Consider the following 144,179-nt stretch of genomic DNA (forward strand, 5'->3'; position numbering starts at 1 on the left):
TTTACAAATGAAATTCAAAACACTATGCAAAACATTTCTAAAAGTCAATTGGGAATTGAAAGACCTAAAAATCCCGGTTCAAGTTTTATATGGACTAAAATTTTCTTATTAGGCCTAATGGACCAATAAGCATTCTATTCGACTATATTGGGATTAGAAGCCCTATTTGGATTCTAAATGGACCCAATTCATAAATCGATATCATTTTGGACGTTTTGGGCGTAAAATGATTCATTCAAAACCTAATGGGCCTTATTGGGCCATAAACTCCTTCTTTTTTATTCAAATGGGCCGTGAACCATCCTAAGGGCCCAATGGGCCGAAAAATATTATTTAGTCTATGTAATTCGATCAAAGCCAAGGATTTGAGCGCAAATCTAATTCACCTTCATTCATTGAGCTCATTCTTGGTCCAATGCGTTTATAACAAAAAATTTATTTTTTGCATGGAGTTAAATGGTGTCACCTCAACTTTACCTTGTGGTTCTTCATGCTAATTAACCCGTAAACAAAAATGAAAATCAAATACATCTAGGCACCATCTTATCATCACCTCCTCTCTCCTTCTCTCTTTATTACCTTCGGTCGATAGGCAAACCACACACACACACACACAATATCAAGCCCTCTCTAATACATGTTCAAGAACACCTCTCCCCTTCCATCAAGAATTTTCAAGATTTAGAGCCTTTCAAGGAGGTTTATCATTCAAAATCACTTCAAGATACACTCTTGTGGTAAGATCATGTAAACTTGAGTTTGAAAGTCCACTCAAGGAGCTAGCTAGAGCTTTAAATCACATCATCTTCTTCCATTATAAGTGTATTATATTAATTGAGAAATCATATTATTTAAATAGTATTGATCAAGAATTAATATAGTGATCCAAAGAGACTAATTAAATTAGCGGCGACTAATTTTGTAAACTAGCGATGCATATGGTTTGGGCTATTTATCCATGAAAAACTAAGTATATGTGAGAGTCCATGAAGTGTTAGTCCACATGAGTTATGGATCGTAAGCCTAAGTGTCAGAATTAGGGTTACAAATGACTCTTGGAATTCTAACACCATATATGTAACCCCTTGGACCCCAAAATCAGATGACATAGCATTTTAGCAAGGGTATTGCCGATTCTAGGGTGCTCTTAACCTCTCTCATAAGTCCTCTAATTGTTGGTGGTGTTTTGTGAAGCATTTGAGACATCGCACTTGAGGTGCTAAGCTCTTAAAGGCTAAGTAATACAAGCTACATAAAGAGGTAATCATCAAACTTGTTTTTATGATTCATATATAAAGTTGTATGCTAGTTAGGATTCATGGTTTTGAAAATTGTTTATGGCATATATAACTAGAGAAAACTTAGATCAAAAGCATTAGCGTTGTATGTGCGTCATACGAGTGTTATAGTGCTCAAAACCCATCGTGGTATCAGAGCCTAGGGTAGTTTTCTTTTATATTGATGCATTGGTTGATTTTGAAAGCTGAAAAAGTCACATTTCTGGCCTCTGACTGATGGACTCGACAACTGTCACAACTGGTAATTTAGCCATGAAGTTTTGTGATCATGTAAACATCATCCATGATAATACTTGTAGCTCTAACTTCATATTATACACTATATTCAGTCTATGACAACACACTTAATCAAGATTTACAAATGAAATTCAAAACTCTATGCAAAACATTTCTAAAAGTCAATTGGGAATTGAAAGCCCTAAAAATCCCGGTTCAAGTTTTATATGGACTAAAATTTTCTTATTAGGCCTAATGGACCAATAAGCATTCTATTCGACTATATTGGGATTAGAAACCCTATTTGGATTCTAAATGGACCCAATTCATAAATCGATATCATTTTGTACGTTTTGGGCGTAAAATGATTCATTGTAACCCTAATGGGCCTGATTGGGCCATAAACTCCTTCTTTCTTATTCAAATGGGCCGTGAACCATCCTAAGGGCCCAATGGGCCGAAAAATAATATTTAGTCTACGTAATTCGATCAAAGCCAAGGATTTGAGCCCATATCTAATTCACCTTCATTCATTGAGCTCATTCTCGGTCCAATGCGTTTATAACAAAAAATTTATTTTTTGCATGGAGTTAAATGGTGTCACCTCAACTTTACCTTGTGGTTCTTCATGCTAATTAACCTGTAAACAAAAATGAAAACCAAATACATCTAGGCACCATCTTATCATCACCTCCTCTCTCCTTCTCTCTTTATTACCTTCGGTCGATAGGCAAACCACACACACACACACACAACATCAAGCCCTCTCTAATACATGTTCAAGAACACCTCTCCCCTTCCATCAAGAATTTTCAAGATTTAGAGCCTTTCAAGGAGGTTTTTCATTCAAAATCACTTCAAGATACACTCTTGTGGTAAGATCATGTAAACTTGAGTTTGAAAGTCCACTCAAGGAGCTAGCTAGAGCTTTAAATCACATCATCTTCTTCCATTATAAGTGTATTATATTAATTGAGAAATCATATTATTTAAATAGTATTGATCAAGAATTAATATAGTGATCCAAAGAGACTAATTAAATTAGCGGCGACTAATTTTGTAAACTAGCGATGCATATGGTTTGGGCTATTTATCCATGAAAAACTAAGTATATGTGAGAGTCCATGAAGTGTTAGTCCACATGAGTTATGGATCGTAAGCCTAAGTGTCAGAATTAGGGTTACAAATGACTCTTGGAATTCTAACACCATATATGTAACCCCTTGGACCCCAAAATCAGATGACATAGCATTATAGCAAGGGTATTGTCGATTCTAGGGTGCTCTTAACCTCTCTCATAAGTCCTCTAATTGTTGGTGGTGTTTTGTGAAGCATTTGAGACATCGCACTTGAGGTGCTAAGCTCTTAAAGGCTAAGTAATACAAGCTACATAAAGAGGTAATCATCAAACTTGTTTTTATGATTCATATATAAAGTTGTATGCTAGTTAGGATTCATGCTTTTGAAAATTGTTTATGGCATATATAACTAGAGAACACTTAGATCAAAAGCATTAGCGTTGTATGTGCGTCATACGAGTGTTATAGTGCTCAAAACCCATCGTGGTAACAGAGCCCAGGGTAGTTTTCTTTTATATTGATGCATTGGTTGATTTTGAAAGCTGAAAAAGTCACATTTCTGGCCTCTGACTGATGGACTCGACAACTGTCACAACTGGCAATTTAGCCATGAAGTTTTGTGATCATGTAAACATCATCCATGATAATACTTGTAGCTCTAACTTCATATTATACACTATATTCATTCTATGACAACACACTTAATCAAGATTTACAAATGAAATTCAAAACACTATGCAAAACATTTCTAAAAGTCAATTGGGAATTGAAAGACCTAAAAATCCCGGTTCAAGTTTTATATGGACTAAAATTTTCTTATTAGGCCTAATGGACCAATAAGCATTCTATTCGACTATATTGGGATTAGAAGCCCTATTTGGATTCTAAATGGACCCAATTCATAAATCGATATCATTTTGGACGTTTTGGGCGTAAAATGATTCATTCAAAACCTAATGGGCCTTATTGGGCCATAAACTCCTTCTTTTTTATTCAAATGGGCCGTGAACCATCCTAAGGGCCCAATGGGCCGAAAAATATTATTTAGTCTATGTAATTCGATCAAAGCCAAGGATTTGAGCGCAAATCTAATTCACCTTCATTCATTGAGCTCATTCTTGGTCCAATGCGTTTATAACAAAAAATTTATTTTTTGCATGGAGTTAAATGGTGTCACCTCAACTTTACCTTGTGGTTCTTCATGCTAATTAACCCGTAAACAAAAATGAAAATCAAATACATCTAGGCACCATCTTATCATCACCTCCTCTCTCCTTCTCTCTTTATTACCTTCGGTCGATAGGCAAACCACACACACACACACACACAATATCAAGCCCTCTCTAATACATGTTCAAGAACACCTCTCCCCTTCCATCAAGAATTTTCAAGATTTAGAGCCTTTCAAGGAGGTTTTTCATTCAAAATCACTTCAAGATACACTCTTGTGGTAAGATAATGTAAACTTGAGTTTGAAAGTCCACTCAAGGAGCTAGCTAGAGCTTTAAATCACATCATCTTCTTCCATTATAAGTGTATTATATTAATTGAGAAATCATATTATTTAATTAGTATTGATTAAGAATTAATATAGTGATCCAAAGAGACTAATTAAATTAGCGGCGACTAATTTTGTAAATTAGCGATGCATTTGGTTTGGGCTATTTATCCATGAAAAACTAAGTATATGTGAGAGTCCATGAAGTGTTAGTCCACATGAGTTATGGATCGTAAGCCTAAGTGTCAGAATTAGGGTTACAAATGACTCTTGGAATTCTAACACCATATATGTAACCCCTTGAACCCCAAAATCAGATGACATAGCATTATAGCAAGGGTATTGCCGATTCTAGGGTGCTCTTAACCTCTCTCATAAGTCCTCTAATTGTTGGTGGTGTTTTGTGAAGCATTTGAGACATCGCACTTGAGGTGCTAAGCTCTTAAAGGCTAAGTAATACAAGCTACATAAAGAGGTAATCATGAAACTTGTTTTTATGATTCATATATAAAGTTGTATGCTAGTTAGGATTCATGCTTTTGAAAATTGTTTATGGCATATATAACTAGAGAAAACTTAGATCAAAAGCATTAGCGTTGTATGTGCGTCATACGAGTGTTATAGTGCTCAAAACCCATCATGGTATCAGAGCCTAGGGTAGTTTTCTTTTATATTGATGCATTGGTTGATTTTGAAAGCTGAAAAAGTCACATTTCTGGCCTCTGACCGATGGACTCGACAACTGTCACAACTGGTAATTTAGCCATGAAGTATTGTGATCATCTAAACATCATCCATGATAATACTTGTAGCTCTAACTTCATATTATACACTATATTCATTCTATGACAACACACTTAATCAAGATTTACAAATGAAATTCAAAACTCTATGCAAAACATTTCTAAAAGTCAATTGGGAATTGAAAGCCCTAAAAATCCCGGTTCAAGTTTTATATGGACTAAAATTTTCTTATTAGGCCTAATGGACCAATAAGCATTCTATTCGACTATATTGGGATTAGAAACCCTATTTGGATTCTAAATGGACCCAATTCATAAATCGATATCATTTTGGACGTTTTGGGCATAAAATGATTCATTGTAACCCTAATGGGCCTTATTGGGCCATAAACTCCTTCTTTTTTATTCAAATGGGCCGTGAACCATCCTAAGGGCCTAATGGGCCGAAAAATAATATTTAGTCTATGTAATTCGATCAAAGCCAAGGATTTGAGCCCAAATCTAATTCACCTTCATTCATTGAGCTCATTCTCGATCCAATGCGTTTATAACAAAAAATTTATTTTTTGCATGGAGTTAAATGGTGTCACCTCAACTTTACCTTGTGGTTCTTCATGCTAATTAACCCGTAAACAAAAATGAAAACCAAATACATCTAGGCACCATCTTATCATCACCTCCTCTCTCCTTCTCTCTTTATTACCTTCGGTCGATAGGCAAACCACACACACACACACAATATCAAGCCCTCTCTAATACATGTTCAAGAACACCTCTCCCCTTCCATCAAGAATTTTCAAGATTTAGAGCCTTTCAAGGAGGTTTTTCATTCAAAATCACTTCAAGATACACTCTTGTGGTAAGATCATGTAAACTTGAGTTTGAAAGTCCACTCAAGGAGCTATCTAGAGCTTTAAATCACATCATCTTCTTCCATTATAAGTGTATTATATTAATTGAGAAATCATATTATTTAATTAGTATTGATCAAGAATTAATATAGTGATCCAAAGAGACTAATTAAATTAGCGGCGACTAATTTTCTAAATTAGCGATGCATATGGTTTGGGCTATTTATCCATGAAAAACTAAGTATATGTGAGAGTCCATGAAGTGTTAGTCCACATGAGTTATGGATCGTAAGCCTAAGTGTCAGAATTAGGGTTACAAATGACTCTTGGAATTCTAACACCATATATGTAACCCCTTGGACCCCAAAATCAGATGACATAGCATTATAGCAAGGGTATTGCCGATTCTAGGTGCTCTTAACCTCTCTCATAAGTCCTCTAATTGTTGGTGGTGTTTTGTGAAGCATTTGAGACATCGCACTTGAGGTGCTAAGCTCTTAAAGGCTAAGTAATAAAAGCTACATAAAGAGGTAATCATCAAACTTGTTTTTATGATTCATATATAAAGTTGTATGCTAGTTAGGATTCATGCTTTTGAAAATTGTTTATGGCATATATAACTAGAGAACACTTAGATCAAAAGCATTAGCATTGTATGTGCGTCATACAAGTGTTATAGTGCTCAAAACCCATCGTGGTATCAGAGCCTAGGGTAGTTTTCTTTTATATTGATGCATTGGTTGATTTTGAAAGCTGAAAAAGTCACATTTCTGGCCTCTGACTGATGGACTCGACAACTGTCACAACTGGCAATTTAGCCATGAAGTTTTGTGATCATGTAAACATCATCCATGATAATACTTGTAGCTCTAACTTCATATTATACACTATATTCATTCTATGACAACACACTTAATCAAGATTTACAAATGAAATTCAAAACTCTATGCAAAACATTTCTAAAAGTCAATTGGGAATTGAAAGCCCTAAAAATCTCGGTTCAAGTTTTATATGGACTAAAATTTTCTTATTAGGCCTAATGGACCAATAAGCATTCTATTCGACTATATTGGGATTAGAAACCCTATTTGGATTCTAAATGGACCCAATTCATAAATCGATATCATTTTGGACGTTTTGGGCGTAAAATGATTCATTGTAACCCTAATGGGCCTTATTGGGCCATAAACTCCTTCTTTTTTATTCAAATGGGCCGTGAACCATCCTAAGGGCCCAATGGGCCGAAAAATATTATTTAGTCTATGTAATTCGATCAAAGCCAAGGATTTGAGCCCAAATCTAATTCACCTTCATTCATTGAGCTCATTCTCGGTCCAATGCGTTTATAACAAAAAATTTATTTTTTGCATGGAGTGAAATGGTGTCACCTCAACTTTACCTTGTGGTTATTCATGCTAATTAACCTGTAAACAAAAATGAAAAGCAAATACATCTAGGCACCATCTTATCATCACCTCCTCTCTCCTTCTCTCTTTATTACCTTCGGTCGATAGGCAAACCACACACACACACACACAATATCAAGCCCTCTCTAATACATGTTCAGGAACACCTCTCCCATTCCATCAAGAATTTTCAAGATTTAGAGCCTTTCAAGGAGGTTTTTCATTCAAAATCACTTCAAGATATACTCTTGTGGTAAGATCATGTAAACTTGAGTTTGAAAGTCCACTCAAGGAGCTAGCTAGAGCTTTAAATCACATCAACTTCTTTCATTATAAGTGTATTATATTAATTGAGAAATCATATTATTTAATTAGTACTGATCAAGAATTAATATAGTGATCCAAAGAGACTAATTAAATTAGCGGCGACTAATTTTGTAAATTAGCGATGCATATGGTTTGGGCTATTTATCCATGAATAACTAAGTATATGTGAGAGTCCATGAAGTGTTAGTCCACATGATTTATGGATCGTAAGCCTAAGTGTCAGAATTAGGGTTACAAATGACTCTTGGAATTCTAACACCATATATGTAACCCCTTGGACCCCAAAATCAGATGACATAGCATTATAGCTAGGATATTGCCGATTCTTGGGTGCTCTTATCCTCTCTCATAAATCCTCTAATTATTGGTGGTGTTTTGTGAAGCATTTGAGACATCGCACTTGAGGTGCTAAGCTCTTAAAGGCTAAGTAATACAAGCTACATAAAGAGGTAATCATGAAACTTGTTTTTATGATTCATATATAAAGTTGTATGCTAGTTAGGATTCATGCTTTTGAAAATCGTTTATGGCATATATAACTAGAGAACACTTAGATCAAAAGCATTAGCGTTGTATGTGCGTCATACGAGTGTTATAGTGCTCAAAACCCATCGTGGTATCAGAGCCTAGGGTAGTTTTCTTTTATATTGATGCATTGGTTGATTTTGAAAGCTGAAAAAGTCACATTTCTGGCCTCTGACTGATGGACTCGACAACTGTCACAACTGGCAATTTAGCCATGAAATATTGTGATCATGTAAACATCATCCATGATAATACTTGTAGCTCTAACTTCATATTATACACTATATTCATTCTATGACAACACACTTAATCAAGATTTACAAATGAAATTCAAAACTCTATGCAAAACATTTCTAAAAGTCAATTGGGAATTGAAAGCCCTAAAAATCTCGGTTCAAGTTTTATATGGACTAAAATTTTCTTATTAGGCCTAATGGACCAATAAGCATTCTATTCGACTATATTGGGATTAGAAACCCTATTTGGATTCTAAATGGACCCAATTCATAAATCGATATCATTTTGGACGTTTTGGGCGTAAAATGATTCATTGTAACCCTAATGGGCCTTATTGGGCCATAAACTCCTTCTTTTTTATTCAAATGGGCCGTGAACCATCCTAAGGGCCCAATGGGCCGAAAAATAATATTTAGTCTATGTAATTCGATCAAAGCCAAGGATTTGAGCCCAAATCTAATTCACCTTCATTCATTGAGCTCATTCTCGATCCAATGCGTTTATAACAAAAAATTTATTTTTTGCATGGAGTTAAATGGTGTCACCTCAACTTTACCTTGTGGTTCTTCATGCTAATTAACCCGTAAACAAAAATGAAAACCAAATACATCTAGGCACCATCTTATCATCACCTCCTCTCTCCTTCTCTCTTTATTACCTTCGGTCGATAGGCAAACCACACACACACACACAATATCAAGCCCTCTCTAATACATGTTCAAGAACACCTCTCCCCTTCCATCAAGAATTTTCAAGATTTAGAGCCTTTCAAGGAGGTTTTTCATTCAAAATCACTTCAAGATACACTCTTGTGGTAAGATCATGTAAACTTGAGTTTGAAAGTCCACTCAAGGAGCTATCTAGAGCTTTAAATCACATCATCTTCTTCCATTATAAGTGTATTATATTAATTGAGAAATCATATTATTTAATTAGTATTGATCAAGAATTAATATAGTGATCCAAAGAGACTAATTAAATTAGCGGCGACTAATTTTCTAAATTAGCGATGCATATGGTTTGGGCTATTTATCCATGAAAAACTAAGTATATGTGAGAGTCCATGAAGTGTTAGTCCACATGAGTTATGGATCGTAAGCCTAAGTGTCAGAATTAGGGTTACAAATGACTCTTGGAATTCTAACACCATATATGTAACCCCTTGGACCCCAAAATCAGATGACATAGCATTATAGCAAGGGTATTGCCGATTCTAGGTGCTCTTAACCTCTCTCATAAGTCCTCTAATTGTTGGTGGTGTTTTGTGAAGCATTTGAGACATCGCACTTGAGGTGCTAAGCTCTTAAAGGCTAAGTAATAAAAGCTACATAAAGAGGTAATCATCAAACTTGTTTTTATGATTCATATATAAAGTTGTATGCTAGTTAGGATTCATGCTTTTGAAAATTGTTTATGGCATATATAACTAGAGAACACTTAGATCAAAAGCATTAGCATTGTATGTGCGTCATACAAGTGTTATAGTGCTCAAAACCCATCGTGGTATCAGAGCCTAGGGTAGTTTTCTTTTATATTGATGCATTGGTTGATTTTGAAAGCTGAAAAAGTCACATTTCTGGCCTCTGACTGATGGACTCGACAACTGTCACAACTGGCAATTTAGCCATGAAGTTTTGTGATCATGTAAACATCATCCATGATAATACTTGTAGCTCTAACTTCATATTATACACTATATTCATTCTATGACAACACACTTAATCAAGATTTACAAATGAAATTCAAAACTCTATGCAAAACATTTCTAAAAGTCAATTGGGAATTGAAAGCCCTAAAAATCTCGGTTCAAGTTTTATATGGACTAAAATTTTCTTATTAGGCCTAATGGACCAATAAGCATTCTATTCGACTATATTGGGATTAGAAACCCTATTTGGATTCTAAATGGACCCAATTCATAAATCGATATCATTTTGGACGTTTTGGGCGTAAAATGATTCATTGTAACCCTAATGGGCCTTATTGGGCCATAAACTCCTTCTTTTTTATTCAAATGGGCCGTGAACCATCCTAAGGGCCCAATGGGCCGAAAAATATTATTTAGTCTATGTAATTCGATCAAAGCCAAGGATTTGAGCCCAAATCTAATTCACCTTCATTCATTGAGCTCATTCTCGGTCCAATGCGTTTATAACAAAAAATTTATTTTTTGCATGGAGTGAAATGGTGTCACCTCAACTTTACCTTGTGGTTATTCATGCTAATTAACCTGTAAACAAAAATGAAAAGCAAATACATCTAGGCACCATCTTATCATCACCTCCTCTCTCCTTCTCTCTTTATTACCTTCGGTCGATAGGCAAACCACACACACACACACACAATATCAAGCCCTCTCTAATACATGTTCAGGAACACCTCTCCCATTCCATCAAGAATTTTCAAGATTTAGAGCCTTTCAAGGAGGTTTTTCATTCAAAATCACTTCAAGATATACTCTTGTGGTAAGATCATGTAAACTTGAGTTTGAAAGTCCACTCAAGGAGCTAGCTAGAGCTTTAAATCACATCAACTTCTTTCATTATAAGTGTATTATATTAATTGAGAAATCATATTATTTAATTAGTACTGATCAAGAATTAATATAGTGATCCAAAGAGACTAATTAAATTAGCGGCGACTAATTTTGTAAATTAGCGATGCATATGGTTTGGGCTATTTATCCATGAATAACTAAGTATATGTGAGAGTCCATGAAGTGTTAGTCCACATGATTTATGGATCGTAAGCCTAAGTGTCAGAATTAGGGTTACAAATGACTCTTGGAATTCTAACACCATATATGTAACCCCTTGGACCCCAAAATCAGATGACATAGCATTATAGCTAGGATATTGCCGATTCTTGGGTGCTCTTATCCTCTCTCATAAATCCTCTAATTATTGGTGGTGTTTTGTGAAGCATTTGAGACATCGCACTTGAGGTGCTAAGCTCTTAAAGGCTAAGTAATACAAGCTACATAAAGAGGTAATCATGAAACTTGTTTTTATGATTCATATATAAAGTTGTATGCTAGTTAGGATTCATGCTTTTGAAAATCGTTTATGGCATATATAACTAGAGAACACTTAGATCAAAAGCATTAGCGTTGTATGTGCGTCATACGAGTGTTATAGTGCTCAAAACCCATCGTGGTATCAGAGCCTAGGGTAGTTTTCTTTTATATTGATGCATTGGTTGATTTTGAAAGCTGAAAAAGTCACATTTCTGGCCTCTGACTGATGGACTCGACAACTGTCACAACTGGCAATTTAGCCATGAAATATTGTGATCATGTAAACATCATCCATGATAATACTTGTAGCTCTAACTTCATATTATACACTATATTCATTCTATGACAACACACTTAATCAAGATTTACAAATGAAATTCAAAACTCTATGCAAAACATTTCTAAAAGTCAATTGGGAATTGAAAGCCCTAAAAATCTCGGTTCAAGTTTTATATGGACTAAAATTTTCTTATTAGGCCTAATGGACCAATAAGCATTCTATTCGACTATATTGGGATTAGAAACCCTATTTGGATTCTAAATGGACCCAATTCATAAATCGATATCATTTTGGACGTTTTGGGCGTAAAATGATTCATTGTAACCCTAATGGGCCTTATTGGGCCATAAACTCCTTCTTTTTTATTCAAATGGGCCGTGAACCATCCTAAGGGCCCAATGGGCCGAAAAATAATATTTAGTCTATGTAATTCGATCAAAGCCAAGGATTTGAGCCCAAATCTAATTCACCTTCATTCATTGAGCTCATTCTCGGTCCAATGCGTTTATAACAAAAAATTTATTTTTTTCATGGAGTTAAATGGTGTCACCTCAACTTTACCTTGTGGTTCTTCATGCTAATTAACCCGTAAACAAAAATGAAAACCAAATACATCTAGGCACCATCTTATCATCACCTCCTCTCTCCTTCTCTCTTTATTACCTTCGGTCGATAGGCAAACCACACACACACACACACAATATCAAGCCCTCTCTAATACATGTTCAAGAACACCTCTCCCCTTCCATCAAGAATTTTCAAGATTTAGGGCCTTTCAAGGAGGTTTTTCATTCAAAATCACTTCAAGATACACTCTTGTGGTAAGATCATGTAAACTTGAGTTTGAAAGTCCACTCAAGGAGCTAGCTAGAGCTATAAATCACATCATCTTCTTCCATTATAAGTGTATTATATTAATTGAGAAATCATATTATTTAATTAGTATTGATCAAGAATTAATATAGTGATCCAAAGAGACTAATTAAATTAGCGGCGACTAATTTTGTAAATTAGCGATGCATATGGTTTGGGCTATTTATCCATGAAAAACTAAGTATATGTGAGAGTCCATGAAGTGTTAGTCCACATGAGTTATGGATCGTAAGCCTAAGTGTCAGAATTAGGGTTACAAATGACTCTTGGAATTCTAACACCATATATGTAACCCCTTGGACCCCAAAATCAGATGACATAGCATTATAGCAAGGGTATTGCCGATTCTAGGGTGCTCTTAACCTCTCTCATAAGTCCTCTAATTGTTGGTGGTGTTTTGTGAAGCATTTGAGACATCGCACTTGAGGTGCTAAGCTCTTAAAGGCTAAGTAATACAAGCTACATAAAGAGGTAATCATGAAACTTGTTTTTATGATTCATATATAAAGTTGTATGCTAGTTAGGATTCATGCTTTTGAACATTGTTTATGGCATATATAACTAGAGAAAACTTAGATCAAAAGCATTAGCGTTGTATGTGCGTCATACGAGTGTTATAGTGCTCAAAACCCATCGTGGTATCAGAGCCTAGGGTAGTTTTCTTTTATATTGATGCATTGGTTGATTTTGAAAGCTGAAAAAGTCACATTTCTGGCCTCTGACCGATGGACTCGACAACTGTCACAACTGGCAATTTAGCCATGAAGTATTGTGATCATGTAAACATCATCCATGATAATACTTGTAGCTCTAACTTCATATTATACACTATATTCATTCTATGACAACACACTTAATCAAGATTTACAAATGAAATTCAAAACTCTATGCAAAACATTTCTAAAAGTCAATTGGGAATTGAAAGCTCTAAAAATCCCGGTTCAAGTTTTATATGGACTAAAATTTTCATATTAGGCCTAATGGACCAATAAGCATTCTATTCGACTATATTGGGATTAGAAACCCTATTTAGATTCTAAATGGACCCAATTCATAAATCGATATCATTTTGGACATTTTGGGCGTAAAATGATTCATTGTAACCCTAATGGGCCTTATTGGGCCATAAACTCCTTCTTTTATATTCAAATGGGCCGTGAACCATCCTAAGGGCCCAATGGGCCGAAAAATAATATTTAGTCTATGTAATTCGATCAAAGCCAAGGATTTGAGCCCAAATCTAATTCACCTTCATTCATTGAGCTCATTCTCGGTCTAATGCGTTTATAACAAAAAATTTATTTTTTGCATGGAGTTAAATGGTGTCACCTCAACTTTACCTTGTGGTTATTCATGCTAATTAACCCGTAAACAAAAATGAAAAGCAAATACATCTAGGCACCATCTTATCATCACCTCCTCTCTCCTTCTCTCTTTATTACCTTCGGTCGATAGGCAAACCACACACACACACACACAATATCAAGCCCTCTCTAATACATGTTCAGGAACACCTCTCCCATTCCATCAAGAATTTTCAAGATTTAGAGCCTTTCAAGGAGGTTTTTCATTCAAAATCACTTCAAGATACACTCTTGTGGTAAGATCATGTAAACTTGAGTTTGAAAGTCGACTCAAGGGGCTAGCTAGAGCTTTAAATCACATCAACTTCTTTCATTATAAGTGTATTATATTAATTGAGAAATCATATTATTTAATTAGTATTGATTAAGAATTAATATAGTGATCCAAAGAGACTAATTAAATTAGCGGCGACTAATTTTGTAAATTAGCGATGCATTTGGTTTGGGCTATTTATCCATGAAAAACTAAGTATATGTGAGAGTCCATGAAGTGTTAGTCCACATGAGTTATGGATCGTAAGCCTAAGTGTCAGAATTAGGGTTACAAATGACTCTTGGAATTCTAACACCATATACGTAACCCCTTGGACCCCAAAATCAGATGACATAGCATTATAGCAAGGGTATTGCCGATTCTAGGGTGCTCTTAACCTCTCTCATAAGTCCTCTAATTGTTGGTGGTGTTTTGTGAAGCATTTGAGACATCGCACTTGAGGTGCTAAGCTCTTAAAGGCTAAGTAATACAAGCTACATAAAGAGGTAATCATGAAACTTGTTTTTATGATTCATATATAAAGTTGTATGCTAGTTAGGATTCATGCTTTTGAAAATTGTTTATGGCATATATAACTAGAGAAAACTTAGATCAAAAGCATTAGCGTTGTATGTGCGTCATACGAGTGTTATAGTGCTCAAAACCCATCGTGGTATTAGAGCCTTGGGTAGTTTTCTTTTATATTGATGCATTGGTTGATTTTGAAAGTTGAAAAAGTCACATTTCTGGCCTCTGACTGATGGACTCGACAACTGTCACAACTGGCAATTTAGCCATGAAGTATTGTGATCATGTAAACATCATCCATGATAATACTTGTAGCTCTAACTTCATATTATACACTATATTCATTCTATGACAACACACTTAATCAAGATTTACAAATGAAATTCAAAACTCTATGCAAAACATTTCTAAAAGTCAATTGGGAATTGAAAGCCCTAAAAATCCCGGTTCAAGTTTTATATGGACTAAAATTTTCTTATTAGGCCTAATGGACCAATAACCATTCTATTCGACTATATTGGGATTAGAAACCCTATTTGGATTCTAAATGGACCCAATTCATAAATCGATATCATTTTGGACGTTTTGCGCGTAAAATGATTCATTGTAACCCTAATGGGCCTTATTGGGCCATAAACTCCTTCTTTTTTATTCAAATGGGCCGTGAACCATCCTAAGGGCCCAATGGGCCGAAAAATAATATTTAGTCTATGTAATTCGATCAAAGCCAAGGATTTGAGCCCAAATCTAATTCACCTTCATTCATTGAGCTCATTCTCGGTCCAATGCGTTTATAACAAAAAATTTATTTTTTGCATGGAGTTAAATGGTGTCACCTCAACTTTACCTTGTGGTTCTTCATGCTAATTAACCCGTAAACAAAAATGAAAACCAAATACATCTAGGCACCATCTTATCATCACCTCCTCTCTCCTTCTCTCTTTATTACCTTCGGTCGATAGGCAAACCACACACACACACACACAATATCAAGCCCTCTCTAATACATGTTCAAGAACACCTCTCCCCTTCCATCAAGAATTTTCAAGATTTAGAGCCTTTCAAGGAGGTTTTTCATTCAAAATCACTTCAAGATACACTCTTGTGGTAAGATCATGTAAACTTGAGTTTGAAAGTCCACTCAAGGAGCTAGCTAGAGCTTTAAATCACATCATCTTCTTCCATTATAAGTGTATTATATTAATTGAGAAATCATATTATTTAATTAGTATTGATTAAGAATTAATATAGTGATCCAAAGAGACTAATTAAATTAGCGGCGACTAATTTTGTAAATTAGCGATGCATTTGGTTTGGGCTATTTATCCATGAAAAACTAAGTATATGTGAGAGTCCATGAAGTGTTAGTCCACATGAGTTATGGATCGTAAGCCTAAGTGTCAGAATTAGGGTTACAAATGACTCTTGGAATTCTAACACCATATACGTAACCCCTTGGACCCCAAAATCAGATGACATAGCATTATAGCAAGGGTATTGCCGATTCTAGGGTGCTCTTAACCTCTCTCATAAGTCCTCTAATTGTTGGTGGTGTTTTGTGAAGCATTTGAGACATCGCACCTGAGGTGCTAAGCTCTTAAAGGCTAAGTAATACAAGCTACATAAAGAGGTAATCATCGAACTTGTTTTTATGATTCATATATAATGTTGTATGCTAGTTAGGATTCATGCTTTTGAAAATTGTTTATGGCATATATAACTAGAGAAAACTTAGATCAAAAGCATTAGCGTTGTATGTGCGTCATACGAGTGTTATAGTGCTCAAAACCCATCGTGGTATTAGAGCCTTGGGTAGTTTTCTTTTATATTGATGCATTGGTTGATTTTGAAAGTTGAAAAAGTCACATTTCTGGCCTCTGACTGATGGACTCGACAACTGTCACAACTGGCAATTTAGCCATGAAGTATTGTGATCATGTAAACATCATCCATGATAATACTTGTAGCTCTAACTTCATATTATACACTATATTCATTCTATGACAACACACTTAATCAAGATTTACAAATGAAATTCAAAACTCTATGCAAAACATTTCTAAAAGTCAATTGGGAATTGAAAGCCCTAAAAATCCCGGTTCAAGTTTTATATGGACTAAAATTTTCTTATTAGGCCTAATGGACCAATAACCATTCTATTCGACTATATTGGGATTAGAAACCCTATTTGGATTCTAAATGGACCCAATTCATAAATCGATATCATTTTGGACGTTTTGCGCGTAAAATGATTCATTGTAACCCTAATGGGCCTTATTGGGCCATAAACTCCTTCTTTTTTATTCAAATGGGCCGTGAACCATCCTAAGGGCCCAATGGGCCGAAAAATAATATTTAGTCTATGTAATTCGATCAAAGCCAAGGATTTGAGCCCAAATCTAATTCACCTTCATTCATTGAGCTCATTCTCGGTCCAATGCGTTTATAACAAAAAATTTATTTTTTGCATGGAGTTAAATGGTGTCACCTCAACTTTACCTTGTGGTTCTTCATGCTAATTAACCCGTAAACAAAAATGAAAACCAAATACATCTAGGCACCATCTTATCATCACCTCCTCTCTCCTTCTCTCTTTATTACCTTCGGTCGATAGGCAAACCACACACACACACACAATATCAAGCCCTCTCTAATACATGTTCAAGAACACCTCTCCCTTTCCATCAAGAATTTTCAAGATTTAGAGCCTTTCAAGGAGGTTTTTCATTCAACATCACTTCAAGATACACTCTTGTGGTAAGATCATGTAAACTTGAGTTTGAAAGTCCACTCAAGGAGCTAGCTAGAGCTTTAAATCACATCATCTTCTTCCATTATAAGTGTATTATATTAATTGAGAAATCATATTATTTAATTAGTATTGATTAAGAATTAATATAGTGATCCAAAGAGACTAATTAAATTAGCGGCGACTAATTTTGTAAATTAGCGATGCATTTGGTTTGGGCTATTTATCCATGAAAAACTAAGTATATGTGAGAGTCCATGAAGTGTTAGTCCACATGAGTTATGGATCGTAAGCCTAAGTGTCAGAATTAGGGTTACAAATGACTCTTGGAATTCTAACACCATATACGTAACCCCTTAGACCCCAAAATCAGATGACATAGCATTATAGCAAGGGTATTGCCGATTCTAGGGTGCTCTTAACCTCTCTCATAAGTCCTCTAATTGTTGGTGGTGTTTTGTGAAGCATTTGAGACATCGCACCTGAGGTGCTAAGCTCTTAAAGGCTAAGTAATACAAGCTACATAAAGAGGTAATCATCGAACTTGTTTTTATGATTCATATATAATGTTGTATGCTAGTTAGGATTCATGCTTTTGAAAATTGTTTATGGCATATATAACTAGAGAAAACTTAGATCAAAAGCATTAGCGTTGTATGTGCGTCATACGAGTGTTATAGTGCTCAAAACCCATCGTGGTATTAGAGCCTTGGGTAGTTTTCTTTTATATTGATGCATTGGTTGATTTTGAAAGTTGAAAAAGTCACATTTCTGGCCTCTGACTGATGGACTCGACAACTGTCACAACTGGCAATTTAGCCATGAAGTATTGTGATCATGTAAACATCATCCATGATAATACTTGTAGCTCTAACTTCATATTATACACTATATTCATTCTATGACAACACACTTAATCAAGATTTACAAATGAAATTCAAAACTCTATGCAAAACATTTCTAAAAGTCAATTGGGAATTGAAAGCCCTAAAAATCCCGGTTCAAGTTTTATATGGACTAAAATTTTCTTATTAGGCCTAATGGACCAATAACCATTCTATTCGACTATATTGGGATTAGAAACCCTATTTGGATTCTAAATGGACCCAATTCATAAATCGATATCATTTTGGACGTTTTGGGCGTAAAATGATTCATTGTAACCCTAATGGGCCTTATTGGGCCATAAACTCCTTCTTTTTTATTCAAATGGGCCGTGAACCATCCTAAGGGCCCAATGGGCCGAAAAATAATATTTAGTCTATGTAATTCGATCAAAGCCAAGGATTTGAGCCCAAATCTAATTCACCTTCATTCATTGAGCTCATTCTCGGTCCAATGCGTTTATAACAAAAAATTTATTTTTTGCATGGAGTTAAATGGTGTCACCTCAACTTTACCTTGTGGTTCTTCATGCTAATTAACCCGTAAACAAAAATGAAAACCAAATACATCTAGGCACCATCTTATCATCACCTCCTCTCTCCTTCTCTCTTTATTACCTTCGGTCGATAGGCAAACCACACACACACACACACAATATCAAGCCCTCTCTAATACATGTTCAAGAACACCTCTCCCCTTCCATCAAGAATTATCAAGATTTAGAGCCTTTCAAGGAGGTTTTTCATTCAAAATCACTTCAAGATACACTCTTGTGGTAAGATCATGTAAACTTGAGTTTGAAAGTCCACTCAAGGAGCTAGCTAGAGCTTTAAATCACATCATCTTCTTCCATTATAAGTGTATTATATTAATTGAGAAATCATATTATTTAATTAGTATTGATTAAGAATTAATATAGTGATCCAAAGAGACTAATTAAATTAGCGGCGACTAATTTTGTAAATTAGCGATGCATTTGGTTTGGGCTATTTATCCATGAAAAACTAAGTATATGTGAGAGTCCATGAAGTGTTAGTCCACATGAGTTATGGATCGTAAGCCTAAGTGTCAGAATTAGGGTTACAAATGACTCTTGGAATTCTAACACCATATACGTAACCCCTTGGACCCCAAAATCAGATGACATAGCATTATAGCAAGGGTATTGCCGATTCTAGGGTGCTCTTAACCTCTCTCATAAGTCCTCTAATTGTTGGTGGTGTTTTGTGAAGCATTTGAGACATCGCACCTGAGGTGCTAAGCTCTTAAAGGCTAAGTAATACAAGCTACATAAAGAGGTAATCATCGAACTTGTTTTTATGATTCATATATAATGTTGTATGCTAGTTAGGATTCATGCTTTTGAAAATTGTTTATGGCATATATAACTAGAGAAAACTTAGATCAAAAGCATTAGCGTTGTATGTGCGTCATACGAGTGTTATAGTGCTCAAAACCCATCGTGGTATTAGAGCCTTGGGTAGTTTTCTTTTATATTGATGCATTGGTTGATTTTGAAAGTTGAAAAAGTCACATTTCTGGCCTCTGACTGATGGACTCGACAACTGTCACAACTGGCAATTTAGCCATGAAGTATTGTGATCATGTAAACATCATCCATGATAATACTTGTAGCTCTAACTTCATATTATACACTATATTCATTCTATGACAACACACTTAATCAAGATTTACAAATGAAATTCAAAACTCTATGCAAAACATTTCTAAAAGTCAATTGGGAATTGAAAGCCCTAAAAATCCCGGTTCAAGTTTTATATGGACTAAAATTTTCTTATTAGGCCTAATGGACCAATAAGCATTCTATTCGACTATATTGGGATTAGAAACCCTATTTGGATTCTAAATGGACCCAATTCATAAATCGATATCATTTTGGACGTTTTGGGCGTAAAATGATTCATTCTAACCCTAATGGGCCTTATTGGGCCATAAACTCCTTCTTTTTTATTCAAATGGGCCGTGAACCATCCTAAGGGCCCAATGGGCCGAAAAATAATATTTAGTCTATGTAATTCGATCAAAGCCAAGGATTTGAGCCCAAATCTAATTCACCTTCATTCATTGAGCTCATTCTCGGTCCAATGCGTTTATAACAAAAAATTTATTTTTTGCATGGAGTTAAATGGTGTCACCTCAACTTTACCTTGTGGTTCTTCATGCTAATTAACCCGTAAACAAAAATGAAAACCAAATACCTCTAGGCACCATCTTATCATCACCTCCTCTCTCCTTCTCTCTTTATTACCTTCGGTCGATAGGCAAACCACACACACACACACACAATATCAAGCCCTCTCTAATACATGTTCAAGAACACCTCTCCCCTTCCATCAAGAATTTTCAAGATTTAGAGCCTTTCAAGGAGGTTTTTCATTCAAAATCACTTCAAGATACACTCTTGTGGTAAGATCATGTAAACTTGAGTTTGAAAGTCCACTCAAGGAGCTAGCTAGAGCTTTAAATCACATCATCTTCTTCCATTATAAGTGTATTATATTAATTGAGAAATCATATTATTTAATTAGTATTGATCAAGAATTAGTATAGTGATCCAAAGAGACTAATTAAATTAGCGGCGACTAATTTTGTAGATTAGCGATGCATATGGTTTGGGCTATTTATCCATGAAAAACTAAGTATATGTGAGAGTCCATGAAGTGTTAGTCCACATGAGTTATGGATCGTAAGCCTAAGTGTCAGAATTAGGGTCACAAATGACTCTTGGAATTCTAACACCATATATGTAACCCCTTGGACCCCAAAATCAGATGACATAGCATTATAGCAAGGATATTGCCGATTCTAGGGTGCTCTTAACCTCTATCATAGGTCCTCTAATTGTTGGTGGTGTTTTGTGAAGCATTTGAGACATCGCACTTGAGGTGCTAAGCTCTTAAAGGCTAGGTAATACAAGCTACATAAAGAGGTAATCATGAAACTTGTTTTTATGATTCATATATAAAGTTGTATGCTAGTTAGGATTCATGCTTTTGAAAATTGTTTATGGCATATATAACTAGAGAAAACTTAGATCAAAAGCATTAGCGTTGTATGTGCGTCATACGAGTGTCATAGTGCTCAAAACCCATCGTGGTATCAGAGCCTCGGGTAGTTTTCTTTTATATTGATGCATTGGTTGATTTTGAAAGCGGAAAAAGTCACATTTCTGGCCTCTGACTGATGTACTCGACAACTGTCACAATTGGCAATTTAGCCATGAAGTATTGTGATGATGTAAACATCATCCATGATAATACTTGTAGCTCTAACTTCATATTATACACTATATTCATTCTATGACAACACACTTAATCAAGATTTACAAATGAAATTCAAAACTCTATGCAAAACATTTCTAAAAGTCAATTGGGAATTGAAAGCCCTAAAAATCCCGGTTCAAGTTTTATATGGACTAAAATTTTCTTATTAGGCCTAATGGACCAATAAGCATTCTATTCGACTATATTGGGATTAGAAACCCTATTTGGATTCTAAATGGACGCAATTCATAAATCGATATCATTTTGGACGTTTTGGGCGTAAAATGATTCATTCTAACCCTAATGGGCCTTATTGGGCCATAAACTCCTTCTTTTTTATTCAAATGGGCCATGAACCATCCTAAGGGCCCAATGGGCCGACAAATAATATTTAGTCTATGTAATTCGATCAAAGCCAAGGATTTGAGCCCAAATCTAATTCACCTTCATTCATTGAGCTCATTCTCGGTCCAATGCGTTTATAACAAAAAATTTATTTTTTGCATGGAGTTAAATGGTGTCACCTCAACTTTACCTTGTGGTTCTTCATGCTAATTAACCCGTAAACAAAAATGAAAACCAAATACATCTAGGCACCATCTTATCATCACCTCCTCTCTCCTTCTCTCTTTATTACCTTCGGTCGATAGGCAAACCACACACACACACACACACAATATCAAACCCTCTCTAATACATGTTCAAGAACACCTCTCCCCTTCCATCAAGAATTTTCAAGATTTAGAGCCTTTCAAGGAGGTTTTTCATTCAAAATCACTTCAAGATACACTCTTGTGGTAAGATCATGTAAACTTGAGTTTGAAAGTCCACTCAAGGTGCTAGCTAGAGCTTTAAATCACATCATCTTCTTCCATTATAAGTGTATTATATTAATTGAGAAATCATATTATTTAATTAGTATTGATCAAGAATTAGTATAGTGATCCAAAGAGACTAATTAAATTAGCGGCGACTAATTTTGTAAATTAGCGATGCATATGGTTTGGGCTATTTATCCATGAAAAACTAAGTATATGTGAGAGTCCATGAAGTGTTAGTCCACATGAGTTATGGATCGTAAGCCTAAGTGTCAGAATTAGGGTCACAAATGACTCTTGGAATTCTAACACCATATATGTAACCCCTTGGACCCCAAAATCAGATGACATAGCATTATAGCAAGGGTATTGCCGATTCTAGGGTGCTCTTAACCTCTCTCATAAGTCCTCTAATTGTTGGTGGTGTTTTGTGAAGCATTTGAGACATCGCACTTGAGGTGCTAAGCTCTTAAAGGCTAAGTAATACAAGCTACATAAAGAGGTAATCATGAAACTTGTTTTTATGATTCATATATAAAGTTGTATGCTAGTTAGGATTCATGCTTTTGAAAATTGTTTATGGCATATATAACTAGAGAAAACTTAGATCAAAAGCATTAGCGTTGTATGTGCGTCATACGAGTGTTATAGTGCTCAAAACCCATCGTGGTATCAGAGCCTAGGGTAGTTTTCTTTTATATTGATGCATTGGTTGATTTTGAAAGCTGAAAAAGTCACATTTCTGGCCTCTGACTGATGGACTCGACAACTGTCACAACTGGTAATTTAGCCATGAAGTTTTGTGATCATGTAAACATCATCCATGATAATACTTGTAGCTCTAACTTCATATTATACTGTCACACCCCGAAAACCGAAGGCGGAAACATTTCCGGGGTTGACTCCACGTTGAGTATCAAATCCAATGCACATAGTAAGTAAAGTAGAACAACCATTACATTACATAATAAAGTTTTACAGTTGTTTCAAAAGAAAAGTTTGTACAATTGTGATACATAGTATATATATAGACAAAATGAAACGGATCTTCATATACTCCATCTTCTGATCAAAAGAATCTCCGGGTACCTGTTCTAACGTTGACCTGAGAACACAAGCGGTTTGAAAATCAGCAAAAAGCTGGTGAGTTCATAAGTAGTTTTGTTTTGTGAAAATGTTTATGATTCCTTTCTGTTTCTGAAAATGTATCAGTGTATTCCCAGGAAAGTCCCATACTTTCCTGAATAGTTAGTTATTGTAAAAGATGTAATGATATACAATTGGTTACACTTTTCTGGTTATATGAATGATACCTAGGAATGCCCCATGCTTTCCTGTATGTTGATTTTCAATGTAAAAGATGTATTCTATCAAACCTGGTTATGTACAAAGTTTTCCCCAGGAAGGTCCCATACCTTCCTGAATGTTGGTTATTGTTTGTAAAAAAAGAAAAAAAAAATGTAAAAGATGTAAAAGATGTAAACTGAATCCTGGTTGTCTGCAAAATGTAGTATATGGTTCATTATTACTGTAAGTAAATCTCTGTTATCCTAATTGCGAGTTCCATAACCATACTAAAGACTGAACCTGTGGCAATAAGTAGTCCACAATTCCTATGACTTTCGTCACCCTTGAACCATTTCGGTTCGGCTGTAGCTAGCAGCCAGGTGTGGGGTAGTCAGCCCCGTATAGATCTATACACTTAAGTCACGCTCTCTAAATTCCAGAGATTCTGGTTACGGGTGTAGTCCTCCACTCGCGTATCTCTGTGGAGTGTTCGCCGAGGACGTGTCTCCAATCATATGGAATAACAAATTTACTAGTAATAATAGAATAATCCTCCATTCGCGTATCTCTGTGGAATGTTACCGAGGACAAGACATTGTACGAATTATATTGTTCATGTGTTATAAGGTCATGCTTTTAACTGATAAATTGTGGAAACCATTTGTGAAATATATATGTATCATAACCATTTATAAAACCCATTTCACAAATAAATGTTTAAGTGAACTGTATGATCTACTGGTTATCAGTTACGTATATCAGTATTAAGAGCATAAGAAATGTGAAACACACACACAAAAAATAAGTTTTGAGTACAAGAAAACCCTTGTACTTTGCTTGTGTTCCCCCCCTGAAAACAGTGAAAAACAGTGAAAAAGGTAGGGGTATGAACTCACCGGACTCGGAAACGTGTCGGTTTTGAATGCTAAACGTTGATTCGGGGTTTGATTACTCATGATGACCCTATGTAAAATGAAATAATGTCCTTATATATACAATTAGGGATATATTCACTAATGATATGGAACATTACACTCCAATGAAGTTAAACACCTTAAAATGAGCGTTTGGAGTGACCCGGGTGGCGTTTAAGGACTTGTAAAGGCACTAGGGACTAGGGACTTGAGTTTACTCTCCATAAGTAAACATTTAAATGAGTTTACAACCACAAAACACACACATACATGAGTTTACGGCCGTAAACTCATGTGGGTGTGTTTTGGGTGTTTAAATTGCTTAAATGGCTTACTTGGACATGGGAAATGATTCTAGGCTTTGATCTAAATGCATGGAATGAATTAAAATTATCAAAATGATTAATTTATGGGAGTTTACGGCCTAGCATAGGCTCCTGGCCGTAAACTCCTTATTCCTTAAGAAAATGATGCCAAATGTTGTTAAAACAAATCACATGTGATTAATAGGATTATTACAAGGCCTAGTATGTGTTTTAGGGGACATATGAGGGGAGTTATGGAGTTTACGGCCCATGAGACCCTCTTCATGGCCGTAAACTCTAATATAGAGTGATATAATTGTTGGATTAATGTCTAAGTCCATAACTATATTTGGTATGTACTTGACCCGACCCGGCATGGTCCATTTGGGTTGCACTTCACCGACACAATTTATATGGATAATCTTTTGAGAATAGTATGTTTATGATTAATATTAATATATTATAAGTTCTAATATATTAATATGGAATCATATTATTTAATTAGTATTGATCAAGAATTAATTTATAATTAATTAAGTGATCAAAAGGAACTAATTAAATATGGACTCTTATATATATGGAATGGGCCAAGTTCATTTAGGTTGGGCTAAGCTTTCATGGATAGTCCAAGAATAATGCCTTGGCCGTAAACTCTTAGAAAACTCACAAATGTTGTGTTTAAGTCCCTTAAACTATTTTTGGTTGGTCCCTTGATTTATTCCAAGGCTTTTGGTGGTGTTAGATGGCTTTCTAACACTTTAAAAATGAAATTATGTCATGTTTTAGGGAGTTTACGGCCCAAGCACTCCCCTTGGCCGTAAACTCACATAAGTCCTTAAAATAATATGTTTCAAGTGTCCAAATGGTATATCCAAGGTCCTATAATTCATACCTAAGCCATAGAAGGGATTTGGAAGGGTTTAAAGGCATAAAAACCCTAGATTATTGAGTTTACGGCCCAAGAATGCTCCTTGGCCGTAAACTCCTTCAAACTTCATAAAATTCATGTTTTAATTGTTTAAAGTCCATATCTTAAAGTCCCTTAGCCATATCTAATGTCCAATTGAGTTTAGGAAGGAGTTTAAGAGCTTAAAAACCCCATAAAATGGAGTTTACGGCCCAAGCTTGCTCCTTGGCCGTAAACTCTTGTTCTTGACCCTAAAACTCAATTAATTCCTCAATTTGAAGACTAAAGATGATGAATAACATGTTATAGAGGTTACCTTAAAGATTTGAAGCCTTAAACTTGTGATTTGGACCTTAATTCTAGCTTGGAGGAGAGAGGTTGTAAGAGTTTAGTGTGAATTTCGCCAAAGGCTTCAAATGGAGTCTAAATCATGTTTATATAGTGTACGGGAATTGGACACGATAGAATTCTACCCGATACCGACGTTAAATGAGGTTTTTGATCGTACCCGATTGAGTTATCGTAACCCGATATGGAAATTTCTAGAAATGTTCTGATCACTAAAGTTGGGTGTTAAAATGATTTGTAATTGTATTATGACACCCATTAAGTCATTTTAAACGTGTACTAATAAATGACTTAATTATACGGGAGATCGTAAATCGAATTTGAAATGACAATTGGTTGCGCTAGTTGGACTACAAAAGAGTTACAATAATTTATATGAAAATTTCAGGTTGTTACATTATCCCCCCGTTAGAGGGAATTTCGTCCCGAAATTCAAAGTTTAAAAAGCACAAGACAAGATACAAATCATGGATTAGAAAAGAGTTGTGGATATTTTTGTTTAATCGAATCTTCTCGCTCCCAAGTGAACTCCGGTCCTCGCTTGGCATTCCAGCGAACCTTCACCAATGGGATGCGACTCTGTTTCGTACGTTTGATTTCTCGATCCATGATTTCGATTGGTTCTTCCACAAAGTTAAGGTTTTCATTGATTTCGATCTCGTTTAATGGAATCGTTAGGGTTTCATCGGATAGGCACCTTTTGAGATTTGAAACATGAAAGACAGGATGAATGTTACTGAGTTCGTGAGGTAACTGAAGTTTATAGGCTACCGGACCAACTCTGGCGATGATTTCAAAAGGTCCAATGTACCTCAGATTGAGTTTCCCACGTTTACCGAAACGTACCGTGCCTTTCCAGGGCGAGACTTTCAACAGAACACGGTCCCCAACCTGGAATTCTAGGGGTTTCCGACGATTATCAGCGTAACTCTTTTGACGATCACGTGAGGCCTTTAGTCGTTCACGGATTTGAATAATTTTTTCAGTGGTTTCACGGATGATTTCAGGACCGGTAAGTGCACTGTCGGGGACTCGACTCTTTGCTAATTGTGTATCTCCTACCTCGGCCCAGCACAGAGGGGATCTGCACTTGCGACCGTATAGAGCTTCGAACGGGGCAGCCCTAATGCTGGTGTGGTAACTGTTGTTGTATGAGAATTCGATCAATGGTAGATGTGCGTCCCACGACTTTCCAAAATCAATGACACATGCCCTAAGCATGTCCTCCAGAGTCTGGATTGTTCTCTCACTTTGACCATCAGTCTGAGGATGGTATGCCGTGCTCATGTCTAGTTGGGTTCCAAGGGCTTTCTGAAGGGATTGCCAGAATCTGGAAGTAAACCTGCTATCTCGATCAGAGATAATGGATACAGGTACCCCGTGTAGACGTACTACCTCTTGGATGTAGATTCGCGCAAGTCTTTCCATTTTGAATGATTCTTTAATCGGAATGAAGTGAGCGGATTTTGTCAAACGATCAACAATCACCCAAATGGTATCATTCCCATTCAAGCACTTGGGTAGTTTGGTGATGAAGTCCATGGTAATCATCTCCCATTTCCACTTGGGAATCTCAGGTTGTTGAAGCAGACCTGAAGGTTTCTTATGTTCAACTTTGACTTTGGCGCAAGTCAAGCACTTGCCCACGAATGTGGCTATCTCAGCTTTCATGTTTGGCCACCAATATTGTTTCTTGAGATCTAAGTACATCTTGTTAGAGCCCGGGTGAACAGAGTATTTGGTTCTATGTGCTTCCTCCATGACTAACTCTCTTAATCCTCCAGACTTGGGAATCCAGATTCGATTCATAAAACACTGGACTCCGTCACTTCTGATCTCAAGTTTCTTTTCCATCCCTCTCAAAGCTTCAGTTGTCATGTTCTCCGGTTTCAGGGCTTCAAGTTGAGCTTCTCGGATTTGCCTGGGTAGGATGGAATGGATGGTTATCGACTGACTCTTCACTTTGTTACTGGTATTCTCCTTTCGGCTAAGGGCATCTGCTACCACATTGGCCTTGCCGGGATGGTAGCGGATTTCACACTCATAATCACTGAGTAGCTCTATCCATCGCCTTTGTCTCATGTTCAGGTCTTTTTGGTCAAAGATATGTTGCAGGCTCTTATGATCAGTAAAGATCGTGCACTTAGTTCCGTAAAGGTAATGCCTCCAAATCTTCAATGCAAAAATTACGGCTCCAAGTTCCAAGTCGTGTGTGGTATAGTTGACCTCGTGTGTTTTCAGCTGTCTAGAGGCATAAGCAATCACTTTTCCTCTCTGCATAAGCACACAACCTAAACCTTGAGTAGACGCATCGCAATAGACGACAAAGTCCTCTGTTCCTTCGGGTAGAGATAGGACAGGCGCGCTGCACAGAGCTTTCTTCAACGTCTGAAATGCGGTCTCTTGCTTATCACCCCAACAAAAGGGTACACCTTTCTGTGTTAGAGTGGTTAGAGGTTTGGCGATTCGGGAAAAGTTTTGGATGAACCTTCGATAATAGCCAGCGAGACCCAAGAATTGTCGGATTTCTGTGGGTGTCTTCAGTGTTGACCAATTCTCTATTGCCTTAATCTTGGAAGGATCAACATGAATACCCTCCTCACTTATCACATGACCTAGGAAAATTACTTTCCGTATCCAAAACTCACATTTTGAAAACTTTGCATATAGCTTTTCGAATCTAAGGGTTTCCAATACTAGCCTCAAGTGTTGTTTGTGGTCTTCTTCGCTTCGGGAGTAAACGAGGATGTCGTCAATGAACACGATGATGAATTTGTCTAAGAAGGGACGGCACACCCGGTTCATAAGGTCCATGAACACTGCCGGTGCATTGGTTAGACCGAATGGCATCACTACGAACTCGTAGTGTCCATATCGAGTCCTGAAAGCTGTTTTGGGCACATCACTTTCATGAACTCGCAACTGATGATACCCTGACCGAAGGTCTATCTTAGAGAAGTAACTGGCTCCCTGGAGTTGATCGAAAAGGTCATCTATACGAGGAAGAGGATATCGGTTTTTGACAGTCAACTTGTTTAATTCACGATAATCTATACACATTCGAAAGGATCCATCCTTCTTCTTGACAAACAAAACCGGGGCTCCCCAGGGTGAGGAACTCGGCCTAATGAATCCTTTGCTAAGCAATTCGTTAAGTTGACTGGATAGCTCCTGCATCTCTGCCGGAGCTAAGCGATACGGAGACTTCGCTACAGGAGTAGCCCCAGGAATTAGGTCAATACGAAACTCGACCTGACGTTCGGGAGGGATTCCTGGAAGTTCTTCAGGAAACACATCAGGAAAATTGCAGACCTCGGGAATGCTCGCGAGGTTTTTAACTTCTTGATTTTCGTTGATTACGTGAGCCAAGAATGCAACATACTCCTTACGCAGGAGTTTCTGAGCTTTGATGCAGGAGATGATACGAAGGTTGGAACCGAGTTTGTCGCCATAGATTACTAGAGTTTGACCAGAAGGAAGGTTAAGACGAATGGCTTTTTCGAAGCAAAGGATATCTGCATGATTGGGGCTCAACCAATCCATGCCAATAATGACATCAAAGCTCTTTATAGATACGGGCATAAGATCGATAGGAAACGAATGGTCGTTTAAGGTAAGAACGCAATCTACGAATACTTCACTCGCACTCTCTTTCTCTCCGTTTGCCATTTCGACGGTAAATATTTCGGTTAGAGGTTGGGAATTATGTTTTAGGTTATGTTTGAATGTATGACTAACAAAACTTCTTTCAGCACCCGAATCGAAAAGAATATTAGCATACGAGTTGTCGAGAAGAAACGTACCCGAGACAACATTGGGATCGGCAACTGCTTCTTCTCGTCCCATAGCAAGGACCCTTCCTGTGTTGCCAGCGGTATTCTTCTTGGGGCAGTTCCTTTTAAAGTGTCCGACCTCACCACAGTTATAACAGGCTTGACTAACGCCTGTTCCAGAGGATTGATTTGCTGATTGAGTCGGAGCTTTGCGGTATCGAACAGTGTGCCCCTTCTTACCACAATTGGTACAGGACAATTCTCGACAGGGACCAGGGTTGTGGTGATACTTGCATTTTTCACAGAGAGGGAGGTTACCAACACATCGGTTGGTAGGAGTTGGAGCTGTGGATCCCACAACGGAAGCAACAGCTACGGGGGTAGTAGCAGCATGAACTGCTACTGTTTGTTGTTTCTTGGAAGATCCTTGAGAAGATTGACCCTTATTTTTCTTCCAGAATTTCCTCTTTTCACCGCTCCTTTGAGTCGGCTCAGAAGTGGTAGTGATTTCCTTAACGTCGTCGCTGTGATCAATCAGAATTTGAGCTAAAGTCTTGGCACTATCGAAAGTATTCGGACGGGCAGCCAAAACATGACTCTTTGTCGGTTGAGATAATCCCCAAACGAACCTTTCGATCTTTTTGTTTTCAGGAGTGACTAATCCCGGGCAGAGAAGTGCAAGATCATCGAATCGGGAAGTATACGCAGCAATGTCAGAACCTTTCATTTTCAAATTCCAAAGCTCATGCTCTAATTTTTTGCATTTCACCACGGGGGCAGTACTCAGCAAGGAGAAGTTCTTTCATGGCCTCCCAGCCCATGGCATTGGCTACAGGTAAGGTCAAAGATTTGACTCGGCCATTCCACCAAGTCAAGGCTTTATCTTCGAAGGTACAGGCCGCAAATTTAACTTTGTCAGACTCAGCACAAGCACAGATTTCGAAGATGGATTCAATTTTCTCGAACCATCGGGATAAGGAAATGACACCTCCAGTGCCATTAAAGGATGTTGGTTTCGCGTTCATGAAATCCTTATAAGAATTTCCTCTTTGGTGCCCCTGACTACCATCTGGGTTTTGGGTTTCACCTCCCGAACCCCTAGAGTTCAGTTGAGGTAAGAGAGCTGATATGGTGGCGGAAATGGTTGCCTGAAGTGTTTCCAAATCGATCTGAATAGGAGGTGGTGGCGGAGGAGGATTGTTGTTGTTCGGTGAGCTAGGTCTCTTTCTTGGAGGCATCTTGATCTAAAAAGATCAGGAAAAAGAGGATCATAAGTCCTCTGAACTGAATCAAGAGATATGGGATAGGAGATATCTCATCAAGGCAAATATAGCATCATACAAAGCGATAAAGAAGAAAGGAGTTATCAAGATAGAACATTTTATTGCTAGAGGAATGATCAAGGAAATACACGTATACGAGAATTTCCACAAAAGATCGGCTCGAGAAATACTCCCATAGTATTTCATGGTTCGCTGCAGCGACGATTTGTTGTTTGGGATATTGGGTAAGTTTTAGGCATGCCACGTACCACAATCACTCCCAGGCACATGTTGGCCGTGTCTCGAATGAATATAGTTGGCCATGCTATATTGACCCTAGACACGACTACATAACTGCCCAGGTTTAACTGCAATACACAACACCCATTTACTTATGTTTTGTTCTACTTATTGATACGAATCTCGATGGTCGGTATACTTGTATATTTTTGAAAATACTTATAATCTGAAGATACTTTTATTTCAGAGCACTTAGGCCCTTTAGTGTTTATAGTTTTATACCATGTAAGGTTTGGTATACTTTATTCACTATAAACAAGGGCTCTGATACCAATCTGTCACACCCCGAAAACCGAAGGCGGAAACATTTCCGGGGTTGACTCCACGTTGAGTATCAAATCCAATGCACATAGTAAGTAAAGTAGAACAACCATTACATTACATAATAAAGTTTTACAGTTGTTTCAAAAGAAAAGTTTGTACAATTGTGATACATAGTATATATATAGACAAAATGAAACGGATCTTCATATACTCCATCTTCTGATCAAAAGAATCTCCGGGTACCTGTTCTAACGTTGACCTGAGAACACAAGCGGTTTGAAAATCAGCAAAAAGCTGGTGAGTTCATAAGTAGTTTTGTTTTGTGAAAATGTTTATGATTCCTTTCTGTTTCTGAAAATGTATCAGTGTATTCCCAGGAAAGTCCCATACTTTCCTGAATAGTTAGTTATTGTAAAAGATGTAATGATATACAATTGGTTACACTTTTCTGGTTATATGAATGATACCCAGGAATGCCCCATGCTTTCCTGTATGTTGATTTTCAATGTAAAAGATGTATTCTATCAAACCTGGTTATGTACAAAGTTTTCCCCAGGAAGGTCCCATACCTTCCTGAATGTTGGTTATTGTTTGTAAAAAAAGAAAAAAAAAATGTAAAAGATGTAAAAGATGTAAACTGAATCCTGGTTGTCTGCAAAATGTAGTATATGGTTCATTATTACTGTAAGTAAATCTCTGTTATCCTAATTGCGAGTTCCATAACCATACTAAAGACTGAACCTGTGGCAATAAGTAGTCCACAATTCCTATGACTTTCGTCACCCTTGAACCATTTCGGTTCGGCTGTAGCTAGCAGCCAGGTGTGGGGTAGTCAGCCCCGTATAGATCTATACACTTAAGTCACGCTCTCTAAATTCCAGAGATTCTGGTTACGGGTGTAGTCCTCCACTCGCGTATCTCTGTGGAGTGTTCGCCGAGGACGTGTCTCCAATCATACGGAATAACAAATTTACTAGTAATAATAGAATAATCCTCCATTCGCGTATCTCTGTGGAATGTTACCGAGGACAAGACATTGTACGAATTATATTGTTCATGTGTTATAATGTCATGCTTTTAACTGATAAATTGTGGAAACCATTTGTGAAATATATATGTATCATAACCATTTATAAAATCCATTTCACAAATAAATGTTTAAGTGAACTGTATGATCTACTGGTTATCAGTTACGTATATCAGTACTAAGAGCATAAGAAATGTGAAACACACACACGAAAAATAAGTTTTGAGTACAAGAAAACCCTTGTACTTTGCTTGTGTTCCCCCCCTGAAAACAGTGAAAAACAGTGAAAAAGGTAGGGGTATGAACTCACCGGACTCGGAAACGTGTCGGTTTTGAATGCTAAACATTGATTCGGGGTTTGATTACTCGCGATGACCCTATGTAAAATGAAATAATGTCCATATATATACAATTAGGGATACATTCACTAATCATATGGAACATTACACTCCAATGAAGTTAAACACCTTAAAATGAGCGTTTGGAGTGACCCGGGTGGCGTTTAAGGACTTGTAAAGGCACTAGGGACTAGGGACTTGAGTTTACTCTCCATAAGTAAACATTTAAATGAGTTTACAACCACAAAACACACACATACATGAGTTTACGGCCGTAAACTCATGTGGGTGTGTTTTGGGTGTTTAAATTGCTTAAATGGCTTACTTGGACATGGGAAATGATTCTAGGCTTTGATCTAAATGCATGGAATGAATTAAAATTATCAAAATGATTAATTTATGGGAGTTTACGGCCTAGCATAGGCTCCTGGCCGTAAACTCCTTATTCCTTAAGAAAATGATGCCAAATGTTGTTAAAACAAATCACATGTGATTAATAGGATTATTACAAGGCCTAGTATGTGTTTTAGGGGACATATGAGGGGAGTTATGGAGTTTACGGCCCATGAGACCCTCTTCATGGCCGTAAACTCTAATATAGAGTGATATAATTGTTGGATTAATGTCTAAGTCCATAACTATATTTGGTATGTACTTGACCCGACCCGGCATGGTCCATTTGGGTTGCACTTCACCGACACAATTTATATGGATAATCTTTTGAGAATAGTATGTTTATGATTAATATTAATATATTATAAGTTCTAATATATTAATATGGAATCATATTATTTAATTAGTATTGATCAAGAATTAATTTATAATTAATTAAGTGATCAAAAGGAACTAATTAAATATGGACTCTTATATATATGGAATGGGCCAAGTTCATTTAGGTTGGGCTAAGCTTTCATGGATAGTCCATGGAGTGTTTAACCCATGGATCCTAGGAAATGAAAGGTCATGGGTATTAGGGTTTAACCCTAATCCTCCATACTATATAAAGATGTCTTTGGTTGGTGAAATTGGCACTAGTGTGGATACACTAAAGAAGGGCTAGCCAATTTCACTAGAGAGAACCAAGTAATCATATTCTCTAAAGTATTCCAAGGTGTCTTGGTGATTTGTGATTCCACTTGAGGCTTCCACACTATTGGGGCTAAGCTCTTAAACCTTGAAGACATCAAGCTACATCAAGAGGTATGTATTCTATCTTGTTACATTCATAGTTTTTGTATGCTAGATTAGGATAATACCTTGGATGTTCTTATTTGCATGTATAATAGAGAAAACATAGATCCAAGGTATTTAGGGTTGCATGTACACTTAGGAAGTGTTAGAATGCTCAAAACCCAACAGTGGTATCAGAGACACGGGTTGTTTTCTGTTATATTGATGCAAATATTTTATTTTCAAAGTTGAAAAAAAAAGAAAAAAAAAACATGAAGTTTGTCAAATTTTAGGATAATTATTTGTTCTTGTGAAAAACTAATTATTTATAAAATTTGAATAATTTGCTTTATGAGTTGAATTAGGTCGAATTTAATAAAAGATAAAATAATATGATTATTTTATTAGTTTTAAAAGTTTGATCTAAAGAGTTTTATTTTTTGAAACCTCCATAAGTTATGGATATGAAAAGGTTTTAAAAAAAAATTGATTCAAAGTTTTTATGGAGTTACAAAATTTGGTGTTAATGTTTTAAAGGATTCCATAACTTAAGAATAAGTTATGGATCACCAAAAGTTTTTTGTGTTACCTTGTTTTATGAGTGAATTTAGATTAATGAATAAAATTATGTGATAGTTGGTTTTAATCCAAATTAATCTAAGAATTGATTGTAAAATGTGTTTTTGTAACTTGTCCTCAAGTTATATGAAAAGTCACATTTAAGAATCATAAAACTCATAAAAATTGGCAAAGGTTACAAAAATGAAGAGTCTAGTTCTAATTAAATGGTTTTATGACTCCATAACTTGTCCTCAAGTTATGGAGGACCAAGAGTCTCTTCATTTAATAAAATAAAATAAAATAAAATAAAAAGGTGTAACCTTAATTAATTCCATAAGTTATAAAATAAAGAAAACTTAATTCTTTTATTAGTTTAAAGTCTTCCATAACTTGTCCTCAAGTTATGGAACTTGAAGAGTTTTTGGATTAAAACTACTTTAAACACATAAGTTATGGAATTAATTAGTTTTGAATAGTTTCAAAACTTGCCCTCAAGTTTTGGAATTTGTAAAGTTTTCACTTATGAATACTTTAATTCCAAGTTAGCCCTTAGAATTTTAAAAGTTAAAATTCAACCCTTATACTTTATAATATTATAAGTTAATAATATATATATGTATAAGAGTAAAGTCAGTGTTACCGCTAGTACGCCTCATTCACGAAGCCGGTCTATAAGGTGGGTATAAGGTTGTTGCCTATAAAATGGCAACTTAATGGGCGTCCACTCTCACCCACCGCTTGCTTGACCGGTGGAGGGTCGTTAGCCGAACGGGTTTGACAAGACTATAATTCTCCTTCATTAAAAGTATTAATGATAATACTAAGTAACTAAACTCTTAATAATACCCAATCTTAGTTACTTAGGAAAAATGTGAATAAGGTGCTAATCCATGAAATTACACTTTACACTTTGTCTAAGTCGTTAGTGGAGCGTGTGTGGTTAACCGGCACACTAACTTGGACTTAACAAGGTAGGTAAAGGGTGACTTAATATTTATCATAGTATCGATGGAGCGTGTGTGGTTAACCGGCACATCGATTGAGGGGTAATTTATTAAGGGTACCAAGTGATTTGCATGGTTACTTCACACCTTGTTTTGTGATCCTCGGCATCCCAGTCACAAAACCTGAAGGGCACACTCGAGATTGAAACATGCCTTTGAAAAGTTCAATGAATCTCAAAGATCTAGGAGTTTCAAAACCAATTAAAACCTAATAAATACATTTCGTTTATCTTGGTGGAAATTGGTGAATCGTCATTCACCTACCTTCAAATATTTTATAGCTTGGATTACGGCATACCTCTTCTAAGTTATAAAATAGTTTGTTGGGTCCTAGCCTTAATATTTCATATTGGGTGTCATATTAAGGACTTAAAATCAACTATCTTGAATATCTCCCAAAAGTTGTCTGGTTTAGGCACCTATGATCTTCCCAAATCTTTTGAAACAAGGTTTCCTAAATGAAGATGATGTTCTTTGGAAATCATACTTCTTTCACCTCCTCCAATTATTCTCCCCAACCCACAAGTTCTTGAAAAGTTTAAGGTCACTCAAGCCCTATTGGCAAGGCAAGGTCTAGGTGTGATCACATCTTGGAGATGTAGTCACATATTGACAAGCCGGGAGAGTTGGGTGTCAAAGTCTTGAGAAAGTTGGTCGTTCAATCACTTTCTAAGTCACATAGTGAGTTCCTTTGGGACACCTATGAAACAGACTATGACAAGACCCTTAATGATCTTATCTATTTGCTAAGATCAACTTCCTAAAACTTTATGGACATTGACAATGATGACATTGGATATCTAGTAAAGCTCTCTCTTCCCGATGGAAAGGGATCGGCCATAGTCAACTCGGTTGACCAAATGGTAAAGAGAAAAGTTAAGTCTATGATAGTCTCGTGTACCATTATCAGAGGGTCCATATGTTTATATTGCCAAAGGAAGGGGCATTGGTTGCGAAGCTGCCAAATTTACCTAAGGATGTTAAAGTCAATAAGTTTGACTCTACTTCAGGTAAATTCCACTATCTAACTCTGTTAAGTTTCTATTCTGAGATTCTTGATACATGATGTGACTGGGTCACATGGTGATGTTTTAAGAATCAAAGAAAAGTGAAGAAACTTAAAGAAAGAATATGCTAAATCTGATCGCATAGATGGATTTCTATCACGTAGTTTGAAGATCGGATTCTTGAGCTACTTCTCAGGAGTTATGAGATATTGCTTAGGAATAGATAACAACAAGTTTTCATATGAATTGTAAGGACAAGTTTTTCCGCAAAGTTTTAAAATAAAAGAAATTTTTTTTTTTGATTTTATCCTTACAATGGCTTTTGAGGAAAAATTGTTGCTTATATGATTCCATTAAGAGCAAGAGTGGAAATATGAAATTGATCCTTTCATTTGTGGTAATGTCTATATTTACCAAATAAGGAAAGATTCCCATCACCCAAGTTTCAATTGGACCGAAACTTGGAATCATGCAAGTTGTATAGCATGATGAATGAGAACTTTCAAGTTTTGGAAAATTAAGACTAATTACTCGGTCACATGGATGTGTGAGTCAAGTAAAGGACTAAGGGATCGAGTACACATTCTTGTGCACTGATTAAGTCCACCACAAAAGATTGATAAGACTATTCGTCATAGTTTACTAAAGTTCAGTAAATATGATTATACTTACAAGCTTAAGTGTAACTCTGAGACATTGGAAAAGGTTCCAATGTATGGCAGAGCGAATAAGAAGAATCAACTTAGGCAGAAGGATAAAAGTTTCTCAAATCTGAAAAGATGGGAGAGTACTTTAGTATCAGTTTTGTGATCATCTTAATGATTAAGAAACCATAGCACAATTAGTTCTCTAAGGAAATCTTAGTGCATTCTTATGACTAAGAAGAGGGATCTTGAATTGTTGAAGTGGTTAAATCAAGAAGATGAGTCATACTTCGTTCCAATACAAGTCTTAGAGTCATACTCCAAGATTGTAACTTGAGTGACATGTCTTAAAGAAGGTTTAAAACACTTGTCAAATGTAAGAGTAAAAGTTTTCTACTCTTGTACATTTGAAATTGGTAAGTTGTGATGTTTTGGATAAAACAAAGATCAACTTAGGCCAATTGTGTGAAGTGTTTGTCTTGATTAGAATCCACACTATCTCTTGGATATTTGACAAGGGAGTCTTATAGGTCAAGAGGACAGTGGGAGTCTTAAAGGTCTTGAAAGTCTCAAGAACTAATCAAGAACAAAACCTGAAGGTCTTCCCTAGCACACGACTTGAGGTTCATAACCTATCGTGTTGACATATTCTGTGCCCATTCCAGTTAAAGTTGGCTTTGCATATGAGTTCTTAGAGTTCTCAATTGGTTGCACAACAACTTGGAAGCAATGGCAGGCCCTTGAGCTGCCAAGTGGCAAGAAATTAAGATTGAGTTCAGTCCATATGAGTTTGGGTTTGTCATTATCCTTGTCTTGTGACTATGATTTTGACCATTCACATGGATAAGAACACATACACCATTAAATCTAAGTGTCATAAGGTTTCTCTCCGATTCATGAAAATGATGGTGAGGAAACACTTTCACTAAGTAGATTTTCGCTAGATAGCAACTGTGACATTTGCATTCTCAAAGTCGTTAGTGGAGCGTGTGTGGTTTACCGGCACACTAACCTGGACTTGTGAGAAGTGGCAAAAAGGTCTAACCATTATGATTACGGCATACCTCTTCATAATTGTTTAGACACACAAGTGTGCTATCTAAGGGAAGGTGTATGATTTTGATAAAGTTTTATCAAAACAATCTAGCATCAGAAATCTGAACTTTGGTAAGAAAGTCAATGAAGTATTGATTTCTAGAAGTCCAGGTGATTTCTCAGAACATGTCAAAGCTAGTGGGAGCATAAGTGTTATGCTAATAATCATCATGTTAGTGGGAACATGATAATTATGATAAGTATTGCAAGTTAGCAATGTTAATTATAGAAAAACAAAAGTTTCAATTGGGAAAGAGTTGTTTTGCTATAATTAAGGGAGAGAAAATTATACTTCATCTCAAATCTATAAGCTTAGATCGTGAGGTTTTAATCATTTAGTCAAGGATATATATATATATATATATATATATATATATATATATATATATATATATATATATATATATATGAATTTCATGTTGGAATGGCTCAACATAAGGAAATTCTGTATATGGGTCCATTATTTGCGTTCTAAAATTCGATTATGATTACGGCATCCCTTTTCATAATCTGAATTATGAGAACTTGGCAAATAGAAATGGAAATGTTATAGCAAAAGACTGGTTTAGTCTTTATGTGAGACATCATGAATCGTGTCCCATATGCTTCGGATATAGGATCGATTACATGTGCTATAATCATCCGTTCTAAAATTTTCCAAATGCCTGGGGCATTAAGAAGGGAAAAGGTTTAGAGCTGGATATGACTAAAAGGATTAAACAATTGTCGAGAACAATCTAAGGTTTACAAAAGATTGCTTGCTCAAGGACGGTTGGAAGTACAGTGATAATTCTGGAAGGACCATATTGACATAATCTATAAGGAGGCAACTCTTTTTCAGAAGTGATAGTCAAAATGGAATCTGGAAATGTTTCAAAGTTAGAATTTTCAATCTGTGTAAGATTAAGGAAACTTAATGCAAGAAGGATATTTCCAAGGAGTTGATCTCCTTTGGAATACTCTGTAATGATTGTTGCCAAGTCTTTGTGAGTTTGTGCATAATCGTTACAAGAAGATCAATGCATATAAGTTTTGAATCTAACAGATTTCAGTAAATGACATGAATTTGGAATTCTTGCATTTGCAGTAAGGATTTGGGAGTGTGAAAAGAGAATCATTGAAGTTATGTTCAATTGATCTAGTTCACAAAGTAAAGATCATAGACAAACATAGTATGCATACTTGGTGTATGGCATGACTAGTGTTTAAGAAAACATAGTGTACATGCTTGGAGCATGGGACAACTATTGTTTTAAATTCAAGAATAAAGTTGATAGCTGAAACAGTATACAATGAATAATGTGTAATCATATGGTGATAAATAAAAGGTGTTTTATTTATGTTCAGATGGTTGATACCATATTGGATTCAATTATTATTGTGTTTCATTTTGCATGTTTTGACTTCCCGAATAAACTGGGTTATTTTTCCGGAATGACTAAGTTATTCAAACCATCCACAGTCGGTCATATGTTGGAAGTAGATATGAATTAAGACTGTCATGATGGGTTGTAGAGGTCTAAGGTGTTGGACAAGGCTACAACAATCATGAGTGCTCATAAGTTCTGAGTATTGGATTCAACCCGCGCTCATTGGAATCACTTCATGGATTTTATCACGAGTGATCATGAGACGATAATATCTTATATTCTTCAAACCTAGAGATATGAGTTGTTACTATGAGTTGATAGTACATTGATTGCACGAAAACGCATACGGTAACTCGGTGTTATGAAACGTGCCTTTGTGTATGATTCAACAAGTAGTAGAACAAGCCATATGAGTCGAAGTTTATCCATTCCTTTTACCTTCGGGATAAAAGCGATATCTGTGGGCCCCTCGATGATTTGATGATGACAAATGGAAGTGCTCGGCCGGGCCAGGACTGATTTGATTTGTTCAATTAGTCAGTCGTCATAAATCGGAAATCGGGAAACAACAAATGGACAGAGAGAATGATTATAATCCATGTCTCAGTCCATATGATATCTAGAATGGAGGAATATATGATCCCTTATCTAATGGACAAGTTCGTTGACAAGATCAGAGTTCGACAGCAACTTTAAGAGCTACGATTGCTAGTTAGGTTTGAAGTCATACGCAATAATAGTTTTAGACTTATCCAAGTGGGAGACTGTTGGATTAATGTCTAAGTCCATAACTATATTTGGTATGTACTTGACCCGACCCGGCATGGTCCATTTGGGTTGCACTTCACCGACACAATTTATATGGATAATCTTTTGAGAATAGTATGTTTATGATTAATATTAATATATTATAAGTTCTAATATATTAATATGGAATCATATTATTTAATTAGTATTGATCAAGAATTAATTTATAATTAATTAAGTGATCAAAAGGAACTAATTAAATATGGACTCTTATATATATGGAATGGGCCAAGTTCATTTAGGTTGGGCTAAGCTTTCATGGATAGTCCATGGAGTGTTTAACCCATGGATCCTAGGAAATGAAAGGTCATGGGTATTAGGGTTTAACCCTAATCCTCCATACTATATAAAGATGTCTTTGGTTGGTGAAATTGGCACTAGTGTGGATACACTAAAGAAGGGCTAGCCAATTTCACTAGAGAGAACCAAGTAATCATATTCTCTAAAGTATTCCAAGGTGTCTTGGTGATTTGTGATTCCACTTGAGGCTTCCACACTATTGGGGCTAAGCTCTTAAAGCTTGAAGACATCAAGCTACATCAAGAGGTATGTATTCTATCTTGTTACATTCATAGTTTTTGTATGCTAGATTAGGATAATACCTTGGATGTTCTTATTTGCATGTATAATAGAGAAAACATAGATCCAAGGTATTTAGGGTTGCATGTACACTTAGGAAGTGTTAGAATGCTCAAAACCCAACAATAATGTGTTTCAAGGTCTATAACTTGCATAGAAGGGCTTCTAAAATTCATCTAAAGGCTTTAGGGGTGCTTAGTTTGCATTCTAACACCAAAATTTTTGGAGTTTACGGCCCAAGAACAATGCCTTGGCCGTAAACTCTTAGAAAACTCACAAATGTTGTGTTTAAGTCCCTTAAACTATTTTTGGTTGGTCCCTTGATTTATTCCAAGGCTTTTGGTGGTGTTAGATGGCTTTCTAACACTTTAAAAATGAAATTATGTCATGTTTTAGGGAGTTTACGGCCCAAGCACTCCCCTTGGCCGTAAACTCACATAAGTCCTTCAAATAATATGTTTCAAGTGTCCAAATGGTATATCCAAGGTCCTATAATTCATACCTAAGCCATAGAAGGGATTTGGAAGGGTTTAAAGGCATAAAAACCCTAGATTATTGAGTTTACGGCCCAAGAATGCTCCTTGGCCGTAAACTCCTTCAAACTTCATAAAATTCATGTTTTAATTGTTTAAAGTCCATATCTTAAAGTCCCTTAGCCATATCTAATGTCCAATTGAGTTTAGGAAGGAGTTTAAGAGCTTAAAAACCCCATAAAATGGAGTTTACGGCCCAAGCTTGCTCCTTGGCCGTAAACTCTTGTTCTTGACCCTAAAACTCAATTAATTCCTCAATTTGAAGACTAAAGATGATGAATAACATGTTATAGAGGTTACCTTAAAGATTTGAAGCCTTAAACTTGTGATTTGGACCTTAATTCTAGCTTGGAGGAGAGAGGTTGTAAGAGTTTAGTGTGAATTTGGCCAAAGGCTTCAAATGGAGTCTAAATCATGTTTATATAGTGTACGGGAATTGGACACGATAGAATTCTACCCGATACCGACGTTAAATGAGGTTTTTGATCGTACCCGATTGAGTTATCGTAACCCGATATGGAAATTTCTAGAAATGTTATGATCACTAAAGTTGGGTGTTAAAATGATTTCTAATTGTATTATGACACCCATTAAGTCATTTTAAACGTGTACTAATAAATGACTTAATTATACGGGAGATCGTAAATCGAATTTGAAATGACAATTGGTTGCGCTAGTTGGACTACAAAAGAGTTACAATAATTTATATGAAAATTTCAGGTTGTTACATATACACTATATTCATTCTATGACAACACACTTAATCAAGATTTACAAATGAAATTCAAAACTCTATGCAAAACATTTCTAAAAGTCAATTGGGAATTGAAAGCCCTAAAAATCCCGGTTCAAGTTTTATATGGACTAAAATTTTCTTATTAGGCCTAATGGACCAATAAGCATTCTATTCGACTATATTGGGATTAGAAACCCTATTTGGATTCTAAATGGACCCAATTCATAAATCGATATCATTTTGGACGTTTTGGGCGTAAAATGATTCATTCTAACCCTAATGGGCCTTATTGGGCCATAAACTCCTTCTTTTTTATTCAAATGGGCCGTGAACCATCCTAAGGGCCCAATGGGCCGAAATATAATATTTAGTCTATGTAATTCGATCAAAGCCAAGGATTTGAACCCAAATCTAATTCACCTTCATTCATTGAGCTCATTCTCGGTCCAATGCGTTTATAACAAAAAATTTATTTTTTGCATGGAGTTAAATGGTGTCACCTCAACTTTACCTTGTGGTTCTTCATGCTAATTAACCCGTAAACAAAAATGAAAAGCAAATACATCTAGGCACCATCTTATCATCACCTCCTCTCTCCTTCTCTCTTTATTACCTTCGGTCGATAGGCAAACCACACACACACACACACAATATCAAGCCCTCTCTAATACATGTTCAAGAACACCTCTCCCCTTCCATAAAGAATTTTCAAGATTTAGAGCCTTTCAAGGAAGTTTTTCATTCAAAATCACTTCAAGATATACTCTTGTGGTAAGATCATGTAAACTTGAGTTTGAAAGTCCACTCAAGGAGCTAGCTAGAGCTTTAAATCACATCATCTTCTTCCATTATAAGTGTATTATATTAATTGAGAAATCATATTATTTAATTAGTATTGATTAAGAATTAATATAGTGATCCAAAGAGACTAATTAAATTAGCGGCGACTAATTTTGTAAATTAGCGATGCATTTGGTTTGGGCTATTTATCCATGAAAAACTAAGTATATGTGAGAGTCCATGAAGTGTTAGTCCACATGAGTTATGGATCGTAAGCCTAAGTGTCAGAATTAGGGTTACAAATGACTCTTGGAATTCTAACACCATATATGTAACCCCTTGGACCCCAAAATCAGATGACATAGCATTATAGCAAGGGTATTGCCGATTCTAGGGTGCTCTTAACCTCTCTCATAAGTCCTCTAATTGTTGGTGGTGTGTTGTGAAGCATTTGAGACATCGCACTTGAGGTGCTAAGCTCTTAAAGGCTAAGTAATACAAGCTACATAAAGAGGTAATCATCAAACTTGTTTTTATGATTCATATATAAAGTTGTATGCTAGTTAGGATTCATGCTTTTGAAAATTGTTTATGGCATATATAACTAGAGAAAACTTAGATCAAAAGCATTAGCGTTGTATGTGCGTCATACGAGTGTTATAGTGCTCAAAACCCATTGTGGTATCAGAGCCTAGGGTAGTTTTCTTTTATATTGATGCATTGGTTGATTTTGAAAGCTGAAAAAGTCACATTTCTGGCCTCTGACTGATGGACTCGACAATTGTCACAACTGGTAATTTAGCCATGAAGTTTTGTGATCATGTAAACATCATCCATGATAATACTTGTAGCTCTAACTTCATATTATACACTATATTCATTCTATGACAACACACTTAATCAAGATTTACAAATGAAATTCAAAACTCTATGCAAAACATTTCTAAAAGTCAATTGGGAATTGAAAGCCCTAAAAATCCCGGTTCAAGTTTTATATGGACTAAAATTTTCTTATTAGGCCTAATGGACCAATAAGCAGTCTATTCGACTATATTGGGATTAGAAACCCTATTTGGATTCAAAATGGACCCAATTCATAAATCGATATCATTTTGGACGTTTTGGGCGTAAAATGATTCATTCTAACCCTAATGGGCCTTATTGGGCCATAAACTCCTTTTTTATTCAAATGGGCCGTGAACCATCCTAAGGGCCCAATGGGCCGAAAAATAATATTTAGTCTATGTAATTCGATCAAAGCCAAGGATTTGAGCCCAAATCTAATTCACCTTCATTCATTGAGCTCATTCTCGGTCCAATGCGTTTATAACAAAAAATTTATTTTTTGCATGGAGTTAAATGGTGTCACCTCAACTTTACCTTGTGGTTCTTCATGCTAATTAACCCGTAAACAAAAATGAAAACCAAATACATCTAGGCACCATCTTATCATCACCTCCTCTCTCCTTCTCTCTTTATTACCTTCGGTCGATAGGCAAACCACACACACACACACACAATATCAAGCCCTCTCTAATACATGTTCAAGAACACCTCTCCCCTTCCATCAAGAATTTTCAAGATTTAGAGCCTTTCAAGGAGGTTTTTCATTCAAAACCACTTCAAGATACACTGTTGTGGTAAGATCATGCAAACTTGAGTTTGAAAGTCCACTCAAGGAGCTAGCTAGAGCTTTAAATCACATCATCTTCTTCCATTATAAGTGTATTATATTAATTGAGAAATCATATTATTTAATTAGTATTGATTAAGAATTAATATAGTGATCCAAAGAGACTAATTAAATTAGCGGCGACTAATTTTATAAATTAGCGATGCATTTGGTTTGGGCTATTTATCCATGAAAAACTAAGTATATGTGAGAGTCCATGAAGTGTTAGTCCACATGAGTTATGGATCGTAAGCCTAAGTGTCAGAATTAGGGTTACAAATGACTCTTGGAATTCTAACACCATATATGTAACCCCTTGGACCCCAAAATCAGATGACATAGCATTATAGCAAGGGTATTGCCGATTCTAGGGTGCTCTTAACCTCTCTCATAAGTCCTCTAATTGTTGGTGGTGTTTTGTGAAGCATTTGAGACATCGCACTTGAGGTGCTAAGCTCTTAAAGGCTAAGTAATACAAGCTACATAAAGAGGTAATCATCAAACTTGTTTTTATGATTCATATATAAAGTTGTATGCTAGTTAGGATTCATGCTTTTGAAAATTGTTTATGGCATATATAACTAGAGAAAACTTAGATCAAAAGCATTAGCGTTGTATGTGCGTCATACGAGTGTTATAGTGCTCAAAACCCATCGTGGTATCAGAGCCTAGGGTAGTTTTCTTTTATATTGATGCATTGGTTGATTTTGAAAGCTGAAAAAGTCACATTTCTGGCCTCTGACTGATGGACTCGACAACTGTCACAACTGGTAATTTAGCCATGAAGTTTTGTGATCATGTAAACATCATCCATGATAATACTTGTAGCTCTAACTTCATATTATACACTATATTCATTCTATGACAACACACTTAATCAAGATTTACAAATGAAATTCAAAACTCTATGCAAAACATTTCTAAAAGTCAATTGGGAATTGAAAGCCCTAAAAATCCCGGTTCAAGTTTTATATGGACTAAAATTTTCTTATTAGGCCTAATGGACCAATAAGCATTCTATTCGACTATATTGGGATTAGAAACCCTATTTGGATTCTAAATGGACCCAATTCATAAATCGATATCATTCTGGATGTTTTGGGCGTAAAATGATTCATTCTAACCCTAATGGGCCTTATTGGGCCATAAACTCCTTCTTTTTTATTCAAATGGGCCGTGAACCATCCTAAGGGCCCAATGGGCCGAAAAATAATATTTAGTCTATGTAATTCGATCAAAGCCAAGGATTTGAGCCCAAATCTAATTCACCTTCATTCATTGAGCTCATTCTCGGTCCAATGTGTTTATAACAAAAAATTTATTTTTTGCATGGAGTCAAATGGTGTCACCTCAACTTTACCTTGTGGTTCTTCATGCTAATTAACCCGTAAACAAAAATGAAAACCAAATACATCTAGGCACCATCTTATCATCACCTCCTCTCTCCTTCTCTCTTTATTACCATCGGTCGATAGGCAAACCACACACACACACACAATATCAAGCCTTCTCTAATACATGTTCAAGAACACCTCTCCCCTTCCATCAAGAATTTTCAAGATTTAGAGCCTTTCAAGGAGGTTTTTCATTCAAAATCACTTCAAGATACACTATTGTGGTAAGATCATGTAAACTTGAGTTTGAAAGTCCACTCAAGGAGCTAGCTAGAGCTTTAAATCACATCATCTTCTTCCATTATATGTGTATTATATTAATTGAGAAATCATATTATTTAATTAGTATTGATTAAGAATTAATATAGTGATCCAAAGAGACTAATTAAATTAGCGGCGACTAATTTTGTAAATTAGCGATGCATATGGTTTGGGCTATTTATCCATGAAAAACTAAGTATATGTGAGAGTCCATGAAGTGTTAGTCCACATGAGTTATGGATCGTAAGCCTAAGTGTCAGAATTAGGGTTACAAATGACTCTTGGAATTCTAACACCATATATGTAACCCCTTGGACCCCAAAATCAGATGACATAGCATTATAGCAAGGGTATTGCCGATTCTAGGGTGCTCTTAACCTCTCTCATAAGTCCTCTAATTGTTGGTGGTGTTTTGTGAAGCATTTGAGACATCGCACTTGAGGTGCTAAGCTCTTAAAGGCTAAGTAATACAAGCTACATAAAGAGGTAATCATCAAACTTGTTTTTATGATTCATATATAAAGTTGTATGCTAGTTAGGATTCATGCTTTTGAAAATTGTTTATGGCATATATAACTAGAGAAAACTTAGATCAAAAGCATTAGCGTTGTATGTGCGTCATACGAGTGTTATAGTGCTCAAAACCCATCGTGGTATCAGAGCCTAGGGTAGTTTTCTTTTATATTGATGCATTGGTTGATTTTGAAAGCTGAAAAAGTCACATTTCTGGCCTCTGATTGATGGACTCGACAACTGTCACAACTGGTAATTTAGCCATGAAGTTTTGTGATCATGTAAACATCATCCATGATAATACTTGTAGCTCTAACTTCATATTATACACTATATTCATTCTATGACAACACACTTAATCAAGATTTACAAATGAAATTCAAAACTCTATGCAAAACATTTCTAAAAGTCAATTGGGAATTGAAAGCCCTAAACATCCCGGTTCAAGTTTTATATGGACTAAAATTTTCTTATTAGGCCTAATGGACCAATAAGCATTCTATTCGACCATATTGGGATTAGAAACCCTATTTGGATTCTAAATGGACCCAATTCATAAATCGATATCATTCTGGACGTTTTGGGCGTAAAATGATTCATTCTAACCCTAATGGGCCTTATTGGGCCATAAACTCCTTCTTTTTTATTCAAATGGGCCGTGAACCATCCTAAGGGCCCAATGGGCCGAAAAATAATATTTAGTCTATGTAATTCGATCAAAGCCAAGGATTTGAGCCCAAATCTAATTCACCTTCATTCATTGAACTCATTCTCGGTCCAATGCGTTTATAACAAAAAATTTATTTTTTGCATGGAGTTAAATGGTGTCACCTCAACTTTACCTTGTGGTTCTTCATGCTAATTAACCCGTAAACAAAAATGAAAACCAAATACATCTAGGCACCATCTTATCATCACCTCCTCTCTCCTTCTCTCTTTATTACCTTCGGTCGATAGGCAAACCACACACACACACACACAATATCAAGCCCTCTCTAATACATGTTCAAGAACACCTCTCCCCTTCCATCAAGAATTTTCAAGATTTAGAGCCTTTCAAGGAGGTTTTTCATTCAAAATCACTTCAAGATACACTCTTGTGGTAAGATAATGTAAACTTGAGTTTGAAAGTCCACTCAAGGAGCTAGCTAGAGCTTTAAATCACATCATCTTCTTCCATTATATGTGTATTATATTAATTGAGAAATCATATTATTTAATTAGTATTGATTAAGAATTAATATAGTGATCCAAAGAGACTAATTAAATTAGCGGCGACTAATTTTGTAAATTAGCGATGCATATGGTTTGGGCTATTTATCCATGAAAAACTAAGTATATGTGAGAGTCCATGAAGTGTTAGTCCACATGAGTTATGGATCGTAAGCCTAAGTGTCAGAATTAGGGTTACAAATGACTCTTGGAATTCTAACACCATATATGTAACCCCTTGGACCCCAAAATCAGATGACATAGCATTATAGCAAGGGTATTGCCGATTCTAGGGTGCTCTTAACCTCTCTCATAAGTCCTCTAATTGTTGGTGGTGTTTTGTGAAGCATTTGAGACATCGCACTTGAGGTGCTAAGCTCTTAAAGGCTAATTAATACAAGCTACATAAAGAGGTAATCATCAAACTTGTTTTTATGATTCATATATAAAGTTGTATGCTAGTTAGGATTCATGCTTTTGAAAATTGTTTATGGCATATATAACTAGAGAAAACTTAGATCAAAAGCATTAGCGTTGTATGTGCGTCATACGAGTGTTATAGTGCTCAAAACCCATCGTGGTATCAGAGCCTAGGGTAGTTTTCTTTTATATTGATGCATTGGTTGATTTTGAAAGCTGAAAAAGTCACATTTCTGGCCTCTGACTGATGGACTCGACAACTGTCACAACTGGTAATTTAGCCATGAAGTTTTGTGATCATGTAAACATCATCCATGATAATACTTGTAGCTCTAACTTTATATTATACACTATATTCATTCTATGACAACACACTTAATCAAGATTTACAAATGAAATTCAAAACTCTATGCAAAACATTTCTAAAAGTCAATTGGGAATTGAAAGCCCTAAAAATCCCGGTTCAAGTTTTATATGGACTAAAATTTTCTTATTAGGCCTAATGGACCAATAAGCATTCTATTCGACTATATTGGGATTAGAAACCCTATTTGGATTCTAAATGGACCCAATTCATAAATCGATATCATTCTGGACGTTTTGGGCGTAAAATGATTCATTCTAACCCTAATGGGCCTTATTGGGCCATAAACTCCTTCTTTTTTATTCAAATGGGCCGTGAACCATCCTAAGGGCCCAATGGGCCGAAAAATAATATTTAGTCTATGTAATTCGATCAAAGCCAAGGATTTGAGCCCAAATCTAATTCACCTTCATTCATTGAGCTCATTCTCGGTCCAATGTGTTTATAACAAAAAATTTATTTTTTGCATGGAGTTAAATGGTGTCACCTCAACTTTACCTTGTGGTTCTTCATGCTAATTAACCCGTAAACAAAAATGAAAACAAAATACATCTAGGCACCATCTTATCATCACCTCCTCTCTCCTTCTCTCTTTATTACCTTCGGTCGATAGGCAAACCACACACACACACACACAATATCAAGCCCTCTCTAATACATGTTCAAGAACACCTCTCCCCTTCCATCAAGAATTTTCAAGATTTAGAGCCTTTCAAGGAGGTTTTTCATTCAAAATCCCTTCAAGATACACTCTTATGGTAAGATCATGTAAACTTGAGTTTGAAAGTCCACTCAAGGAGCTAGCTAAAGCTTTAAATCACATCATCTTCTTCCATTATAAGTGTATTATATTAATTGAGAAATCATATTATTTAATTAGTATTGATCAAGAATTAATATAGTGATCCAAAGAGACTAATTAAATTAGCGGCGACTAATTTTGTAAATTAGCGATGCATTTGGTTTGGGCTATTTATCCATGAAAAACTAAGTATATGTGAGAGTCCATGAAGTGTTAGTCCACATGAGTTATGGATCGTAAGCGTAAGTGTCAGAATTAGGGTTACAAATGACTCTTGGAATTCTAACACCATATATGTAACCCCTTGGACCCCAAAATCAGATGACATAGCATTATAGCAAGGGTATTGCCGATTCTAGGGTGCTCTTAACCTCTCTCATAAGTCCTCTAATTGTTGGTGGTGTTTTATGAAGCATTTGAGACATCGCACTTGAGGTGCTAAGCTCTTAAAGGCTAAGTAATACAAGCTCCATAAAGAGGTAATCATCAAACTTGTTTTTATGATTCATATATAAAGTTGTATGCTAGTTAGGATTCATGCTTTTGAAAATTGTTTATGGCATATATAACTAGAGAACACTTAGATCAAAAGCATTAGCGTTGTATGTGCGTCATACGAGTGTTATAGTGCTCAAAACCCATCGTGGTATCAGAGCCTAGGGTAGTTTTCCTTTATATTGATGCATTGGTTGATTTTGAAAGATGAAAAAGTCACATTTCTGGCCTCTGACTGATGGACTCGACAACTGTCACAACTGGCAATTTAGCCATGAAGTTTTGTGATCATGTAAACATCATCTTTGATAATACTTGTATCTCTAACATCATATTATACACTATATTCATTCTATGACAACACACTTAATCAAGATTTACAAATGAAATTCAAAACTCTATGCAAAACATTTCTAAAAGTCAATTGGGAATTGAAAGCCCTAAACATCCCGGTTCAAGTTTTATATGGACTAAAATTTTCTTATTAGGCCTAATGGACCAATAAGCATTCTATTCGACTATATTGGGATTAGAAACCCTATTTGGATTCTAAATGGACCCAATTCATAAATCGATATCATTCTGGACGTTTTGGGCATAAAATGATTCATTCTAACCCTAATGGGCCTTATTGGGCCATAAACTCCTTCTTTTTTATTCAAATGGGCCGTGAACCATCCTAAGGGCCCAATGGGCCGGAAAATAATATTTAGTCTATGTATTTCGATCAAAGCCAAGGATTTGAGCCCAAATCTAATTCACCTTCATTCATTGAGCTCATTCTCGGTCCAATGCGTTTATAACAAAAAAATTATTTTTTGCATGGAGTCAAATGGTGTCACCTCAACTTTACCTTGTGGTTCTTCATGCTAATTAACCCGTAAACAAAAATGAAAACCAAATACATCTAGGCACCATCTTATCATCACCTCCTCTCTCCTTCTCTCTTTATTACCTTCGGTCGATAGGCAAACCACACACACACACACACACAATATCAAGCCCTCTCTAATAACTGTTCAAGAACACCTCTCCCCTTCCATCAAGAATTTTCAAGATTTAGAGCCTTTCAAGTAGGTTTTTCATTCAAAATCACTTCAAGATATACTCTTGTGGTAAGATCATGTAAACTTGAGTTTGAAAGTCCACTCAAGGAGCTAGCTAAAGCTTTAAATCACATCATCTTCTTTCATTATAAGTGTATTATATTAATTGAGAAATCATATTATTTAATTAGTATTGATCAAGAATTAATATAGTGATCCAAAGAGACTAATTAAATTAGCGGCGACTAATTTTGTAAATTAGCGATGCATATGGTTTGGGCTATTTATCCATGAAAAACTAAGTATATGTGAGAGTCCATGAAGTGTTAGTCCACATGAGTTATGGATCGTAAGCCTAAGTGTCAGAATTAGGGTTACAAATGACTCTTGGAATTCTAACACCATATATGTAACCCCTTGGACCCCAAAATCAGATGACATAGCATTATAGCAAGGGTATTGCCGATTCTAGGGTGCTCTTAACCTCTCTCATAAGTCCTCTAATTGTTGGTGGTGTTTTGTGAAGCATTTGAGACATCGCACTTGAGGTGCTAAGCTGTTAAAGGCTAAGTAATACAAGCTACATAAAGAGGTAATCATCAAACTTGTTTTTATGATTCATATATAAAGTTGTATGCTAGTTAGGATTCATGCTTTTGAAAATTGTTTATGGCATATATAACTAGAGAAAACTTAGATCAAAAGCATTAGCGTTGTATGTGCGTCATACGAGTGTTATAGTGCTCAAAACCCATCGTGGTATCAGAGCCTAGGGTAGTTTTCTTTTATATTGATGGATTGGTTGATTTTGAAAGCTGAAAAAGTCACATTTCTGGCCTCTGACTGATGGACTCGACAACTGTCACAACTAGCAATTTAGCCATGAAGTATTGTGATCATGTAAACATCATCCATGATAATACTTGTAGCTCTAACTTCATATTATACACTATATTCATTCTATGACAACACACTTAATCAAGATTTACAAATGAAATTCAAAACTCTATGCAAAACATTTCTAAAAGTCAATTGGGAATTGAAAGCCCTAAAAATCCCGGTTCAAGTTTTATATGGACTAAAATTTTCTTATTAGGCCTAATGGACCAATAAGCATTCTATTCGACTATATTGGGATTAGAAACCCTATTTGGATTCTAAATGGACCCAATTCATAAATCGATATCATTTTGGACGTTTTGGGCGTAAAATGATTCATTCTAACCCTAATGGGCCTTATTGGGCCATAAACTCCTTCTTTTTTATTCAAATGGGCCGTAAACCATCCTAAGGGCCCAATGGGCCGAAAAATAATATTTAGTCTATGTAATTCGATCAAAGCCAAGGATTTGAGCCCAAATCTAATTCACCTTCATTCATTGAGCTCATTCTCGGTCCAATGCGTTTATAACAAAAAATTTATTTTTTGCATGGAGTTAAATGGTGTCACCTCAACTTTACCTTGTGGTTCTTCATGCTAATTAACCCGTAAACAAAAATGAAAAGCAAATACATCTAGGCACCATCTTATCATCACCTCCTCTCTCCTTCTCTCTTTATTACCTTCGGTCGATAGGCAAACCACACACACACACAATATCAAGCCCTCTCTAATACATGTTCAAGAACACCTCTCCCCTTCCATCAAGAATTTTCAAGATTTAGAGCCTTTCAAGGAGGTTTTTCATTCAAAATCACTTCAACATACACTCTTGTGGTAAGATCATGTAAACTTGAGTTTGAAAGTCCACTCAAGGAGCTAGCTAGAGCTTTAAATCACATCATCTTCTTCCATTATAAGTGTATTATATTAATTGAGAAATCATATTATTTAATTAGTATTGATTAAGAATTAATATAGTGATCCAAAGAGACTAATTAAATTAGCGGCGACTAATTTTGTAAATTAGCGATGCATTTGGTTTGGGCTATTTATCCATGAAAAACTAAGTATATGTGAGAGTCCATGAAGTGTTAGTCCACATGAGTTATGGATCGTAAGCCTAAGTGTCAGAATTAGGGTTACAAATGACTCTTGGAATTCTAACACCATATATGTAACCCCTTGGACCCCAAAATCAGATGACATAGCATTATAGCAAGGGTATTGCCGATTCTAGGGTGCTCTTAACCTCTCTCATAAGTCCTCTAATTGTTGGTGGTGTTTTGTGAAGCATTTGCGACATCGCACTTGAGGTGCTAAGCTCTTAAAGGCTAAGTAATACAAGCTACATAAAGAGGTAATCATCAAACTTGTTTTTATGATTCATATATAAAGTTGTATGCTAGTTAGGATTCATGCTTTTGAAAATTGTTTATGGCATATATAACTAGAGAAAACTTAGATCAAAAGCATTAGCGTTGTATGTGCGTCATACGAGTGTTATAGTGCTCAAAACCCATCGTGGTATCAGAGCCTAGGGTAGTTTTCTTTTATATTGATGCATTGGTTGATTTTGAAAGCTGAAAAAGTCACATTTCTGGCCTCTGACTGATGGACTCGACAACTGTCACAACTGGCAATTTAGCCATGAAGTATTGTGATCATGTAAACATCATCCATGATAATACTTGTAGCTCTAACTTCATATTATACACTATATTCATTCTATGACAACACACTTAATCAAGATTTACAAATGAAATTCAAAACTCTATGCAAAACATTTCTAAAAGTCAATTGGGAATTGAAAGCCCTAAAAATCCCGGTTCAAGTTTTATATGGACTAAAATTTTCTTATTAGGCCTAATGGACCAATAAGCATTCTATTCGACTATATTGGGATTAGAAACCCTATTTGGATTCTAAATGGACCCAATTCATAAATCGATATCATTTTGGACGTTTTGGGCGTAAAATGATTCATTCTAACCCTAATGGGCCTTATTGGGCCATAAACTCCTTCTTTATTATTCAAATGGGCCGTGAATCATCCTAAGGGCCCAATGGGCCGAAAAATAATATTTAGTCTATGTAATTCGATCAAAGCCAAGGATTTGAGCCCAAATCTAATTCACCTTCATTCATTGAGCTCATTCTCGGTCCAATGCGTTTATAACAAAAAATTTATTTTTTGCATGGAGTTAAATGGTGTCACCTCAACTTTACCTTGTGGTTGTTCATGCTAATTAACCCGTAAACAAAAATGAAAAGCAAATACATCTAGGCACCATCTTATCATCACCTCCTCTCTCCTTCTCTCTTTATTACCTTCGGTCGATAGGCAAACCACACACACACACACAATATCAAGCCCTCTCTAATACATGTTCAAGAACACCTCTCCTCTTCCATCAAGAATTTTCAAGATTTACAGCCTTTCAAGGAGGTTTTTCATTCAAAATCACTTCAAGATACACTCTTGTGGTAAGATCATGTAAACTTGAGTTTGAAATTCCACTCAAGGAGCTAGATAGAGCTTTAAATCACATCATCTTCTTCCATTATAAGTGTATTATATTAATTGAGAAATCATATTATTTAATTAGTATTGATCAAGAATTAATATAGTGATCCAAAGAGACTAATTAAATTAGCGGCGACTAATTTTGTAAATTAGCGATGCATATGGTTTGGGCTATTTATCCATGAAAAACTAAGTATATGTGAGAGTCCATGAAGTGTTAGTCCACATGAGTTATGGATCGTAAGCCTAAGTGTCAGAATTAGGGTTACAAATGACTCTTGGAATTCTAACACCATATATGTAACCCCTTGGACCCCAAAATCAGATGACATAGCATTATAGCAAGGGTATTGCCGATTCTAGGGTGCTCTTAACCTCTCTCATAAGTCCTCTAATTGTTGGTGGTGTTTTGTGAAGCATTTGAGACGTCGCACTTGAGGTGCTAAGCTCTTAAAGGCTAAGTAATACAAGCTACATAAAGAGGTAGTCATCAAACTTGTTTTTATGATTCATATATAAAGTTGTATGCTAGTTAGGATTCATGCTTTTGAAAATTGTTTATGGCATATATAACTAGAGAAAACTTAGATCAAAAGCATTAGTGTTGTATGTGCGTCATACGAGTGTTATAGTGTCAAAACCCATCGTGGTATCAGAGCCTATGGTAGTTTTCTTTTATATTGATGCATTGGTTGATTTTGAAAGCTGAAAAAGTCACATTTCTGGCCTCTGACTGATGGACTCGACAACTGTCACAACTGGCAATTTAGCCATGAAGTATTGTGATCATGTAAACATCATCCATGATAATACTTGTAGCTCTAACTTCATATTATACACTATATTCATTCTATGACAACACACTTAATCAAGATTTACAAATGAAATTCAAAACTCTATGCAAAACATTTCTAAAAGTCAATTGGGAATTGAAAGCCCTAAAAATCCCGGTTCAAGTTTTATATGGACTAAAATTTTCTTATTAGGCCTAATGGACCAATAAGCATTCTATTCGACAATATTGGGATTAGAAACCCTATTTGGATTCTAAATGGACCCAATTCATAAATCGATATCATTTTGGACGTTTTGGGCGTAAAATGATTCATTCTAACCCTAATGGGCCTTATTGGGCCATAAACTCCTTCTTTTTTATTCAAATGGGCCGTGAACCATCCTAAGGGCCCAATGGGCCGAAAAAAAATATTTAGTCTATGTAATTTGATCAAAGCCAAGGATTTGAGCCCAAATCTAATTCACCTTCATTCATTGAGCTCATTCTCGGTCCAATGCGTTTATAACAAAAAATTTATTTTTTGTATGGAGTTAAATGGTGTCACCTCAACTTTACCTTGTGGTTCTTCATGCTAATTAACCCGTAAACAAAAATGAAAAGCAAATACATCTAGGCACCATCTTATCATCACCTCCTCTCTCCTTCTCTCTTTATTACCTTCGGTCGATAGGCAAACCACACACACACACACACACAATATCAAGCCCTCTCTAATACATGTTCAAGAACACCTCTCCCCTTCCATCAAGAATTTTCAAGATTTAGAGCCTTTCAAGGAGGTTTTTCATTCAAAATCACTTCAAGATACACTCTTGTGGTAAGATCATGTAAACTTGAGTTTGAAAGTCCACTCAAGGAGCTAGCTAGAGCTTTAAATCACATCATCTTCTTCCATTATAAGTGTATTATATTAATTGAGAAATCATATTATTTAATTAGTATTGATTAAGAATTAATATAGTGATCCAAAGAGACTAATTAAATTAGCGGCGACCAATTTTGTAAATTAGCGATGCATTTGGTTTGGGCTATTTATCCATGAAAAACTAAGTATATGTGAGAGTCCATGAAGTGTTAGTCCACATGAGTTATGGATCGTAAGCCTAAGTGTCAGAATTAGGGTTACAAATGACTCTTGGAATTCTAACACCATATATGTAACCCCTTGGACCCCAAAATCAGATGACATAGCATTATAGCAAGGGTATTGCCGATTCTAGGGTGCTCTTAACCTCTCTCATAAGTCCTCTAATTGTTGGTGGTGTTTTGTGAAGCATTTGAGACATCGCACTTGAGGTGCTAAGCTCTTAAAGGCTAAGTAATACAAGCTACATAAAGAGGTAATCATCAATCTTGTTTTTAAGATTCATATATAAAGTTGTATGCTAGTTAGGATTCATGCTTTTGAAAATTGTTTATGGCATATATAACTAGAGAAAACTTAGATCAAAAGCATTAGCGTTGTATGTGCGTCATACGAGTGTTATAGTGCTCAAAACCCATCGTGGTATCAGAGCCTAGGGTAGTTTTCTTTTATATTGATGCATTGGTTGATTTTTAAAGCTGAAAAAGTCACATTTCTGGCCTCTGACTGATGGACTCGACAACTGTCACAACTGGCAATTTAGCCATGAAGTATTGTGATCATGTAAACATCATCCATGATAATACTTGTAGCTCTAACTTCATATTATACACTATATTCATTCTATGACAACACACTTAATCAAGATTTACAAATGAAATTCAAAACTCTATGCAAAACATTTCTAAAAGTCAATTGGGAATTGAATGCCCTAAAAATCCCGGTTCAAGTTTTATATGGACTAAAATTTTCTTATTAGGCCTAATGGACCAATAAGCATTCTATTCGACTATATTGGGATTAGAAACCCTATTTGGATTCTAAATGGACCCAATTCATAAATCGATATCATTTTGGACGTTTTGGGCGTAAAATGATTCATTCTAACCCTAATGGGCCTTATTGGGCCATAAACTCCTTCTTTTTTATTCAAATGGGCCATGAACCATCCTAAGGGCCCAATGGGCCGAAAAATAATATTTAGTCTATGTATTTCGATCAAAGCCAAGGATTTGAGCCCAAATCTAATTCACCTTCATTCATTGAGCTCATTCTCGGTCCAATGCGTTTATAACAAAAAATTTATTTTTTGCATGGAGTTAAATGGTGTCACCTCAACTTTACCTTGTGGTTATTCATGCTAATTAACCCGTAAACAAAAATGAAAAGCAAATACATCTAGGCACCATCTTATCATCACCTCCTCTCTCCTTCTCTCTTTATTACCTTTGGTCGATAGGCAAACCACACACACACACACACACACAATATCAAGCCCTCTCTAATACATGTTCAAGAACACCTCTCCCCTTCCATCAAGAATTTTCAAGATTTAGAGCCTTTCAAGGAGGTTTTTCATTCAAAATCACTTCAAGATACACTCTTGTGGTAAGATCATGTAAACTTGAGTTTGAAAGTCCACTCAAGGAGCTAGCTAAAGCTTTAAATCACATCATCTTCTTTCATTATAAGTGTATTATATTAATTGAGAAATCATATTATTTAATTAGTATTGATCAAGAATTAATATAGTGATCCAAAGAGACTAATTAAATTAGCGGCGACTAATTTTGTAAATTAGCGATGCATATGGTTTGGGCTATTTATCCATGAAAAACTAAGTATATGTGAGAGTCCATGAAGTGTTACTCCACATGAGTTATGGATCGTAAGCCTAAGTGTCAGAATTAGGGTTACGAATGACTCTTGGAATTCTAACACCATATATGTAACCCCTTGGACCCCAAAATCAGATGACATAGCATTATAGCAAGGGTATTGCCGATTCTAGGGTGCTCTTAACCTCTCTCATAAGCCCTCTAATTTTTGGTGGTGTTTTGTGAAGCATTTGAGACATCGCACTTGAGGTGCTAAGCTCTTAAAGGCTAAGTAATACAAGCTACATAAAGAGGTAATCATCAAAATTGTTTTTATGATTCATATATAAAGTTGTATGCTAGTTAGGATTCATGCTTTTGAAAATTGTTTATGGAATATATAACTAGAGAAAACATAGATCAAAAGCATTAGCGTTGTATGTGCGTCATACGAGTGTTATAGTGCTCAAAACCCATCGTGGTATCAGAGCCTAGGGTAGTTTTCTTTTATATTGATGCATTGGTTGATTTTGAAAGCTGAAAAAGTCACATTTCTAGCCTCTGACTGATGGACTCGACAACTATCACAACTGGCAATTTAGCCATGAAGTATTGTGATCATGTAAACATCATCCATGATAATACTTGTAGCTCTAACTTCATATTATACACTATATTCATTCTATGACAACACACTTAATCAAGATTTACAAATGAAATTCAAAAATCTACGCAAAACATTTCTAAAAGTCAATTGGGAATTGAAAGCCCTAAAAATCCCGGTTCAAGTTTTATATGGACTAAAATTTTCTTCTTAGGCCTAATGGACCACTAAGCATTCTATTCGACTATATTGGGATTAGAAACCCTATTTGGATTCTAAATGGACCCAATTCATAAATCGACATCATTTTGGACGTTTTGGGCGTAAAATGATTCATTCTAACCCTAATGGGCCTTATTGGGCCATAAACTCCTTCTTTTTTATTCAAATGGGCCGTGAACCATCCTAAGGGCCCAATGGGCCGAAAAATAATATTTAGTCTATGTAATTCGATCAAAGCCAAGGATTTGAGCCCAAATCTAATTCACCTTCATTCATTGAGCTCATTCTCGGTCCAATGCGTTTATAACAAAAAATTTATTTTTTGCATGGAGTTAAATGGTGTCACCTCAACTTTACCTTGTGGTTCTTCATGCTAATTAACCCGTAAACAAAAATGAAAAGCAAATACATCTAGGCACCATCTTATCATCACCTCCTCTCTCCTTCTCTCTTTATTACCTTCGGTCGATAGGCAAACCACACACACACACACAATATCAAGCCCTCTCTAATACATGTTCAAGAACACCTCTCCCCTTCCATCAAGAATTTTCAAGATTTAGAGCCTTTCAAGGAGGTTTTTCATTCAAAATCACTTCAAGATACACTCTTGTGGTAAGATCATGTAAACTTGAGTTTGAAAGTCCACTCAAGGAGCTAGCTAGAGCTTTAAATCACATCATCTTCTTCCATTATAAGTGTATTATATTAATTGAGAAATCATATTATTTAATTAGTATTGATTAAGAATTAATATAGTGATCCAAAGAGACTAATTAAATTAGCGGCGACTAATTTTGTAAATTAGCAATGCATTTGGTTTGGGCTATTTATCCATGAAAAACTAAGTATATGTGAGAGTCCATGAAGTGTTAGTCCACATGAGTTATGGATCGTAAGCCTAAGTGTCAGAATTAGGGTTACAAATGACTCTTGGAATTCTAACACCATATATGTAACCTCTTGGACCCCAAAATCAGATGACATAGCATTATAGCAAGGGTATTGCCGATTCTAGGGTGCTCTTAACCTCTCTCATAAGTCCTCTAATTGTTGGTGGTGTTTTGTGAAGCATTTGAGACATCGCACTTGAGGTGCTAAGCTCTTAAAGGCTAAGTAATACAAGCTACATAAAGAGGTAATCATCAAACTTGTTTTTATGATTCATATATAAAGTTGTATGCTAGTTAGGATTCATGCTTTTGAAAATTGTTTATGGCATATATAACTAGAGAAAACTTAGATCAAAAGCATTAGCGGTGTATGTGCGTCATACGAGTGTTATAGTGCTCAAAACCCATCGTGGTATCAGAGCCTAGGGTAGTTTTCTTTTATATTGATGCATTGGTTGATTTTGAAAGCTGAAAAAGTCACATTTCTGGCCTCTGACTGATGGACTCGACAACTGTCACAACTGGCAATTTAGCCATGAAGTATTGTGATCATTTAAACATCATCCATGATAATACTTGTAGCTTTAACTTCATATTATACACTATATTCATTCTATGACAACACACTTAATCAAGATTTACAAATGAAATTCAAAACTCTATGCAAAACATTTCTAAAAGTCAATTGGGAATTGAATGCCCTAAAAATCCCGGTTCAAGTTTTATATGGACTAAAATTTTCTTATTAGGCCTAATGGACCAATAAGCATTCTATTCGACTATATTGGGATTAGAAACCCTATTTGGATTCTAAATGGACCCAATTCATAAATCGATATCATTTTGGACGTTTTGGGCGTAAAATGATTCATTCTAACCCTAATGGGCCTTATTGGGCCATAAACTCCTTGTTTTTTATTCAAATGGGCCATGAACCATCCTAAGGGCCCAATGGGCCGAAAAATAATATTTAGTCTATGTAATTCGATCAAAGCCAAGGATTTGAGCCCAAATCTAATTCACCTTCATTCATTGAGCTCATTCTCGGTCCAATGCGTTTATAACAAAAAATTTATTTTTTGCATGGAGTTAAATGGTGTCACCTCAACTTTACCTTGTGGTTCTTCATGCTAATTAACCCGTAAACAAAAATGAAAAGTAAATACATCTAGGCACCATCTTATCATCACCTCCTCTCTCCTTCTCTCTTTATTACCATCAGTCGATAGGCAAACCACACACACACACACACAATATCAAGCCCTCTCTAATACATGTTCAAGAACACCTCTCCCCTTCCATCAAGAATTTTCAAGATTTAGAGCCTTTCAAGTAGGTTTTTCATTCAAAATCACTTCAAGATATACTCTTGTGGTAAGATCATGTAAACTTGAGTTTGAAAGTCCACTCAAGGAGCTAGCTAAAGCTTTAAATCACATCATCTTCTTTCATTATAAGTGTATTATATTAATTGAGAAATCATATTATTTAATTAGTATTGATCAAGAATTAATATAGTGATCCAAAGAGACTAATTAAATTAGCGGCGACTAATTTTGTAAATTAGCGATGCATATGGTTTGGGCTATTTATCCATGAAAAACTAAGTATATGTGAGAGTCCATGAAGTGTTAGTCCACATGAGTTATGGATCGTAAGCCTAAGTGTCAGAATTAGGGTTACAAATGACTCTTGGAATTCTAACACCATATATGTAACCCCTTGGACCCCAAAATCAGATGACATAGCATTATAGCAAGGGTATTGCCGATTCTAGGGTGCTCTTAACCTCTCTCATAAGTCCTCTAATTGTTGGTGGTGTTTTGTGAAGCATTTGAGACATCGCACTTGAGGTGCTAAGCTCTTAAAGGCTAAGTAATACAAGCTACATAAAGAGGTAATCATCAAACTTGTTTTTATGATTCATATATAAAGTTGTATGCTAGTTAGGATTCATGCTTTTGAAAATTGTTTATGGCATATATAACTAGAGAAAACTTAGATGAAAAGCATTAGCGTTGTATGTGCGTCATACGAGTGTTATAGTGCTCAAAACCAATCGTGGTATCAGAGCCTAGGGTAGTTTTCTTTTATATTGATGCATTGGTTGATTTTGAAAGCTGAAAAAGTCACATTTCTGGCCTCTGACTGATGGACTCGACAACTGTCACAATTGGCAATTTAGCCATGAAGTATTGTGATCATTTAAACATCATCCATGATAATACTTGTAGCTCTAACTTCATATTATACACTATATTCATTCTATGACAACACACTTAATCAAGATTTACAAATGAAATTCAAAACTCTATGCAAAACATTTCTAAAAGTCAATTGGGAATTGAATGCCCTAAAAATCCCGGTTCAAGTTTTATATGGACTAAAATTTTCTTATTAGGCCTAATGGACCAATAAGCATTCTATTCGACTATATTGGGATTAGAAACCCTATTTGGATTCTAAATGGACCCAATTCATAAATCGATATCATTTTGGACGTTTTGGGCGTAAAATGATTCATTCTAACCCTAATGGGCCTTATTGGGCCATAAACTCCTTCTTTTTTATTCAAATGGGCCATGAACCATCCTAAGGGCCCAATGGACCGAAAAATAATATTTAGTCTATGTATTTCGATCAAAGCCAAGGATTTGAGCCCAAATCTAATTCACCTTCATTCATTGAGCTCATTCTCGGTCCAATGCGTTTATAACAAAAAATTTATTTTTCGCATGGAGTTAAATGGTGTCACCTCAACTTTACCTTGTGGTTATTCATGCTAATTAACCCGTAAACAAAAATGAAAAGCAAATACATCTAGGCACCATCTTATCATCACCTCCTCTCTCCTTCTCTCTTTATTACCTTCGGTCGATAGGCAAACCACACACACACACACAAGATCAAGCCCTCTCTAATACATGTTCAAGAACACCTCTCCCCTTCCATCAAGAATTTTCAAGATTTAGAGCCTTTCAAGGAGGTTTTTCATTCAAAATCACTTCAAGATATACTCTTGTGGTAAGATCATGTAAACTTGAGTTTGAAAGTCCACTCAAGGAGCTAGCTAAAGCTTTAAATCACATCATCTTCTTTCATTATAAGTGTATTATATTAATTGAGAAATCATATTATTTAATTAGTATTGATCAAGAATTAATATAGTGATCCAAAGAGACTAATTAAATTAGCGGCGACTAATTTTGTAAATTAGCGATGCATATGGTTTGGGCTATTTATCCATGAAAAACTAAGTATATGTGAGAGTCCATGAAGTGTTAGTCCACATGAGTTATGGATCGGAAGCCTAAGTGTTAGAATTAGGGTTACAAATGACTCTTGGAATTCTAACACCATATATGTAACCCCTTGGACCCCAAAATCAGATGACATAGCATTATAGCAAGGGTATTGCCGATTCTAGGGTGCTCTTAACCTCTCTCATAAGTCCTCTAATTTTTGGTGGTGTTTTGTGAAGCATTTGAGACATCGCACTTGAGGTGATAAGCTCTTAAAGGCTAAGTAATACAAGCTACATAAAGAGGTAATCATCAAACTTGTTTTTATGATTCATATATAAAGTTGTATGATAGTTAGGATTCATGCTTTTGAAAATTGTTTATGGAATATATAACTAGAGAAAACTTAGATCAAAAGCATTAGCGTTGTATGTGCGTCATACGAGTGTTATAGTGCTCAAAACCCATCGTGGTATCAGAGCCTAGGGTAGTTTTCTTTTATATTGATGCATTGGTTGATTTTGAAAGCTGAAAAAGTCACATTTCTAGCCTCTGACTGATGGACTCGACAACTGTCACAACTGGCAATTTAGCCATGAAGTATTGTGATCATGTAAACATCATCCATGATAATACTTGTAGCTCTAACTTCATATTATACACTATATTCATTCTATGACAACACACTTAATCAAGATTTACAAATGAAATTCAAAAATCTATGCAAAACATTTCTAAAAGTCAATTGGGAATTGAAAGCCCTAAAAATCCCGGTTCAAGTTTTATATGGACTAAAATTTTCTTATTAGGCCTAATGGACCAATAACCATTCTATTCGACTATATTGGGATTAGAAACCCTATTTGGATTCTAAATGGACCCAATTCATAAATCGATATCATTTTGGACGTTTTGGGCGTAAAATGATTCATTCTAACCCTAATGGGCCTTATTGGGCCATAAACTCCTTCTTTTTTATTCAAATGAGCCGTGAACCATCCTAAGGGCCCAATGGGCCGAAAAATAATATTTAGTCTATGTAATTCGATCAAAGCCAATGATTTGAGCCCAAATCTAATTCACCTTCATTCATTGAGCTCATTCTCGGTCCAATGGGTTTATAACAAAAAAATTATTTTTTGCATGGAGTTAAATGGTGTCACCTCAACTTTACCTTGTGGTTCTTCATGCTAATTAACCCGTAAACAAAAATGAAAAGCAAATACATTTAGGCACCATATTATCATCACCTCCTCTCTCCTTCTCTCTTTATTACCTTCGGTCGATAGGGAAACCACACACACACACACAATATCAAGCCCTCTCTAATACATGTTCAAGAACACCTCTCCCCTTCCATCAAGAATTTTCAAGATTTAGAGCCTTTCAAGGAGGTTTTTCATTCAAAATCACTTCAAGATACACTCTTGTGGTAAGATCATGTAAACTTGAGTTTGAAAGTCCACTCAAGGAGCTAGCTAAAGCTTTAAATCACATCATCTTCTTCCATTATAAGTGTATTATATTAATTGAGAAATCATATTATTTAATTAGTATTAATCAAGAATTAATATAGTGATCCAAAGAGACTAATTAAATTAGTGGCGACTAATTTTGTAAATTAGCGATGCATATGGTTTGGGCTATTTATCCATGAAAAACTAAGTATATGTGAGAGTCCATGAAGTGTTAGTCCACATGAGTTATGGATTGTAAGCCTAAGTGTCAGAATTAGGGTTACAAATGACTCTTGGAATTCTAACACCATATATGTAACCCCTTGGACCCCAAAATCGGATGACATAGCATTATAGCAAGGGTATTGCCGATTCTAGGGTTCTCTTAACCTCTCTCATAAGTCCTCTAATTGTTGGTGGTGTTTTGTGAAGCATTTGAGACATCGCACTTGAGGTGCTAAGCTCTTAAAGGCTAAGTAATACAAGCTACATAAAGAGGTAATCATCAAACTTGTTTTTATGATTCATATATAAAGTTGTATGCTAGTTAGGATTCATGCTTTTGAAAATTGTTTATGGCATATATAACTAGAGAAAACTTAGATCAAAAGCATTAGCGTTGTATGTGCGTCATACGAGTGTTATAGTGCTCAAAACCCATCGTGGTATCAGAGCCTAGGGTAGTTTTCTTTTATATTGATGCATTGGTTGATTTTGAAAGCTGAAAAAGTCACATTTCTGGCCTCTGACTGATGGACTCGACAACTGTCACAACTGGCAATTTAGCCATGAAGTATTGTGATCATGTAAACATCATCCATGATAATACTTGTAGCTCTAACTTCATATTATACACTATATTCATTCTATGACAACACACTTAATCAAGATTTACAAATGAAATTCAAAACTCTATGCAAAACATTTCTAAAAGTCAATTGGGAATTGAAAGCCCTAAAAATCCCGGTTCAAGTTTTATATGGACTAAAATTTTCTTATTAGGCCTAATGGACCAATAAGCATTCTATTCGACTATATTGGGATTAGAAACCCTATTTGGATTCTAAATGGACCCAATTCATAAATCGATATCATTTTGGACGTTTTGGGCGTAAAATGATTCATTCTAACCCTAATGGGCCTTATTAGGCCATAAACTCCTTCTTTTTTATTCAAATGGGCCGTGAACCATCCTAAGGGCCCAATGGGCCGAAAAATAATATTTAGTCTATGTAATTCGATCAAAGCCAAGGATTTGAGCCCAAATCTAATTCACCTTCATTCATTGAGCTCATTCTCGGTCCAATGCGTTTATAACAAAAAATTTATTTTTTGCATGGAGTTAAACGGTGTCACCTCAACTTTACCTTGTGGTTCTTCATGCTAATTAACCCGTAAACAAAAATGAAAAACAAATACATCTAGGCACCATCTTATCATCACCTCCTCGCTCCTTCTCTCTTTATTACCTTCGGTCGATAGGCAAACCACACACACACACACACACAATATCAAGCCCTCTCTAATACATGTTCAAGAACACCTCTCCCCTTCCATCAAGAATTTTCAAGATTTAGAGCCTTTCAAGGAGGTTTTTCATTCAAAATCACTTCAAGATACACTCTTGTGGTAAGATCATGTAAACTTGAGTTTGAAAGTCCACTCAAGGAGCTAGCTAGAGCTTTAAATCACATCATCTTCTTCCATTATAAGTGTATTATATTAATTGAGAAATCATATTATTTAATTAGTATTGATTAAGAATTAATATAGTGATCCAAAGAGACTAATTAAATTAGCGGCGACTAATTTTGTAAATTAGCGATGCATTTGGTTTGGGCTATTTATCCATGAAAAACTAAGTATATGTGAGAGTCCATGAAGTGTTAGTCCACATGAGTTATGGATCGTAAGCCTAAGTGTCAGAATTAGGGTTACAAATGACTCTTGGAATTCTAACACCATATATGTAACCCCTTGGACCCCAAAATCAGATGACATAGCATTATAGCAAGGGTATTGCCGATTCTAGGGTGCTCTTAACCTCTCTCATAAGTCCTCTAATTGTTGGTGGTGTTTTGTGAAGCATTTGAGACATCGCACTTGAGGTGCTAAGCTCTTAAAGGCTAAGTAATACAAGCTACATAAAGAGGTAATCATCAAACTTGTTTTTATGATTCATATATAAAGTTGTATGCTAGTTAGGATTCATGCTTTTGAAAATTGTTTATGGCATATATAACTAGAGAAAACTTACATCAAAAGCATTAGCGTTGTATGTGCGTCATACGAGTGTTATAGTGCTCAAAACCCATCGTGGTATCAGAGCCTAGGGTAGTTTTCTTTTATATTGATGCATTGGTTGATTTTGAAAGCTGAAAAAGTCACATTTCTGGCCTCTGACTGATGGACTCGACAACTGTCACAACTGGCAATTTAGCCATGAAGTATTGTGATCATGTAAACATCATCCATGATAATACTTGTAGCTCTAACTTCATATTATACACTATATTCATTCTATGACAACACACTTAATCAAGATTTACAAATGAAATTCAAAACTCTATGCAAAACATTTCTAAAAGTCAATTGGGAATTGAAAGCCCTAAAAATCCCGGTTCAAGTTTTATATGGACTAAAATTTTCTTATTAGGCCTAATGGACCAATAAGCATTCTATTCGACTATATTGGGATTAGAAACCCTATTTGGATTCTAAATGGACCCAATTCATAAATCGATATCATTTTGGACGTTTTGGGCATAAAATGATTCATTCTAACCCTAATGGGCCTTATTAGGCCATAAACTCCTTCTTTTTTATTCAAATGGGCCGTGAACCATCCTAAGGGCCCAATGGGCCGAAAAATAATATTTAGTCTATGTATTTCGATCAAAGCCAAGGATTTGAGCCCAAATCTAATTCACCTTCATTCATTGAGCTCATTCTCGGTCCAATGCGTTTATAACAAAAAATTTATTTTTTGCATGGAGTTAAATGGTGTCACCTCAACTTTACCTTGTGGTTATTCATGCTAATTAACACGTAAACAAAAATGAAAAGCAAATACATCTAGGCACCATCTTATCATCACCTCCTCTCTCCTTCTCTCTTTATTACCTTCGGTCGATAGGCAAACCACACACACACATACACAATATCAAGCCCTCTCTAATACATGTTCAAGAACACCTCTCCCCTTCCATCAAGAATTTTCAAGATTTAGAGCCTTTCAAGGAGGTTTTTCATTCAAAATCACTTCAAGATACACTCTTGTGGTAAGATCATGTAAACTTGAGTTTGAAAGTCCACTCAAGGAGCTAGCTAGAGCTTTAAATCACATCATCTTCTTCCATTATAAGTGTATTATATTAATTGAGAAATCATATCATTTAATTAGTATTGATCAAGAATTAATATAGTGATCCAAAGAGACTAATTAAATTAGCGGCGACTAATTTTGTAAATTAGCGATGCATATGGTTTGGGCTATTTATCCATGAAAAACTAAGTATATGTGAGAGTCCATGAAGTGTTAGTCCACATGAGTTATGGATCGTAAGCCTAAGTGTCAGAATTAGGGTTACAAATGACTCTTGGAATTCTAACACCATATATGTAACCCCTTGGACCCCAAAATCAGATGACATAGCATTATAGCAAGGGTATTGCCGATTCTAGGGTGCTCTTAACCTCTCTCATAAGTCCTCTAATTGTTGGTGGTGTTTTGTGAAGCATTTGAGACATCGCACTTGAGGTGCTAAGCTCTTAAAGGCTAAGTAATACAAGCTACATAAAGAGGTAATCATCAAACTTCTTTTTATGATTCATATATAAAGTTGTATGTTAGTTAGGATTCATGCTTTTGAAAATTGTTTATGGCATATATAACTAGAGAAAACTTAGATCAAAAGCATTAGCGTTGTATGTGCGTCATACGAGTGTTATAGTGCTCAAAACCCATCGTGGTATCAGAGCCTAGGGTAGTATTCTTTTATATTGATGCATTGGTTGATTTTGAAAGCTGAAAAAGTCACATTTCTGGCCTCTGACTGATGGACTCGACAACTGTCACAACTGGCAATTTAGCCATGAAGTATTGTGATCATGTAAACATCATCCATGATAATACTTGTAGCTCTAACTTCATATTATACACTATATTCATTCTATGACAACACACTTAATCAAGATTTACAAATGAAATTCAAAACTCTATGCAAAACATTTCTAAAAGTCAATTGGGAATTGAAAGCCCTAAAAATCCCGGTTCAAGTTTTATATGGACTAAAATTTTCTTATTAGGCCTAATGGACCAATAAGCATTCTATTCGACTATATTGGGATTAGAAACCCTATTTGGATTCTAAATGGACCCAATTCATAAATCGATATCATTTTGGACGTTTTGGGCGTAAAATGATTCATTCTAACCCTAATGGGCCTTATTGGGCCATATAGTCCTTCTTTTTTATTCAAATAGGCCGTGAACCATCCTAAGGGCCCAATGGGCCGAAAAATAATATTTAGTCTATGTAATTCGATCAAAGCCAAGGATTTGAGCCCAAATCTAATTCACCTTCATTGATTGAGCTCATTCTCGGTCCAATGCGTTTATAACAAAAAATTTATTTTTTGCATGGAGTTAAATGGTGTCACCTCAACTTTACCTTGTGGTTCTTCATGCTAATTAACCCGTAAACAAAAATGAAAAGCAAATACATCTTGGCACCATCTTATCATCACCTCCTCTCTCCTTCTCTCTTTATTACCTTCGGTCGATAGGCAAACCACACACACACACACAATATCAAGCCCTCTCTAATACATGTTCAAGAACACCTCTCCCCTTCCATCAAGAATTTTCAAGATTTAGAGCCTTTCAAGGAGGTTTTTCATTCAAAATCACTTCAAGATACACTCTTGTGGTAAGATCATGTAAACTTGAGTTTCAAAGTCCACTCAAGGAGCTAGCTAGAGCTTTAAATCACATCATCTTCTTCCATTATAAGTGTATTATATTAATTGAGAAATCATATTATTTAATTAGTATTGATCAAGAATTAATATAGTGATACAAAGAGACTAATTAAATTAGCGGCGACTAATTTTGTAAATTAGCGATGCATATGGTTTGGGCTATTTATCCATGAAAAACTAAGTATATGTGAGAGTCCATGAAGTGTTAGTCCACATGAGTTATGGATCGTAAGCCTAAGTGTCAGAATTAGGGTCACAAATGACTCTTGGAATTCTAACACAATATATGTAACCCCTTAGACCCCAAAATCAGATGACATAGCATTATAGCAAGGGTATTGCCGATTCTAGGGTGCTCTTAACCTCTCTCATAAGTCCTCTAATTGTTGGTGGTGTTTTGTGAAGCATTTGAGACATCGCACTTGAGGTGCTAAGCTCTTAAAGGCTAAGTAATACAAGCTACATAAAGACGTAATCATCAAACTTGTTTTTATGATTCATATATAAAGTTGTATGCTAGTTAGGATTCATGCTTTTGAAAATTGTTTATGGCATATATAACTAGAGAAAACTTAGATCAAAAGCATTAGCGTTGTATGTGCGTCATACGAGTGTTATAGTGCTCAAAACCCATCGTGGTATTAGAACCTAGGGTAGTTTTCTTTTATATTGATGCATTGGTTGATTTTGAAAGCTGAAAAAGTCACATTTCTGGCCTCTGACTGATGGACTCGACAACTGTCACAACTGGCAATTTAGCCATGAAGTTTTGTGATCATGTAAACATCATCCATGATAATACTTGTAGCTCTAACTTCATATTATACACTATATTCATTCTATGACAACACACTTAATCAAGATTTACAAATGAAATTCAAAACTCTATGCAAAACATTTCTAAAAGTCAATTGGGAATTGAAAGCCCTAAAAATCCCGGTTCAAGTTTTATATGGACTAAAATTTTCTTATTAGGCCTAATGGACCAATAAGCATTCTATTCGACTATATTGGGATTAGAAACCCTATTTGGATTCTAAATGGACCCAATTCATAAATCGATATCATTTTGAAAGTTTTGGGCGTAAAATGATTCATTCTAACCCTAATGGGCCTTATTGGGCCATAAACTCCTTCTTTTTTATTCAAATGGGCCGTGAACCATCCTAAGGGCCCAATGGGCCGAAAAATAATATTTAGTCTATGTAATTCGATCAAAGCCAAGGATTTGAGCCCAAATCTAATTCACCTTCATTGATTGAGCTCATTCTCGGTCCAATGCGTTTATAACAAAAAATTTATTTTTTGCATGGAGTTAAATGGTGTCACCTCAACTTTACCTTGTGGTTCTTCATGCTAATTAACCCGTAAACAAAAATGAAAAGCAAATACATCTAGGCACCATCTTATCATCACCTCCTCTCTCCTTCTCTCTTTATTACCTTCGGTCAATAGGCAAACCACACACACACACACAATATCAAGCCCTCTCTAATACATGTTCAAGAACACCTCTCCCCTTCCATCAAGAATTTTCAAGATTTAGAGCCTTTCAAGGAGGTTTTTCATTCAAAATCACTTCAAGATACACTCTTGTGGTAAGATCATGTAAACTTGAGTTTGAAAGTCCACTCAAGGAGCTAGCTAGAGCTTTAAATCACATCATCTTCTTCCATTATAAGTGTATTATATTAATTGAGAAATCATATTATTTAATTAGTATTGATCAAGAATTAATATAGTGATCCAAAGAGACTAATTAAATTAGCGGCGACTAATTTTGTAAATTAGCGATGCATATGGTTTGGGCTATTTATCCATGAAAAACTAAGTATATGTGAGAGTCCATGAAGTGTTAGTCCACATGAGTTATGGATCGTAAGCCTAAGTGTCAGAATTAGGGTCACAAATGACTCTTGGAATTCTAACACCATATATGTAACCCCTTGGACCCCAAAATCAGATGACATAGCATTATAGCAAGGGTATTGCCGATTCTAGGGTGCTCTTAACCTCTCTCATAAGTCCTCTAATTGTTGGTGGTGTTTTGTGAAGCATTTGAGACATCGCACTTGAGGTGCTAAGCTCTTAAAGGCTAAGTAATACAAGCTACATAAAGAGGTAATCATCAAACTTGTTTTTATGATTCATATATAAAGTTGTATGCTAGTTAGGATTCATGCTTTTGAAAATTGTTTATGGCATATATAACTAGAGAAAACTTAGATAAAAAGCATTAGCGTTGTATGTGCGTCATACGAGTGTTATAGTGCTCAAAACCCATCGTGGTATCAGAGCCTAGGGTAGTTTTCTTTTATATTGATGCAATGGTTGATTATGAAAGCTGAAAAAGTCACATTTCTGGCCTCTGACTGATGGACTCGACAACTGTCACAACTGGCAATTTAGCCATGAAGTATTGTGATCATGTAAACATCATCCATGATAATACTTGTAGCTCTAACTTCATATTATACACTATATTCATTCTATGACAACACACTTAATCAAGATTTACAAATGAAATTCAAAACTCTATACAAAACATTTCTAAAAGTCAATTGGGAATTGAAAACCCTAAAAATCCCGGTTCAAGTTTTATATGGACTAAAATTTTCTTATTAGGCCTAATGGACCAATAAGCATTCTATTCGACTATATTGGGATTAGAAACCCTATTTGGATTCTAAATGGACCCAATTCATAAATCGATATCATTTTGGACGTTTTGGGCGTAAAATGATTCATTCTAACCCTAATGGGCCTTATTGGGCCATAAACTCCTTCTTTTTTATTCAAATGGGCCGTGAACCATCCTAAGGGCCCAATGGGCCGAAAAATAATATTTAGTCTATGTAATTCGATCAAAGCCAAGGATTTGAGCCCAAATCTAATTCACCTTCATTCATTGAGCTCATTCTCGGTCCAATGCGTTTATAACAAAAAATTTATTTTTTGCATGGAGTTAAATGGTGTCACCTCAACTTTACCTTGTGGTTCTTCATGCTAATTATCCCGTAAACAAAAATGAAAAGCAAATACATCTAGGCACCATCTTATCATCACCTCCTCTCTCCTTCTCTCTTTATTACATTCGGTTGATAGGCAAACCACACACACACACACACAATATCAAGCCCTCTCTAATACATGTTCAAGAACACCTCTCCCCTTCCATCAAGAATTTTCAAGATTTAGAGCCTTTCAAGGAGGTTTTTCATTCAAAATCACTTCAAGATACACTCTTGTGGTAGGATCATGTAAACTTGAGTTTGAAAGTCCACTCAAGGAGCTAGCTAGAGCTTTAAATCACATCATCTTCTTCCATTATAAGTGTATTATATTAATTGAGAAATCATATTATTTAATTAGTATTGATCAAGAATTAATATAGTGATCCAAAGAGACTAATTAAATTAGCGGCGACTAATTTTGTAAATTAGCGATGCATATGGTTTGGGCTATTTATCCATGAAAAACTAAGTATATGTGAGAGTCCATGAAGTGTTAGTCCACATGAGTTATGGATCGTAAGCCTAAGTGTCAGAATTAGGGTCACAAATGACTCTTGGAATTCTAACACCATATATGTAACCCCTTGGACCCCAAAATCAGATGACATAGCATTATAGCAAGGGTATTGCCGATTCTAGGGTGCTCTTAACCTCTCTCATAAGTCCTCTAATTGTTGGTGGTGTTTTGTGAAGCATTTGAGACATCGCACTTGAGGTGCTAAGCTCTTAAAGGCTAAGTAATACAAGCTACATAAAGAGGTAATCATCAAACTTGTTTTTATGATTCATATATAAAGTTGTGTGCTAGTTAGGATTCATGCTTTTGAAAATTGTTTATGGCATATATAACTAGAGAAAACTTAGATCAAAAGCATTAGCGTTGTATGTGCGTCATACGAGTGTTATAGTGCTCAAAACCCATCGTGGTATCAGAGCCTAGGGTAGTTTTCTTTTATATTGATGCAATGGTTGATTATGAAAGCTGAAAAAGTCACATTTCTGGCCTCTGACTGATGGACTCGACAACTGTCACAACTGGCAATTTAGCCATGAAGTATTGTGATCATGTAAACATCATCCATGATAATACTTGTAGCTCTAACTTCATATTATACACTATATTCATTCTATGACAACACACTTAATCAAGATTTACAAATGAAATTCAAAACTCTATACAAAACATTTCTAAAAGTCAATTGGGAATTGAAAACCCTAAAAATCCCGGTTCAAGTTTTATATGGACTAAAATTTTCTTATTAGGCCTAATGGACCAATAAGCATTCTATTCGACTATATTGGGATTAGAAACCCTATTTGGATTCTAAATGGACCCAATTCATAAATCGATATCATTTTGGACGTTTTGGGCGTAAAATGATTCATTCTAACCCTAATGGGCCTTATTGGGCCATAAACTCCTTCTTTTTTATTCAAATGGGTCGTGAACCATCCTAAGGGCCAAATGGGCCGAAAAATAATATTTAGTCTATGTAATTCGATCAAAGCCAAGGATTTGAGCCCAAATCTAATTCACCTTCATTCATTGAGCTCATTCTCGGTCCAATGCGTTTATAACAAAAAATTTATTTTTTGCATGGAGTTAAATGGTGTCACCTCAACTTTACCTTGTGGTTCTTCATGCTAATTATCCTGTAAACAAAAATGAAAAGCAAATACATCTAGGCACCATCTTATCATCACCTCCTCTCTCCTTCTCTCTTTATTACCTTCGGTTGATAGGCAAACCACACACACACACACACAATATCAAGCCCTCTCTAATACATGTTCAAGAACACCTCTCCCCTTCCATCAAGAATTTTCAAGATTTAGAGCCTTTCAAGGAGGTTTTTCATAAAATCACTTCAAGATACACTCTTGTGGTAGGATCATGTAAACTTGAGTTTGAAAGTCCACTCAAGGAGCTAGCTAGAGCTTTAAATCACATCAACTTCTTCCATTATAAGTGTATTATATTAATTGAGAAATCATATTATTTAATTAGTATTGATCAAGAATTAATATAGTGATCCAAAGAGACTAATTAAATTAGCGGCGACTAATTTTGTAAATTAGCGATGCATATGGTTTGGGCTATTTATCCATGAAAAACTAAGTATATGTGAGAGTCCATGAAGTGTTAGTCCACATGAGTTATGGATCGTAAGCCTAAGTGTCAGAATTAGGGTCACAAATGACTCTTGGAATTCTAACACCATATATGTAACCCCTTGGACCCCAAAATCAGATGACATAGCATTATAGCAAGGGTATTGCCGATTCTAGGGTGCTCTTAACCTCTCTCATAAGTCCTCTAATTGTTGGTGGTGTTTTGTGAAGCATTTGAGACATCGCACTTGAGGTGCTAAGCTCTTAAAGGCTAAGTAATACAAGCTACATAAAGAGGTAATCATCAAACTTGTTTTTATGATTCATATATAAAGTTGTATGCTAGTTAGGATTCATGCTTTTGAAAATTGTTTATGGCATATATAACTAGAGAAAACTTAGATAAAAAGCATTAGCGTTGTATGTGCGTCATACGAGTGTTATAGTGCTCAAAACCCATCGTGGTATCAGAGCCTAGGGTAGTTTTCTTTTATATTGATGCAATGGTTGATTATGAAAGCTGAAAAAGTCACATTTCTGGCCTCTGACTGATGGACTCGACAACTGTCACAACTGGCAATTTAGCCATGAAGTATTGTGATCATGTAAACATCATCCATGATAATACTTGTAGCTCTAACTTCATATTATACACTATATTCATTCTATGACAACACACTTAATCAAGATTTACAAATGAAATTCAAAACTCTATACAAAACATTTCTAAAAGTCAATTGGGAATTGAAAACCCTAAAAATCCCGGTTCAAGTTTTATATGGACTAAAATTTTCTTATTAGGCCTAATGGACCAATAAGCATTCTATTCGACTATATTGGGATTAGAAACCCTATTTGGATTCTAAATGGACCCAATTCATAAATCGATATCATTTTGGACGTTTTGGGCGTAAAATGATTCATTCTAACCCTAATGGGCCTTATTGGGCCATAAACTCCTTCTTTTTTATTCAAATGGGCCGTGAACCATCCTAAGGGCCCAATGGGCCGAAAAATAATATTTAGTCTATGTAATTCGATCAAAGCTAAGGATTTGAGCCCAAATCTAATTCACCTTCATTCATTGAGCTCATTCTCGGTCCAATGCGTTTATAACAAAAAATTTATTTTTTGCATGGAGTTAAATGGTGTCACCTCAACTTTACCTTGTGGTTCTTCATGCTAATTATCCCGTAAACAAAAATGAAAAGCAAATACAACTAGGCACCATCTTATCATCACCTCCTCTCTCCTTCTCTCTTTATTACCTTCGGTTGATAGGCAAACCACACACACACACACACACAATATCAAGCCCTCTCTAATACATGTTCAAGAACACCTCTCCCCTTCCATCAAGAATTTTCAAGATTTAGAGCCTTTCAAGGAGGTTTTTCATTCAAAATCACTTCAAGATACACTCTTGTGGTAGGATCATGTAAACTTGAGTTTGAAAGTCCACTCAAGGAGCTAGCTAGAGCTTTAAATCACATCATCTTCTTCCATTATAAGTGTATTATATTAATTGAGAAATCATATTATTTAATTAGTATTGATCAAGAATTAATATAGTGATCCAAAGAGACTAATTAAATTAGCGGCGACTAATTTTGTAAATTAGCGATGCATATGGTTTGGGCTATTTATCCATGAAAAACTAAGTATATGTGAGAGTCCATGAAGTGTTAGTCCACATGAGTTATGGATCGTAAGCCTAAGTGTCAGAATTAGGGTCACAAATGACTCTTGGAATTCTAACACCATATATGTAACCCCTTGGACCCCAAAATCAGATGACATAGCATTATAGCAAGGGTATTGCCGATTCTAGGGTGCTCTTAACCTCTCTCATAAGTCCTCTAATTGTTGGTGGTGTTTTGTGAAGCATTTGAGACATCGCACTTGAGGTGCTAAGCTCTTAAAGGCTAAGTAATACAAGCTACATAAAGAGGTAATCATCAAACTTGTTTTTATGATTCATATATAAAGTTGTGTGCTAGTTAGGATTCATGCTTTTGAAAATTGTTTATGGCATATATAACTAGAGAAAACTTAGATCAAAAGCATTAGCGTTGTATGTGCGTCATACGAGTGTTATAGTGCTCAAAACCCATCGTGGTATCAGAGCCTAGGGTAGTTTTCTTTTATATTGATGCAATGGTTGATTATGAAAGCTGAAAAAGTCACATTTCTGGCCTCTGACTGATGGACTCGACAACTGTCACAACTGGCAATTTAGCCATGAAGTATTGTGATCATGTAAACATCATCCATGATAATACTTGTAGCTCTAACTTCATATTATACACTATATTCATTCTATGACAACACACTTAATCAAGATTTACAAATGAAATTCAAAACTCTATACAAAACATTTCTAAAAGTCAATTGGGAATTGAAAACCCTAAAAATCCCGGTTCAAGTTTTATATGGACTAAAATTTTCTTATTAGGCCTAATGGACCAATAAGCATTCTATTCGACTATATTGGGATTAGAAACCCTATTTGGATTCTAAATGGACCCAATTCATAAATCGATATCATTTTGGACGTTTTGGGCGTAAAATGATTCATTCTAACCCTAATGGGCCTTATTGGGCCATAAACTCCTTCTTTTTTATTCAAATGGGCCGTGAACCATCCTAAGGGCCCAATGGGCCGAAAAATAATATTTAGTCTATGTAATTCGATCAAAGCTAAGGATTTGAGCCCAAATCTAATTCACCTTCATTCATTGAGCTCATTCTCGGTCCAATGCGTTTATAACAAAAAATTTATTTTTTGCATGGAGTTAAATGGTGTCACCTCAACTTTACCTTGTGGTTCTTCATGCTAATTATCCTGTAAACAAAAATGAAAAGCAAATACATCTAGGCACCATCTTATCATCACCTCCTCTCTCCTTCTCTCTTTATTACCTTCGGTTGATAGGCAAACCACACACACACACACACAATATCAAGCCCTCTCTAATACATGTTCAAGAACACCTCTCCCCTTCCATCAAGAATTTTCAAGATTTAGAGCCTTTCAAGGAGGTTTTTCATAAAATCACTTCAAGATACACTCTTGTGGTAGGATCATGTAAACTTGAGTTTGAAAGTCCACTCAAGGAGCTAGCTAGAGCTTTAAATCACATCAACTTCTTCCATTATAAGTGTATTATATTAATTGAGAAATCATATTATTTAATTAGTATTGATCAAGAATTAATATAGTGATCCAAAGAGACTAATTAAATTAGCGGCGACTAATTTTGTAAATTAGCGATGCATATGGTTTGGGCTATTTATCCATGAAAAACTAAGTATATGTGAGAGTCCATGAAGTGTTAGTCCACATGAGTTATGGATCGTAAGCCTAAGTGTCAGAATTAGGGTCACAAATGACTCTTGGAATTCTAACACCATATATGTAACCCCTTGGACCCCAAAATCAGATGACATAGCATTATAGCAAGGGTATTGCCGATTCTAGGGTGCTCTTAACCTCTCTCATAAGTCCTCTAATTGTTGGTGGTGTTTTGTGAAGCATTTGAGACATCGCACTTGAGGTGCTAAGCTCTTAAAGGCTAAGTAATACAAGCTACATAAAGAGGTAATCATCAAACTTGTTTTTATGATTCATATATAAAGTTGTATGCTAGTTAGGATTCATGCTTTTGAAAATTGTTTATGGCATATATAACTAGAGAAAACTTAGATAAAAAGCATTAGCGTTGTATGTGCGTCATACGAGTGTTATAGTGCTCAAAACCCATCGTGGTATCAGAGCCTAGGGTAGTTTTCTTTTATATTGATGCAATGGTTGATTATGAAAGCTGAAAAAGTCACATTTCTGGCCTCTGACTGATGGACTCGACAACTGTCACAACTGGCAATTTAGCCATGAAGTATTGTGATCATGTAAACATCATCCATGATAATACTTGTAGCTCTAACTTCATATTATACACTATATTCATTCTATGACAACACACTTAATCAAGATTTACAAATGAAATTCAAAACTCTATACAAAACATTTCTAAAAGTCAATTGGGAATTGAAAACCCTAAAAATCCCGGTTCAAGTTTTATATGGACTAAAATTTTCTTATTAGGCCTAATGGACCAATAAGCATTCTATTCGACTATATTGGGATTAGAAACCCTATTTGGATTCTAAATGGACCCAATTCATAAATCGATATCATTTTGGACGTTTTGGGCGTAAAATGATTCATTCTAACCCTAATGGGCCTTATTGGGCCATAAACTCCTTCTTTTTTATTCAAATGGGCCGTGAACCATCCTAAGGGCCCAATGGGCCGAAAAATAATATTTAGTCTATGTAATTCGATCAAAGCTAAGGATTTGAGCCCAAATCTAATTCACCTTCATTCATTGAGCTCATTCTCGGTCCAATGCGTTTATAACAAAAAATTTATTTTTTGCATGGAGTTAAATGGTGTCACCTCAACTTTACCTTGTGGTTCTTCATGCTAATTATCCCGTAAACAAAAATGAAAAGCAAATACATCTAGGCACCATCTTATCATCACCTCCTCTCTCCTTCTCTCTTTATTACCTTCGGTTGATAGGCAAACCACACACACACACACACACAATATCAAGCCCTCTCTAATACATGTTCAAGAACACCTCTCCCCTTCCATCAAGAATTTTCAAGATTTAGAGCCTTTCAAGGAGGTTTTTCATTCAAAATCACTTCAAGATACACTCTTGTGGTAGGATCATGTAAACTTGAGTTTGAAAGTCCACTCAAGGAGCTAGCTAGAGCTTTAAATCACATCATCTTCTTCCATTATAAGTGTATTATATTAATTGAGAAATCATATTATTTAATTAGTATTGATCAAGAATTAATATAGTGATCCAAAGAGACTAATTAAATTAGCAGCGACTAATTTTGTAAATTAGCGATGCATATGGTTTGGGCTATTTATCCATGAAAAACTAAGTATATGTGAGAGTCCATGAAGTGTTAGTCCACATGAGTTATGGATCGTAAGCCTAAGTGTCAGAATTAGGGTCACAAATGACTCTTGGAATTCTAACACCATATATGTAACCCCTTGGACCCCAAAATCAGATGACATAGCATTATAGCAAGGGTATTGCCGATTCTAGGGTGCTCTTAACCTCTCTCATAAGTCCTCTAATTGTTGGTGGTGTTTTGTGAAGCATTTGAGACATCGCACTTGAGGTGCTAAGCTCTTAAAGGCTAAGTAATACAAGCTACATAAAGAGGTAATCATCAAACTTGTTTTTATGATTCATATATAAAGTTGTGTGCTAGTTAGGATTCATGCTTTTGAAAATTGTTTATGGCATATATAACTAGAGAAAACTTAGATCAAAAGCATTAGCGTTGTATGTGCGTCATACGAGTGTTATAGTGCTCAAAACCCATCGTGGTATCAGAGCCTAGGGTAGTTTTCTTTTATATTGATGCAATGGTTGATTATGAAAGCTGAAAAAGTCACATTTCTGGCCTCTGACTGATGGACTCGACAACTGTCACAACTGGCAATTTAGCCATGAAGTATTGTGATCATGTAAACATCATCCATGATAATACTTGTAGCTCTAACTTCATATTATACACTATATTCATTCTATGACAACACACTTAATCAAGATTTACAAATGAAATTCAAAACTCTATACAAAACATTTCTAAAAGTCAATTGGGAATTGAAAACCCTAAAAATCCCGGTTCAAGTTTTATATGGACTAAAATTTTCTTATTAGGCCTAATGGACCAATAAGCATTCTATTCGACTATATTGGGATTAGAAACCCTATTTGGATTCTAAATGGACCCAATTCATAAATCGATATCATTTTGGACGTTTTGGGCGTAAAATGATTCATTCTAACCCTAATGGGCCTTATTGGGCCATAAACTCCTTCTTTTTTATTCAAATGGGTCGTGAACCATCCTAAGGGCCAAATGGGCCGAAAAATAATATTTAGTCTATGTAATTCGATCAAAGCCAAGGATTTGAGCCCAAATCTAATTCACCTTCATTCATTGAGCTCATTCTCGGTCCAATGCGTTTATAACAAAAAATTTATTTTTTGCATGGAGTTAAATGGTGTCACCTCAACTTTACCTTGTGGTTCTTCATGCTAATTATCCTGTAAACAAAAATGAAAAGCAAATACATCTAGGCACCATCTTATCATCACCTCCTCTCTCCTTCTCTCTTTATTACCTTCGGTTGATAGGCAAACCACACACACACACACACAATATCAAGCCCTCTCTAATACATGTTCAAGAACACCTCTCCCCTTCCATCAAGAATTTTCAAGATTTAGAGCCTTTCAAGGAGGTTTTTCATTCAAAATCACTTCAAGATACACTCTTGTGGTAGGATCATGTAAACTTGAGTTTGAAAGTCCACTCAAGGAGCTAGCTAGAGCTTTAAATCACATCATCTTCTTCCATTATAAGTGTATTATATTAATTGAGAAATCATATTATTTAATTAGTATTGATCAAGAATTAATATAGTGATCCAAAGAGACTAATTAAATTAGCGGCGACTAATTTTGTAAATTAGCGATTCATATGGTTTGGGCTATTTATCCATGAAAAACTAAGTATATGTGAGAGTCCATGAAGTGTTAGTCCACATGAGTTATGGATCGTAAGCCTAAGTGTCAGAATTAGGGTCACAAATGACTCTTGGAATTCTAACACCATATATGTAACCCCTTGGACCCCAAAATCAGATGACATAGCATTATAGCAAGGGTATTGCCGATTCTAGGGTGCTCTTAACCTCTCTCATAAGTCCTCTAATTGTTGGTGGTGTTTTGTGAAGCATTTGAGACATCGCACTTGAGGTGCTAAGCTCTTAAAGGCTAAGTAATACAAGCTACATAAAGAGGTAATCATCAAACTTGTTTTTATGATTCATATATAAAGTTGTGTGCTAGTTAGGATTCATGCTTTTGAAAATTGTTTATGGCATATATAACTAGAGAAAACTTAGATCAAAAGCATTAGCGTTGTATGTGCGTCATACGAGTGTTATAGTGCTCAAAACCCATCGTGGTATCAGAGCCTAGGGTAGTTTTCTTTTATATTGATGCAATGGTTGATTATGAAAGCTGAAAAAGTCACATTTCTGTCCTCTGACTGATGGACTCGACAACTGTCACAACTGGCAATTTAGCCATGAAGTATTGTGATCATGTAAACATCATCCATGATAATACTTGTAGCTCTAACTTCATATTATACACTATATTCATTCTATGACAACACACTTAATCAAGATTTACAAATGAAATTCAAAACTCTATACAAAACATTTCTAAAAGTCAATTGGGAATTGAAAACCCTAAAAATCCCGGTTCAAGTTTTATATGGACTAAAATTTTCTTATTAGGCCTAATGGACCAATAAGCATTCTATTCGACTATATTGGGATTAGAAACCCTATTTGGATTCTAAATGGACCCAATTCATAAATCGATATCATTTTGGACGTTTTGGGCGTAAAATGATTCATTCTAACCCTAATGGGCCTTATTGGGCCATAAACTCCTTCTTTTTTATTCAAATGGGTCGTGAACCATCCTAAGGGCCAAATGGGCCGAAAAATAATATTTAGTCTATGTAATTCGATCAAAGCCAAGGATTTGAGCCCAAATCTAATTCACCTTCATTCATTGAGCTCATTCTCGGTCCAATGCGTTTATAACAAAAAATTTATTTTTTGCATGGAGTTAAATGGTGTCACCTCAACTTTACCTTGTGGTTCTTCATGCTAATTATCTTGTAAACAAAAATGAAAAGCAAATACATCTAGGCACCATCTTATCATCACCTCCTCTCTCCTTCTCTCTTTATTACCTTCGGTTGATAGGCAAACCACACACACACACACACAATATCAAGCCCTCTCTAATACATGTTCAAGAACACCTCTCCCCTTCCATCAAGAATTTTCAAGATTTAGAGCCTTTCAAGGAGGTTTTTCATTCAAAATCACTTCAAGATACACTCTTGTGGTAGGATCATGTAAACTTGAGTTTGAAAGTCCACTCAAGGAGCTAGCTAGAGCTTTAAATCACATCATCTTCTTCCATTATAAGTGTATTATATTAATTGAGAAATCATATTATTTAATTAGTATTGATCAAGAATTAATATAGTGATCCAAAGAGACTAATTAAATTAGCGGCGACTAATTTTGTAAATTAGCGATGCATATGGTTTGGGCTATTTATCCATGAAAAACTAAGTATATGTGAGAGTCCATGAAGTGTTAGTCCACATGAGTTATGGATCGTAAGCCTAAGTGTCAGAATTAGGGTCACAAATGACTCTTGGAATTCTAACACCATATATGTAACCCCTTGGACCCCAAAATCAGATGACATAGCATTATAGCAAGGGTATTGCCGATTCTAGGGTGCTCTTAACCTCTCTCATAAGTCCTCTAATTGTTGGTGGTGTTTTGTGAAGCATTTGAGACATCGCACTTGAGGTGCTAAGCTCTTAAAGGCTATGTAATACAAGCTACATAAAGAGGTAATCATCAAACTTGTTTTTATGATTCATATATAAAGTTGTGTGCTAGTTAGGATTCATGCTTTTGAAAATTGTTTATGGCATATATAACTAGAGAAAACTTAGATCAAAAGCATTAGCGTTGTATGTGCGTCATACGAGTGTTATAGTGCTCAAAACCCATCGTGGTATCAGAGCCTAGGGTAATTTTCTTTTATATTGATGCAATGGTTGATTATGAAAGCTGAAAAAGTCACATTTCTGGCCTCTGACTGATGGACTCGACAACTGTCACAACTGGCAATTTAGCCATGAAGTATTGTGATCATGTAAACATCATCCATGATAATACTTGTAGCTCTAACTTCATATTATACACTATATTCATTCTATGACAACACACTTAATCAAGATTTATAAATGAAATTCAAAACTCTATACAAAACATTTCTAAAAGTCAATTGGGAATTGAAAACCCTAAAAATCCCGGTTCAAGTTTTATATGGACTAAAATTTTCTTATTAGGCCTAATGGACCAATAAGCATTCTATTCGACTATATTGGGATTAGAAACCCTATTTGGATTCTAAATGGACCCAATTCATAAATCGATATCATTTTGGACGTTTTGGGCGTAAAATGATTCATTCTAACCCTAATGGGCCTTATTGGGCCATAAACTCCTTCTTTTTTATTCAAATGGGCCGTGAACCATCCTAAGGGCCCAATGGGCCGAAAAATAATATTTAGTCTATGTAATTCGATCAAAGCCAAGGATTTGAGCCCAAATCTAATTCACCTTCATTCATTGAGCTCATTCTCGGTCCAATGCGTTTATAACAAAAAATTTATTTTTTGCATGGAGTTAAATGGTGTCACCTCAACTTTACCTTGTGGTTCTTCATGCTAATTATCCCGTAAACAAAAATGAAAAGCAAATACATCTAGGCACCATCTTATCATCACCTCCTCTCTCCTTCTCTCTTTATTACCTTCGGTCGATAGGCAAACCACACACACACACACACACACACAATATCAAGCCCTCTCTAATACATGTTCAAGAACACCTCTCCCCTTCCATCAAGAATTTTCAAGATTTAGAGCCTTTCAAGGAGGTTTTTCATTCAAAATCACTTCAAGATACACTCTTGTGGTAAGATCATGTAAACTTGAGTTTGAAAGTCCACTCAAGGAGCTAGCTAGAGCTTTAAATCACATCATCTTCTTCCATTATAAGTGTATTATATTAATTGAGAAATCATATTATTTAATTAGTATTGATCAAGAATTAATATAGTGATCCAAAGAGACTAATTAAATTAGCGGCGAGTAATTTTGTAAATTAGCGATGCATATGGTTTGGGCTATTTATCCATGAAAAACTAAGTATATGTGAGAGTCCATAAAGTGTTAGTCCACATGAGTTATGGATCGTAAGCCTAAGTGTCGGAATGAGGGTCACAAATGACTCTTGGAATTCTAACACCATATATGTAACCCCTTGGACCCCAAAATCAGATGACATAGCATTATAGCAAGGGTATTGCCAATTCTAGGGTGCTCTTAACCTCTCTCATAAGTCCTCTAATTGTTGGTGGTGTTTTGTGAAGCATTTGAGACATCGCACTTGAGGTGCTAAGCTCTTAAAGGCTAAGTAATACAAGCTACATAAAGAGGTAATCATCAAACTTGTTTTTATGATTCATATATAAAGTTGTATGCTAGTTAGGATTCATGCTTTTGAAAATTGTTTATGGCATATATAACTAGAGAAAACTTAGATCAAAAGCATTAGCGTTGTATGTGCGTCATACGAGTGTTATAGTGCTCAAAACCCATCGTGGTATCAGAGCCTAGGGTAGTTTTCTTTTATATTGATGCATTGGTTGATTTTGAAAGCTGAAAAAGTCACATTTGTGGCCTCTGACTGATGGACTCGACAACTGTCACAACTGGCAATTTAGCCATGAAGTTTTGTGATCATGTAAACGTCATCCATGATAATACTTGTAGCTCTAACTTCATATTATACACTATATTCATTCTATGACAACACACTTAATCAAGATTTACAAATGAAATTCAAAACTCTATGCAAAACATTTCTAAAAGTCAATTGGGAATTGAATGCCCTAAAAATCCCGGTTCAAGTTTTATATGGACTAAAATTTTCTTATTAGGCCTAATGGACCAATAAGCATTCTATTCGACTATATTGGGATTAGAAACCCTATTTGGATTCTAAATGGACCCAATTCATAAATCGATATCATTTTGAAAGTTTTGGGCGTAAAATGATTCATTCTAACCCTAATGGGCCTTATTGGGCCATAAACTCCTTCTTTTTTATTCAAATGGGCCGTGAACCATCCTAAGGGCCCAATGGGCCGAAAAATAATATTTAGTCTATGTATTTTGATCAAAGCCAAGGATTTGAGCCCAAATCTAATTCACCTTCATTCATTGAGCTCATTCTCGGTCCAATGCTTTTATAAAAAAAAATTTATTTTTTGCATGGAGTTAAATGGTGTCACCTCAACTTTACCTTGTGGTTCTTCATGCTAATTAACCCGTAAACAAAACTGAAAACCAAATATATCTAGGCACCATCTTATCATCACCTCCTCTCTCCTTCTCTCTTTATTACCTTCGGTCGATAGGCAAACCACACACACACACACACAATATCAAGCCCTCTCTAATACTTGTTCAAGAACACCTCTCCCCTTCCATCAAGAATTTTCAAGATTTAGAGCCTTTCAAGGAGGTTTTTCATTTAAAATCACTTCAAGATACACTCTTGTGGTAAGATCATGTAAACTTGAGTTTGAAAGTCCACTCAAGGAGCTAGCTAGAGCTTTAAATCACATCATCTTCTTCCATTATAAGTGTATTATATTAATTGAGAAATCATATTATTTAACTAGTATTGATCAAGAATTAATATAGTGATCCAAAGAGACTAATTAAATTAGCGGCGACTAATTTTGTAAATTAGCGATGCATATGGTTTGGGCTATTTATCCATGAAAAACTAAGTATATGTGAGAGTCCATGAAGTGTTAGTCCACATGAGTTATGGATCGTAAGCCTAAGTGTCAGAATGAGGGTCACAAATGACTCTTGGAATTCTAACACCATATATGTAACCCCTTGGACCCCAAAATCAGATGACATAGCATTATAGCAAGGGTATTGCCGATTCTAGGGTGCTCTTAACCTCTCTCATAAGTCCTCTAATTGTTGGTGGTGTTTTGTGAAGTATTTGAGACATCGCACTTGAGGTGCTAAGCTCTTAAAGGCTAAGTAATACAAGCTACATAAAGAGGTAATCATCAAACTTGTTTTTATGATTCATATATAAAGTTGTATGCTAGTTAGGATTCATGCTTTTGAAAATTGTTTATGGCATATATAACTAGAGAAAACTTAGATCAAAAGCATTAGCGTTGTATGTGCGTCATACGAGTGTTATAGTGCTCAAAACCCATCGTGGTATCAGAGCCTAGGGTAGTTTTCTTTTATATTGATGCATTGGTTGATTTTGAAAGCTGAAAAAGTCACATTTCTGGCCTCTGACTGATGGACTCGACAACTGTCACAACTGGCAATTTAGCCATGAAGTATTGTGATCATGTAAACATCATCCATGATAATACTTGTAGCTCTAACTTCATATTATACACTATATTCATTCTATGACAACACACTTAATCAAGATTTACAAATGAAATTCAAAACTCTATGCAAAACATTTCTAAAAGTCAATTGGGAATTGAATGCCCTAAAACTCCCGGTTCAAGTTTTATATGGACTAAAATTTTCTTATTAGGCCTAATGGACCAATAAGCATTCTATTCGACTATATTGGGATTAGAAACCCTATTTAGATTCTAAATGGACCCAATTCATAAATCGATATCATTTTGGACGTTTTGGGCGTAAAATGATTCATTCTAACCCTAATGGGCCTTATTGGGCCATAAACTCCTTCTTTTTTATTCAAATGGGCCGTGAACCATCCTAAGGGCCCAATGGGCCGAAAAATAATATTTAGTCTATGTATTTCGATCAAAGCCAAGGATTTGAGCCCAAATCTAATTCACCTTCATTCATTGAGCTCATTCTCGGTCCAATGCTTTTATAAAAAAAAATTTATTTTTTGCATGGAGTTAAATGGTGTCACCTCAACTTTACCTTGTGGTTCTTCATGCTAATTAACCCGTAAACAAAAATGAAAACCAAATATATCTAGGCACCATCTTATCATCACCTCCTCTCTCCTTCTCTCTTTATTACCTTCGGTCGATAGGCAAACCACACACACACACACAATATCAAGCCCTCTCTAATACTTGTTCAAGAACACCTCTCCCCTTCCATCAAGAATTTTCAAGATTTAGAGCCTTTCAAGGAGGTTTTTCATTCAAAATCATTTCAAGATACACTCTTGTGGTAAGATCATGTAAACTTGAGTTTGAAAGTCCACTCAAGGAGCTAGCTAGAGCTTTAAATCACATCATCTTCTTCCATTATAAGTGTATTATATTAATTGAGAAATCATATTATTTAATTAGTATTGATCAAGAATTAATATAGTGATCCAAAGAGACTAATTAAATTAGCGGCGACTAATTTTGTAAATTAGCGATGCATATGGTTTGGGCTATTTATCCATGAAAAACTAAGTATATGTGACAGTCCATGAACTGTTAGTCCACATGAGTTATGGATCGTAAGCCTAAGTGTCAGAATGAGGGTCACAAATGACTCTTGGAATTCTAACACCATATATGTAACCCCTTGGACCCCAAAATCAGATGACATAGCATTATAGCAAGGGTATTGCCGATTCTAGGGTGCTCTTAACCTCTCTCATAAGTCCTCTAATTGTTGGTGGTGTTTTGTGAAGCATTTGAGACATCGCACTTGAGGTGCTAAGCTCTTAAAGGCTAAGTAATACAAGCTACATAAAGAGGTAATCATCAAACTTGTTTTTATGATTCATATATAAAGTTGTATGCTAGTTAGGATTCATGCTTTTGAAAATTGTTTATGGCATATATAACTAGAGAAAACTTAGATCAAAAGCATTAGCGTTGTATGTGCGTCATACGAGTGTTATAGTGCTCAAAACCCATCGTGGTATCAGAGCCTAGGGTAGTTTTCTTTTATATTGATGCATTGGTTGATTTTGAAAGCTGAAAAAGTCACATTTCTGGCCTCTGACTGATGGACTCGACAACTGTCACAACTGGCAATTTAGCCATGAAGTATTGTGATCATGTAAACATCATCCATGATAATACTTGTAGCTCTAACTTCATATTATACACTATATTCATTCTATGACAACACACTTAATCAAGATTTACAAATGAAATTCAAAACTCTATCCAAAACATTTCTAAAAGTCAATTGGGAATTGAATGCCCTAAAAATCCCGGTTCTAGTTTTATATGGACTAAAATTTTCTTATTAGGCCTAATGGACCAATAAGCATTCTATTCGACTATATTGGGATTAGAAACCCTATTTGGATTCTAAATGGACCCAATTCATAAATCGATATCATTTTGGACGGTTTGGGCGTAAAATGATTCATTCTAACCCTAATGGGCCTTATTGGGCCATAAACTCCTTCTTTTTTATTCAAATGGGCCGTGAACCATCCTAAGGGCCCAATGGGCCGAAAAATAATATTTAGTCTATGTATTTCGATCAAAGCCAAGGATTTGAGCCCAAATCTAATTCACCTTCATTCATTGAGCTCATTCTCGGTCCAATGCTTTTATAACAAAAAATTTATTTTTTGCATGGAGTTAAATGGTGTCACCTCAACTTTACCTTGTGGTTCTTCATGCTAATTAACCCATAAACAAAAATGAAAAGCAAATACATCTAGGCACCATCTTATCATCACCTCCTCTCTCCTTCTCTCTTTATTACCTTCGGTCAATAGGCAAACCACACACACACACACAATATCAAGCCCTCTCTAATACATGTTCAAGAACACCTCTCCCCTTCCATCAAGAATTTTCAAGATTTAGAGCCTTTCAAGGAGGTTTTTCATTCAAAATCACTTCAAGATACACTCTTGTGGTAAGATCATGTAAACTTGAGTTTGAAAGTCCACTCAAGGAGCTAGCTAGAGCTTTAAATCACATCATCTTCTTCCATTATAAGTGTATTATATTAATTGAGAAATCATATTATTTAATTAGAATTGATCAAGAATTAATATAGTGATCCAAAGAGACTAATTAAATTAGCGGCGACTAATTTTGTAAATTAGCGATGCATATGGTTTGGGCTATTTATCCATGAAAAACTAAGTATATGTGAGAGTCCATGAAGTGTTAGTCCACATGAGTTATGGATCGTAAGCCTAAGTGTCAGAATGAGGGTCACAAATGACTCTTGGAATTCTAACACCATATATGTAACCCCTTGGACCCCAAAATCAGATGACATAGCATTATAGCAAGGGTATTGCCGATTCTAGGGTGCTCTTAACCTCTCTCATAAGTCCTCTAATTGTTGGTGGTGTTTTGTGAAGCATTTGAGACATCGCACTTGAGGTGCTAAGCTCTTAAAGGCTAAGTAATACAAGCTACATAAAGAGGTAATCATCAAACTTGTTTTTATGATTCATATATAAAGTTGTATGCTAGTTAGGATTCATGCTTTTGAAAATTGTTTATGGCATATATAACTAGAGAAAACTTAGATCAAAAGCATTAGCGTTGTATGTGCGTCATACGCGTGTTATAGTGCTCAAAACCCATCGTGGTATCAGAGCCTAGGGTAGTTTTCTTTTATATTGATGCATTGGTTGATTTTGAAAGCTGAAAAAGTCACATTTCTGGCCTCTGACTGATGGACTCGACAACTGTCACAACTGGCAATTTAGCCATGAAGTATTGTGATCATGTAAACATCATCCATGATAATACTTGTAGCTCTAACTTCATATTATACACTATATTCATTCTATGACAACACACTTAATCAAGATTTACAAATGAAATTCAAAACTCTATGCAAAACATTTCTAAAAGTCAATTGGGAATTGAATGCCCTAAAAATCCCGGTTCAAGTTTTATATGGACTAAAATTTTCTTATTAGGCCTAATGGACCAATAAGCATTCTATTCGACTATATTGGGATTAGAAACCCTATTTAGATTCTAAATGGACCCAATTCATAAATCGATATCATTTTGGACGTTTTGGGCGTAAAATGATTCATTCTAACCCTAATGGGCCTTATTGGGCCATAAACTCCTTCTTTTTTATTCAAATGGGCCGTGAACCATCCTAAGGGCCCAATGGGCCGAAAAATAATATTTAGTCTATGTATTTCGATCAAAGCCAAGGATTTGAGCCCAAATCTAATTCACCTTCATTCATTGCGCTCATTCTCGGTCCAATGCTTTTATAACAAAAAATTTATTTTTTGCATGGAGTTAAATGGTGTCACCTCAACTTTACCTTGTGGTTCTTCATGCTAATTAACCCGTAAACAAAAATGAAAACCAAATATATCTAGGCACCATCTTATCATCACCTCCTCTCTCCTTCTCTCTTTATTACCTTCGGTCGATAGGCAAACCACACACACACACACAATATCAAGCCCTCTCTAATACTTGTTCAAGAACACCTCTCCCCTTCCATCAAGAATTTTCAAGATTTAGAGCCTTTCAAGGAGGTTTTTCATTCAAAATCACTTCAAGATACACTCTTGTGGTAAGATCATGTAAACTTGAGTTTGAAAGTCCACTCAAGGAGCTAGCTAGAGCTTTAAATCACATCATCTTCTTCCATTATAAGTGTATTATATTAATTGAGAAATCATATTATTTAATTAGTATTGATCAAGAATTAATATAGTGATCCAAAGAGACTAATTAAATTAGCGGCGACTAATTTTGTAAATTAGCGATGCATATGGTTTGGGCTATTTATCCATGAAAAACTAAGTATATGTGACAGTCCATGAACTGTTAGTCCACATGAGTTATGGATCGTAAGCCTAAGTGTCAGAATGAGGGTCACAAATGACTCTTGGAATTCTAACACCATATATGTAACCCCTTGGACCCCAAAATCAGATGACATAGCATTATAGCAAGGGTATTGCCGATTCTAGGGTGCTCTTAACCTCTCTCATAAGTCCTCTAATTGTTGGTGGTGTTTTGTGAAGCATTTGAGACATCGCACTTGAGGTGCTAAGCTCTTAAAGGCTAAGTAATACAAGCTACATAAAGAGGTAATCATCAAACTTGTTTTTATGATTCATATATAAAGTTGTATGCTAGTTAGGATTCATGCTTTTGAAAATTGTTTATGGCATATATAACTAGAGAAAACTTAGATCAAAAGCATTAGCGTTGTATGTGCGTCATACGAGTGTTATAGTGCTCAAAACCCATCGTGGTATCAGAGCCTAGGGTAGTTTTCTTTTATATTGATGCATTGGTTGATTTTGAAAGCTGAAAAAGTCACATTTCTGGCCTCTGACTGATGGACTCGACAACTGTCACAACTGGCAATTTAGCCATGAAGTATTGTGATCATGTAAACATCATCCATGATAATACTTGTAGCTCTAACTTCATATTATACACTATATTCATTCTATGACAACACACTTAATCAAGATTTACAAATGAAATTCAAAACTCTATGCAAAACATTTCTAAAAGTCAATTGGGAATTGAATGCCCTAAAAATCCCGGTTCAAGTTTTATATGGACTAAAATTTTCTTATTAGGCCTAATGGACCAATAAGCATTCTATTCGACTATATTGGGATTAGAAACCCTATTTAGATTCTAAATGGACCCAATTCATAAATCGATATCATTTTGGACGTTTTGGGCGTAAAATGATTCATTCTAACCCTAATGGGCCTTATTGGGCCATAAACTCCTTCTTTTTTATTCAAATGGGCCGTGAACCATCCTAAGGGCCCAATGGGCCGAAAAATAATATTTAGTCTATGTATTTCGATCAAAGCCAAGGATTTGAGCCCAAATCTAATTCACCTTCATTCATTGAGCTCATTCTCGGTCCAATGCTTTTATAACAAAAAATTTATTTTTTGCATGGAGTTAAATGGTGTCACCTCAACTTTACCTTGTGGTTCTTCATGCTAATTAACCCGTAAACAAAAATGAAAACCAAATATATCTAGGCACCATCTTATCATCACCTCCTCTCTCCTTCTCTCTTTATTACCTTCGGTCGATAGGCAAACCAGACACACACACACACAATATCAAGCCCTCTCTAATACTTGTTCAAGAACACCTCTCCCCTTCCATCAAGAATTTTCAAGATTTAGAGCCTTTCAAGGAGGTTTTTCATTCAAAATCACTTCAAGATACACTCTTGTGGTAAGATCATGTAAACTTGAGTTTGAAAGTCCACTCAAGGAGCTAGCTAGAGCTTTAAATCACATCATCTTCTTCCATTATAAGTGTATTATATTAATTGAGAAATCATATTATTTAATTAGAATTGATCAAGAATTAATATAGTGATCCAAAGAGACTAATTAAATTAGCGGCGACTAATTTTGTAAATTAGCGATGCATATGGTTTGGGCTATTTATCCATGAAAAACTAAGTATATGTGAGAGTCCATGAAGTGTTAGTCCACATGAGTTATGGATCGTAAGCCTAAGTGTCAGAATGAGGGTCACAAATGACTCTTGGAATTCTAACACCATATATGTAACCCCTTGGACCCCAAAATCAGATGACATAGCATTATAGCAAGGGTATTGCCGATTCTAGGGTGCTCTTAACCTCTCTCATAAGTCCTCTAATTGTTGGTGGTGTTTTGTGAAGCATTTGAGACATCGCACTTGAGGTGCTAAGCTCTTAAAGGCTAAGTAATACAAGCTACATAAAGAGGTAATCATCAAACTTGTTTTTATGATTCATATATAAAGTTGTATGCTAGTTAGGATTCATGCTTTTGAAAATTGTTTATGGCATATATAACTAGAGAAAACTTAGATCAAAAGCATTAGCGTTGTATGTGCGTCATACGCGTGTTATAGTGCTCAAAACCCATCGTGGTATCAGAGCCTAGGGTAGTTTTCTTTTATATTGATGCATTGGTTGATTTTGAAAGCTGAAAAAGTCACATTTCTGGCCTCTGACTGATGGACTCGACAACTGTCACAACTGGCAATTTAGCCATGAAGTATTGTGATCATGTAAACATCATCCATGATAATACTTGTAGCTCTAACTTCATATTATACACTATATTCATTCTATGACAACACACTTAATCAAGATTTACAAATGAAATTCAAAACTCTATGCAAAACATTTCTAAAAGTCAATTGGGAATTGAATGCCCTAAAAATCCCGGTTCAAGTTTTATATGGACTAAAATTTTCTTATTAGGCCTAATGGACCAATAAGCATTCTATTCGACTATATTGGGATTAGAAACCCTATTTAGATTCTAAATGGACCCAATTCATAAATCGATATCATTTTGGACGTTTTGGGCGTAAAATGATTCATTCTAACCCTAATGGGCCTTATTGGGCCATAAACTCCTTCTTTTTTATTCAAATGGGCCGTGAACCATCCTAAGGGCCCAATGGGCCGAAAAATAATATTTAGTCTATGTATTTCGATCAAAGCCAAGGATTTGAGCCCAAATCTAATTCACCTTCATTCATTGCGCTCATTCTCGGTCCAATGCTTTTATAACAAAAAATTTATTTTTTGCATGGAGTTAAATGGTGTCACCTCAACTTTACCTTGTGGTTCTTCATGCTAATTAACCCGTAAACAAAAATGAAAACCAAATATATCTAGGCACCATCTTATCATCACCTCCTCTCTCCTTCTCTCTTTATTACCTTCGGTCGATAGGCAAACCACACACACACACACAATATCAAGCCCTCTCTAATACTTGTTCAAGAACACCTCTCCCCTTCCATCAAGAATTTTCAAGATTTAGAGCCTTTCAAGGAGGTTTTTCATTCAAAATCACTTCAAGATACACTCTTGTGGTAAGATCATGTAAACTTGAGTTTGAAAGTCCACTCAAGGAGCTAGCTAGAGCTTTAAATCACATCATCTTCTTCCATTATAAGTGTATTATATTAATTGAGAAATCATATTATTTAATTAGAATTGATCAAGAATTAATATAGTGATCCAAAGAGACTAATTAAATTAGCGGCGACTAATTTTGTAAATTAGCGATGCATATGGTTTGGGCTATTTATCCATGAAAAACTAAGTATATGTGAGAGTCCATGAAGTGTTAGTCCACATGAGTTATGGATCGTAAGCCTAAGTGTCAGAATGAGGGTCACAAATGACTCTTGGAATTCTAACACCATATATGTAACCCCTTGGACCCCAAAATCAGATGACATAGCATTATAGCAAGGGTATTGCCGATTCTAGGGTGCTCTTAACCTCTCTCATAAGTCCTCTAATTGTTGGTGGTGTTTTGTGAAGCATTTGAGACATCGCACTTGAGGTGCTAAGCTCTTAAAGGCTAAGTAATACAAGCTACATAAAGAGGTAATCATCAAACTTGTTTTTATGATTCATATATAAAGTTGTATGCTAGTTAGGATTCATGCTTTTGAAAATTGTTTATGGCATATATAACTAGAGAAAACTTAGATCAAAAGCATTAGCGTTGTATGTGCGTCATACGCGTGTTATAGTGCTCAAAACCCATCGTGGTATCAGAGCCTAGGGTAGTTTTCTTTTATATTGATGCATTGGTTGATTTTGAAAGCTGAAAAAGTCACATTTCTGGCCTCTGACTGATGGACTCGACAACTGTCACAACTGGCAATTTAGCCATGAAGTATTGTGATCATGTAAACATCATCCATGATAATACTTGTAGCTCTAACTTCATATTATACACTATATTCATTCTATGACAACACACTTAATCAAGATTTACAAATGAAATTCAAAACTCTATGCAAAACATTTCTAAAAGTCAATTGGGAATTGAATGCCCTAAAAATCCCGGTTCAAGTTTTATATGGACTAAAATTTTCTTATTAGGCCTAATGGACCAATAAGCATTCTATTCGACTATATTGGGATTAGAAACCCTATTTAGATTCTAAATGGACCCAATTCATAAATCGATATCATTTTGGACGTTTTGGGCGTAAAATGATTCATTCTAACCCTAATGGGCCTTATTGGGCCATAAACTCCTTCTTTTTTATTCAAATGGGCCGTGAACCATCCTAAGGGCCCAATGGGCCGAAAAATAATATTTAGTCTATGTATTTCGATCAAAGCCAAGGATTTGAGCCCAAATCTAATTCACCTTCATTCATTGCGCTCATTCTCGGTCCAATGCTTTTATAACAAAAAATTTATTTTTTGCATGGAGTTAAATGGTGTCACCTCAACTTTACCTTGTGGTTCTTCATGCTAATTAACCCGTAAACAAAAATGAAAACCAAATATATCTAGGCACCATCTTATCATCACCTCCTCTCTCCTTCTCTCTTTATTACCTTCGGTCGATAGGCAAACCACACACACACACACAATATCAAGCCCTCTCTAATACTTGTTCAAGAACACCTCTCCCCTTCCATCAAGAATTTTCAAGATTTAGAGCCTTTCAAGGAGGTTTTTCATTCAAAATCACTTCAAGATACACTCTTGTGGTAAGATCATGTAAACTTGAGTTTGAAAGTCCACTCAAGGAGCTAGCTAGAGCTTTAAATCACATCATCTTCTTCCATTATAAGTGTATTATATTAATTGAGAAATCATATTATTTAATTAGTATTGATCAAGAATTAATATAGTGATCCAAAGAGACTAATTAAATTAGCGGCGACTAATTTTGTAAATTAGCGATGCATATGGTTTGGGCTATTTATCCATGAAAAACTAAGTATATGTGACAGTCCATGAAGTGTTAGTCCACATGAGTTATGGATCGTAAGCCTAAGTGTCAGAATGAGGGTCACAAATGACTCTTGGAATTCTAACACCATATATGTAACCCCTTGGACCCCAAAATCAGATGACATAGCATTATAGCAAGGGTATTGCCGATTCTAGGGTGCTCTTAACCTCTCTCATAAGTCCTCTAATTGTTGGTGGTGTTTTGTGAAGCATTTGAGACATCGCACTTGAGGTGCTAAGCTGTTAAAGGCTAAGTAATACAAGCTACATAAAGAGGTAATCATCAAACTTGTTTTTATGATTCATATATAAAGTTGTATGCTAGTTAGGATTCATGCTTTTGAAAATTGTTTATGGCATATATAACTAGAGAAAACTTAGATCAAAAGCATTAGCGTTGTATGTGCGTCATACGAGTGTTATAGTGCTCAAAACCCATCGTGGTATCAGAGCCTAGGGTAGTTTTCTTTTATATTGATGCATTGGTTGATTTTGAAAGCTGAAAAAGTCACATTTCTGGCCTCTGACTGATGGACTCGACAACTGTCACAACTGGCAATTTAGCCATGAAGTATTGTGATCATGTAAACATCATCCATGATAATACTTGTAGCTCTAACTTCATATTATACACTATATTCATTCTATGACAACACACTTAATCAAGATTTACAAATGAAATTCAAAACTCTATCCAAAACATTTCTAAAAGTCAATTGGGAATTGAATGCCCTAAAAATCCCGGTTCTAGTTTTATATGGACTAAAATTTTCTTATTAGGCCTAATGGACCAATAAGCATTCTATTCGACTATATTGGGATTAGAAACCCTATTTGGATTCTAAATGGACCCAATTCATAAATCGATATCATTTTGGACGGTTTGGGCGTAAAATGATTCATTCTAACCCTAATGGGCCTTATTGGGCCATAAACTCCTTCTTTTTTATTCAAATGGGCCGTGAACCATCCTAAGGGCCCAATGGGCCGAAAAATAATATTTAGTCTATGTATTTCGATCAAAGCCAAGGATTTGAGCCCAAATCTAATTCACCTTCATTCATTGAGCTCATTCTCGGTCTAATGCTTTTATAACAAAAAATTTATTTTTTGCATGGAGTTAAATGGTGTCACCTCAACTTTACCTTGTGGTTCTTCATGCTAATTAACCCATAAACAAAAATGAAAAGCAAATACATCTAGGCACCATCTTATCATCACCTCCTCTCTCCTTCTCTCTTTATTACCTTCGGTCAATAGGCAAACCACACACACACACACAATATCAAGCCCTCTCTAATACATGTTCAAGAACACCTCTCCCCTTCCATCAAGAATTTTCAAGATTTAGAGCCTTTCAAGGAGGTTTTTCATTCAAAATCACTTCAAGATACACTCTTGTGGTAAGATCATGTAAACTTGAGTTTGAAAGTCCACTCAAGGAGCTAGCTAGAGCTTTAAATCACATCATCTTCTTCCATTATAAGTGTATTATATTAATTGAGAAATCATATTATTTAATTAGAATTGATCAAGAATTAATATAGTGATCCAAAGAGACTAATTAAATTAGCGGCGACTAATTTTGTAAATTAGCGATGCATATGGTTTGGGCTATTTATCCATGAAAAACTAAGTATATGTGAGAGTCCATGAAGTGTTAGTCCACATGAGTTATGGATCGTAAGCCTAAGTGTCAGAATGAGGGTCACAAATGACTCTTGGAATTCTAACACCATATATGTAACCCCTTGGACCCCAAAATCAGATGACATAGCATTATAGCAAGGGTATTGCCGATTCTAGGGTGCTCTTAACCTCTCTCATAAGTCCTCTAATTGTTGGTGGTGTTTTGTGAAGCATTTGAGACATCGCACTTGAGGTGCTAAGCTCTTAAAGGCTAAGTAATACAAGCTACATAAAGAGGTAATCATCAAACTTGTTTTTATGATTCATATATACAGTTGTATGCTAGTTAGGATTCATGCTTTTGAAAATTGTTTATGGCATATATAACTAGAGAAAACTTAGATCAAAAGCATTAGCGTTGTATGTGCGTCATACGCGTGTTATAGTGCTCAAAACCCATCGTGGTATCAGAGCCTAGGGTAGTTTTCTTTTATATTGATGCATTGGTTGATTTTGAAAGCTGAAAAAGTCACATTTCTGGCCTCTGACTGATGGACTCGACAACTGTCACAACTGGCAATTTAGCCATGAAGTATTGTGATCATGTAAACATCATCCATGATAATACTTGTAGCTCTAACTTCATATTATACACTATATTCATTCTATGACAACACACTTAATCAAGATTTACAAATGAAATTCAAAACTCTATGCAAAACATTTCTAAAAGTCAATTGGGAATTGAATGCCCTAAAAATCCCGGTTCAAGTTTTATATGGACTAAAATTTTCTTATTAGGCCTAATGGACCAATAAGCATTCTATTCGACTATATTGGGATTAGAAACCCTATTTAGATTCTAAATGGACCCAATTCATAAATCGATATCATTTTGGACGTTTTGGGCGTAAAATGATTCATTCTAACCCTAATGGGCCTTATTGGGCCATAAACTCCTTCTTTTTTATTCAAATGGGCCGGGAACCATCCTAAGGGCCCAATGGGCCGAAAAATAATATTTAGTCTATGTATTTCGATCAAAGCCAAGGATTTGAGCCCAAATCTAATTCACCTTCATTCATTGCGCTCATTCTCGGTCCAATGCTTTTATAACAAAAAATTTATTTTTTGCATGGAGTTAAATGGTGTCACCTCAACTTTACCTTGTGGTTCTTCATGCTAATTAACCCGTAAACAAAAATGAAAACCAAATATATCTAGGCACCATCTTATCATCACCTCCTCTCTCCTTCTCTCTTTATTACCTTCGGTCGATAGGCAAACCACACACACACACACAATATCAAGCCCTCTCTAATACTTGTTCAAGAACACCTCTCCCCTTCCATCAAGAATTTTCAAGATTTAGAGCCTTTCAAGGAGGTTTTTCATTCAAAATCACTTCAAGATACACTCTTGTGGTAAGATCATGTAAACTTGAGTTTGAAAGTCCACTCAAGGAGCTAGCTAGAGCTTTAAATCACATCATCTTCTTCCATTATAAGTGTATTATATTAATTGAGAAATCATATTATTTAATTAGTATTGATCAAGAATTAATATAGTGATCCAAAGAGACTAATTAAATTAGCGGCGACTAATTTTGTAAATTAGCGATGCATATGGTTTGGGCTATTTATCCATGAAAAACTAAGTATATGTGACAGTCCATGAAGTGTTAGTCCACATGAGTTATGGATCGTAAGCCTAAGTGTCAGAATGAGGGTCACAAATGACTCTTGGAATTCTAACACCATATATGTAACCCCTTGGACCCCAAAATCAGATGACATAGCATTATAGCAAGGGTATTGCCGATTCTAGGGTGCTCTTAACCTCTCTCATAAGTCCTCTAATTGTTGGTGGTGTTTTGTGAAGCATTTGAGACATCGCACTTGAGGTGCTAAGCTGTTAAAGGCTAAGTAATACAAGCTACATAAAGAGGTAATCATCAAACTTGTTTTTATGATTCATATATAAAGTTTTATGCTAGTTAGGATTCATGCTTTTGAAAATTGTTTATGGCATATATAACTAGAGAAAACTTAGATCAAAAGCATTAGCGTTGTATGTGCGTCATACGAGTGTTATAGTGCTCAAAACCCATCGTGGTATCAGAGCCTAGGGTAGTTTTCTTTTATATTGATGCATTGGTTGATTTTGAAAGCTGAAAAAGTCACATTTCTGGCCTCTGACTGATGGACTCGACAACTGTCACAACTGGCAATTTAGCCATGAAGTATTGTGATCATGTAAACATCATCCATGATAATACTTGTAGCTCTAACTTCATATTATACACTATATTCATTCTATGACAACACACTTAATCAAGATTTACAAATGAAATTCAAAACTCTATGCAAAACATTTCTAAAAGTCAATTGGGAATTGAATGCCCTAAAAATCCCGGTTCAAGTTTTATATGGACTAAAATTTTCTTATTAGGCCTAATGGACCAATAAGCATTCTATTCGACTATATTGGGATTAGAAACCCTATTTAGATTCTAAATGGACCCAATTCATAAATCGATATCATTTTGGACGTTTTGGGCGTAAAATGATTCATTCTAACCCTAATGGGCCTTATTGGGCCATAAACTCCTTCTTTTTTATTCAAATGGGCCGTGAACCATCCTAAGGGCCCAATGGGCCGAAAAATAATATTTAGTCTATGTATTTCGATCAAAGCCAAGGATTTGAGCCCAAATCTAATTCACCTTCATTCATTGAGCTCATTCTCGGTCCAATGCTTTTATAACAAAAAATTTATTTTTTGCATGGAGTTAAATGGTGTCACCTCAACTTTACCTTGTGGTTCTTCATGCTAATTAACCCGTAAACAAAAATGAAAACCAAATATATCTAGGCACCATCTTATCATCACCTCCTCTCTCCTTCTCTCTTTATTACCTTCGGTCGATAGGCAAACCAGACACACACACACACAATATCAAGCCCTCTCTAATACTTGTTCAAGAACACCTCTCCCCTTCCATCAAGAATTTTCAAGATTTAGAGCCTTTCAAGGAGGTTTTTCATTCAAAATCACTTCAAGATACACTCTTGTGGTAAGATCATGTAAACTTGAGTTTGAAAGTCCACTCAAGGAGCTAGCTAGAGCTTTAAATCACATCATCTTCTTCCATTATAAGTGTATTATATTAATTGAGAAATCATATTATTTAATTAGAATTGATCAAGAATTAATATAGTGATCCAAAGAGACTAATTAAATTAGCGGCGACTAATTTTGTAAATTAGCGATGCATATGGTTTGGGCTATTTATCCATGAAAAACTAAGTATATGTGAGAGTCCATGAAGTGTTAGTCCACATGAGTTATGGATCGTAAGCCTAAGTATCAGAATGAGGGTCACAAATGACTCTTGGAATTCTAACACCATATATGTAACCCCTTGGACCCCAAAATCAGATGACATAGCATTATAGCAAGGGTATTGCCGATTCTAGGGTGCTCTTAACCTCTCTCATAAGTCCTCTAATTGTTGGTGGTGTTTTGTGAAGCATTTGAGACATCGCACTTGAGGTGCTAAGCTCTTAAAGGCTAAGTAATACAAGCTACATAAAGAGGTAATCATCAAACTTGTTTTTATGATTCATATATAAAGTTGTATGCTAGTTAGGATTCATGCTTTTGAAAATTGTTTATGGCATATATAACTAGAGAAAACTTAGATCAAAAGCATTAGCGTTGTATGTGCGTCATACGCGTGTTATAGTGCTCAAAACCCATCGTGGTATCAGAGCCTAGGGTAGTTTTCTTTTATATTGATGCATTGGTTGATTTTGAAAGCTGAAAAAGTCACATTTCTGGCCTCTGACTGATGGACTCGACAACTGTCACAACTGGCAATTTAGCCATGAAGTATTGTGATCATGTAAACATCATCCATGATAATACTTGTAGCTCTAACTTCATATTATACACTATATTCATTCTATGACAACACACTTAATCAAGATTTACAAATGAAATTCAAAACTCTATGCAAAACATTTCTAAAAGTCAATTGGGAATTGAATGCCCTAAAACTCCCGGTTCAAGTTTTATATGGACTAAAATTTTCTTATTAGGCCTAATGGACCAATAAGCATTCTATTCGACTATATTGGGATTAGAAACCCTATTTAGATTCTAAATGGACCCAATTCATAAATCGATATCATTTTGGACGTTTTGGGCGTAAAATGATTCATTCTAACCCTAATGGGCCTTATTGGGCCATAAACTCCTTCTTTTTTATTCAAATGGGCCGTGAACCATCCTAAGGGCCCAATGGGCCGAAAAATAATATTTAGTCTATGTATTTCGATCAAAGCCAAGGATTTGAGCCCAAATCTAATTCACCTTCATTCATTGCGCTCATTCTCGGTCCAATGCTTTTATAACAAAAAATTTATTTTTTGCATGGAGTTAAATGGTGTCACCTCAACTTTACCTTGTGGTTCTTCATGCTAATTAACCCGTAAACAAAAATGAAAACCAAATATATCTAGGCACCATCTTATCATCACCTCCTCTCTCCTTCTCTCTTTATTACCTTCGGTCGATAGGCAAACCACACACACACACACACAATATCAAGCCCTCTCTAATACTTGTTCAAGAACACCTCTCCCCTTCCATCAAGAATTTTCAAGATTTAGAGCCTTTCAAGGAGGTTTTTCATTCAAAATCACTTCAAGATACACTCTTGTGGTAAGATCATGTAAACTTGAGTTTGAAAGTCCACTCAAGGAGCTAGCTAGAGCTTTAAATCACATCATCTTCTTCCATTATAAGTGTATTATATTAATTGAGAAATCATATTATTTAATTAGTATTGATCAAGAATTAATATAGTGATCCAAAGAGACTAATTAAATTAGCGGCGACTAATTTTGTAAATTAGCGATGCATATGGTTTGGGCTATTTATCCATGAAAAACTAAGTATATGTGACAGTCCATGAAGTGTTAGTCCACATGAGTTATGGATCGTAAGCCTAAGTGTCAGAATGAGGGTCACAAATGACTCTTGGAATTCTAACACCATATATGTAACCCCTTGGACCCCAAAATCAGATGACATAGCATTATAGCAAGGGTATTGCCGATTCTAGGGTGCTCTTAACCTCTCTCATAAGTCCTCTAATTGTTGGTGGTGTTTTGTGAAGCATTTGAGACATCGCACTTGAGGTGCTAAGCTGTTAAAGGCTAAGTAATACAAGCTACATAAAGAGGTAATCATCAAACTTGTTTTTATGATTCATATATAAAGTTGTATGCTAGTTAGGATTCATGCTTTTGAAAATTGTTTATGGCATATATAACTAGAGAAAACTTAGATCAAAAGCATTAGCGTTGTATGTGCGTCATACGAGTGTTATAGTGCTCAAAACCCATCGTGGTATCAGAGCCTAGGGTAGTTTTCTTTTATATTGATGCATTGGTTGATTTTGAAAGCTGAAAAAGTCACATTTCTGGCCTCTGACTGATGGACTCGACAACTGTCACAACTGGCAATTTAGCCATGAAGTATTGTGATCATGTAAACATCATCCATGATAATACTTGTAGCTCTAACTTCATATTATACACTATATTCATTCTATGACAACACACTTAATCAAGATTTACAAATGAAATTCAAAACTCTATGCAAAACATTTCTAAAAGTCAATTGGGAATTGAATGCCCTAAAAATCCCGGTTCAAGTTTTATATGGACTAAAATTTTCTTATTAGGCCTAATGGACCAATAAGCATTCTATTCGACTATATTGGGATTAGAAACCCTATTTAGATTCTAAATGGACCCAATTCATAAATCGATATCATTTTGGACGTTTTCGGCGTAAAATGATTCATTCTAACCCTAATGGGCCTTATTGGGCCATAAACTCCTTCTTTTTTATTCAAATGGGCCGTGAACCATCCTAAGGGCCCAATGGGCCGAAAAATAATATTTAGTCTATGTATTTCGATCAAAGCCAAGGATTTGAGCCCAAATCTAATTCACCTTCATTCATTGAGCTCATTCTCGGTCCAATGCTTTTATAACAAAAAATTTATTTTTTGCATGGAGTTAAATGGTGTCACCTCAACTTTACCTTGTGGTTCTTCATGCTAATTAACCCGTAAACAAAAATGAAAACCAAATATATCTAGGCACCATCTTATCATCACCTCCTCTCTCCTTCTCTCTTTATTACCTTCGGTCGATAGGCAAACCAGACACACACACACACAATATCAAGCCCTCTCTAATACTTGTTCAAGAACACCTCTCCCCTTCCATCAAGAATTTTCAAGATTTAGAGCCTTTCAAGGAGGTTTTTCATTCAAAATCACTTCAAGATACACTCTTGTGGTAAGATCATGTAAACTTGAGTTTGAAAGTCCACTCAAGGAGCTAGCTAGAGCTTTAAATCACATCATCTTCTTCCATTATAAGTGTATTATATTAATTGAGAAATCATATTATTTAATTAGTATTGATCAAGAATTAATATAGTGATCCAAAGAGACTAATTAAATTAGCGGCGACTAATTTTGTAAATTAGCGATGCATATGGTTTGGGCTATTTATCCATGAAAAACTAAGTATATGTGAGAGTCCATGAAGTGTTAGTCCACATGAGTTATGGATCGTAAGCCTAAGTGTCAGAATGAGGGTCACAAATGACTCTTGGAATTCTAACACCATATATGTAACCCCTTGGACCCCAAAATCAGATGACATAGCATTATAGCAAGGGTATTGCCGATTCTAGGGTGCTCTTAACCTCTCTCATAAGTCCTCTAATTGTTGGTGGTGTTTTGTGAAGCATTTGAGACATCGCACTTGAGGTGCTAAGCTCTTAAAGGCTAAGTAATACAAGCTACATAAAGAGGTAATCATCAAACTTGTTTTTATGATTCATATATAAAGTTGTATGCTAGTTAGGATTCATGCTTTTGAAAATTGTTTATGGCATATATAACTAGAGAAAACTTGGATCAAAAGCATTAGCGTTGTATGTGCGTCATACGCGTGTTATAGTGCTCAAAACCCATCGTGGTATCAGAGCCTAGGGTACTTTTCTTTTATATTGATGCATTGGTTGATTTTGAAAGCTGAAAAAGTCACATTTCTGGCCTCTGACTGATGGACTCGACAACTGTCACAACTGGCAATTTAGCCATGAAGTATTGTGATCATGTAAACATCATCCATGATAATACTTGTAGCTCTAACTTCATATTATACACTATATTCATTCTATGACAACACACTTAATCAAGATTTACAAATGAAATTCAAAACTCTATGCAAAACATTTCTAAAAGTCAATTGGGAATTGAATGCCCTAAAAATCCCGGTTCAAGTTTTATATGGACTAAAATTTTCTTATTAGGCCTAATGGACCAATAAGCATTCTATTCGACTATATTGGGATTAGAAACCCTATTTAGATTCTAAATGGACCCAATTCATAAATCGATATCATTTTGGACGTTTTGGGCGTAAAATGATTCATTCTAACCCTAATGGGCCTTATTGGGCCATAAACTCCTTCTTTTTTATTCAAATGGGTCGTGAACCATCCTAAGGGCCCAATGGGCCGAAAAATAATATTTAGTCTATGTATTTCGATCAAAGCCAAGGATTTGAGCCCAAATCTAATTCACCTTCATTCATTGCGCTCATTCTCGGTCCAATGCTTTTATAACAAAAAATTTATTTTTTGCATGGAGTTAAATGGTGTCACCTCAACTTTACCTTGTGGTTCTTCATGCTAATTAACCCGTAAACAAAAATGAAAACCAAATATATCTAGGCACCATCTTATCATCACCTCCTCTCTCCTTCTCTCTTTATTACCTTCGGTCGATAGGCAAACCACACACACACACACACAATATCAAGCCCTCTCTAATACTTGTTCAAGAACACCTCTCCCCTTCCATCAAGAATTTTCAAGATTTAGAGCCTTTCAAGGAGGTTTTTCATTCAAAATCACTTCAAGATACACTCTTGTGGTAAGATCATGTAAACTTGAGTTTGAAAGTCCACTCAAGGAGCTAGCTAGAGCTTTAAATCACATCATCTTCTTCCATTATAAGTGTATTATATTAATTGAGAAATCATATTATTTAATTAGTATTGATCAAGAATTAATATAGTGATCCAAAGAGACTAATTAAATTAGCGGCGACTAATTTTGTAAATTAGCGATGCATATGGTTTGGGCTATTTATCCATGAAAAACTAAGTATATGTGACAGTCCATGAAGTGTTAGTCCACATGAGTTATGGATCGTAAGCCTAAGTGTCAGAATGAGGGTCACAAATGACTCTTGGAATTCTAACACCATATATGTAACCCCTTGGACCCCAAAATCAGATGACATAGCATTATAGCAAGGGTATTGCCGATTCTAGGGTGCTCTTAACCTCTCTCATAAGTCCTCTAATTGTTGGTGGTGTTTTGTGAAGCAATTGAGACATCGCACTTGAGGTGCTAAGCTGTTAAAGGCTAAGTAATACAAGCTACATAAAGAGGTAATCATCAAACTTGTTTTTATGATTCATATATAAAGTTGTATGCTAGTTAGGATTCATGCTTTTGAAAATTGTTTATGGCATATATAACTAGAGAAAACTTAGATCAAAAGCATTAGCGTTGTATGTGCGTCATACGAGTGTTATAGTGCTCAAAACCCATCGTGGTATCAGAGCCTAGGGTAGTTTTCTTTTATATTGATGCATTGGTTGATTTTGAAAGCTGAAAAAGTCACATTTCTGGCCTCTGACTGATGGACTCGACAACTGTCACAACTGGCAATTTAGCCATGAAGTATTGTGATCATGTAAACATCATCCATGATAATACTTGTAGCTCTAACTTCATATTATACACTATATTCATTCTATGACAACACACTTAATCAAGATTTACAAATGAAATTCAAAACTCTATGCAAAACATTTCTAAAAGTCAATTGGGAATTGAATGCCCTAAAAATCCCGGTTCAAGTTTTATATGGACTAAAATTTTCTTATTAGGCCTAATGGACCAATAAGCATTCTATTCGACTATATTGGGATTAGAAACCCTATTTAGATTCTAAATGGACCCAATTCATAAATCGATATCATTTTGGACGTTTTGGGCGTAAAATGATTCATTCTAACCCTAATGGGCCTTATTGGGCCATAAACTCCTTCTTTTTTATTCAAATGGGCCGTGAACCATCCTAAGGGCCCAATGGGCCGAAAAATAATATTTAGTCTATGTATTTCGATCAAAGCCAAGGATTTGAGCCCAAATCTAATTCACCTTCATTCATTGAGCTCATTCTCGGTCCAATGCTTTTATAACAAAAAATTTATTTTTTGCATGGAGTTAAATGGTGTCACCTCAACTTTACCTTGCGGTTCTTCATGCTAATTAACCCGTAAACAAAAATGAAAACCAAATATATTTAGGCACCATCTTATCATCACCTCCTCTCTCCTTCTCTCTTTATTACCTTCGGTCGATAGGCAAACCAGACACACACACACACAATATCAAGCCCTCTCTAATACTTGTTCAAGAACACCTCTCCCCTTCCATCAAGAATTTTCAAGATTTAGAGCCTTTCAAGGAGGTTTTTCATTCAAAATCACTTCAAGATACACTCTTGTGGTAAGATCATGTAAACTTGAGTTTGAAAGTCCACTCAAGGAGCTAGCTAGAGCTTTAAATCACATCATCTTCTTCCATTATAAGTGTATTATATTAATTGAGAAATCATATTATTTAATTAGTATTGATCAAGAATTAATATAGTGATCCAAAGAGACTAATTAAATTAGCGGCGACTAATTTTGTAAATTAGCGATGCATATGGTTTGGGCTATTTATCCATGAAAAACTAAGTATATGTGAGAGTCCATGAAGTGTTAGTCCACATGAGTTATGGATCGTAAGCCTAAGTGTCAGAATGAGGGTCACAAATGACTCTTGGAATTCTAACACCATATATGTAACCCCTTGGACCCCAAAATCAGATGACATAGCATTATAGCAAGGGTATTGCCGATTCTAGGGTGCTCTTAACCTCTCTCATAAGTCCTCTAATTGTTGGTGGTGTTTTGTGAAGCATTTGAGACATCGCACTTGAGGTGCTAAGCTCTTAAAGGCTAAGTAATACAAGCTACATAAAGAGGTAATCATCAAACTTGTTTTTATGATTCATATATAAAGTTGTATGCTAGTTAGGATTCATGCTTTTGAAAATTGTTTATGGCATATATAACTAGAGAAAACTTGGATCAAAAGCATTAGCGTTGTATGTGCGTCATACGAGTGTTATAGTGCTCAAAACCCATCGTGGTATCAGAGCCTAGGGTACTTTTCTTTTATATTGATGCATTGGTTGATTTTGAAAGCTGAAAAAGTTACATTTCTGGCCTCTGACTGATGGACTCGACAACTGTCACAACTGGCAATTTAGCCATGAAGTATTGTGATCATGTAAACATCATCCATGATAATACTTGTAGCTCTAACTTCATATTATACACTATATTCATTCTATGACAACACACTTAATCAAGATTTACAAATGAAATTCAAAACTCTATCCAAAACATTTCTAAAAGTCAATTGGGAATTGAATGCCCTAAAAATCCCGGTTCTAGTTTTATATGGACTAAAATTTTCTTATTAGGCCTAATGGACCAATAAGCATTCTATTCGACTATATTGGGATTAGAAACCCTATTTGGATTCTAAATGGACCCAATTCATAAATCGATATCATTTTGGACGTTTTGGGCGTAAAATGATTCATTCTAACCCTAATGGGCCTTATTGGGCCATAAACTCCTTCTTTTTTATTCAAATGGGCCGTGAACCATCCTAAGGGCCCAATGGGCCGAAAAATAATATTTAGTCTATGTATTTCGATCAAAGCCAAGGATTTGAGCCCAAATCTAATTCACCTTCATTCATTGAGCTCATTCTCGGTCCAATGCTTTTATAACAAAAAATTTATTTTTTGCATGGAGTTAAATGGTGTCACCTCAACTTTACCTTGTGGTTCTTCATGCTAATTAACCCGTAAACAAAAATGAAAACCAAATATATCTAGGCACCATCTTATCATCACCTCCTCTCTCCTTCTCTCTTTATTACCTTCGGTCGATAGGCAAACCACACACACACACACAATATCAAGCCCTCTCTAATACTTGTTCAAGAACACCTCTCCCCTTCCATCAAGAATTTTCAAGATTTAGAGCCTTTCAAGGAGGTTTTTCATTCAAAATCACTTCAAGATACACTCTTATGGTAAGATCATGTAAACTTGAGTTTGAAAGTCCACTCAAGGAGCTAGCTAGAGCTTTAAATCACATCATCTTCTTCCATTATAAGTGTATTATATTAATTGAGAAATCATATTATTTAATTAGTATTGATCAAGAATTAATATAGTGATCCAAAGAGACTAATTAAATTAGCGGCGACTAATTTTGTAAATTAGCGATGCATATGGTTTGGGCTATTTATCCATGAAAAACTAAGTATATGTGAGAGTCCATGAAGTGTTAGTCCACATGAGTTATGGATCGTAAGCCTAAGTGTCAGAATTAGGGTTACAAATGACTCTTGGAATTCTAACACCATATATGTAACCCCTTGGACCCCAAAATCAGATGACATAGCATTATAGCAAGGGTATTGCCGATTCTAGGGTGCTCTTAACCTCTCTCATAAGTCCTCTAATTGTTGGTGGTGTTTTGTGAAGCATTTGAGACATCGCACTTGAGGTGCTAAGCTCTTAAAGGCTAAGTAATACAAGCTACATAAAGAGGTAATCATCAAACTTGTTTTTATGATTCATATATAAAGTTGTATGCTAGTTAGGATTCATGCTTTTGAAAATTGTTTATGGCATATATAACCAGAGAAAACTTAGATCAAAAGCATTAGCGTTGTATGTGCGTCATACGAGTGTTATAGTGCTCAAAACCCATCGTGGTATCAGAGCCTAGGGTAGTTTTCTTTTATATTGATGCATCGGTTGATTTTGAAAGCTGAAAAAGTCACATTTCTGGCCTCTGACTGATGGACTCGACAACTATCACAAATGGCAATTTAGCCATGAAGTATTGTGATCATGTAAACATCATCCATGATAATACTTGTAGCTCTAACTTCATATTATACACTATATTGATTCTATGACAACACACTTAATCAAGATTTACAAATGAAATTCAAAACTCTATGCAAAACATTTCTAAAAGTGAATTGGGAATTGAATGCCCTAAAAATCCCGGTTCAAGTTTTATATGGACTAAAATTTTCTTATTAGGCCTAATGGACCAATAAGCATTCTATTCGACTATATTGGGATTAGAAACCCTATTTGGATTCTAAATGGACCCAATTCAAAAATCGATATCATTTTGGACGTTTTGGGCGTAAAATGATTCATTCTAACCCTAATGGGCCTTATTGGGCCATAAACTCCTTCTTTTTTATTCAAATGGGCCGTGAACCATCCTAAGGGCCCAATGGGCCGAAAAATAATATTTAGTCTATGTATTTCGATCAAAGCCAAGGATTTGAGCCCAAATCTAATTCACCTTCATTCATTGAGCTCATTCTCGGTCCAATGCTTTTATAACAAAAAATTTATTTTTTGCATGGAGTTAAATGGTGTCACCTCAACTTTACCTTGTGGTTCTTCATGCTAATTAACCCGTAAACAAAAATGAAAACCAAATATATCTAGGCACCATCTTATCATCACCTCCTCTCTCTTTCTCTCTTTATTACCTTCGGTCGATAGGCAAACCACACACACACACACACAATATCAAGCCCTCTCTAATACATGTTCAAGAACACCTCTCCCCTTCCATCAAGAATTTTCAAGATTTAGAGCCTTTCAAGGAGGTTTTTCATTCAAAATCACTTCAAGATACACTCTTGTGGTAAGATCATGTAAACTTGAGTTTGAAAGTCCACTCAAGGAGCTAGCTAGAGCTTTAAATCACATCATCTTCTTCCATTATAAGTGTATTATATTAATTGAGAAATCATATTATTTAATTAGTATTGATGAAGAATTAATATAGTGATCCAAAGAGACTAATTAAATTAGCGGCGACTAATTTTGTAAATTAGCGATGCATATGGTTTGGGCTATTTATCCATGAAAAACTAAGTATATGTGAGAGTCCATGAAGTGTTAGTCCACATGAGTTATGGATCGTAAGCCTAAGTGTCAGAATTAGGGTGACAAATGACTCTTGGAATTCTAACACCATATATGTAACCCCTTGGACCCCAAAATCAGATGACATAGCATTATAGCAAGGGTATTGCCGATTCTAGGGTGCTCTTAACCTCTCTCATAAGTCCTCTAATTGTTGGTGGTGTTTTGTGAAGCATTTGAGACATCGCACTTGAGGTGCTAAGCTCTTAAAGGCTAAGTATTACAAGCTACATAAAGAGGTGATCATCAAACTTGTTTTTATGATTCATATATAAAGTTGTATGCTAGTTAGGATTCATGCTTTTGAAAATTGTTTATGGCATATATAACTAGAGAAAACTTAGATCAAAAGCATTAGCGTTGTATGTGCGTCATACGAGTGTTATAGTGCTCAAAACCCATCATGGTATCAGAGCCTAGGGTAGTTTTCTTTTATATTGATGCATTGGTTGATTTTGAAAGCTGAAAAAGTCACATTTCTGGCCTCTGACTGATGGACTCGACAACTGTCACAACTGGCAATTTAGCCATGAAGTATTGTGATCATGTAAACATCATCCATGATAATACTTGTAGCTCTAACTTCATATTATACACTATATTCATTCTATGACAACACACTTAATCAAGATTTACAAATGAAATTCAAAACTCTATACAAAACATTTCTAAAAGTCAATTGGGAATTGAATGCCCTAAAAATCCCGGTTCAAGTTTTATATGGACTAAAATTTTCTTATTAGGCCTAATGGACCAATAAGCATTCTATTCGACTATATTGGGATTAGAAACCCTATTTGGATTCTAAATGGACCCAATTCAAAAATCGATATCATTTTGGACGTTTTGGGCGTAAAATGATTCATTCAAACCCTAATGGGCCTTATTGGGCCATAAACTCCTTCTTTTTTATTCAAATGGGCCATGAACCATCCTAAGGGCCCAATGGGCCGAAAAATAATATTTAGTCTATGTAATTTGATCAAAGCCAAGGATTTGAGCCCAAATTTAATTCACCTTCGTTCATTGAGCTCATTCTTGGTCCAATGCGTTTATAACAAAAAATTTATTTTTTGCATGGAGTTAAATGGTGTCACCTCAACTTTACCTTGTGGTTCTTCATGCTAATTAACCCGTACACAAAAATGAAAAGCAAATACATCTAGGCACCATCTTAGCATCACCTCCTCTCTCCTTCTCTCTTTATTACCTTCGGTCGATAGGCAAACCACACACACACACACACACAATATCAAGCCCTCTCTAATACATGTTCAAGAACACCTCTCCCCTTCCATCAAGAATTTTCAAGATTTAGAGCCTTTCAAGGAGGTTTTTCATTCAAAATCACTTCAAGATACACTCTTGTGGTAAGATCATGTAAACTTGAGTTTGAAAGTCCACTCAAGGAGCTAGCTAGAGCTTTAAATCACATCATCTTCTTCCATTATAAGTGTATTATATTAATTGAGAAATCATATTATTTAATTAGTATTGATGAAGAATTAATATAGTGATCCAAAGAGACTAATTAAATTAGCGGCGACTAATTTTGTAAATTAGCGATGCATATGGTTTGGGCTATTTATCCATGAAAAACTAAGTATATGTGAGAGTCCATGAAGTGTTAGTCCACATGAGTTATGGATCGTAAGCCTAAGTGTCAGAATGAGGGTCACAAATGACTCTTGGAATTCTAACACCATATATGTAACCCCTTGGACCCCAAAATCAGATGACATAGCATTATAGCAAGGGTATTGCCGATTCTAGGGTGCTCTTAACCTCTCTCATAAGTCCTCTAATTGTTGGTGGTGTTTTGTGAAGCATTTGAGACATCGCACTTGAGGTGCTAAGCTCTTAAAGGCTAAGTATTACAAGCTACATAAAGAGGTGATCATCAAACTTGTTTTTATGATTCATATATAAAGTTGTATGCTAGTTAGGATTCATGCTTTTGAAAATTGTTTATGGCATATATAACTAGAGAAAACTTAGATCAAAAGCATTAGCGTTGTATGTGCGTCATACGAGTGTTATAGTGCTCAAAACCCATCGTGGTATCAGAGCCTAGGGTAGTTTTCTTTTATATTGATGCATCGGTTGATTTTGAAAGCTGAAAAAGTCACATTTCTGGCCTCTGACTGATGGACTCGACAACTGTCACAACTGGCAATTTAGCCATGAAGTATTGTGATCATGTAAACATCATCCATGATAATACTTGTAGCTCTAACTTCATATTATACACTATATTCATTCTATGACAACACACTTAATCAAGATTTACAAATGAAATTCAAAACTCTATGCAAAACATTTCTAAAAGTCAATTGGGAATTGAATGCCCTAAAAATCCCGGTTCAAGTTTTATATGGACTAAAATTTTCTTATTAGGCCTAATGGACCAATAAGCATTCTATTCGACTATATTGGGATTAGAAACCCTATTTGGATTCTAAATGGACCCAATTCAAAAATCGATATCATTTTGGACGTTTTGGGCGTAAAATGATTCATTCAAACCCTAATGGGCCTTATTGGGCCATAAACTCCTTCTTTTTTATTCAAATGGGCCGTGAACCATCCTAAGGGCCCAATGGGCCGAAAAATAATATTTAGTCTATGTAATTCGATCAAAGCCAAGGATTTGAGCCCAAATCTAATTCACCTTCGTTCATTGAGCTCATTGTCGGTCCAATGCGTTGATGACAAAAAATTTATTTTTTGCATGGAGTTAAATGGTGTCACCTCAACTTTACCTTGTGGTTCTTCATGCTAATTAACCCGTACACAAAAATGAAAAGCAAATACATCTAGGCACCATCTTATCATCACCTCCTCTCTCCTTCTCTCTTTATTACCTTCGGTCGATAGGCAAACCAGACACACACACACACACACAATATCAAGCCCTCTCTAATACATGTTCAAGAACACCTCTCCCCTTCCATCAAGAATTTTCAAGATTTAGAGCCTTTCAAGGAGGTTTTTCATTCAAAATCACTTCAAGATACACTCTTGTGGTAAGATCATGTAAACTTGAGTTTGAAAGTCCACTCAAGGAGCTAGCTAGAGCTTTAAATCACATCATCTTCTTCCATTATAAGTGTATTATATTAATTGAGAAATCATATTATTTAATTAGTATTGATGAAGAATTAATATAGTGATCCAAAGAGACTAATTAAATTAGCGGCGACTAATTTTGTAAATTAGCGATGCATATGGTTTGGGCTATTTATCCATGAAAAACTAAGTATATGTGAGAGTCCATGAAGTGTTAGTCCACATGAGTTATGGATCGTAAGCCTAAGTGTCAGAATGAGGGTCACAAATGACTCTTGGAATTCTAACACCATATATGTAACCCCTTGGACCCCAAAATCAGATGACATAGCATTATAGCAAGGGTATTGCCGATTCTAGGGTGCTCTTAACCTCTCTCATAAGTCCTCTAATTGTTGGTGGTGTTTTGTGAAGCATTTGAGACATCGCACTTGAGGTGCTAAGCTCTTAAAGGCTAAGTATTACAAGCTACATAAAGAGGTGATCATCAAACTTGTTTTTATGATTCATATATAAAGTTGTATGCTAGTTAGGATTCATGCTTTTGAAAATTGTTTATGGCATATATAACTAGAGAAAACTTAGATCAAAAGCATTAGCGTTGTATGTGCGTCATACGAGTGTTATAGTGCTCAAAACCCATCGTGGTATCAGAGCCTAGGGTAGTTTTCTTTTATATTGATGCATCGGTTGATTTTGAAAGCTGAAAAAGTCACATTTCTGGCCTCTGACTGATGGACTCGACAACTGTCACAACTGGCAATTTAGCCATGAAGTATTGTGATCATGTAAACATCATCCATGATAATACTTGTAGCTCTAACTTCATATTATACACTATATTCATTCTATGACAACACACTTAATCAAGATTTACAAATGAAATTCAAAACTCTATGCAAAACATTTCTAAAAGTCAATTGGGAATTGAATGCCCTAAAAATCCCGGTTCAAGTTTTATATGGACTAAAATTTTCTTATTAGGCCTAATGGACCAATAAGCATTCTATTCGACTATATTGGGATTAGAAACCCTATTTGGATTCTAAATGGACCCAATTCAAAAATCGATATCATTTTGGACGTTTTGGGCGTAAAATGATTCATTCAAACCCTAATGGGCCTTATTGGGCCATAAACTCCTTCTTTTTTATTCAAATGGGCCGTGAACCATCCTAAGGGCCCAATGGGCCGAAAAATAATATTTAGTCTATGTAATTCGATCAAAGCCAAGGATTTGAGCCCAAATCTAATTCACCTTCGTTCATTGAGCTCATTGTCGGTCCAATGCGTTGATGACAAAAAATTTATTTTTTGCATGGAGTTAAATGGTGTCACCTCAACTTTACCTTGTGGTTCTTCATGCTAATTAACCCGTACACAAAAATGAAAAGCAAATACATCTAGGCACCATCTTATCATCACCTCCTCTCTCCTTCTCTCTTTATTACCTTCGGTCGATAGGCAAACCAGACACACACACACACACACAATATCAAGCCCTCTCTAATACATGTTCAAGAACACCTCTCCCCTTCCATCAAGAATTTTCAAGATTTAGAGCCTTTCAAGGAGGTTTTTCATTCAAAATCACTTCAAGATACACTCTTGTGGTAAGATCATGTAAACTTGAGTTTGAAAGTCCACTCAAGGAGCTAGCTAGAGCTTTAAATCACATCATCTTCTTCCATTATAAGTGTATTATATTAATTGAGAAATCATATTATTTAATTAGTATTGATGAAGAATTAATATAGTGATCCAAAGAGACTAATTAAATTAGCGGCGACTAATTTTGTAAATTAGCGATGCATATGGTTTGGGCTATTTATCCATGAAAAACTAAGTATATGTGAGAGTCCATGAAGTGTTAGTCCACATGAGTTATGGATCGTAAGCCTAAGTGTCAGAATGAGGGTCACAAATGACTCTTGGAATTCTAACACCATATATGTAACCCCTTGGACCCCAAAATCAGATGACATAGCATTATAGCAAGGGTATTGCCGATTCTAGGGTGCTCTTAACCTCTCTCATAAGTCCTCTAATTGTTGGTGGTGTTTTGTGAAGCATTTGAGACATCGCACTTGAGGTGCTAAGCTCTTAAAGGCTAAGTATTACAAGCTACATAAAGAGGTGATCATCAAACTTGTTTTTATGATTCATATATAAAGTTGTATGCTAGTTAGGATTCATGCTTTTGAAAATTGTTTATGGCATATATAACTAGAGAAAACTTAGATCAAAAGCATTAGCGTTGTATGTGCGTCATACGAGTGTTATAGTGCTCAAAACCCATCGTGGTATCAGAGCCTAGGGTAGTTTTCTTTTATATTGATGCATTGGTTGATTTTGAAAGCTGAAAAAGTCACATTTCTGGCCTCTGACTGATGGACTCGACAACTGTCACAACTGGCAATTTAGCCATGAAGTATTGTGATCATGTAAACATCATCCATGATAATACTTGTAGCTCTAACTTCATATTATACACTATATTCATTCTATGACAACACACTTAATCAAGATTTACAAATGAAATTCAAAACTCTATGCAAAACATTTCTAAAAGTCAATTGGGAATTGAATGCCCTAAAAATCCCGGTTCAAGTTTTATATGGACTAAAATTTTCTTATTAGGCCTAATGGACCAATAAGCATTCTATTCGACTATATTGGGATTAGAAACCCTATTTGGATTCTAAATGGACCCAATTCAAAAATCGATATCATTTTGGACGTTTTGGGCGTAAAATGATTCATTCAAACCCTAATGGGCCTTATTGGGCCATAAACTCCTTCTTTTTTATTCAAATGGGCCGTGAACCATCCTAAGGGCCCAATGGGCCGAAAAATAATATTTAGTCTATGTAATTTGATCAAAGCCAAGGATTTGAGCCCAAATCTAATTCACCTTCGTTCATTGAGCTCATTCTCGGTCCAATGCGTTTATAACAAAAAATTTATTTTTTGCATGGAGTTAAATGGTGTCACCTCAACTTTACCTTGTGGTTCTTCATGCTAATTAACCCGTACACAAAAATGAAAAGCAAATACATCTAGGCACCATCTTATCATCACCTCCTCTCTCCTTCTCTCTTTATTACCTTCGGTCGATAGGCAAACCACACACACACACACACACATTATCAAGCCCTCTCTAATACATGTTCAAGAACACCTCTCCCCTTCCATCAAGAATTTTCAAGATTTAGAGCCTTTCAAGGAGGTTTTTCATTCAAAATCACTTCAAGATACACTCTTGTGGTAAGATCATGTAAACTTGAGTTTGAAAGTCCACTCAAGGAGCTAGCTAGAGCTTTAAATCACATCATCTTCTTCCATTATAAGTGTATTATATTAATTGAGAAATCATATTATTTAATTAGTATTGATCAAGAATTAATATAGTGATCCAAAGAGACTAATTAAATTGGCGGCGACTAATTTTGTAAATTAGCGATGCATTTGGTTTGGGCTATTTATCCATGAAAAACTAAGTATATGTGAGAGTCCATGAAGTGTTAGTCCACATGAGTTATGGATCGTAAGCCTAAGTGTCAGAATTAGGGTTACAAATGACTCTTGGAATTCTAACACCATATATGTAACCCCTTGGACCCCGAAATCAGATGACATAGCATTATAGCAAGGGTATTGCCGATTCTAGGGTGCTCTTAACCTCTCTCATAAGTCCTCTAATTGTTGGTGGTGTTTTGTGAAGCATTTGAGACATCGCACTTGAGGTGCTAAGCTCTTAAAGGCTAAGTAATACAAGCTACATAAAGAGGTAATCATCAAACTTGTTTTTATGATTCATATATAAAGTTGTATGCTAGTTAGGATTCATGCTTCTGAAAATTGTTTATGGCATATATAACTAGAGAAAACTTAGATCAAAAGCATTAGCGTTGTATATGCGTCATACGAGTGTTATAGTGCTCAAAACCCATCGTGGTATTAGAGCCTAGGGTAGTTTTCTTTTATATTGATGCATTGGTTGATTTTGAAAGCTGAAAAAGTCACATTTCTGGCCTCTGACTGATGGACTCGACAACTGTCACAACTGGCAATTTAGCCATGAAGTATTGTGATCATGTAAACATCATCCATGATAATACTTGTAGCTCTAACTTCATATTATACACTATATTCATTCTATGACAACACACTTGATCAAGATTTAAAAATGAAATTCAAAACTCTATGCAAAACATTTCTAAAAGTCAATTGGGAATTGAATGCCCCAAAAATCCCGGTTCAAGTTTTATATGGACTAAAATTTTCTTATTAGGCCTAATGGACCAATAAGCATTCTATTCGACTATATTGGGATTAGAAACCCTATTTGGATTCTAAATGGACCCAATTCGAAAATCGATATCATTTTGGACGTTTTGGGCGTAAAATGATTCATTCAAACCCTAATGGGCCTTATTGGGCCATAAACTCCTTCTTTTTTATTCAAATGGGCCGTGAACCATCCTAAGGGCCCAATGGGCCGAAAAATAATATTTAGTCTATGTAATTCGATCAAAGCCAAGGATTTGAGCCCAAATCTAATTCACCTTCGTTCATTGAGCTCATTCTCGGTCCAATGCGTTTATGACAAAAAAATTATTTTTTGCATGGAGTTAAATGGTGTCACCTCAACTTTACCTTGTGGTTCTTCATGCTAATTAACCCGTACACAAAAATGAAAAGCAAATACATCTAGGCACCATCTTATCATCACCTCCTCTCTCCTTCTCTCTTTATTACCTTCGGTCGATAGGCAAACCAGACACACACACACACACACAATATCAAGCCCTCTCTAATACATGTTCAAGAACACCTCTCCCCTTCCATCAAGAATTTTCAAGATTTAGAGCCTTTCAAGGAGGTTTTTCATTCAAAATCACTTCAAGATACACTCTTGTGGTAAGCTCATGTAAACTTGAGTTTGAAAGTCCACTCAAGGAGCTAGCTAGAGCTTTAAATCACATCATCTTCTTCCATTATAAGTGTATTATATTAATTGAGAAATCATATTATTTAATTAGTATTGATCAAGAATTAATATAGTGATCCAAAGAGACTAATTAAATTAGCGGCGACTAATTTTGTAAATTAGCGATGCATATGGTTTGGGCTATTTATCCATGAAAAACTAAGTATATGTGAGAGTCCATGAAGTGTTAGTCCACATGAGTTATGGATCGTAAGCCTAAGTGTCAGAATGAGGGTCACAAATGACTCTTGGAATTCTAACACCATATATGTAACCCCTTGGACCCCAAAATCAGATGACATAGCATTATAGCAAGGGTATTGCCGATTCTAGGGTGCTCTTAACCTCTCTCATAAGTCCTCTAATTGTTGGTGGTGTTTTGTGAAGCATTTGAGACATCGCACTTGAGGTGCTAAGCTCTTAAAGGCTAAGTATTACAAGCTACATAAAGAGGTGATCATCAAACTTGTTTTTATGATTCATATATAAAGTTGTATGCTAGTTAGGATTCATGCTTTTGAAAATTGTTTATGGCATATATAACTAGAGAAAACTTAGATCAAAAGCATTAGCGTTGTATGTGCGTCATACGAGTGTTATAGTGCTCAAAACCCATCGTGGTATCAGAGCCTAGGGTAGTTTTCTTTTATATTGATGCATTGGTTGATTTTGAAAGCTGAAAAAGTCACATTTCTGGCCTCTGACTGATGGACTCGACAACTGTCACAACTGGCAATTTAGCCATGAAGTATTGTGATCATGTAAACATCATCCATGATAATACTTGTAGCTCTAACTTCATATTATACACTATATTCATTCTATGACAACACACTTAATCAAGATTTACAAATGAAATTCAAAACTCTATGCAAAACATTTCTAAAAGTCAATTGGGAATTGAATGCCCTAAAAATCCCGGTTCAAGTTTTATATGGACTAAAATTTTCTTATTAGGCCTAATGGACCAATAAGCATTCTATTCGACTATATTGGGATTAGAAACCCTATTTGGATTCTAAATGGACCCAATTCAAAAATCGATATCATTTTGGACGTTTTGGGCGTAAAATGATTCATTCAAACCCTAATGGGCCTTATTGGGCCATAAACTCCTTCTTTTTTATTCAAATGGGCCGTGAACCATCCTAAGGGCCCAATGGGCCGAAAAATAATATTTAGTCTATGTAATTTGATCAAAGCCAAGGATTTGAGCCCAAATCTAATTCACCTTCGTTCATTGAGCTCATTCTCGGTCCAATGCGTTTATAACAAAAAATTTATTTTTTGCATGGAGTTAAATGGTGTCACCTCAACTTTACCTTGTGGTTCTTCATGCTAATTAACCCGTACACAAAAATGAAAAGCAAATACATCTAGGCACCATCTTATCATCACCTCCTCTCTCCTTCTCTCTTTATTACCTTCGGTCGATAGGCAAACCACACACACACACACACACATTATCAAGCCCTCTCTAATACATGTTCAAGAACACCTCTCCCCTTCCATCAAGAATTTTCAAGATTTAGAGCCTTTCAAGGAGGTTTTTCATTCAAAATCACTTCAAGATACACTCTTGTGGTAAGATCATGTAAACTTGAGTTTGAAAGTCCACTCAAGGAGCTAGCTAGAGCTTTAAATCACATCATCTTCTTCCATTATAAGTGTATTATATTAATTGAGAAATCATATTATTTAATTAGTATTGATCAAGAATTAATATAGTGATCCAAAGAGACTAATTAAATTGGCGGCGACTAATTTTGTAAATTAGCGATGCATTTGGTTTGGGCTATTTATCCATGAAAAACTAAGTATATGTGAGAGTCCATGAAGTGTTAGTCCACATGAGTTATGGATCGTAAGCCTAAGTGTCAGAATTAGGGTTACAAATGACTCTTGGAATTCTAACACCATATATGTAACCCCTTGGACCCCGAAATCAGATGACATAGCATTATAGCAAGGGTATTGCCGATTCTAGGGTGCTCTTAACCTCTCTCATAAGTCCTCTAATTGTTGGTGGTGTTTTGTGAAGCATTTGAGACATCGCACTTGAGGTGCTAAGCTCTTAAAGGCTAAGTAATACAAGCTACATAAAGAGGTAATCATCAAACTTGTTTTTATGATTCATATATAAAGTTGTATGCTAGTTAGGATTCATGCTTCTGAAAATTGTTTATGGCATATATAACTAGAGAAAACTTAGATCAAAAGCATTAGCGTTGTATATGCGTCATACGAGTGTTATAGTGCTCAAAACCCATCGTGGTATTAGAGCCTAGGGTAGTTTTCTTTTATATTGATGCATTGGTTGATTTTGAAAGCTGAAAAAGTCACATTTCTGGCCTCTGACTGATGGACTCGACAACTGTCACAACTGGCAATTTAGCCATGAAGTTTTGTGATCATGTAAACATCATCCATGATAATACTTGTAGCTCTAACTTCATATTATACACTATATTCATTCTATGACAACACACTTGATCAAGATTTAAAAATGAAATTCAAAACTCTATGCAAAACATTTCTAAAAGTCAATTGGGAATTGAAAGCCCCAAAAATCCCGGTTCAAGTTTTATATGGACTAAAATTTTCTTATTAGGCCTAATGGACCAATAAGCATTCTATTCGACTATATTGGGATTAGAAACCCTATTTGGATTCTAAATGGACCCAATTCATAAATCGATATCATTTTGGACGTTTTGGGCGTAAAATGATTCATTCTAACCCTAATGGGCCTTATTGGGCCATAAACTCCTTCTTTTTTATTCAAGTGGGCCGTGAACCATCCTAAGGGCCCAATGGGCCGAAAAATAATATTTACTCTATGTAATTCGATCAAAGACAAGGATTTGAGCCCAAATCTAATTCACCTTCCTTTATTGAGCTCATTCTCGGTCCAATGCGTTGATAACAAAAAATTTATTTTTTGCATGGAGTTAAATGGTGTCACCTCAACTTTACCTTGTGGTTCTTCATGCTAATTAACCCGTAAACAAAAATGAAAACCAAATACATCTAGGCACCATCTTATCATCACCTCCTCTCTCCTTCTCTCTTTATTACCTTCGGTCGATAGGCAAACCACACACACACACACACACAATATCAAGCCCTCTCTAATACATGTTCAAGAACACCTCTCCCCTTCCATCAAGAATTTTCAAGATTTAGAGCCTTTCAAGGAGGTTTTTCATTCAAAATCACTTCAAGATACACTCTTGTGGTAAGATCATGTAAACTTGAGTTTGAAAGTCCACTCAAGGAGCTAGGTAGAGCTTTAAATCACATCATCTTCTTCCATTATAAGTGTATTATATTAATTGAGAAATCATATTATTTAATTAGTATTGATCAAGAATTAATATAGTGATCCAAAGAGACTAATTAAATTAGCGGCGACTAATTTTGTAAATTAGCGATGCATTTGGTTTGGGCTATTTATCCATGAAAAACTAAGTATATGTGAGAGTCCATGAAGTGTTAGTCCACATGAGTTATGGATCGTAAGCCTAAGTGTCAGAATTAGGGTTACAAATGACTCTTGGAATTCTAACACCATATATGTAACCCCTTGGACCCCAAAATCAGATGACATAGCATTATAGCAAGGGTATTGCCGATTCTAGGGTCCTCTTAACCTCTCTCATAAGTCCTCTAATTGTTGGTGGTGTTTTGTGAAGCATTTGAGACATCGCACTTGAGGTGCTAAGCTCTTAAAGGCTAAGTATTACAAGCTACATAAAGAGGTGATCATCAAACTTGTTTTTATGATTCATATATAAAGTTCTATGCTAGTTAGGATTCATGCTTTTGAAAATTGTTTATGGCATATATAACTAGAGAAAACTTAGATCAAAAGCATTAGCGTTGTATGTGCGTCATACGAGTGTTATAGTGCTCAAAACCCATCGTGGTATCAGAGCCTAGGGTAGTTTTCTTTTATATTGATGCATTGGTTGATTTTGAAAGCTGAAAAAGTCACATTTCTGGCCTCTGACTGATGGACTCGACAACTGTCACAACTGGCAATTTAGCCATGAAGTATTGTGATCATGTAAACATCATCCATGATAATACTTGTAGCTCTAACTTCATATTATACACTATATTCATTCTATGACAACACACTTAATCAAGATTTACAAATGAAATTGAAAACTCTATGCAAAACATTTCTAAAAGTCAATTGGGAATTGAATGCCCTAAAAATCCCGGTTCAAGTTTTATATGGACTAAAATTTTCTTATTAGGCCTAATGGACCAATAAGCATTCTATTCGACTATATTGGGATTAGAAACCCTATTTGGATTCTAAATGGACCCAATTCAAAAATCGATATCATTTTGGACGTTTTGGGCGTAAAATGATTCATTCAAACCCTAATGGGCCTTATTGGGCCATAAACTCCTTCTTTTTTATTCAAATGGGCCGTGAACCATCCTAAGGGCCCAATGGGCCGAAAAATAATATTTAGTCTATGTAATTTGATCAAAGCCAAGGATTTGAGCCCAAATCTAATTCACCTTCGTTCATTGAGCTCATTCTCGGTCCAATGCGTTTATAACAAAAAATTTATTTTTTGCATGGAGTTAAATGGTGTCACCTCAACTTTACCTTGTGGTTCTTCATGCTAATTAACCCGTACACAAAAATGAAAAGCAAATACATCTAGGCACCATCTTATCATCACCTCCTCTCTCCTTCTCTCTTTATTACCTTCGGTCGATAGGCAAACCACACACACACACACACACATTATCAAGCCCTCTCTAATACATGTTCAAGAACACCTCTCCCCTTCCATCAAGAATTTTCAAGATTTAGAGCCTTTCAAGGAGGTTTTTCATTCAAAATCACTTCAAGATACACTCTTGTGGTAAGATCATGTAAACTTGAGTTTGAAAGTCCACTCAAGGAGCTAGCTAGAGCTTTAAATCACATCATCTTCTTCCATTATAAGTGTATTATATTAATTGAGAAATCATATTATTTAATTAGTATTGATCAAGAATTAATATAGTGATCCAAAGAGACTAATTAAATTGGCGGCGACTAATTTTGTAAATTAGCGATGCATTTGGTTTGGGCTATTTATCCATGAAAAACTAAGTATATGTGAGAGTCCATGAAGTGTTAGTCCACATGAGTTATGGATCGTAAGCCTAAGTGTCAGAATTAGGGTTACAAATGACTCTTGGAATTCTAACACCATATATGTAACCCCTTGGACCCCGAAATCAGATGACATAGCATTATAGCAAGGGTATTGCCGATTCTAGGGTGCTCTTAACCTCTCTCATAAGTCCTCTAATTGTTGGTGGTGTTTTGTGAAGCATTTGAGACATCGCACTTGAGGTGCTAAGCTCTTAAAGGCTAAGTAATACAAGCTACATAAAGAGGTAATCATCAAACTTGTTTTTATGATTCATATATAAAGTTGTATGCTAGTTAGGATTCATGCTTCTGAAAATTGTTTATGGCATATATAACTAGAGAAAACTTAGATCAAAAGCATTAGCGTTGTATATGCGTCATACGAGTGTTATAGTGCTCAAAACCCATCGTGGTATTAGAGCCTAGGGTAGTTTTCTTTTATATTGATGCATTGGTTGATTTTGAAAGCTGAAAAAGTCACATTTCTGGCCTCTGACTGATGGACTCGACAACTGTCACAACTGGCAATTTAGCCATGAAGTTTTGTGATCATGTAAACATCATCCATGATAATACTTGTAGCTCTAACTTCATATTATACACTATATTCATTCTATGACAACACACTTGATCAAGATTTAAAAATGAAATTCAAAACTCTATGCAAAACATTTCTAAAAGTCAATTGGGAATTGAAAGCCCCAAAAATCCCGGTTCAAGTTTTATATGGACTAAAATTTTCTTATTAGGCCTAATGGACCAATAAGCATTCTATTCGACTATATTGGGATTAGAAACCCTATTTGGATTCTAAATGGACCCAATTCATAAATCGATATCATTTTGGACGTTTTGGGCGTAAAATGATTCATTCTAACCCTAATGGGCCTTATTGGGCCATAAACTCCTTCTTTTTTATTCAAGTGGGCCGTGAACCATCCTAAGGGCCCAATGGGCCGAAAAATAATATTTACTCTATGTAATTCGATCAAAGACAAGGATTTGAGCCCAAATCTAATTCACCTTCCTTTATTGAGCTCATTCTCGGTCCAATGCGTTGATAACAAAAAATTTATTTTTTACATGGAGTTAAATGGTGTCACCTCAACTTTACCTTGTGGTTCTTCATGCTAATTAACCCGTAAACAAAAATGAAAACCAAATACATCTAGGCACCATCTTATCATCACCTCCTCTCTCCTTCTCTCTTTATTACCTTCGGTCGATAGGCAAACCACACACACACACACACACACAATATCAAGCCCTCTCTAATACATGTTCAAGAACACCTCTCCCCTTCCATCAAGAATTTTCAAGATTTAGAGCCTTTCAAGGAGGTTTTTCATTCAAAATCACTTCAAGATACACTCTTGTGGTAAGATCATGTAAACTTGAGTTTGAAAGTCCACTCAAGGAGCTAGGTAGAGCTTTAAATCACATCATCTTCTTCCATTATAAGTGTATTATATTAATTGAGAAATCATATTATTTAATTAGTATTGATCAAGAATTAATATAGTGATCCAAAGAGACTAATTAAATTAGCGGCGACTAATTTTGTAAATTAGCGATGCATTTGGTTTGGGCTATTTATCCATGAAAAACTAAGTATATGTGAGAGTCCATGAAGTGTTAGTCCACATGAGTTATGGATCGTAAGCCTAAGTGTCAGAATTAGGGTTACAAATGACTCTTGGAATTCTAACACCATATATGTAACCCCTTGGACCCCAAAATCAGATGACATAGCATTATAGCAAGGGTATTGCCGATTCTAGGGTGCTCTTAACCTCTCTCATAAGTCCTCTAATTGTTGGTGGTGTTTTGTGAAGCATTTGAGACATCGCACTTGAGGTGCTAAGCTCTTAAAGGCTAAGTATTACAAGCTACATAAAGAGGTGATCATCAAACTTGTTTTTATGATTCATATATAAAGTTGTATGCTAGTTAGGATAAATGCTTTTGAAAATTGTTTATGGCATATATAACTAGAGAAAACTTAGATCAAAAGCATTAGCGTTGTATGTGCGTCATACGAGTGTTATAGTGCTCAAAACCCATCGTGGTATCAGAGCATAGGGTAGTTTTCTTTTATATTGATGCATTGGTTGATTTTGAAAGCTGAAAAAGTCACATTTCTGGCCTCTGACTGATGGACTCGACAACTGTCACAACTGGCAATTTAGCCATGAAGTATTGTGATCATGTAAACATCATCCATGATAATACTTGTAGCTCTAACTTCATATTATACACTATATTCATTCTATGACAACACACTTAATCAAGATTTACAAATGAAATTCAAAACTCTATGCAAAACATTTCTAAAAGTCAATTGGGAATTGAAAGCCCTAAAAATCCCGGTTCAAGTTTTATATGGACTAAAATTTTCTTATTAGGCCTAATGGACCAATAAGCATTCTATTCGACTATATTGGGATTAGAAACCCTATTTGGATTCTAAATGGACCCAATTCATAAATCGATATCATTTTGGACGTTTTGGGCATAAAATGATTCATTCTAACCCTAATGGGCCTTATTGGGCCATAAACTCCTTTTTTATTCAAGTGGGCCGCGAACCATCCTAAGGGCCCAATGGGCCGAAAAATAATATTTAGTCTATGTAATTCGATCAAAGCCAAGGATTTGAGCCCAAATCTAATTCACCTTCATTCATTGAGCTCATTCTCGGTCCAATGCGTTTATAACAAAAAATTTATTTTTTGCATGGAGTTAAATGGTGTCACCTCAACTTTACCTTGTGGTTCTTCATGCTAATTAACCCGTAAGCAAAAATGAAAACCAAATACATCTAGGCACCATCTTATCATCACCTCCTCTCTCCTTCTCTCTTTATTACCTTCGGTCGATAGGCAAACCACACACACACACACACACACAATATCAAGCCCTCTCTAATACATGTTCAAGAACACCTCTCCCCTTCCATCAAGAATTTTCAAGATTTAGAGCCTTTCAAGGAGGTTTTTCATTCAAAATCACTTCAAGATACACTCTTGTGGTAAGATCATGTAAACTTGAGTTTGAAAGTCCTCTCAAGGAGCTAGCTAGAGCTTTAAATCACATCATCTTCTTCCATTATAAGTGTATTATATTAATTGAGAAATCATATTATTTAATTAGTATTAATCAAGAATTAATATAGTGATCTAAAGAGACTAATTAAATTAGCGGCGACTAATTTTGTAAATTAGCGATGCATTTGGTTTGGGCTATTTATCCATGAAAAACTAAGTGTATGTGAGAGTCCATGAAGTGTTAGTCCACATGAGTTATGGATCGTAAGCCTAAGTGTCAGAATTAGGGTTACAAATGACTCTTGGAATTCTAACACCATATATGTAACCCCTTGGACCCCAAAATCAGATGACATAGCATTATAGCAAGGGTATTGCCGATTCTAGGGTGCTCTTAACCTCTCTCATAAGTCCTCTAATTGTTGGTGGTGTTTTGTGAAGCATTTGAGACATCGCACTTGAGGTGCTAAGCTCTTAAAGGCTAAGTAATACAAGCTACATAAAGAGGTAATCATCAAACTTGTTTTTATGATTCATATATAAAGTTCTATGCTAGTTAGGATAAATGCTTTTGAAAATTGTTTATGGCATATATAACTAGAGAAAACTTAGATCAAAAGCATTAGCGTTGTATGTGCGTCATACGAGTGTTATAGTGCTCAAAACCCATCGTGGTATCAGAGCATAGGGTAGTTTTCTTTTATATTGATGCATTGGTTGATTTTGAAAGCTGAAAAAGTCACATTTCTGGCCTCAGACTGATGGACTCGACAACTGTCACAACTGGCAATTTAGCCATGAAGTATTGTGATCATGTAAACATCATCCATGATAATACTTGTAGCTCTAACTTCATATTATACACTATATTCATTCTATGACAACACACTTAATCAAGATTTACAAATGAAATTCAAAACTCTATGCAAAGCATTTCTAAAAGTCAATTGGGAATTGAAAGCCCTAAAAATCCCGGTTCAAGTTTTATATGGACTAAAATTTTCTTATTAGGCCTAATGGACCAATAAGCATTCTATTCGACTATATTGGGATTAGAAACCGTATTTGGATTCTAAATGGACCCAATTCATAAATCGATATCATTTTGGACGTTTTGGGCGTAAAATGATTCATTCTAACCCTAATGGGCCTTATTGGGCCATAAACTCCTTCTTTTTTATTCAAGTGGGCCGCGAACCATCCTAAGGGCCCAATGGGCCGAAAAATAATATTTAGTCTATGTAATTCGATCAAAGCCAAGGATTTGAGCCCAAATCTAATTCACCTTCATTCATTGAGCTCATTCTCGGTCCAATGCGTTTATAACAAAAAATTTATTTTTTGCATGGAGTTAAATGGTGTCACCTCAACTTTACCTTGTGGTTCTTCATGCTAATTAACCCGTAAGCAAAAATGAAAACCAAATACATCTAGGCACCATCTTGTCATCACCTCCTCTCTCCTTCTCTCTTTATTACCTTCGGTCGATAGGCAAATCACACACACACACACACAATATCAAGCCCTCTCTAATACATGTTCAAGAACACCTCTCCCCTTCCATCAAGAATTTTCAAGATTTAGAGCCTTTCAAGGAGGTTTTTCATTCAAAATCACTTCAAGATACACTCTTGTGGTAAGATCAAGTAAACTTGAGTTTGAAAGTCCACTCAAGGAGCTTGCTAGAGCTTGAAATCACATCATCTTCTTCCATTATAAGTGTATTATATTAATTGAGAAATCATATTATTTAATTAGTATTGATCAAGAATTAATATAGTGATCCAAAGAGACTAATTAAATCAGCGGTGACTAATTATGTAAATTAGCGATGCATTTGGTTTGGGCTATTTATCCATGACAAACTAAGTATATGTGAGAGTCCATGAAGTGTTAGTCCGCATGAGTTATGGATCGTAAGCCTAAGTGTCAGAATTAGGGTTACAAATGACTCTTGGAATTCTAACACCATATATGTAACCCCTTGGACCCCAAAATCGGATGACATAGCATTATAGCAAGGGTATTGCCGATTCTAGGGTGCTCTTAACCTCTCTCATAAGTCCTCTAATTGTTGGTGGTGTTTTGTGAAGCATTTGAGACATCGCACTTGAGGTGCTAAGCTCTTAAAGGCTAAGTAATACAAGCTACATAAAGAGGTGATCATCAAACTTGTTTTTATGATTCATATATAAAGTTGTATGCTAGTTAGGATAAATGCTTTTGAAAATTGTTTATGGCATATATAACTAGAGAAAACTTAGATCAAAAGCATTAGCGTTGTATGTGCGTCATACGAGTGTTATAGTGCTCAAAACCCATCGTGGTATCAGAGCATAGGGTAGTTTTCTTTTATATTGATGCATTGGTTGATTTTGAAAGCTGAAAAAGTCACATTTCTGGCCTGTGACTGATGGACTCGACAACTGTCACAACTGGCAATTTAGCCATGAAGTATTGTGATCATGTAAACATCATCCATGATAATACTTGTAGCTCTAACTTCATATTATACACTATATTCATTCTATGACAACACACTTAATCAAGATTTACAAATGAAATTCAAAACTCTATGCAAAACATTTCTAAAAGTCAATTGGGAATTGAAAGCCCTAAAAATCCCGGTTCAAGTTTTATATGGACTAAAATTTTCTTATTAGGCCTAATGGACCAATAAGCATTCTATTCGACTATATTGGGATTAGAAACCCTATTTGGATTCTAAATGGACCCAATTCATAAATCGATATCATTTTGGACGTTTTGGGCGTAAAATGATTCATTCTAACCCTAATGGGCCTTATTGGGCCATAAACTCCTTCTTTTTTATTCAAGTGGGCCGCGAACCATCCTAAATGGGCCGAAAAATAATATTTAGTCTATGTAATTCGATCAAAGCCAAGGATTTGAGCCCAAATCTAATTCACCTTCATTCATTGAGCTCATTCTCGGTCCAATGCGTTTATAACAAAAAATTTATTTTTTGCATGGAGTTAAATGGTGTCACCTCAACTTTACCTTGTGGTTCTTCATGCTAATTAACCCGTAAGCAAAAATGAAAACCAAATACATCTAGGCACCATCTTATCATCACCTCCTCTCTCCTTCTCTCTTTATTACCTTCGGTCGATAGGCAAACCACACACACACACACACAATATCAAGCCCTCTCTAATACATGTTCAAGAACACCTCTCCCCTTCCATCAAGAATTTTCAAGATTTAGAGCCTTTCAAGGAGGTTTTTCATTCAAAATCACTTCAAGATACACTCTAGTGGTAAGATCATGTAAACTTGAGTTTGAAAGTCCACTCAAGGAGCTAGCTAGAGCTTTAAATCACATCATCTTCTTCCATTATAAGTGTATTATATTAATTGAGAAATCATATTATTTAATTAGTATTGATCAAGAATTAATATAGTGATCCAAAGAGACTAATTAAATTAGCGGCGACTAATTTTGTAAATTAGCGATGCATTTGGTTTGGGCTATTTATCCATGAAAAACTAAGTATATGTGAGAGTCCATGAAGTGTTAGTCCACATGAGTTATGGATCGTAAGCCTAAGTGTCAGAATTAGGGTTACAAATGACTCTTGGAATTCTAACACCATATATGTAACCCCTTGGACCCCAAAATCAGATGACATAGCATTATAGCAAGGGTATTGCCGATTCTAGGGTGCTCTTAACCTCTCTCATAAGTCCTCTAATTGTTGGTGGTGTTTTGTGAAGCATTTGAGACATCGCACTTGAGGTGCTAAGCTCTTAAAGGCTAAGTAATACAAGCTACATAAAGAGGTAATCATCAAACTTGTTTTTATGATTCATATATAAAGTTGTATGCTAGTTAGGATTCATGCTTCTGAAAATTGTTTATGGCATATATAACTAGAGAAAACTTAGATCAAAAGCATTAGCGTTGTATATGCGTCATACGAGTGTTATAGTGCTCAAAACCCATCGTGGTATTAGAGCGTAGGGTAGTTTTCTTTTATATTGATGCATTGGTTGATTTTGAAAGCTGAAAAAGTCACATTTCTGGCCTCTGACTGATGGACTCGACAACTGTCACAACTGGCAATTTAGCCATGAAGTTTTGTGATCATGTAAACATCATCCATGATAATACTTGTAGCTCTAACTTCATATTATACACTATATTCATTCTATGACAACACACTTAATCAAGGTTTACAAATGAAATTCAAAACTCTATGCAAAACATTTCTAAAAGTCAATTGGGAATTGAAAGCCCTAAAAATCCCGGTTCAAGTTTTATATGGACTAAAATTTTCTTATTAGGCCTATTGGACCAATAAGCATTCTATTCGATTATATTGGGATTAGAAACCCTATTTGGATTCTAAATGGACCCAATTCATAAATCGATATCATTTTGGACGTTTTGGGCGTAAAATGATTCATTCTAACCCTAATGGGCCTTATTGGGCCATAAACTCCTTCTTTTTTATTCAAGTGGGCCGTGAACCATCCTAAGGGCCCAATGGGCCGAATAATAATATTTAGTCTATGTAATTCGATCAAAGCCAAGGATTTGAGCCCAAATCTAATTCACCTTCATTCATTGAGCTCATTCTCGGTCCAATGCGTTTATAACAAAAAATTTATTTTTTGCATGGAGTTAAATGGTGTCACCTCAACTTTACCTTGTGGTTCTTCATGCTAATTAACCCATAAACAAAAATGAAAAGCAAATACATCTAGGCACCATCTTATCATCACCTCCTCTCTCCTTCTCTCTTTATTACCTTCGGTCGATAGGCAAACCACACACACAGACACACACAATATCAAGCCCTCTCTAATACATGTTCAAGAATACCTCTCCCCTTCCATCAAGAATTTTCAAGATTTAGAGCCTTTCAAGGAGGTTTTTCATTCAAAATCACTTCAAGATACACTCTTGTGGTAAGATCATGTAAACTTGAGTTTGAAAGTCCACTCAAGGAGCTAGCTAGAGCTTTAAATCACATCATCTTCTTCCATTATAAGTGTATTATATTAATTGAGAAATCATATTATTTAATTAGTATTGATCAAGAATTAATATAGTGATCCAAAGAGACTAATTAAATTAGCGGCGACTAATATTGTAAATTAGCGATGCATATGGTTTGGGCTATTTATCCATGAAAAACTAAGTATATGTGAGAGTCCATGAAGTGTTAGTCCACATGAGTTATGGATCGTAAGCCTAAGTGTCAGAATTATGGTTACAAATGACTCTTGGAATTCTAACACCATATATGTAACCCCTTGGACCCCAAAATCAGATGACATAGCATTATAGCAAGGGTATTGCCGATTCTAGGGTGCTCTTAACCTCTCTCATAAGTCCTCTAATTGTTTGTGGTGTTTTGTGAAGCATTTGAGACATCGCACTTGAGGTGCTAAGCTCTTAAAGGCTAAGTAATACAAGCTACATAAAGAGGTAATCATCAAACTTGTTTTTATGATTCATATATAAAGTTGTATGCTAGTTAGGATTCATGCTTTTGAAAATTGTTTATGGCATATATAACTAGAGAAAACTTAGATCAAAAGCATTAGCGTTGTATGTGCGTCATACGAGTGTTATAGTGCTCAAAACCCATCGTGGTATCAGAGCCTAGGGTAGTTTTCTTTTATATTGATGCAGTGGTTGATTTTGAAAGCTGAAAAAGTCACATTTCTGGCCTCTGACTGATGGACTCGACAACTGTCACAACTGGCAATTTAGCCATGAAGTTTTGTGATCATGTAAACATCATCCATGATAATACTTGTAGCTCTAACTTCATATTATACACTATATTCATTCTATGACAACACACTTAATCAAGATTTACAAATGAAATTCAAAACTCTATGAAAAACATTTCTAAAAGTCAATTGGGAATTGAAAGCCCTAAAAATCCCGGTTCAAGTTTTATATGGACTAAAATTTTCTTATTAGGCCTAATGGACCAATAAGCATTCTATTCGACTATATTGGGATTAGAAACCCTATTTGGATTCTAAATGGACCCAATTCATAAATCGATATCATTTTGGACGTTTTGGGCGTAAAATGATTCATTCTAACCCTAATGGGCCTTATTGGGCCATAAACTCCTTCTTTTTTATTCAAGTGGGCCGTGAACCATCCTAAGGGCCCAATGGGCCGAAAAATAATATTTAGTCTATGTAATTCGATCAAAGCCAAGGATTTGAGCCCAAATCAAATTCACCTTCATTCATTGTGCTCATTCTCGGTCCAATGCGTTTATAACAAAAAATTTATTTTTTGCATGGAGTTAAATGGTGTCACCTCAACTTTACCTTGTGGTTCTTCATGCTAATTAACCCGTAAACAAAAATGAAAAGCAAATACATCTAGGCACCAACTTATCATCACCTCCTCTCTCCTTCTCTCTTTATTACCTTCGGTCGATAGGCAAACCACACACACACACACACACACACACAATATCAAGCCCTCTCTAATACATGTTCAAGAACACCTCTCCCCTTCCATCAAGAATTTTCATGATTTAGAGCCTTTCAAGGAGGTTTTTCATTCAAAATCACTTCAAGATACACTCTTGTGGTAAGATCATGTAAACTTGAGTTTGAAAGTCCACTCAAGGAGCTAGCTAGAGCTTTAAATCACATCATCTTCTTCCATTATAAGTGTATTATATTAATTGAGAAATCATATTATTTAATTAGTATTGATCAAGAATTAATATAGTGATCCAAAGAGACTAATTAAATTAGCGGCGACTAATTTTGTAAATTAGCGATGCATTTGGTTTGGGCTATTTATCCATGAAAAACTAAGTATATGTGAGAGTCCATGAAGTGTTAGTCCACATGAGTTATGGATCGTAAGCCTAAGTGTCAGAATTAGGGTTACAAATGACTCTTGGAATTCTAACACCATATATGTAACCCCTTGGACCCCAAAATCAGATGACATAGCATTATAGCAAGGGTATTGCCGATTCTAGGGTGCTCTTAACCTCTCTCATAAGTCCTCTAATTGTTGGTGGTGTTTTGTGAAGCATTTGAGACATCGCACTTGAGGTGCTAAGCTCTTAAAGGCTAAGTAATACAAGCTACATAAAGAGGTAATCATCAAACTTGTTTTTATGATTCATATATAAAGTTGTATGCTAGTTAGGATTCATGCTTTTCAAAATTGTTTATGGTATATATAACTAGAGAAAACTTAGATCAAAAGCATTAGCGTTGTATGTGCGTCATACGAGTGTTATAGTGCTCAAAACCCATCGTGGTATTAGAGCCTAGGGTAGTTTTCTTTTATATTGACGCATTGGTTGATTTTGAAAGCTGAAAAAGTCACATTTCTGGCCTTTGACTGATGGACTCGACAACTGTCACAACTGGCAATTTAGCCATGAAGTTTTGTGATCATGTAAACATCATCCATGATAATACTTGTAGCTCTAACTTCATATTATACACTATATTCATTCTATGACAACACACTTAATCAAGATTTACAAATGAAATTCAAAACTCTATGCAAAACATTTCTAAAAGTCAATTGGGAATTGAAAGCCCTAAAAATCCCGGTTCAAGTTTTATATGGACTAAAATTTTCTTATTAGGCCTATTGGACCAATAAGCATTCTATTCGACTATATTGGGATTAGAAACCCTATTTGGATTCTAAATGGACCCAATTCATAAATCGATATCATTTTGGACGTTTTGGGCGTAAAATGATTCATTCTAACCCTAATGGGCCTTATTGGGCCATAAACTCCTTCTTTTTTATTCAAGTGGGCCGTGAACCATCCTAAGGGCCCAATGGGCCGAATAATAATATTTAGTCTATGTAATTCGATCAAAGCCAAGGATTTGAGCCCAAATCTAATTCACCTTCATTCATTGAGCTCATTCTCGGTCCAATGCGTTTATAACAAAAAATTTATTTTTTGCATGGAGTTAAATGGTGTCACCTCAACTTTACCTTGTGGTTCTTCATGCTAATTAACCCATAAACAAAAATGAAAAGCAAATATATCTAGGCACCATCTTATCATCACCTCCTCTCTCATTCTCTCTTTATTACCTTCGGTCGATAGGCAAACCACACACACACACACACAATATCAAGCCGTCTCTAATACATGTACAAGAACACCTCTCCCCTTCCATCAAGAATTTTCAAGATTTAGAGCCTTTCAAGGAGGTTTTTCATTCAAAATCACTTCAAGATACACTCTTGTGGTAAGATCATGTAAACTTGAGTTTGAAAGTCCACTCAAGGAGCTAGCTAGAGCTTTAAATCACATCATCTTCTTCCATTATAAGTGTATTATATTAATTGAGAAATCATATTATTTAATTAGTATTGATCAAGAATTAATATAGTGATCCAAAGAGACTAATTAAATTAGCGGCGACTAATATTGTAAATTAGCGATGCATATGGTTTGGGCTATTTATCCATGAAAAACTAAGTATATGTGAGAGTCCATGAAGTGTTAGTCCACATGAGTTATGGATCGTAAGCCTAAGTGTCAGAATTATGGTTACAAATGACTCTTGGAATTCTAACACCATATATGTAACCCCTTGGACCCCAAAATCAGATGACATAGCATTATAGCAAGGGTATTGCCGATTCTAGGGTGCTCTTAACCTCTCTCATAAGTCCTCTAATTGTTGGTGGTGTTTTGTGAAGCATTTGAGACATCGCACTTGAGGTGCTAAGCTCTTAAAGGCTAAGTAATACAAGCTACATAAAGAGGTAATCATCAAACTTCTTTTTATGATTCATATATAAAGTTGTATGCTAGTTAGGATTCATGCTTTTGAAAATTGTTTATGGCATATATAACTAGAGAAAACTTAGATCAAAAGCATTAGCGTTGTATGTGCGTCATACGAGTGTTATAGTGCTCAAAACCCATCGTGGTATCAGAGCCTAGGGTAGTTTTCTTTTATATTGATGCAGTGGTTGATTTTGAAAGCTGAAAAAGTCACATTTCTGGCCTCTGACTGATGGACTCGACAACTGTCACAACTGGCAATTTAGCCATGAAGTTTTGTGATCATGTAAACATCATCCATGATAATACTTGTAGCTCTAACTTCATATTATACACTATATTCATTCTATGACAACACACTTAATCAAGATTTACAAATGAAATTCAAAACTCTATGCAAAACATTTCTAAAAGTCAATTGGGAATTGAAAGCCCTAAAAATCCCGGTTCAAGTTTTATATGGACTAAAATTTTCTTATTAGGCCTAATGGACCAATAAGCATTCTATTCGACTATATTGGGATTAGAAACCCTATTTGGATTCTAAATGGACCCAATTCATAAATCGATATCATTTTGGACGTTTTGGGCGTAAAATGATTCATTCTAACCCTAATGGGCCTTATTGGGCCATAAACTCCTTCTTTTTTATTCAAGTGGGCCGTGAACCATCCTAAGGGCCCAATGGGCCGAAAAATAATATTTAGTCTATGTAATTCGATCAAAGCCAAGGATTTGAGCCCAAATCTAATTCACCTTCATTCATTGTGCTCATTCTCGGTCCAATGCGTTTATAACAAAAAATTTATTTTTTGCATGGAGTTAAATGGTGTCACCTCAACTTTACCTTGTGGTTCTTCATGCTAATTAACCCGTAAACAAAAATGAAAAGCAAATACATCTAGGCACCAACTTATCATCACCTCCTCTCTCCTTCTCTCTTTATTACCTTCGGTCGATAGGCAAACCACACACACACACACACACAATATCAAGCCCTCTCTAATACATGTTCAAGAACACCTCTCCCCTTCCATCAAGAATTTTCATGATTTAGAGCCTTTCAAGGAGGTTTTTCATTCAAAATCACTTCAAGATACACTCTTGTGGTAAGATCATGTAAACTTGAGTTTGAAAGTCCACTCAAGGAGCTAGCTAGAGCTTTAAATCACATCATCTTCTTCCATTATAAGTGTATTATATTAATTGAGAAATCATATTATTTAATTAGTATTGATAAAGAATTAATATAGTGATCCAAAGAGACTAATTAAATTAGCGGCGACTAATTTTGTAAATTAGCAATGCATTTGGTTTGGGCTATTTATCCATGAAAAACTAAGTATATGTGAGAGTCCATGAAGTGTTAGTCCACATGAGTTATGGATCGTAAGCCTAAGTGTCAGAATTATGGTTACAAATGACTCTTGGAATTCTAACACCATATATGTAACCCCTTGGACCCCAAAATCAGATGACATAGCATTATAGCAAGGGTATTGCCGATTCTAGGGTGCTCTTAACCTCTCTCATGAGTCCTCTAATTGTTGGTGGTGTTTTGTGAAGCATTTGAGACATCGCACTTGAGGTGGTAAGCTCTTAAAGGCTAAGTAATACAAGCTACATAAAGAGGTAATCATCAAACTTGTTTTTATGATTCATATATAAAGTTGTATGCTAGTTAGGATTCATGCTTTTCAAAATTGTTTATGGTATATATAACTAGAGAAAACTTAGATCAAAAGCATTAGCGTTGTATGTGCGTCATACGAGTGTTATAGTGCTCAAAACCCATCGTGGTATCAGAGCCTAGGGTAGTTTTCTTTTATATTGATGCAGTGGTTGATTTTGAAAGCTGAAAAAGTCACATTTCTGGCCTTTGACTGATGGACTCGACAACTGTCACAACTGGCAATTTAGCCATGAAGTTTTGTGATCATGTAAACATCATCCATGATAATACTTGTAGCTCTAACTTCATATTATACACTATATTCATTCTATGACAACACACTTAATCAAGATTTACAAATGAAATTCAAAACTCTATGCAAAACATTTCTAAAAGTCAATTGGGAATTGAAAGCCCTAAAAATCCCGGTTCAAGTTTTATATGGACTAAAATTTTCTTATTAGGCCTATTGGACCAATAAGCATTCTATTCGACTATATTGGGATTAGAAACCCTATTTGGATTCTAAATGGACCCAATTCATAAATCGATATCATTTTGGACGTTTTGGGCGTAAAATGATTCATTCTAACCCTAATGGGCCTTATTGGGCCATAAACTCCTTCTTTTTTATTCAAGTGGGCCGTGAACCATCCTAAGGGCCCAATGGGCCGAATAATAATATTTAGTCTATGTAATTCAATCAAAGCCAAGGATTTGAGCCCAAATCTAATTCACCTTCATTCATTGAGCTCATTCTCGGTCCAATGCGTTTATAACAAAAAATTTATTTTTTGCAAGGAGTTAAATGGTGTCACCTCAACTTTACCTTGTGGTTCTTCATGCTAATTAACCCATAAACAAAAATGAAAAGCAAATACATCTAGGCACCATCTTATCATCACCTCCTCTCTCCTTCTCTCTTTATTACCTTCGGTCGATAGGCAAACCACACACACACACACACACAATATCAAGCCGTCTCTAATACATGTTCAAGAACACCTCTCCCCTTCCATCAAGAATTTTCAAGATTTAGAGCCTTTCAAGGAGGTTTTTCATTCAAAATCACTTCAAGATACACTCTTGTGGTAAGATCATGTAAACTTGAGTTTGAAAGTCCACTCAAGGAGCTAGCTAGAGCTTTAAATCACATCATCTTCTTCCATTATAAGTGTATTATATTAATTGAGAAATCATATTATTTAATTAGTATTGATCAAGAATTAATATAGTGATCCAAAGAGACTAATTAAATTAGCGGCGACTAATATTGTAAATTAGCGATGCATATGGTTTGGGCTATTTATCCATGAAAAACTAAGTATATGTGAGAGTCCATGAAGTGTTAGTCCACATGAGTTATGGATCGTAAGCCTAAGTGTCAGAATTATGGTTACAAATGACTCTTGGAATTCTAACACCATAGATGTAACCCCTTGGACCCCAAAATCAGATGAGATAGCATTATAGCAAGGGTATTGCCGATTCTAGGGTGCTCTTAACCTCTCTCATAAGTCCTCTAATTGTTGGTGGTGTTTTGTGAAGCATTTGAGACATCGCACTTGAGGTGCTAAGCTCTTAAAGGCTAAGTAATACAAGCTACATAAAGAGGTAATCATCAAACTTGTTTTTATGATTCATATATAAAGTTGTATGCTAGTTAGGATTCATGCTTTTGAAAATTGTTTATGGCATATATAACTAGAGAAAACATAGATCAAAAGCATTAGCGTTGTATGTGCGTCATACGAGTGTTATAGTGCTCAAAACCCATCGTGGTATCAGAGCCTAGGGTAGTTTTCTTTTATATTGATGCAGTGGTTGATTTTGAAAGCTGAAAAAGTCACATTTCTGGCCTCTGACTGATGGACTCGACAATTGTCACAACTGGCAATTTAGCCATGAAGTTTTGTGATCATGTAAACATCATCCATGATAATACTTGTAGCTCTAACTTCATATTATACACTATATTCATTCTATGACAACACACTTAATCAAGATTTACAAATGAAATTCAAAACTCTATGCAAAACATTTCTAAAAGTCAATTGGGAATTGAAAGCCCTAAAAATCCCGGTTCAAGTTTTATATGGACTAAAATTTTCTTATTAGGCCTAATGGACCAATAAGCATTCTATTCGACTATATTGGGATTAGAAACCCTATTTGGATTCTAAATGGACCCAATTCATATATCGATATCATTTTGGACGTTTTGGGCGTAAAATGATTCATTCTAACCCTAGTGGGCCTTATCGGGCCATAAACTCCTTCTTTTTTATTCAAGTGGGCCGTGAACCATCCTAAGGGCCCAAAGGGCCGAAAAATAATATTTAGTCTATGTAATTCGATCAAAGCCAAGGATTTGAGCCCAAATCTAATTCACCTTCATTCATTGTGCTCATTCTCGGTCCAATGCGTTTATAACAAAAAATTTATTTTTTGCATGGAGTTAAATGGTGTCACCTCAACTTTACCTTGTGGTTCTTCATGCTAATTAACCCGTAAACAAAAATGAAAAGCAAATACATCTAGGCACCATCTTATCATCACCTCCTCTCTCCTTCTCTCTTTATTACCTTCGGTCGATAGGCAAACCACACACACACAAACACAATATCAAGCCCTCTCTAATACATGTTCAAGAACACCTCTCCCCTTCCATCAAGAATTTTCAAGATTTAGAGCCTTTCAAGGAGGTTTTTCATTCAAAATCACTTCAAGATACACTCTTGTGGTAAGATCATGTAAACTTGAGTTTGAAAGTCCACTCAAGGAGCTAGCTAGAGCTTTAAATCACATCATCTTCTTCCATTATAAGTGTATTATATTAATTGAGAAATCATATTATTTAATTAGTATTGATCAAGAATGAATATAGTGATCCAAAGAGACTAATTAAATTAGCGGAGAATAATTTTGTAAATTAGCGATGTATATGGTTTGGGCTATTTATCCATGAAAAACTAAGTATATGTGAGAGTCCATGAAGTGTTAGTCCACATGAGTTATGGATCGTAAGCCTAAGTGTCAGAATTAGGGTCACAAATGACTCTTGGAATTCTAACACCATATATGTAACCCCTTGGACCCCAAAATCAGATGACATAGCATTATAGCAAGGATATTGCCGATTCTAGGGTGCTCTTAACCTCTCTCATAAGTCCTCTAATTGTTGGTGGTGTTTTGTGAAGCATTTGAGACATCGCACTTGAGGTGCTAAGCTCTTAAAGGCTAAGTAATACAAGCTACATAAAGAGGTAATCATCAAACTTGTTTTTATGATTCATATATAAAGTTGTATGCTAGTTAGGATTCATGCTTTTGAAAATTTTTTATGGCATATATAACTAGAGAAAACTTAGATCAAAAGCATTAGCGTTGTATGTGCGTCATACGAGTGTTATAGTGCTCAAAACCCATCGTGGTATCAGAGCCTAGGGTAGTTTTCTTTTATATTGATGCATTGGTTGATTTTGAAAGCTGAAAAAGTCACACTTCTGGCCTCTGACTGATGGACTCGACAACTGTCACAACTGGCAATTTAGCCATGAAGTATTGTGATCATGTAAACATCATCCATGATAATACTTGTAGCTCTAACTTCATATTATACACTATATTCATTCTATGACAACACACTTAATCAAGATTTACAAATGAAATTCAAAACTCTATGCATAACATTTCTAAAAGTCAATTGGGAATTGAAAGCCCTAAAAATCCCGGTTCAAGTTTTATATGGACTAAAATTTTCTTATTAGGCCTAATGGACCAATAAGCATTCTATTCGACTACATTGGGATTAGAAACCCTATTTGGATTCTAAATGGACCCAATTCATAAATCGATATCATTTTGGACGTTTTGGGCGTAAAATGATTCATTTTAACCCTAATGGGCCTTATTGGGCCATAAACTCCTTCTTTTTTATTCAAATGGGCCGTGAACCATCCTAAGGGCCCAATGGGCCGAAAAATAATATTTAGTCTATGTAATTCGATCAAAGCCAAGGATTTGAGCCCAAATCTAATTCACCTTCATTCATTGAGCTCATTCTCGGTCCAATGCGTTTATAACAAAAAATTTATTTTTTGCATGGAGTTAAATGGTGTCACCTCAACTTTACCTTGTGGCTCTTCATGCTAATTAACCCGTAAACAAAAATGAAAACCAAATACATCTAGGCACCATCTTATCATCACCTCCTCTCTCCTTCTCTCTTTATTACCTTCGGTCGATAGGCAAACTACACACACACACACACACAATATCAAGCCCTCTCTAATACATGTTCAAGAACACCTCTCCCCTTCCATCAAGAATTTTCAAGATTTAGAGCCTTTCAAGGAGGTTTTTCATTCAAAATCACTTCAAGATACACTCTTGTGGTAAGATCATGTAAACTTGAGTTTGAAAGTCCACTCAAGGAGCTAGCTAGAGCTTTAAATCACATCATCTTCTTCCATTATAAGTGTATTATATTAATTGAGAAATCATATTATTTAATTAGTATTGATCAAGAATTAATATAGTGATCCAAAGAGACTAATTAAATTAGCGGCGACTAATTTTGTAAATTAGCGATGCATATGGTTTGGGCTATTTATCCATGAAAAACTAAGTATATGTGAGAGTCCATGAAGTGTTAGTCCACATGAGTTATGGATCGTAAGCCTAAGTGTCAGAATTAGGGTCACAAATGACTCTTGGAATTCTAACACCATATATGTAACCCCTTGGACCCCAAAATCAGATGACATAGCATTATAGCAAGGATATTGCCGATTCTAGGGTGCTCTTAACCTCTCTCATAAGTCCTCTAATTGTTGGTGGTGTTTTGTGAAGCATTTGAGACATCGCACTTGAGGTGCTAAGCTCTTAAAGGCTAAGTAATACAAGCTACACAAAGAGGTAATCATCAAACTTGTTTTTATGATTCATATATAAAGTTGTATGCTAGTTAGGATTCATGCTTTTGAAAATTGTTTATGGCATATATAACTAGAGAAAACTTAGATCAAAAGCATTAGCGTTGTATGTGCGTCATACGAGTGTTATAGTGCTCAAAACCCATCGTGGTATCAGAGCCTAGGGTAGTTTTCTTTTATATTGATGCAGTGGTTGATTTTGAAAGCTGAAAAAGTCACATTTCTGGCCTCTGACTGATGGACTCGACAACTGTCACAACTGGCAATTTAGCCATGAAGTTTTGTGATCATGTAAACATCATCCATGATAATACTTGTAGCTCTAACTTCATATTATACACTACATTCATTCTATGACAACACACTTAATCAAGATTTACAAATGAAATTCAAAACTCTATGCAAAACATTTCTAAAAGTCAATTGGGAATTGAAAGCCCTAAAAATCCCGGTTCAAGTTTTATATGGACTAAAATTTTCTTATTAGGCCTAATGGACCAATAAGCATTCTATTCGACTATATTGGGATTAGAAACCCTATTTGGATTCTAAATGGACCCAATTCATAAATCGATATCATTTTGGACGTTTTGGGCGTAAAATGATTCATTCTAACCCTAATGGGCCTTATTGGGCCATAAACTCCTTCTTTTTTATTCAAGTGGGCCGTGAACCATCCTAAGGGACCAATGGGCCGAAAAATAATATTTAGTCTATGTAATTCGATCAAAGCCAAGGATTTGAGCCCAAATCTAATTCACCTTCATTCATTGTGCTCATTCTCGGTCCAATGCGTTTATAACAAAAAATTTATTTTTTGCATGGAGTTAAATGGTGTCACCTCAACTTTACCTTGTGGTTCTTCATGCTAATTAACCCGTAAACAAAAATGAAAAGCAAATACATCTAGGCACCATCTTATCATCACCTCCTCTCTCCTTCTCTCTTTATTACCTTCGGTCGATAGGCAAACCACACACACACACACAATATCAAGCCCTCTCTAATACATGTTCAAGAACACCTCTCCCCTTCCATCAAGAATTTTCAAGATTTAGAGCCTTTCAAGGAGGTTTTTCATTCAAAATCACTTCAAGATACACTCTTGTGGTAAGATCATGTAAACTTGAGTTTGAAAGTCCACTCAAGGAGCTAGCTAGAGCTTTAAATCACATCATCTTCTTCCATTATAAGTGTATTATATTAATTGAGAAATCATATTATTTAATTAGTATTGATCAAGAATGAATATAGTGATCCAAAGAGACTAATT

Source organism: Lactuca serriola, chromosome 1, assembly GCF_051521515.1.
Source record: "Lactuca serriola cultivar US96UC23 chromosome 1, Lser_US96UC23_V15, whole genome shotgun sequence".
Taxonomy (NCBI): domain Eukaryota; kingdom Viridiplantae; phylum Streptophyta; class Magnoliopsida; order Asterales; family Asteraceae; genus Lactuca; species Lactuca serriola.